This window comes from Maniola hyperantus, chromosome 12, assembly GCF_902806685.2.
Source record: "Maniola hyperantus chromosome 12, iAphHyp1.2, whole genome shotgun sequence".
Lineage (NCBI taxonomy): Eukaryota > Metazoa > Arthropoda > Insecta > Lepidoptera > Nymphalidae > Maniola > Maniola hyperantus.
This window is the reverse complement of record NC_048547.1, coordinates 12,667,903-12,812,081: the sequence shown is the minus strand read 5'-3', so window position 1 is coordinate 12,812,081 and position 144,179 is coordinate 12,667,903. Positions and strand designations below refer to the sequence as shown.

The 144,179-nt window shown below is 37.7% G+C and overlaps 1 protein-coding gene across 1 annotated transcript; it reads left to right on the top strand.

Annotated features, from left to right (window-relative positions):
* Positions 1-41,893: 41,893 nt before the first annotated feature.
* Positions 41,894-133,965, top strand: LOC117986940 (acid sphingomyelinase-like phosphodiesterase 3b). The gene is made up of 10 exons (XM_034973897.2): positions 41,894-42,024; positions 102,464-102,580; positions 106,015-106,080; positions 111,155-111,314; positions 115,945-116,150; positions 117,787-117,953; positions 119,633-119,831; positions 122,270-122,379; positions 126,173-126,345; positions 127,120-133,965. Exons 2-10 carry the CDS (start codon positions 102,496-102,498, stop codon positions 127,328-127,330), a joined length of 1,377 nt encoding a protein of 458 aa, XP_034829788.1. The 5' UTR covers positions 41,894-42,024; positions 102,464-102,495; the 3' UTR covers positions 127,331-133,965.
* The last annotated feature ends 10,214 nt before the right edge of the window (positions 133,966-144,179 follow it).

Below are 144,179 nucleotides of genomic sequence, written 5' to 3'. Positions count from 1 at the left end.
CAAAGCCAATTAGGAGCTGAAATTTATGACGCCTCCCTCCCATAAATTGTAACATTTTAATTTAATTCCGCGAAAGTCCAGCATTGAAAGCCTGTTACTTCAAACTTGTTCGTCTTGATTTTGTAAACGTTCGCTGGGACCCAGGTTGTTTGAAACAAAAGTTTTCGGGTTTTTGGGGAAAATTAACCCAGTAATGTTTTAATAGTCTATCTCCTATCTTGGAGGTTGGGGGTTTGATTCCGGGCAGCTCCAACTGTTCGGAGTGATGTATGTAATATCACTTGAGATAAAGGAAAACATCTTGAGGATACCTGTATGCCTGAGAGTTCTGCTTAAAGTTCTGAGTTCAGCACTGTGTGAAGTCTACCAATCCGTAGATACTTGGCCAGCGTGGTCCACTTATATAACCTAAACTCTTTTCATTCTGATATCTTTAGAATAACGCCTCAAAATTTTAATTTGATTCCATGAAAATCCAGCAATGGAAGCCTGATAATTCAAACTAAAGGTCACAGCTCATTAGAGCCACATAGACTTCTACATACGCTCACTACATCAACGTCATTGGATCGCCTCGCTCGGAGTTAATATATCTAACGAGCTTATGACTTTTATTAGTCTTGATTTTGAAAATGTTTGCTAGGGCCCTGAAACCAAAGTGTCCGGGTTTTTGGGTAAAATGAGTGCGGTGATAGCCTAGTGGTTAAGATATCGGCTTCCTCAGGAACTGGAAGCTCCAAAGTTCGATCTCGAGCACGCAATTTACTATTTAACAATTTACTTAGTAGTTTATTAAAGTTTAGGGGTGTCGAAACTTTTTGCGTTCATAAAATAACGAAGGGCTAGCTCTCACAGGCTCTTTCTCTATAAACCTCAGATAATAGTACTGACGTAGTTAAACGCAAACTTGGTAATTGGCAACAATTAAAAAAATAACTACTAGGGTAGTGAAGTCAAGCACACAATTTAATCTCATTGCGAATTGTCTTGGACGCAGTAACCATAGTATAAAACGACTAGATAAACCACAGAATAGACAGCTCTTGTAGTTAACAGCATTATTAACTATTTTTATACACCACAAACTACCCATTGTTATCTCTATCTCTTTGAGGGGAAAGCTCCTAAACCGGCGGGAAGAGATTTAATGACAAAAAGAAGTATTTTACTCACTGACCAAATCAAAAATTCAAATCAAATCATTTATTCACATTGGGTAAATGCAAAAAATCTCGTTGAACCGTTGCTTGCTCCGTAGTGACGTGGCTAAACTATATTTTCAATTGTAATGCCTAGAGTATGAGTTAAATAGTAATATAAGTACATAAAAAAACACACTATTATGGAAACTACTGTTTGAGTATTAAGTATTTGAATTTTAGCAATGAGCTAAAATAAATGAACCACTGAAGAGCATGGTTTCCATTTTTGATTTACTGTAGGGATAATTATTTAATCCATATTACTTTATTGTAAAATGAAATCAAACTAAAATATATTAACAAACCTAATTTGCTCTCTTAAATACTTATTTACGATTAACAATGCCTAGTAACATAATTAGCATTTTAAGAAAAGGAAAGAAAAGTCATTCAAATACAGAAGTTATAAAGAAATTTTACAATAACATCATAAATTGGGAATGTCAATAATTTTTTCTCCGAGTCTCGTCCACTGTCTCTCGATTGTGTATTTTATAATCACTCGTTTCATAGCCTGCATTACAAGGTGGCTGTAAACAGCCGTACCAATTAATAAAGTCAAAGCAAAACCTCGTGAAGTTTTTTACAATAATATCAGCAGTTGCGCAAGTCAGTAATTTCTGTCTCCGAATCTCGTCCGCTGTCTCTCGTATTTTATAATCGCCCGTTTCATGGCCTGCATTATAAGCTTGCCACTAACGGCCATACCAAGTAATAAAGTCAAAGCGAAACCTCGTGAAGTCATAAAATGCACGACTCTGACGTTTAAGCTATATAATGTTGCCGGCAACATTTCATTATATTATATTTACCGTCGCCGATATGTTTTAACTGTTTATTAAAGTTTATAAAACGGCGATAAAATTGTATGGTATTTTATAAAAGCATTTTTCTTGGATTTCTGTAAGATAGAAACCAACTAACGTCCTCGTCACAAAGACTTATTTTGCTGAACATAGATCCTTTAATTTCCGCAAACTACTATCTTGTATACGTCCCGCAAATTGCTAATACGCGTGGCGTGGTTAAAAAAGAGCGAAACTGTGAGCGGTCGCTAGTACATTTTATACTAAACGCTAAGTTTTAAGAAAGTCCACAAAGTAAAATCTAAAGCGCATAAACCATTCCTTTAGCTCCTCAGAGAGGTGATGTAAAAACGCGCAATTACTGAAACTCTTACAGAGCTAGTTCAGAAAGTGCTAACTAGAGTGAAGTTTGCACAATTTTAAATTAGCAACAACTTCTGAGCAAAGGGAAGGACCTCTATTAGCGTATATAAGCGCGGGGATTAATTAATGTTAGTCGGGAAAAGTTTTTCATTGGGAAAGTTAGAAAAATATTTTTTTTTATCTTAATTAAATTATTATCTACAATTCACATTATGTACGCTTGGAGGGATTTTTAACTTTACTTATACGCGTATTACAAATGCAAAACTTTCAATATTTTGTTCAGTGTACCTCTTGGACGATTTAACCTATGGACTTGTAACGCGCCTAATATTACGAATAAAAATTTCTGTCACTTTTGGTGCGGGACGAGGAAACACTACATAGACAACTTGACACACTCGCTCAACAAAGTTTTGTGTCATTATTAACACACACATATCTAAATCTTCAACACTACTACATTTTACGCACACTAATAAGTTATATACATCAACATACAAAGACATTACGAGTGTAAGACAGTCAAAGTGATTTCCGATGCTACCGTATCGATATTTTAAAATATATCGATAGTTTTTCAGAAACAAAAGTAGAAGTAAGAATTTATTACTCGTATTTAATTACTTAAAACCAGTGTTTGGTCAGCGTAGCGTATTCTTGCATACATTCACCTCACTTAATAGGTAATTATCCCAAAAACTAATAATGCAACGTAAAAATAAGAAAAATATTTATTTAAAAAATATGCACATACTTTTTTACTTATTTTATATCATTTTTAATCTTTTGTATTTTTTTATATAACGAAATTTTCATTTAAAATTTCGATAGTGAAAATGTGCTTATTAATGATTTATATTATTATATAATACAAAATAAACCTGACCGCGCAAAAGCCTACCAAACATAATTAGTAGGTATATCAATCAATAAAATGTTTTTTTCTTTCCAATCAATCATTTATTTATTGCACATTGGGTTTACATGGTAATTCCAATATGGTGTACTCTTTGTCCAAAAATATTAAATGTAAGTTATTAAATATAACACGTATTGCCCTTACAAATTAGCAATGCAAAAATTTTCTCAATACCTGCCGCTTTTACCCCACAGCAAAATTCCATAAGACAGATAATATGATACTTTGAAAATAAATTAGTAAACACACCCGGTGGCCTCTTCTATTTTTAACACGTCATTGGGGCCGATTCTCTTGTACACAATCTCTAAACTAAACTAAATTAACAGGTCTAAATCCATTGCTATCCTTTTCCGCAAGCATCATTATGAAAGGGATAGCAATAGATTTAGACGTGCCATTTTAGTTTAGTTTAGAGATTGTGTACAACGGAATTAGCCACATTATTTACCATTAGGTTAATGTTATGTATATTCTTGGCGATTTAATACATAAATTTTTATTGCAGCTAACCAACGACATATTATCTTTATTTTATTTATTGATTTTTAAAATGAATTAATTTTGTGTAAATATGCCTAATACATTTCTCAGAGTTAATTTTTCGGGCTAGGTATGAAATCCTTGTATCAGCATATTTATTCATCACGACTTTTGCCAGCTCAATTTTATGATTTACAGTATTATCTGTATCGTGAACATCAATATTTGGAAATAAATTTTTATCAAGCAAAGAATGAAGGCCTTTTCTTACTACGAATTCCGTGGTAAATTTGGGGTTCAACTTTTTGCCCACGTCAATGCCCTGTCTTATAATTTTCTCACACAGCCGGCATAACATTATTACACTTGGTGACGCATACTTTAAAAAACCTTTGGTTTTGTGATAAATCAGGCTTTTATCATCACATGGCCCAAATAGACCTTTGAGGCAATCGTCACATTTAATTTTTTTGGATAAAGAGTACACTACAAACCCAGAGATATACTCAACTACCTTTTCGCCAAATGGGGAGAGATACATTTGACATTCCAAATCCAAATCAGCAGCGTCTTCAGAATATTCTGCATTACATTCTATATCTGAATCATTTATATTCTTACGAGAAGCTGTAAAATTAATTTTGTCAGCTGGAGAACATGTTAAAATACTTATATCTTCTAATTGTATGCAATTGGTTCCCGTTCCAGTTACTGTTAATTCGTTGTGGATTAAAAGTTTTTTGTAAATCGACTCAAACTGCCGCGCTGTCGGATTGTCCGAAGAACCACCATGACTCCGAATTTTTGAAAAAAGAATTTCTATGTGGTCCTGGCAAATTTTGTGTAATGGTAAGTAACTCAGTCTACATCCAACTAGAGTCGGGCAAGGATTCAACACCAAGTCTTTGAATAGGGATTTAGCACTTTCGGCACATACACAAAAGCCTAAAAATCCTGTATAGCGTGGAGTTTTCAGTATGTTTGTCCTTTTAATAATTCCATTTTTATTTGAAATATCGGCATTAAGGTCAAAGATAAATTGTTTTGCTTCATCTAATTTTGCAAAACATTGTTGGTAATTATCTTCATTCATGGCTCTTTTGTAACCATACGGAGCATGGGTTTTTGAGTCCAAAATATCAAAAACATCATTGAACAATTTTAAAAATTTTGCCGTGGGGCTGATGTTGATGAAGCCGGGTAAATTAAGATTTTCACAAAAGGTTAAAGCGTCTGCCACACTATCGCTGAAGAGTTGAGTCGCTAGTCGGACATTCATTATTTTATGTTTAAAATAAACATGGTTTGATTTTAATTTATTTGCTACATAAAATAGTTCATTTTCCTGTAATTGATGTAATAGTAAAATATTATTCCATTCTATTTTATTCTCTAAGGCATCTGTAAAATATTTATAACATTCGAACGCGTTTCGTACCAACTTCAACATGTGGCAAGGATCTAAAAAAAAATGAACCTGTTGGCCGGATTTGGGATCTAATATTGTGGTTTTTAAATTTTGAGGGTCCATGCAACATCCCAACTCCTCAGCCATAGCAATATTAGATCTCGTTCCGTCACAGGTCAAAGCTTTTATTTCAACACCTGTATTACCAACTAGTTCAAGTGCTTTAGTAACTAAACGGGCCTTCAGTGCGGCAGATGTTCCCTTTACTAAAAAGTAACCTACTGGTAACTTCCACATGGTGTTTATGCCCACTAATAAAAATACTAAAGCATCTGTAGCCTCCTCAGAATTTTCAGATAGGTTATCAAAACCATAATTTACATAACCGTAATATCGCTGAGATTTAGGATGCCATTCAGGACTAAGTTTGATTTTCATTTCGTCAATTATAAGTGAACAATAAATTTTACCCTGGCTACCTTCTTGCACACGTTTTAAAGCATTAAGCGCTTCTTGGGTAAAACCAGGGCGACCATCGATAGTGGCATACCACTTTGTTAACGTCCGAGGATGCGGCAAGGCAGTCGAAAACACCTTGCGGACATATCTATATGCTTTTGGTGAGTAATAATTAAGCGTGAGTGCAAAGCATCTCAATTCCGGTGAGAATGGTTTGCGTGACGTCTTTCCTGTGATGTTATTAGCAAACTGCCTTTCAAGAAGTTCTTTATTGGAAACTCCAATATTTTCTAAAATTCGTTTTTGTTCCTTGTCAATTAATAAATTTTTATTTATGATTTTTAAAATGTCATGTAGAGAAGCTACTCTTTTTTTTAAATATCTGTTTTTGGACTGGAGCCTTTTAATTTTTTTAGTTTGGTTGTCAATTTTCATTTTCATTTTTTTTTTCCTTGGTGTTAGTTCGATGTTTGCTTGCTTGATTGATGGTGGAGTAGTACTAGAAGGACCTGGTTCCTGAGATTTATAATTCTCTACCGACTTGAACACCTGAAAAAAAATTGTCGAGCAAATTGATATCCAAAGTATAAAATGTTTATCACAAGATGTTGCCGACGGCCTAATTTCATCAAAATCTGTTAATTATTCATCATAGTAGGTTGTTAAAGCGTAACACAAAAAGACAGACAGTCAGACACCCTCAAAAATTGTTTCAAATTTTACATGTAAACACATAATATGGAAACACTTACGGTATCTGCTAAAAGCAATGTTGGTATGGCATGAGAGACTAATTTGCGACGTTTATTAGGCAAACATTCAAATTGGGACGAATCAAAGTGCGCCGAACAGATAGTACTTGTGCGGGTAGGTTCCCAACTACGTTTTCGATCGCACAATTGTGCCCACTTCATTTTAAAGTGGGCGTCTTTAGGAAATCTGTAAAAATAAAACGATTATGATAAATTATTACCTGATCCTCATCCTTGAGAAAGGTACACCTTTTAGCTACATATTACCCAGTTCAGAGACACCCTACCCCGTTTCGCGCCTATCACTAAAATTGCGTTGCTTTAATTTTTTTTTAAATGTATTAAGTACGTGAAATCACAGAAATCGACCAGTTTTATTACAAGTATAGGTAGCGAAAAAATTGTGGTAATTAATAATAACTATTCTTTACTTGACTTGAAGACGGTAATTTAGTCGTTAATAATAAAGAAAATGTTTTCATCGATATCGATAATCGAACCGCAATCACTATCACATGATTCTTAAAAATCGAACCTTATGTCCTATGCAATTGAATCTAATACTGAAAAATTTTGTAAAAATAACACTATAGTCTCGTGGGGAGTGCGGCATACTATAGACGGAGAGCCAGGGCCCAAAATACTGTTTGAATTTACTAAGGCTAATTTTTTTATAGTTCATTAGAATGGTTGCGTACACAAACATACTGCGGTCAGTCAAGTGAACCTGAGAACAGTGACTCAGGTGCGCTATCAAAGGTGTCGTACCTGCGAGGTAATAAAATGAATTTACTAAGGCTGAAAATTGTTATATAACTTGTATATTGCATATAAATAAAAGTTGTAATGGTTAGTCAGCAGAATATGGGGACAGAGCTGGTCAGTATGCGCAAAAAATTAGCCTTAGTAAATTCAAACAGTTTTTTGGGCGCTGGCTCTCCGTCTTTAGTATACCGCACTTCCCACGAGACTAGTGTTATTTTTACTACTACGTAATTTCATGCTGTTCACGCGTATTCAAATTTTAACCTAATTTGTATATATCGAGGGTTGCAATTGTTTAGAAAAAACAAAATATAGTCTCGTGAGAAGTGTGACTCGCTTCTACCGAATTATTACGTACTCAATTACTGAATCGGTAAAGTTCTCGATTGTTATTTTATTATAATAATTTATGTAATTTAATTTATAGAAAGCGTTTATTACACCAAAAATACTTACTTATGAAATGAAATTCCATCTTTTTGTAAATTTGATGTGTTTGATTTGTTCTTGCACTCACTAACGGCACAAACAGGCATTTTTCACCCAGCGTGTAAGACGTCGTCACACATCGAAAACGATTCTGACAATGACAAAATCGATTCCGCAAACAGTGTTTATAAACGCAGTGGATTAAAAATCCATTACTATTGACAGAGGGGAATAATCATGCGAGGCGCGTCCTTAGGTTAAATCGTCCAAGGTGTACCTACCCATATTCTATGCGAAAGAGTTTCTGTTATTTCTAGGTTTGTTTTTATCCTTCAATCACGTCGCAACAGAGCAGCGGATCGACGTGATTTTTTGCATTGATGGAGAGTGACATGGGCAACTTTTTGTCTCAGAAAAAATCCAGTCAAGTGCGAGTCGGACTCGGTTCCGTATCATCTTACAAAAATAACACTTATTTTGTGAATTATAAATACTATCTGTCCCGGCTTACTCACGTGTGTAGTCGACGTTAGCCCGACTAGTTTCGAACCCATCCGGGGTCCTTTTTCAAGGGAGTCCGTCCGCGCACGCGCCGCGGTTTTGACTGCGGGACGCACGTGCCGCTGCCCGTAGAGCCCGTTGTGAGGGTGGCTGGGGTGGGGTTTTGTGAATTTGTTCATAAATTCACGGTTTCCGAATGTTTTCCTTTACTTGTGTGATACCTGACAAATTTTATGATTCTAGATCAACGGGAAGTATCCTATAGGTAGCGATTCTTCTTCTGACGGGTCTTGACAGACACGACAGACAGACAGATAGACAACGAAGTGATCCTATAAGGTTCCTTTTTCTTTTTGAGGTACGGAACTCTAAAAAGACATATTTTAATGTAGATAACGGGTACATAGCACGATTAATTTGGCGTTTTGTTTGTCGATTATTTCAACCCAATTGCACGGGTCGTTGTCACGACGGGACTGCGGTGCTGCGAGAGATGAAGTTCGAGCTGTCAAGGGCAATAGCCCAAACGTCAACCACGAAAATAAGCTTAAAATCATTACTCTAAAAAGAGTTCGCACGAGGTTTTAAAAACCTAATTCCACGCGGATGAAGTAGCAGGCATCATCTAGCGTATAATAACTAACCATTAACTAACCTTACATCACCCGGTGATCCGAGCTATACAGGGTGTATCCAAAACGCTGGTAAAAACGAAAACAGGTGATAACGATGATTACTGATATGATATTACAAAAAAACGCAATAAAAACCTATAATTTTGTTAAAAATTATGATATATTGCAAAAATAAAACATCTGACCGACGCTAGAGGTCAACGAACGTTGCGTAAGTAGGCCACTCGTCAATGTCGCGTCGTAGTATAATAAATACTAAATAACTAAAAGTACAAAAAGAGGCAAGTGGTTATTGATATTGGATTGTGTTTAGGTAGTATAACAATAAAGCTAAGTTTTTGCTAGCGTTCTGGTTACACCCTGTATTATGGCCGACCCATTGCCACTTCAATTTTGCAACCCGTTGAGCTATGTCAGTTACGCAGGCTTATCTACGGATCTCCTCATTTATCACGTACATGTCCCCAATCTCCATCCCCCGCTGAGTGACACTGAGCTTACTTACCAGGTCCCATGGTTAGCGACCTAACCTCTTTATTCCATGACTGTGTCAGTCTTTAGGGTTCCGTACCCGAAGGGTGCCAGCGGGAACCCATTACTAAAGAATCGGTTGTCCGTATGTTCGTCCGTCTGCCTGTCAGTAAAATGCATCTCATGAATCGTAATAGGTAGAAAATTGAAATTATCACAGAACGTGTACTTCTATTGCCGCTATAACAACAAATATAAGAATTTCAAAATCACCGCCAAAAAAATTAAAAATGTTATTCTGTATACGATGCACTCGACCGATTTTTAGGGTTCCGTACCTCAAAAGGAAAAACGGAACCCCTAATAATAATTGTGGTCATGAACTAATAATTAGTATTTTCAACTTTCGAAGTGAGATAGCTATATCAAGCGGGGTATTATATGAAAGGTCTTCACCTATGCATTCTAAAACAGGTTTTTATTTATTTTTATGCATCATAGTTTTTGAATTATCGTGCAAAATGTCGAAAAACTACGACTGTAGTACGGAACCCTCATTGCGCGAGCCTGACTCGCACTTGGCCGGTTTTTTGTTAGGTAAGTAGTTTTATGTAGCTAGAACGGCAACCCCGCACCAGAAAGCACCCTCTACTGTGTGGACAGACGACATCAAACGAGTCGCAGGGAGCTGTGGCGTGTGGAAGTAACCTAACAAGATACCTATGTCCAGCAGTGGACATCTATCGGTTGATAATGATGATAATGAGAATTTTTATATCTACTCGTAGCCCGTCATACATAACCAAGCCAAAGTTAACATATCAGAATGATGATAAAATTTAAGTGCAAGTTACCAATACGAAAAATGGAAAACACATTATCGCGTGTGAAGGTGCCGTAACGGCCGGCGAAATGTAACAACACAGTGTAGCTAATATACAGACTGGAAACACCTTTACGTCAATTTCGAATGATTGCCTCTCAAGTTTGCCCTAAAATTGAGTATGTATTTGCCTGTGTCAAAAATAAATTATTTCTCAGTGATTATTAAATATAGCGTCTTCCAAAATATGTAAAATCCACGCCCTTTGCTAGTTTCAAGTGTAATAGCCATTTTAAATTATCGATTAAACTAAAAAAAGCACATCAAATGATTGTTACGTCACATTTCAGTATTTCATAGTAGCTCGCGTACTAAGCGCGCGTTTTGACGTTTGATAAAAAGTTACTGATTTGACTAGTTGTCAAATACCGAATTACAGGTAAGCAAAGTAAGTGGTAAAAAGCAACCATTTGTTGAAATTTGCCTCCATTAACGTCATTTAAAAATATTTACATCAATTTAGCATTCTGATCATAGGTGAATATCATATTATTATGAATACTTAAACATTTCAATGACACTCCAGTTTGTCCTGAATTAAAATTGACTGACTTGAATCATCTAAATATATAAAAGGAAAAGGTGACTGACTGACTGACTGGCTGACTGACTGATCTATCAACGCACAGCTCGAACTACTGAACGGATCGGGCTGAAATTTGGCATGCAGATAGCTATTATGACGTAGGCATCCGCTAAGAAAGAATTTTTGAAAATTCAATCCCTAAGGGGGTGAAATAGGGGTTTGAAACTTGTGTATTCCACGCGGACGAAGTCGCGAGCATAAGCTAGTCATTGATAATAATAATTTTTACTTCTTAGTGCATTCATATGACGCTCACTTCTGCAAACAGCGCAAAACGGCGAAACTCAAGTTGCTAATCGCAATTCCAGTAGAGAGTAGAGGTAGGATCAGACAGGATAAACAAAAATATTTTCCGCCCAACTCTATGATTACTAAACATTGTTTGACAGCGTACCCTTTTACAAAAAAAAACACCCATTTGCTCAAAACCTGCCTCCATTACTGTGATTTATTCAATTATTCAACACCAAAATTATGCTTTTTCGTAATGAAAGGTTTTGGTTCGTGCCGTGTCAGCGAAGGTTAATTTCAACAGAGCTGACGGAGTGAAGACATTATAATATTCTCTCCAAAATGAAATGAATGAATCCCGTATTATTGAGACATCTACTGGTACTGATTCTGTGCACAACTGAAATTTACAGCATTGGCATCCTCTTCTTACTAATATAATATGAAAAGGACAGACAGTTTGACAGTTTTAAGTTTAATCTGACCTCATGACTATAGCTGCCAGTCGCGAGCGTATCGTTTGAATTTGTAGCGTGCAATAAAATTTAGCGTCTTTTAATGTAAAATTCATGTTCATTCCTTTTTTAGCAATATTTAAAAGAAGAGGATGCATATACTCTAAATTTAGTTTAGCGAAAAACAACAGAATCAGCGTCACTGTTTCATTATAAATTAGATTTGTCGCTCCAGCAAGCTACTTTTCTAAAGAGATTTTTTTGTCAAGGTGATATTATTAGATATAAATTCAATCTATCTCGCAGATTTTAATATTGTCTTCTCATCTCATTCTTCAATATCTAGGTCTTATATAATTTTCTTTTTAAAAAGTCTGATCATGATTACGTCATTACACACGTACAAGAATATTTTTAACCGACTTCAAAAAAAGGAGGAGGTTCTCAATTCGTCGGAATCTTTTTTTTTATAATAAACCGCCCGCCACTTCACCTGCCGAAAATCAATAAATTCATACTAATATTATAAATTCGAAAGTGTGTCTGTCTGTCTGTTAGCTTTTCGCGGCCCAACAGTTTAACCGATTTTGATGAAATTTGGTACAGAGTAAGCTTACATCCCGGGGAAGGACATAAATGCTCCTTTTATCCCGGACTATTAAAGAGTTCTCACGGGATTCTCAAAGACCCATCTATCTATCTAGTTCACATAAAATTTGGTACAGAGTAGCTTGCGTCCTGGAAATTGACAAAGGCAACTTTTTATTCCGGAAATCACAGAGTTCCCACGGGATTTTTAAAAACCTAAATCCACGCGGGCATTCTCTAGCATAATATAAAGCGTTAACCATTTTGAGTCACTAACCAATCATAAACGAAACGTTTTTTTTAATAACATAGTAGGTTCTCTAATAGATTATTACAGAAAATATAGTTTCGTTTGTGATTGGTTGGTGACTCAAAATGGTTAACGCCCACTGAGTTTTTTGTATTCGTCATTTGTATGGGATAATGTGACAGAGAGATCCCTATACTAACTTCTTTCTGTGGATAGAGTATAGTATGAAGTTTGATAAGTTGTAAGCAAAACCGAGTTCGGAATGACCCGTCTAGTGCCTACATAGAGGTCGCTGCTGTAGAACTAATATTATTTGTTAGGATAGCTTACTACAATATATTGTTAAGCCTCTTATTGCCCATTATTTACCAACTAACACCGCAAGGATCTTAATTAAAGAAAACTTTAATATCAATTTGGTAAAGTCATCCATTACAGTTGCTCTTAATTAAACGAACAAGTTGCTTAGTTTTCACCTGTGTTAATTTAAACTTTGATTGAATTTCGTACCAAAACATCATGGCAACTAAGTTTTGTTATAATATTTTAAACAATATCTCAAACTCAATAATTTAGAAATTATTCGTATCTAAATTGCCTCAACCGGGAACCCGAGACCTCCCACTCATAAAACCATATTATCACCACTGCGCCAACGAGGTCATTTATATTTCTTTACTATTGGATGTATTGAAACTTTATAGTACGCGACAGGTTGAGATGGCAACCGGGGTATGAGGTGGGAGGACGCCCCGCACCGAGTCAGCGCGGGGGCTGTGCGGGGCGTCCCCATCCCGATTGCCATCTCGACCTGTCCCGGACTATACCTGTGCAAACTTTGTGCATGTTTTATTATCCGTATCCGCCCCCCAGCACAACTAAATTCTGTGAAACTTTTAATTGTCTCCCTCACGTTGGTTTCATTATAATTCGGAAGTACTAAACTTTAATACATGGTTATAAGTATTTACGATTGTTGAATTTAAACTTCAGTTCTAATAGTTCCTAAATAAAATAACAAACATTCAGACAAATATATTTAACACAAAGAATATAAGGACAACAAACAAACTGACAAACTCATATTTTAATGTATAAAACGGGTACATACCACGATTGTTTTTTGTTTTTATTTGTCTATATTTCAACCCAATTGCACAGGTCGTGGTCACAACGGGACTGCGGTGCTTGTACTTGCGGTACTTGACCACGACCCGTGCAATTGGGTTGAAATATTGACAAATAAAAACAAAAATTAATCGTGGTATGTACCCGTTTTATACATTAAAATATGTTGTTAAACTACGAAATAAGCTTAAAATCATTGACAAACTCATGTTGGTATAGCACGACGGCATACTCATCACTAATCATAATAATATTATCTGTACTACAAAATATTCTGAACGCACGAAACTGATGACGCCATGATGAATTCCGACTGTGAAGTCACATGGATTGAAGGTTGTTTTTTTTCAATATTAGCCATGTTAAATGACTAATATTCCCCTTTCCTCTCCAACTAAGCGTCAAGCTTGTGCTAGGAGTAGGTACGATAATAGTGCAACGGGCAGGGTTTGAACCTTTAACCTTTCGGTTTTCAGTCCACTCCTATACCCATTGAGCTATTGAGGCTCTCTTGTAATGTACTTCACTTAGAAACACCGCTGTTTACCAACCCGTGTGACGTCATGACAGCCCATGAACCTAAAAAGATGGCAAGTAGCATTTTCACCACGTAATTTGAAATGCAAATTTTAAATGCATTTTTATTGGACTTATCGATCAAATAAAAAGTTTTGTAACTCTTTTGGTAGTTTGTTATCACTTTAGGATCAAATTAAGACACTTTTCAAAAAGGGGTAAAATACCCTATCATTTAGAAGTTGTAGAAGTGTGTGGTACTTAAAAGTGAAGAACGCACTAACTCGCAACGGCAACCCCGCCAAATGCGTGTTCACGTCACCAACACATCCGGTATAATGAGTAGGTATACTGGCATAACCGTTAATGGGCACGGCCATAAATCACTTCGCTTCGTGATGCCACATAAATTATTATTATATTGCAGTGATTATAATTTATTATTTTATTGGTGGTTAGGTAAGCTCGCCATCGTCAACATCAACAGATTGACATTCACTGCTGGACATTGGTCCATCGGTTTTTTTACAACCTGGGTATCTTTAAAACAAGAGTGAATAGGTATTTTCTAGGCAAACGCTTCCCATCTTAGGCCACATCATCACTTTCCATCAGGTGTCATTGTGGTCAAGCGTTTGCCTTTATTGAATTTAAAAAAAGTTAGTTCGCTCTCTTGTAATGTTGATAATAATTTTGACTTAATGTGGTGTTATAGCTTACGATATTGTACGGCACACCTCTTCCAGTGTACTTGTATATGTCCAAATCAGTGCCGTATATACATAGGAATATATAAATCAAATCAACAGAAACAATAGCCTATAAAGCGAGTCAATCTATCGCCCAAGTCTGCCAACACGACACCTAAACGCTCTTAATAAACAATCAGCAAAACAATTCCCCAACGATTGCTATCTCTATTAGCTCTCGAGATATAAATAAAGGGTGGATAAAGACGTCACTAGTATTATCTTCCGGGTATCTGAGGAAATTTATCCTAAATGTTAGAGAACGGGGTATAATAGCAACAGCCCAAGCATAATCAGAGCGACAACGCTTTTTCGAGCTCTAGAAAACGAGGGTGCTCGAAAGTGATTCCGAAATTGTTGTATGGGCCATTATTGTAATTATTATTAAATTAGTTGTATAAATAAATTAGTTGTAAAAATAAAACGTTGGCGTGGAACTATGTTTTTAAAAATCCCGTGGGAACTCTTTGATTTTCCGGGATAAAAAGTAGGCTATGTAACTCTACAGGTCTTTAACTATCTATATATACCCATGTAAAAAATTACGTCAATCCGTTCCTCCATGTTGTAATAGATTATCCAACGTGATTGAAGGATAAACCAACAAACCAACAAACAATCACACTTTCGCATTTATAATATGGGTACTGATAAGCTACCAATAAGATACCAATGACTGACAATGTTATATATATACAAGACAACAGTCTTGTATATATATAACATTGTCAGTCATTGGTATATAAAATTTTGTTTAATGATATTTTCATATCTGTTATGCTAGCGTTGCTGTATTGTACCTATTAAATATGAGAATCAAGACGCTATGAATTTAGAGTTTATGTGGATGAGGGCTAACAGGATATTGTCAACAGAATATTGGATACCTTCAAAGCAAGAGTGGTTATTCTAGACAGTTTCAGAAGTATTAATACAAAACTGAGACGGGATGTGATATTATTTTGTCGTGCAGATCTTCTTACTCGTAAAATGTGAGATAATTGTAAATCTAGCATCTGTTTTTATAAAACTATACATTTCTTTATAGGATCACTTCGTTGTCTGTCTATCAGTCTGTCGTGTCTGTCAAGAAATCTACAGGGTACTTCCCGTTGGCCTAAAATCATGAAGGTAGGTAGGTAGGTCTTATAACAGACATGAGGGGGAAAATCTGGAAACCGTGAATTTGTGGTCACATCACAAGGATAAAATTAAAATGTGTTCATGAACAAATATTGCTATTTTCACCTTTCAAAGTAAGATTACTATATCAAGTGGGGTATCATATTATGAAAGGGCTTCACTTGTACATTTTAAAACAGATATTTATTTATTTTAGGCATAATAGTTTTTGATTTATCGTGCAAAATGTCGATAAAATATGATTATAGTACGAAACCCTCAGTGCGCGAGTCTGACTAGCACTTGGCCGGTTTTTTATAGACAATTATCTCTCTGACCTAAGCTATTTGTTCTGTTGTTCTACTGCAGTGTATTTATTGTTATGTAGACTTCATCTGTGACCCCAAATGTAGCCCATACCTAATTCCAATGTCAATATTATATTTTGTCTTACGTAGTGTCTGTGGTAAGTGCGTTCACGGCGATCGGTTCGCTAATTTATAATGTGTCACGGATTGGCTGAATCACACCACCGGGATGCCTAATGGACCCGCCTAATCTAATAATAATCATTTATAATTTTATCTAATGCTCTTGTATTGGCTTCGTGTTTCTGCATTTAATGTGTTTTCATTTACATGTGTAGTTTTCGGTGTTAATTAATTTTATCAATACCTATTATCTTCAGCTATGATAGCCTAGTGGTTAGGACGTCCGCCTTCTAATTGGAGGTCGGGGGTTCGATCCCGGGCACACACCTCTGACTATTCGGAGTTATGTTCGTTTTAATTAATTAAATATCACTTGCTTTAACGGTGAAGGAAAACATCGTGAGGAAACCTGCATGCCTGAGAGTTCTCCATAATGTTTTCAAAGGTGTGTGAAGTCTACCATTCCGCACATGGCCAGCGTGGTAGACAATGGCCAAAACCCTTCTCACTCTGAAAGGAGACCCGTGCTCTGTAGTGAGCCGGCGCGATGGGTTGATCATGATGATTATCTTCAGGAAGTAAGTAGATTATCATCATGAGTTTAATAAAAACTGCCATACACCTTTAGTAGTCCGCTTCCATCTTAGACTGCATCATCACTTACCACCAGGTGAAATTGCAAAAGTAAAAGTAAAATATTCTTTATTGTACACCAAAACCAAACCAAAAGAAATATAACAGAGATGTTTGCAAGTACAATAGGCGGCCCTATCGCTAAAATAGCGATCTCTTCCAAGCAACCTTAGTATCTGAATAAAATAAAAATCATCATCATTTTGATCAACCCTTTGTCGGCTCACTACAGAGAACGGAATGAGGAGTATTGTTATGCCGTAGACATCCGCTAAGAAATGATTTTTGAAAATTCGAACCCTAAGGGGCTAAAATAGGGTTTTATAATTGGTGTAGTCCACGCGGACGAAGTCGCGAGCATAAGCTAGTTGTAGAACAAAATGTTCGTTAACAGCTTGTTAATTGAATTATGACCGTACCTAACGTAGATGAGTTTACTTAATTAATGTTTCAGTTTTGTTATAGTTATTATGGCTTAAGAGCCAGCGCGTGCCAGACTTTTCTTATTTTATAAAAGCTGAAAGTTTCTCTACGTATTGTCCCCAACGATGGAAGCAACGTTTGTTTAGATTATGGTGACTTTGGGAGATAACACATAATAATGATGTAAAGAATCTTACGTGAAAGTATAAAGTAGGTATAATTTTTTTTTTAATTTCTTCAGAATAGTATTAGAAATCACGTCATGCATTGCCAGACACTTAGTATGGTGGCAACCCCCACCCAGACACCTTTAAAATTTAAGAAAATATTAATGTTTAAAGGGTGTCTGGAGGGGGTTCCCACGACACAGTGTGTGGAAATGCATGACGTGATTTCTAATACCACTCCAAATAAAAAAAATCAGACTATACTTTGACGTATTATACTTTGACATAGGATTTTTTACACCTAATATTATCTCCCAAAGCCACCATGATCCAAACCAACGTTTATTCCAGTGTTGGAGACAATACGCAGAGAAACTTTCAGCTTTTATAAAATAAGGAAGGTCTGGCATGCGCAAGCTCTCTCTCTATTAGTTATACTAAATAGTTTGCGGTTATATCGTATTCTGATGAAAATTGAGAGGCTTTGTATTATTTTAATATCGTACGGGTTTGGTTTCAAATTAATAGGGATTAATTAATTGATTTATTATCTAACCTAACGATGAGGGATTTTGTTATTCGCTTAATAATTCATATAAATTTTAGTTCGAACTACGTATTTACCGCGATTTCGTAGAGAGGACTTCGTTAGCGCGATTGAGGATGTAAGGCCAGAGATTGAAGTCATGCCATCGTGATGCCATCTAGTTTGTTCTTTGTAAGTTACTTCTCGCGGCGTGCGATGGCCATAGTGAAGCCACACGATGCGTCATGTGTTGCGTTGGCGGTGCAGGCGCCATTACGCAGCGTCATCTTACATATAAAAATTGCTGGACTATGCGACACGATGTTATCATCATCATGATCAACCCATCGCCGGCTCACTACAGAGCACGGGTCTCCTCGGGGTTTGGCCATACGTCTGCCTTCCAAACTGAGGTCGGGGGTTCGATCCCGGGCACGCACCTCTAACTTTGTGTGTGTTTCAAGTAATTAAATATCACTTGCTTTAACGGTGAAGGAAAACATCGTGAGGAAACCTGCATGCCTGAGAGTTCTCCATAATGTTTTCAAAGGTGTGTGAAGTCTACCATTCCGCACATGGCCAGCGTGGTAGACAATGGCCAAAACCCTTCTCACTCTGAAAGGAGACCCGTGCTCTGTAGTGAGCCGGCGCGATGGGTTGATCATGATGATTATCTTCAGGAAGTAAGTAGATTATCATCATGAGTTTAATAAAAACTGCCATACACCTTTAGTAGTCCGCTTCCATCTTAGACTGCATCATCACTTACCACCAGGTGAAATTGCAAAAGTAAAAGTAAAATATTCTTTATTGTACACCAAAACCAAACCAAAAGAAATATAACAGAGATGTTTGCAAGTACAATAGGCGGCCCTATCGCTAAAATAGCGATCTCTTCCAAGCAACCTTAGTATCTGAATAAAATAAAAATCATCATCATTTTGATCAACCCTTTGTCGGCTCACTACAGAGAACGGAATGAGGAGTATTGTTATGCCGTAGACATCCGCTAAGAAATGATTTTTGAAAATTCGAACCCTAAGGGGCTAAAATAGGGTTTTATAATTGGTGTAGTCCACGCGGACGAAGTCGCGAGCATAAGCTAGTTGTAGAACAAAATGTTCGTTAACAGCTTGTTAATTGAATTATGACCGTACCTAACGTAGATGAGTTTACTTAATTAATGTTTCAGTTTTGTTATAGTTATTATGGCTTAAGAGCCAGCGCGTGCCAGACTTTTCTTATTTTATAAAAGCTGAAAGTTTCTCTACGTATTGTCCCCAACGATGGAAGCAACGTTTGTTTAGATTATGGTGACTTTGGGAGATAACACATAATAATGATGTAAAGAATCTTACGTGAAAGTATAAAGTAGGTATAATTTTTTTTTTAATTTCTTCAGAATAGTATTAGAAATCACGTCATGCATTGCCAGACACTTAGTATGGTGGCAACCCCCACCCAGACACCTTTAAAATTTAAGAAAATATTAATGTTTAAAGGGTGTCTGGAGGGGGTTCCCACGACACAGTGTGTGGAAATGCATGACGTGATTTCTAATACCACTCCAAATAAAAAAAATCAGACTATACTTTGACGTATTATACTTTGACATAGGATTTTTTACACCTAATATTATCTCCCAAAGCCACCATGATCCAAACCAACGTTTATTCCAGTGTTGGAGACAATACGCAGAGAAACTTTCAGCTTTTATAAAATAAGGAAGGTCTGGCATGCGCAAGCTCTCTCTCTATTAGTTATACTAAATAGTTTGCGGTTATATCGTATTCTGATGAAAATTGAGAGGCTTTGTATTATTTTAATATCGTACGGGTTTGGTTTCAAATTAATAGGGATTAATTAATTGATTTATTATCTAACCTAACGATGAGGGATTTTGTTATTCGCTTAATAATTCATATAAATTTTAGTTCGAACTACGTATTTACCGCGATTTCGTAGAGAGGACTTCGTTAGCGCGATTGAGGATGTAAGGCCAGAGATTGAAGTCATGCCATCGTGATGCCATCTAGTTTGTTCTTTGTAAGTTACTTCTCGCGGCGTGCGATGGCCATAGTGAAGCCACACGATGCGTCATGTGTTGCGTTGGCGGTGCAGGCGCCATTACGCAGCGTCATCTTACATATAAAAATTGCTGGACTATGCGACACGATGTTATCATCATCATGATCAACCCATCGCCGGCTCACTACAGAGCACGGGTCTCCTCGGGGTTTGGCCATACGTCTGCCTTCCAAACTGAGGTCGGGGGTTCGATCCCGGGCACGCACCTCTAACTTTGTGTGTGTTTCAAGTAATTAAATATCACTTGCTTTAGCGGTGAAGAAAAACATCGTGAGATAACCTGCATACCTGAGAGTTCTTCATAATATTTTTTTTTGTTTGGTGTGTGGCTCAAAGGTGTGTAAAGTCTGCCAATCTGCACTTGGCCAGTGTGGTAGACTGTAAATAAATAATTAGACACTTATTTCAGGCAATTTGAACCCATTTAAATAAATCCAAATACAAATGTACAATTGTTTAAAAACAATAAAATAAAGATACTAGAATTACAAATTAAATTAGAAGAGCCTCAATAGCTCAACCGGTAAAGGGGTGGACTGAAAACCGAAAGGTCGACGGTTCAAACCCCGCCCGTTGCACTATTGTCGTACCTACTCCTAGCACAAGCCTGACGCTCAGTTGGAGAGGAAAGGGAAATATTAGTCATTTAACAATATGGCTTATATTCTTTAAAAAAAAAATTAAAATTATGGCTAAAACCCCTTCTCATTCTTAGAGGACACCTGTGCTCCGTAGTGAGCTGGCGATGGGTTGATCACGATGATGATAATGATGACTGTGAAGACCGGTACATATTAGCTACATGATAAAGCTATATTCTATTAATGTACATACGGATTAATATCAATTTGGAGGCATCTGTACCCGTAGTACAAGATTTTACGTCTCACCAAACGAAACCAAATTCGAGAGTCGAAATACTTCCGCGTTACAGTAAACTGGATCTTAAATGCCTTGTTATAAAGCTCAAGTTTGTCTACACTTCTACAGCCAGCGCTCCAAGCGGAAACATTGCGAAATTAAAATCAGTGGCATTGAATATTTGACTTCAATTCAAGGCTGTTTAGGTCCATTTTACTGTAACGCGGAAGTATTTCGACTCTCGAATTTGGTTTCGTTTGGTGAGACGTAAAATCTTGTACTACGGGTACCTAATGTATGCTTCAATCTAATTTAATTTAGTAATAACGTTCGATACATATTATTACGCATAGGAAACCAATTATGAGCTTGCGGATGCAATCCGTGCTTTGTTGTTACTAGGAATATTAATCAAGCCTACAAACTGATTCACTGCATTGTTAATGTGAATGCGTGATTGATGAATTTACTTTGTGCATTGACGGGCTGGCGCCTTGGGCGGTTTCTAGACGGGCTATAAAATTGCATCTTACTGTTTAACTATTTATAACTCGGTTAAGGGTCACTGAAATAGCCCAAACTATTAGCAAGCTGAAGTGACAGTGGGCAGGTTATGCCTGTCGTAGAGGCGATGGCCGTTGGAGCCAGAAAGTCCTTGAGTGGAGACCGCGTTTAAGCAAGCGTAGTGTAGGACGCCCTCCAGCACGATGGACCGACGATATAAAGAGGCTGGCGGGAAGTGGCTGGATGAGGAAGGCTGAGGACCGGATGTGGTGGCGCTCTTTAGGGAAGGCCTATGTCCACTGTGTGTCCACAAGCTGATTATGATGATGATGATAAGAAGAGCAGTTTTGTACTAGAAAAGGCAATATGGGAAAGAACAATCCGGGTATCTTTAAAACAAGAGTGACCAGGCATCTTCTAGGTAAACGCGTCTCATCTTAGACCACATCATCGCTTTTCATAAGGTGTGATTGGGGTCAAAAACTTGCCTATGTCTATATGTATATACATATATATATTATAAATGTGACGTGATTTTTTGCATGGGTATAGTTAAAGACCTGGATAGTGACATGGCTACTTTTTATCCCGGAAAATCAAAGACAATTGCTCCACATGTGGAGTAATTGAAGATATATACCATGTGTTGCTGGAGTGTGTTCGGAATGAATCATTCAGGTTAAGTTTGTGTAATATTTTGGATTCTAATTTAAATATTTTTAATTGTGTTACCTTTCTTTCTTTCCCTGCGAGTGATCAGGCCAAGTTATTATATAAGCTAGTTAAAATTTATTTTAAGATTGGAGGGTAAGATTTTGGTGATTTTGTGTTTATTATTTACCTTACGAAGCGACATAGTCACTAAGTGACTAAGCTTCAAAATGAAGAGAAAAAAAAATCAAAGAGTTCCCACGGGATTTTAAATATCTAAATCCAAGCGGACGAAGTCGCGGGCATCAGCTAGTAATGAATTAAATAAACACAATAGAGAGTGTTTTAGTGATATTCATGTTCCTGAAAAACATTTGAAGTAAAATCTTCACACAAACCCTCGCAATGAATTGTTGATCGATAAATCAAAATGGTGGTTGTTAACAGACTCCCTATTTTCCTGAACGCTTCGTCCGAGTACAATACCATTAATAATTAAACAATGGCCGCCAAAGAGATGCCATGAACTAGAGGCTGTGATATTTCCCAAAACGGCCTCAAACGATCGCGGCGAACAAAAAGACCAGTCGTGCTTTTTGATAAATAATAAATTGGGGCTTAATCTGCTTTTACTGTCATATTTTAATACAAATAGCGGCAAACTTGTACTATTTTTTTAATGAAATATTATAATAAAACTTAAAGCTAGCCTTATCTAATTACTAGAGAAATCACGCCCGCGTGGAATGGTTCCAAGAATACTGGCTGCATTTCCGCGCTGGAAGACTGAAAATTTGAGATTTCTTTGTTGTTCTACTTTTTTTGCATAATTCTTACACTCGTGGTGGTTTCCTTTAAAAATAAATTGAGTACAATTTTTATTAGGATAGATTTTTTGTTGCTGGCTTGTGAAGTTTGATAGTTATGGGAATCACAGTATCGCGCCAATGGTCTTTTTTAATTCAAATCCTATAAGGTTCATAGCGTGGGGAAGTCCCTACAAATCACCTATATTCAGCAGTGGACGTCTATCGGTTGATGATGATGATGAGATTTCATATCATGACTTTTGTAACTTTTTGTTTTCCAACCGATTTTGTTTAAACTTGCAGTTATTTTAGATGTTATCAAACGATTTTTAGAAAAAGTGAAAAAAATTGGAAAAACAAGATGGCGGCCGAGATTTTCAAAAAAATTCCTCCTGTAAAATTTTGTATGAAACTTTTTTTTTTCACTTATGGTTTCATATAGAAGACAAAGATTCCTTTAGGGCAAGATATGGAGGGAGCTGATGATTGAGGATTTCGGAGACGGATGAAGGGCACGCTCAAGGTATTGAAGATAGGTGGGAGGTGCTCGACCAAATGTCATTCGAAACCTCATCCAATTGCCAAAAATTTGAATTTTTTTTTAAAATTCCGAAAAAAAGATGGCCGCCATACAAATTTCATCGGCGTCCATCTCGGAGGGTATGACAGATGGAAGAGTGGTTTCTTGGCAAGAGATGATCATGGTCCGAAGGTCTACTCGATGGCTGGAAAAAAAATTCAAAATGGCGGAATTTCTTTTTATAATATTTTTGATGCCAGATGTATGAAGTCTGCATCTCTATGGTCTATAACTCAATGTCGGTAGTATACCGGCAGTGGATGCTTTACATCATCGTGGGACCGATACGAGCACTTTCATAAAAGCACAAAAATAGAAGAAAAATAACAAAGTAAGTATACACCTTTTAGAACAAATTGTGGCAAAAACGGCAGGCCCCATTGTTTTTTTGATGTACTATTTATTGGAATAAAATAATAACGTCACTTCTCTTCTCTCTTGTAGTTGATAGTATTTTAAAAACCGGACAAGTCAGGCTCACGCACCGAGGGTTCCGTACCACAGTCGTATTTTTTCGTCATTTTGCACGATAAATCAAAAACTATTGTGCATAAAAATAAATAAAAATCTATTTTAGAATGTACAGGTAAAGCCCTTTCACATGATGTACGCCACTTGGTATCTTACTTTAAAGTAAAATTTAAAAATTGAAAATACTAATTTTTTTTCCATAAACCACAAAATCACGGTTTTCAGATTTTCCCCTCATGTCTGCTAAGCCACCTACCTGCCAAATTCATGATTCTAGGTAAACGGGAAGTACCCTGTAGGTTTCTTGACAGACAGACAGACAGACAGACAGACGGATGGACGGAATTTGGGAACTAAATCTTAGTCATCATCATAGACGTCTCGTCTATAATCACTGGTGTGTTAATCTGTCAACACGAGGACCACAAATTATATTATTTAGATACAAAGTGTCAATTTTAATTCTCTTCAATTCGGCTCAAAAAAAGACTATAATTTTGTATGTCAGAGCATATATAGCGTACAATGTAAATATTATTCCTATCTATGATTCCAATTGCATGTCGTGTTACAATAGTCGTATCGTCGATAGAAAACGGTCGATCACGTCGTTCACGTTCGCGTTTAAACTTTTATGGACCTCACACGTCAATCACTGCCAGGTTTGAACAGAGGTCTTGCTCATTCTTTATTAACATGCAATCTATTCATTGCATTCCTGGCTGACCTTTGTGAAGCACATTTAAATGTTAAAGGTAAGTTTTTAGCTGGTACAGTTTGCTGTGCTTTGATTAGCAGTTGAAAGCACTATTACCATAGAATACTTAATAGTGCCGCGGTGATAGCCTAGTGGCTAAGACGTCGGCCTTCTATTCGGGAGGTCGGAGGTTCGATCCTGAACACGCTCATCTAACTTATCGGAGTTAGATGCATTTAACGTAGTTAAATATAATTAGTTTTAACGTTTAAGGAAAACATCGTGAAGAAACCTGTCATCATCATCATCATCAACCAATAGACGTCCACTGCTGGTCATAGGTCTCTTGTAGGGACTTCCACACGCCACGGTCTTGCCGCCTGGATCTAGCGGCTCCCTGCGACTCTTCTGATGTCGTCCGTCCACCTAGTGGGAGGTCTTCCAACGCTGCGTCTTCCGGTGCGAGGTCGCCATTCCAGCACCTTGGGACCCCAACGTCAATCGGTTGTACGAACTGTGTTTTTTTTTTTTTTTTTTTATAACAAGCGTAGGTACACCAGGTGTGCCCTGCCCATTGCCATTTCAGCTTCGCAACCCGTTGAGCTATGTCGGTTATTCTAGTTCTCCTACGGATCTCCTCATTTCTGATTTGATCTCGTAGAGAAACTCCAAGCATAGCTATCTCCATCGCCCGCTGAGTGACTCTGAGCTTTCTTATGAGGCCCATAGTTAGCGACCATGTCTCGGATCCATATGTCATCACTGGCAACACGCACTGTTCGAAGACTTTGGTCTTCAAGCACTGAGGAATTTTGGACAAGAAGACATCTCGAAGCTTCCTGAACGCTACCCAACCGAGTTGGATTCGGCGAAGAAACCTGTAGTGGCTTTAAAAAAATTAGGTTCTGTATCACCGCCATGACCTAAAATAAGGCAGTCTCTATTCTGTGGTTATCTAAGTATATAATAAAAAAGGAAAAGCTTACTGACTGATCTATCAACGCGAAGCTCAAACTACTGGACGGATCGGGTTGAAATTTGCTATTATGACCTAGACATCTGCTTAGAAAATTAATTTTTTTGAAAATTCACCTCCTAAGGGTGTAAAATAGGGGTTTGAAATATGTGTAGTCCACGCGGACGAAGTTGTGGGAATAAGCTAGTCACTGATAATTATTATATCTATTACCAACTGGTGGAGAAACAGCCTTAAGCTAGCTTTTATCCTCAAAATTGATAGTTCAATACCAACGTAGTATATTATTATGCATAGAAGTAATTTTTCAACAAACCTTTATTTTGGCAGAAGTTATTGTTAGAATAAAGCGGGGCGATCGCTCTTCAAATCAAAATCATATGGAAATCAGGATATATTATGTTCATAAGAAGATTTCATCTCAAATATTATGACTAGTCATTTTTTTGAAATACATCGCGTTATATGGTTGTTTTGAATTCAAACAGGACGCGGCAGAAAGTAATAGAGAGATAGCAGATTTGTAGAGCATTGTCTCTGTTGTTAAAACTGACAAAACGTCCTATAGGTATGAGTGACAGAGACAACACTCTACAAAGCCGAAATGTCATTCTAAAGGCTGATGTACCTACATTACTTTCTGCCAAGTCTGAGAGACTTGTGCACAGTAGTAGGCCGTTGATAATGGTGGCACCAAAATCTGTCCTGCCACACTCAAATCCATCAATCAGGTTCGCATTAGCATTGCATTGAATCAGTTTCGCCGACCAGATTTAATATTCGTGACTGTATCACCGTAACGTACACCTGATTGCATCTGCGAACGGGCGATAATGTTTCTATGCATGTGATATGAGCTAATCTCACTCCGATAACATTACTAATATATTATCTTGATGATGAAATGCAATGCTAAACTTAGACAAAGGTCCGGGGGGGGGGGGGGGGGGCACACCAGCACGTCCCCACGCTGCCCGCACCGGGTTAGCGCGGGGGCAGTGCTGGTGCCCGGGGTTTTCCCTCCCCGATTGCCATGTGCGGGATAACGCGGGTGTCTTGCGGGTGTGCGGTCGTCCTCCGCGCTTCATACCCCGTTTGCCATCTCGACCTGTCGCGTACCTACGCTATCCTTTGTGGATATAAACAATGAAAGTGAGGCATCCTCCAAGCCTTCCCACAAACTATATCCATTGAAACTACATCACAACTATCAGCGCCCCGCTATTTCAAGTTGGAACGAACTCTACCGCCAGCCATTACAGTTTTATCCCCCTCCCCTGGGTGGTGTTGGATTTCATAACTTTGATAACACTATCATAAGCTATTACAACTTGCGTTTTCATCAAAACGTGGGTATATTAAAAAGAGCAATTCGAAAAGGCATGAAATGCATCGTTTTTGCCCAAATTTGTTTAATGTTTAGTCCATGCCAGGTTATGGACTAAAAATCTAAATAAATAAAAGGAAAAGGTGACTGACTGACTGACTGATCTATCAACGCACAGCTCAAACTACTGGTCGGATCGGGCTGAAATTTGGCATGCAAAAAGCTATTATGACGTAGGCATCCGCTAATATAGGATTTTCTTAAACTCTACTTCTAAAGGGGTGAAATAGGGGTTTAAATCTGTGAATTCCACGCGGACGAAGTTGCGAAATAAGCTAGTCTTCCCATTATGTCGTTATATTTTTATATGCTGCGATGTCAAGAAATCTTCCCGTCCTGTCCGGCACGAGAAAAACGACGTTACCGTTACGTACGTCCGAAAGGAAGATGAACTTCACATTATACTTATTCATGAAAAAATCTCTCACAAAGAAAAACGTAACTTATTTTCTAAGAAATAGCAGTAAGGACATAATATCGTCATATCTTACATTTTCTTTTCCTCCATAAATTAAATTTCAGGTAAAACAAATAGCACGCGTCCTCAATAAATATGGGAATGTCTCCAGTGATACGAAGACCTGCCCGTCACACGCATATACCTGTGCTCCAGAGAAAATAGTTTTAGGGTTCCTCAAAACCCTCAAAAAATATATGGTCTGCAAAAAATGTGAAGAAAAGTGTGAAATTATAGTTTTTTCTCTTTCAAAACATGTTTTTATGAGTAGCGCACTAAAAATAATGAAAGAAAGAATATACATTTATTTGAAAGCAAGTTCTAGAAACTATTAGGTATCTATGTCTGTGGTTTGCCAGATTTCCAAAAAACTAACTAGTTTCAAAGTTATATGGAGAGTTTCTTCGTTTGAACTTTGAAACCGAATATTTTAACAGGAATTCGGAAAACCACAGGCAATCGACGTATGAAGCGAGTCGTGCAGGAGGGTGCAAAGAATTGCTACCTCCTTCACATCCTTTTTTCCACGCACATGCAAACTGTGGAATCAACTCGCTTAGGCGGTGTTCCAATTAGATTACAACATGGGGTTATTCAAGGGGCGGACCAACAAATTGCTGAAAGGCCAGCAATGCATAGGTGGTTCCTTTGGTACTGCAAATTTTCATGGGTAGCGGTAATCACTTAACATCAGGTGACCCACCTTCTCGCCATTTTTATAAAAAAAGATAGCTTCCAGGTAATAGACACGGGGAGTGTGTCCTCCGTAACGTCCGATAAAAAAGTCCTCGAGTCCAGAGGCGCACATTTGTGTTCCTGGTGAGCCTCAGATGGTGTGTAAGTAAAAAAGATTTTTATTTTATTTTATTCTAAAAAATCAAAGAGTTCCCACGGGATTTTTAAGACCTAAATCCACTCAGACGAAGTCGCCGGCATCAGTTAGTTCAAAATAATAAAAACTACGGAACCCGCAATGCAGCAAGCCGACTCTGTTTTATGTGGAACAATTATTACGCGCGTTATTCAGAAGAGTTTTCTATGAAACATGATATAAAATCAATGAACACTTGTTACATGATATACGGGTATTGTGACTATTAAACTGTCCTATTTATTTTGTACGGGAAAATAATAACCGGTTTCGTATTCGTAGTTTTGCTTGAACCATCGAATGCAGAATAGAAATAGAAGTGGCAACGGAATATGAGCTGGTCACCGCGTAGCTTAGATCTCTAGTAAAATATCAATGGAATGGAAACTTCCGTTATGTGTAGTTTGACTGTGGCGAGGAGTATTAACAGTAGAGTACCTACATAATCCAGCGCTGTTCCACTCACTCATACTTACTGGGAATTACTTTTAGACTGTTATATAATATCTCTATCAGTTTGTCGCTTGTTTGAGGAATTTGGACGTCGGCTTTTAATTTTTTCTGGGCTATTTTTTACTTATCGAAAATGTTACAATAATAACATAAAGCCAGCCTTATCTAATTATTGTCAAAATCTACTTGTAATAGAGAATCAAAATATATTATTTGTTTCTCTAATAAATGTATTCTATACTATTTCTATTACTTTTTAGAATTCTGTGGCTCAAACGACACGATGCTCACACACACATTGTACAAACTTCCTGAACAAAATGCTAAAATTAAATGTTTATGGTGACTTGTTGTTCTATTTCCATGTTATTTTATTTGCGTAGAGAAAATTGTTGGGAAAAAGTTCTGTGATTTCTGCATTTTAAGTCCCCACATATCACAATCATAGCTCAACGAGTTGCGAAGCTGAAGTGGCACATAGTTCGTAAAACCGATACACGTTGGGGTCCCAAGGTGCTGGAATGGTGACCTCCTCCGGAAGACACTTTGCGGCTTTCTGTAGCTATAAGCGTGCGTTCACACCTAACGTTTGTCAGCCGCTGACTGTGAGTGAGCGTTACGCAGATTTCCCTTACAAAATGTTAAATTTTTCGATTACACCAAATTTACAATAAATGCTAATACGCAAAACGTTATCGCTGAATATTGGCGACTGAATTTATTATTATACAAGCATATGCTCGCGACTTCGTCCGCGTGGACGACAAATTTCAAACCCCTATTTCATCCCCTTAGGGGTTGAATTTTCAAAAATCCTTTCTTAGCGGATGCCTACGTTATAATAGCTATCTACATGCCAAATTTCAGCCCGATCTATCCCGTAGTTTGAGCTGTGCGTTGATAGATCAGTCAGTCAATCAGTCAGTCAGTCAGTCAGTCAGTCACCATTTCCTTTTATACTCGTATATTTAGACTACGCTTTTATGTGTCAGGAATGCAGCATATGTAGCTACAGCATATTGTCAGAATAGTGTGTAGTTGTGTGAACCAAACACGCATCTGTCTTCACGTCTTCGCGTTCACACTGGTCACTGGGGCTCACAGTGAGCCCTACTCACAATCGGCGGTTTCATTAAATTTATAGACTAGCGCTTGGCTGCAATCAGACCTAGTGACAAGTGATGATTCAGCCTAAGATGGAGTGCGCTTGCCTAGCTGCCTAATCACTCTTGACATGAAGGTACCCATATTATAATTATTAGAGGGGAAAACTGATGCTGGAATGGTGTTTCAAATCGCTTCGAATAAGAAATGAGGAGGCAAATCACTTCGTACGTATCCGTGGAATTTTGACTATATACGGGTGCAGACCTTGGCGATGCCTTGTGATAGTAGAAAGGTGAAGGAGTAACCAGGACGAAAAGTTCTGTCCTTTAAAATTACCACTCTATAGTTAGTAAAACGTTAAAGTTTAGTAGTTCTGTACACTTTTCAAAAATGTTACGTGTCTAAAAATCTAACTAACGCATTTTCGTACGAGCGAAGTCGAAAGCTTTTCCTTAACGCATAAAATAAGTCGTACCGCTTAAAAACATCATTCATGTACGCGAGAATTTATCATAAAAATTCAAATATTTCCACATTTTCGCCATTTTCTTCGCAAGGATAAGAAAATCCTTTGCCTCGCAATGCATAATCCCCCGACTAACAGCAAATCTGGGGCAATGGCCTAGAAAATTCAATTACGGCGGTCGCGACTCACGCATTCTAATGTACGTTGCCGTCGCCTGTTACAAAATCTAATCAAAGTTTATGGTTAGCTTTGAGGTTTTTGCCGCTTTACCTTTGGTATACGGTCAGGTTTTGAACACAAGCGTAGCGGTTTGCTATCGCCAAGATACTGTGAAACCGTTCTATAGTGTAATAAACACCTAAATAAAACGCCCAAATAAATACGTAATATACTATATTAATTCAATATGACACTTATACTCTTTTTTCCATTCCTATAGTACAACTTTTACACTCAACCCTTTTTACGGTGTCTATCGTCGGACGCCATGTTTTTTTCCATCTCACATCTTTGGATTTTAACATTTTGATCTAATAGATTCTTTCTTTCTGCTTTTACTTCACATAATTTGACTATTCCAAAACAATCATCTTTTAAAAAAAATTAAATACTGAGCAAAGGCAATGTAGCTTACATTAGTAATGCATACTTAAAGTTTTCCTGTAATCGATCAATCTTTTCACAATCAATCATTATAAAATTTTAATTATTAAATATCTTTTCCTAGTTTTTTTAACGACTGCGAAGAAAGTTACTAAAACTTACTAAAGGGGTTCAAAAACTATGGGCATGGCATAAAATTGTAAATTGGATTATTGAAAAGAGCAACCTCCAATTTTCCTGCTGGTTCTTAGCGGTAGGAAAGGTATTCCGAGTGGTAGATGCATTTGGCGATCCAAAAGTAGGTACTTGTAAAAGTTTTTTTGAATAAAAAATATTTAAGCTGCGTAATAAGTCAAGTCAATAATTATTAGTCAAGTCAATAAAAAAAATTAAAAAAAATTAGGTAAATAAATTAATAATTGAGAAAGCATGAAATATTTTTAATCACTTTTCATTGTAAAGTTGTTTGCAAGCGTATTTTTATAGGCTTAAACTTCAGCATCACATTCCAAAAATTCAGATTAATATACACATGAAAACAAAAGTAGAATTTATCAGTATGTACGACTTTTTAGATTTGTAGCCTCAGATTTCTGATGAATGCTCTTCTCAATTTAAATCAGAATAAAATTGTGAAGTTCATTTCGACAAACACAAAATTACAAAATTGATTTAGCTTTGATTGAATTAAAGTCAGAATACTTTTAGGAACAACTAGAAAAAAAACACAAGTTCAAAAGTCAATCTGCTCGCTACTCTTATGCACTAAGGTCTAAATGTTAGACTTTATGCTAAATCACTGAGCCCAATATACCTTTGAATTACATTTATTGTCCAACTTAAAATATACAAGGTGTTCCGTTCCGACTCAATCCAGTTACGAGCACTCACGTGACGCGGCCAATTTGATTTTGTACGTTTTCGTAGTAAATTAAAATACTAAGGCTTCAAAATTAAATTTATATTGTAAAGGATTCAATCACGTTCTATACCCACTTGTCCTTGAATATTCTTGGTATTTATATTTACAGGGTTTCGGTTTAAAGAATTTATTCTCAAAAAGAACATACTGTTCACTTACATTAAGATTAATTATATTATATACATTTTAGTAATTACTAACACAGATGCATGCATTACAAATTCAATTTTAAATTTTACTAGTTTGATTTTATTGATCACTACATGATGCCCGCGACTTCAATTCGTTCTTTAAAAATCCCGAAGGTATTTTCTCTCATTTTCCGGAGTAAAACTTAATTCCATGCAGATTTAAGTTTATCAAAATCAACCGAAAAAATCACGGCAGTGCTGTTGACGCAATACGCTACATAATTTTATTAAATATATCATTCTATATATATGTGTACATAAATATGCTATATACGGCTGTTTTTATTTTAATTTCATTTTTTGATTAGGCTTATTTAGTTTTATCAAATAGTTTTGTAAGTTTCTAATAGATTAGTTGTATATTTAGATATAATATACTTAAATTTGTATAACGTGAACTCGCCATCCTTACATAAACTTCTACAGTTTCTAGAGGACGGCGATCTGTGTATTTTAAATGTACCTACGCAATTGAATGTTTTGTTTTTTGTTTCTACGCTAGGCAAATACGAATACCTACTTACGCATTTTTCTTTCCATACCTTATCTAATAAAGAAACACGCAGTTTATAATATAGGGCAAAAATATACCAGAGTATTCAAACTATGCGGACACGCATTCCCCAGAAAGAACTAACCGGATAAACCATGTGATGTTCTAGCGTATCTTTCATTCAAAAACATCTCTTATGTTTGAGATACAGAGTTTAAATTTATTTCTAAGCGGATATTTTTCACTGATCACTGTACACTGTAGTAATTTGCGTGAAAGCTTCAACCGATTGCAGGATGTAAGTTGAAAGGAATAAAGATTAATATCGCTTGGTTGAAAGAGTATTCTTGAAGGAATATCGCTGGGGGGACTGTATATATAAAACATAGTTAATAAAAGAAGGTTGGGATCCGGTCAGGTCCGTTTTGGCAGAGAAATTATGGAATAAAAGGCGGCGGCCTGGAACTAAGAGATGTTTTCTTTTGGCAACCTTTTGATGCTTCCTTATCGTTTGTTAGCACGTTTCTTACGAGGAGCTAGTCTTACAATATAGTTTTTCTACCAAATTTTTTACCTAATAATGTTGTCCTCACTTCACGGGATATATTAAAGTGTAGAAATGTTTTTTTTTTTTCAAATATAGAAGCACTCTCTATTCCCTCATTCACATGATCCGATGAGACGACAATCTGAAACTTTCATCTGGTAGAACGCTTCGGTCATCGCTAGTGACCATCCTACCCGCAAAAGTCGTGCCGCCAAGAGATTTAGCATTCCAGTACGATGCTGCGTAGAAATATGGGGTATGGACTATAAGGTTTTATAAAACTGCCATATCATTCCACCCGCATTCTTAGACTGCATCATCACTTACTACCAGGTGAGATCGCAGGATAACGTGTAATGGAATAATAAAAAGACGGTTTTACCTGTTCTTCGAGGGATAGGGTAACACGCTGTTGACTTCCTAACTCCGAGCAAGGACTAAGAATTTCTTGATAGAAAACTCCAATACCTAATTATATTTTTGGCCCGATCCGGACATCGAACTCAAAATCCGAAGTCAGAAATGCTAACCACTGGTGAGTAGACCAATGAGGCAGTTTTTAGGCATTTACCATTATGTAATTAGAACAGACATTCGCGTAGGTATCAAGTATTAAGTAGAGATAAGTACAGGGCTACGTTTACGAAAATAAATTCAAAGAAGGTCGACTTTCTTAGGGATCTATTTTTGAAACACTTTTATATAGCTCTTCTTCGCCTAACCTACAGCTCAATTATAGAGTAACTGTTGTACGCGACAGATCGAGATAACAATCGGGATCTGGAAGTCCCAATGCCCGCAGAGCCCCCGGACTAACCCAGTGTCAAATGGTGCGGGTGACGTGCGGGGCGTCCCTCCGCCTAATGCCCCGATTGCCATATCGACCTGTCACGTACAATAGCTGAATATGTCCGCGACTTTGTCCGCGTGGATTTAGGTTTTCAAAAATCCCGTGGAAACTCTTCAATTTTCTGGAATAAAAAGTAACCTACCTATGTCTTAATCCAGGGTATAATCTATCTCCATTCCAAATTTCAGTCAAAAATATAATAATAGTCAAAAAAAAGTAGTTTTTGCGTGAAAGAGGAATAAACATAGGTAGATATACACACAAAATTTCGCCGTTATAATATTAGGGTGATGAGAAGACATACAATAATGACCTGTACCCGTAGTACAAGATTTTACGTCTCACCAAACCAAACCAAATTCGAGAGTCGAAATACTTCCGCGTTTCAGCAAACTGGATCTTAAATGCCTGCTCTTAAATGGTACTGCTATTTAAAATGGTATGCTGTTAATTTTTTTAAAATAGAAAATATTATAATAAAACCTTAAACTAGCCTTATCTAATTACTATATTATGCCCAAATCATGCCCGCGTGGAATGGTGCCAAGAATACTGGCTGCATTTCCACGCTGGACAACCAGGCTGATGCGCAAAACATGATCCAGCATGACCGTAGAACTACGTAGACCCGTATGCTCTACGCCGTAGAGCAAAGGGCGTAACCACGGAAAACATCGACGTAGCAGTACTCTACGTTGTGCTACGCCAATGTTCTATGTGGACGTTAGTGAGTATGATTATTTATGTGAATCACGGATCGCTATATTAGGATCACTATTCCTGATCCGCATAAAATATGGACTAAAATGAATATCGTGATCCATCAACACTACACTAGCCACTCAATTAAGTACAATATCATGATCTGGAATTGCGATTAAAATATACTGTAAAATATGAGCGCAATACGGAGTTTTTTCGTAGCGCGCTCTGAACAACCGTAGTTCTAATTTGAATATTAACTAATCGAACACACAAAATTTTGGTACACACGTTCTTAAAAATTAATATCTGTGTTTATGTTTTTTCAGATTTTTGTAAAAATGTGTAGTTTTAAAGTTGCATATGTTTGAAGATTTGTTAACAAAACTTTGACAAATAAAAACATCAAATTAATCGAGGTATGTACCCGATATCTACATTAAAATATGTCGTTAATCCACGAAATAAGCTTAAAATTATTAGTTGATTGGTAAATATTCAAATGAGGAACAAATCACCATTGTATGGAATACGCTGAGGAGTGCGCTAGGAAAAATTCTCATAAAATATAATAAAAATGCGTTTAACTCCCTCCAAATCAATAACTTCCTCGCTTAGTGCAATAAATTTAAAAAGTCGTAAACCTCGTTTATTATAATAAATGTGAACAATTTATTCCACAAACCGTTGCCTCGGGGACAAGTTAGTTAAAAATAAATCATAGCGAGTTTAACAAGCACCCGGAAGAAATTAAAAATTATTATTTTGCTCAACCTTTATTAGTTGGCCAGTGTTTATAGTGTGATAATCAACTAAGTCACGCGATACGGTAAGCAGTTACTCTAAACTACCTACTAACTAATCGTAATTAACTATAGTTTTAGTGCCTCAATGGTAACATTTGAATACATAAGCAAACAAAACTCTCCTTGCATTATTTTGTTATTTGAAATTCAATAAGCTCGTCATCATACTCACAAGATCTTTGTAAAATTTATCTACACCAACAACTTCCATACAAATCTAAATATATAAGGACAAAACAAGGTGACTGACTGACTGACTGACTGAGTGATCTATAGACGCACAGCTCAAATTACAGGATGGATCGGGCTGAAATTTGGCATGCAGATAGCTATTATGACGTAGGTTTTTTAAAAATTGAACCCCTAAGGGAATGAAATAGGGGTTTGAAATTTGTGTAGTCCATGCGGACGAAGTCGCGAGTATAAGCTAGTATGACTAAAATATACAAATTTTCTGCAGTATGGTTGTCCATTACAGATGCACTTATAAGAGAAAATATCCTAATATGATCATGCTCAATACATCGCCGCCGGCTCACTACAGAGCACGGGTCTCCTCTCACAGTGGGAAGGGTTGTGGCTATAATCTACCTCGCTGGCCAAGTGCGGATTGGCAGACTTCACACACCTTTATGGAGAACTCTCAGGCATGCAGGTTTCTTCACGATGTGTTCCTTCACCGTTAAAACAAGTTATATTTTAATTACTTAAAAACGCACATAACTACGTGAAGTTAGAGGTGTCAGTATATTAAATACAGAAAATTGTCATTTTTATCCCACTTGTTACAACTAAAAATGTATATTACAGTTTAGTAAAACTTGAATTTCAGATACGATATTGCGAATTCAGGTTTATTTTATTACGAAAAGGCTTATCTCTAGACACGCGGCGAGTTCAAAGCAGCTAGACTGTGTTGCGAAAAGGCTTATCCAAGCTATTTGCATATAAGCCCAAATTACCTGCACTATTATGAGGCTGAACTCATTTTGAACTTGAGTTACGATAATCATATATTTCGAAGTGTTCTAATAATACTTAAACACACGATGTCTAAAAGTAATGCTATCCTACTCATAACATTCCCTGTGGAAAGCATTATTGTTTTTAGATCTGCCAATTTTTTACAACCGAACACTATAGGCACCACTTTTATACGAAAGGTAAGACTCTTGAATTTCTCTTTTTTTAACCATTCATTTATAGCACAGTTATTTTCTATATAAAAATTAATACTTGTCACTTTTTGTTAGCTTTGCGTTCTTACATCATTCATTTAATTCAATTGATGAACCTCTGCTACTATTTAAATAAATAGTGACTCTTCTAACTACGCAATAAAGTGTAATTCAGCTAGCACAGCACCGCGAGCTAATTTTTACGAACGTCCTTTTTTCTCTCGCGTAATCTCTTATCTCTCTATATTTAACCGACTTCCAAAAAGGAGGTGGTTCTCAATTCATTCAAAAACATTTTGGATCAACATTTTGACAATGTAGACAATAATGTAGAACATTTTGCAACTTGGTCCAGAAGGACCAAATTGCAAAATGTTCTACATTGCTGCTTCACATAGTGATATTAAAATATTTTTTTAAAGAAAACCTTCAATGGATTAAAAATTAATGTAAAATGAGCTCGGTGGCTATTATTCTGTGTTAATCTCTGCGAATCACCCCGCTGGAATTGAGTGTGTATCTATCTTAATGTAAACGCTGAATATTATGATTACGACAGGGATTTCAATTGTCAAGGTGACGTCACTGGAGAGACGTGCAATTTGACGTATTAAAGCTAAGATTATCTCCCTTATAATTAATTGCTGCTGGCATATGGCAAGGCTTTGGTATATCATGATACGATGGATGTCATACAATTCATACATATTGTATGAGAGATTCAATATTACAGTGATGTTTAAATTTTTAACAAGCTTTGATGGGGTTATTAGTCATGGATTAGTTAATTTATAATTAATTACAAACCTAGTACCTAGTTAATAGTACATGTTTATGTATCATCATCAACATAATTCAAAGTATTGGTATGTAAAAAGCTAGCAGACAGACAGACAAACACAATTTCACATTTATATTATATTAAGTAGTATGGATTTATAGATAACGCCCACATCAGAAACATACATTTGAGATTACAAAATTGAGTATACACGTCTTCATCATGATCAACCCATAACCGGCTCACTACAGAGAACGGGTCTCCTCTCAGAGGGAGCAGGGTTTGGCCATAGTCTACCACGCTGGCCATATGCGGATTGGTAGACTTCACACACCTTTAAGAACATTATGGAGAACTCTCAGGCATGCAGGTTTCCTCACGATGTTTCCCTTCACCGTTAAAGCAAGTGATATTTAATTAATTAAAACACACATAACTCTGAAAAGTTAGAGGTGCGTGCCCGGGATCGAACCCTCGACCTCCGATTAGAAGGCGGACGTCCTAACCACTAGGCTAGCACAGCTTTAAGAGTATACACTAATACCTTAAAAAATAAATTCTCTTAAAATATATAAGCGAAATATAAACTAGATGAAAGCGGCAAATGTTTTCTCTTTTGTAACAATGGATTTTTAATTCCCACATGTTACGCCGAGCACGTTGAAGGGATTACGGCGTCTGCGTGCTATCAATTACAAGGAAATTAATCTAAGCTTTAATATTATGTCAGCTGGCGCTGATCTACTGCGCTAATATAAGTCCAGCAAATTGATAAAATGAGCGTGGCCGCCGTGGTCTACAATTTCGTGTGCAGAGCTCTCAACGATTACTGGGTGGGGCCGGACATAAGCATTAGACATGATTTTCGTCTTACTCGTGTTCATTTTTAGGCCCACCTGCTGAGAAGCTCTGCTAAGGTTTTGTATTGAGCATTGTATTGAAGTCTTCCAGAGTCTCTGCAATAACGACTATGTCATCGGCAAATCGAAGGTGAGTGATGTAGGTACTCGCCGTTGATGTTAATGCCAAGTCCGTTCCAATCCAGAAGCTTAAAGATGTCCTCCAAAGCTGCGGTAAAGAGCTTCGGGGAGATTACGTCTCCCTGTCGAACTCCCCGGTGCAATTGGATTGGTCTCGTAGTCTGGTCCTGTATACGGTCTGACATGGTGGCGTTTTCATACAAGCACTTCAGCGCTACACCACTATTAGATAAGTAGAAATAGAAAGATTTTCAACTCACATTTTTACAACTGCTTCTGAAATAAATTACAAACATAAATTATTTACAACAAAATTTAGCTCTGCAATATATAAAAAAAATATTTCATAACTGCACTCGATAAACGTATAGAATAATTATATCTTACATGTTATATTTTTCAGCTTAATTACAAAAGTGCATCGATCACTCAATATTGTGGGAGTGCACTCGTGTAACTAGAAGTTGCAATACGCGCAATCCGATGGATTGAACTTTACAATTTGCAGTAATCAAGCCGACGTGCACTGCGTTTGTAAGAAGTTTATTTGTATGAAATCCTTTGTTGGCTTGAAGTATATCGTGTTTTTGAATTTGAACATTCGCATGGTTCACTGCGGAATAAGTCATTGAACTAAGGTTGTCACACTTTCTTCACTAAAATCGCGGGTATCAGTTAGTTATTTACTAAGACAAAGGGTTCGAATTTCTTGGGTCAAAATATCGACAAAAAACCATCAAATTAATCGTGGTATATGTACCCGTTATCTACATTTAAATACATCGTGTTTTTTTTTTAAAATTAAAGGTTTGCATGGTTGGTTCAATGCGGAAAAATCAATGAACTAGGGTCGTCATTATTATAAAATTTGTTCAAGAAGACTAATGGCTGGAAATCCTGGATTATAGATTTAACATGACTGCTCAAAAAATGGAGGGTAATGTTTTTAGGTTTGTGTATGTGAGTTTCTTTATTCCACCACAGGTAACTTCTTCGTAACTAGATGTTGCGATACGCGCAATCCAATGGATTGAACTTTACAATTTGCAGTAATCAAGTCGACGTGCACTGCGTTTGTAAGAAGTTTATTTGTATGAAATCCTTTGTTGGCTTGAAGTTATATCGTGTTTTTGAATTTGAACGTTCGCATGGTTCACTGCGGAATAAGTCATTGAACTAGGGTTATTATATTCTCTGAAACGGTTATAGTCTAGTAGTTAACAAGATTCGGTGGGGATCAGGGCTTCGATCCCAGGCACGCAACTCAAACTTTTCGGGGTCATGTGCGTTTTAAAGTAATTAAATATTCGTGAGGAAGCCAGCATGCCTGATAATTTTCAATAATGTTCTCAAAGGTGTGCGAAGTCTGCCAATCCGCACATGGTCAGCGTGGTAGACTATGGCCAAACCCTTCTCAATCTGAGAGGAGACCCGTGCTCTGTAGTGAGCCGGCGATGGGTTGATCATGATATTAAAACAGAAAGGATTCGCACTTTAACAAAGCGGACAAAACGTTCGAGCAATTAAGTACTTTACCTTAATTAAATAGAGTTATTAACGGCGACAATACTAGCTGTTTACATTACAAAGTCGTTAAAGGGAATACTTGTCAAAGGAGCTATTTTACTCCTTAGCTTCCCCTAAAGTACTACAGACAGCCACCAGATAATACGATTATATTGTTATTATATTCTCTGAAACGGTTATAGTCTAGTAGTTAACAAGATCTGGTGGGGATCAGGACTTCGATCCCAGGCATGCAACTCTAACTTTTCGGAGTCATTTGCGTGTGTAAATAATTAAATATTCGTGAGGAAGCCAGTATGGCTGAGCATTTTCAATAATGTTCTCAAAGGTATGCGATGTCTGGCAATCCGTACTAGGCTATCGTGGTTTTTTTTAAAATTCATCATAGGTTAACCGCGATCACACCTGATGAGAAGTGATGATGCGGCCTAGTATTACTTACTTTAGTACTACTTGCATTAAAAAAATAAAGGAATATTCTAGTTGAGATTCTAATTGTTAGTCTAGCTAGGCTTAATAAAGACGCAGACAAAGAATTTTAATAATTAAGATTTTTCTTGTTTTAGATTTTTCATACTGAAAACTTTTCTTTAATTAAACAATAAACATTTTGTTAGAAATACACTTTAATGAATTTCTTAATCACAGAGTTGCATAAAGGGAGTCTGCTGCGCCTTCGACTTCCAACAAGATTCTCTCAGCTCTTCTTTTCAATTTTTTTTTGTTCTTTAAAAAACAAAGTTAGACATGTTAAATGACTCATATTCCCCTTTACTCTCCAACTAAGCGTCAAGCTTGTGCTAGGAGTAGGTACGACAATAGTGCAACGGGCGGGGTTTGAACGGGGTTTCAGTCCACTTCTTTACCCGTTGAGCTATTGAGGCTCTAATAATTACCGTTTATTAAGAACTGTGCGAAAATCTAAATATATATATATATATATATATACAAGGAAAAGCTGACTGATTGACTGACTAAAATTTGGCATGCAGATAACTAATATGACGTAGGTACATCAGGTAAGAAAGGATTTTTAAAAATTCAATCCCTAAAGGGGTGATTCAATGATTTTAAATTTGTGGAAAGTTTTGATCAATATCTCAAGAAGTTTTCACTTAGCAGTTGTATTAAGGGCCAGTTACAGGGCTATACTTCAGACGGCACGCAATTGTGAGGAGGTTCCACACTCTTGACCTCTGCTAATTGCTTGGGCTCTCAGGTTATAGCAAGCCTGACTGACTGACTTCTTATTATATGGTTTAGTTTATTTAGCTATTGGTATTTAGGTTTATTTTACACCACCTCCCATTGTTCATTTGTTCGTTTTTTCCCTAGCGTTAAGGTTGTCTGGAAGAGATCGCTATTTAGCGATAAGACCGCCTTTTTGTACCTACTTATTAAGATTTCTTTTTGTAACCTGTCATTTGTGTTTCTGTGGTGCAATAAAGTATATACATACATACATACTGACGGGCTGACTGATCTATCAACGCACAGCTCAAACTACTGGACGGATCAAGCTGAAATTTGCCATGCAGATAGCTATTATAACGTAGGTATCCGCTAAGAAAGGATTTTAAAAATTCAACCCCTAAGAGGGTGAAATAGGGGTTTCAAATTTGTGTAGTCCACGCGTACGAAGTCGCGAGCATAAGCTAGTATTAGATAAAATTTGGTCATTTTTGAAGTGAATAAAATAAAATAGCATTTGATTTTTTGAGTAGCATTAGTACTATTATATTTTCTGTGGTAGAAAGGTTCTACACCGACGAAGTCACGCGCAAAAGCTGATCGATTAGAAATTTAATGAATGATGCTTCTAACTTTGCGTGATATCCGCTACGCTTAACCACAGAATATATAATAGTACTAACGGCTTAACCACTCAAGAAAGTATAATACGTAACATAAATAAATTCATCACAGGTTCCCCCAACAAATTACAAAGCCCATCAGCACAACGACAGTTGTCAAAAGTTGTACAAAAAAGTGATAACACAAGTGTTGCCATTTACTGATGTGGGGGGAACTTCCTTACCTGTCATTCGTCGCCCGACCGTCGTGGCGAGCGGTTGTGTCTCTCGTGCAGTCCTTCAGTGTGATCGGAAATCGCGAGTGAACGTGTCGTGAGAGAATCGTGATTTATGTACTGACTTGGTGAACTCTACACGGAATACAAAACGTGAGAATTCCATGCTAATATCTTTTTCTTTTGTTTTGTATTTCTTTTCCGATGATTTGTTGTTTTATTTGGTAGTTGGGATTTGGTAAATCTTTGTTTTATATAACGGCTTTCAAGGACTTTCTTATACAACGTAGGTTTATTAGAAATTGTTGTTGCGTCTTTTTAAAAAAATTAATATTTGCAATGGCATTTTGTACTATAATGACATATTTTGCGCCCTTTGTAAAATATATTCTAAATCTTGTATCCCTGTTCTCCTGCAATAAATATTTCCATGTAAATTATAATAAAAATACATTTTTACTATATAATATTTTTTTTTAGTAAAACGTTATATAAATATAGTTGTTAGTTGAGTTAGAGCTTAGAATAATAATTCTTTTTACTCCATAATATTATTTGTTTTCAATTAGTTGAAGATTTCCGTGAAATATTTTGAAGCGGTTTTCTTTAAAAACATAATTATTAAAAAATACATTTGTTGTTTTGTTAAAATTCACGGTTTGCTCTACACAACGGGTTTTCTTGCTACAACGAATAACGGTCTGTTTTAATATAGAATTATTTATGTTGAAACAAGCGCGAGGGTTTGCGAATTTAATCAAAAGGGTAGACATCAACAAATTAATGAATTCAACGAGATTATCTATATCCCGGAAACAGATATCATCTACTTTGATGAAATAAATTTAATCGTAGACATTTTCGTAGCAGCTAGGAAGTTGCTACGTTATTAGAATATTCATGTAATAATTATCTTTTATGTAGCTACACTGCTACATATTTACTTTTTATGTAAAAATATTCATTTATTATAAATATAGATGAGATGAGTTTTCCGTCAGTTACAATTACGTTGTGTGTGTAAGTCTATATCTATTAATTATCTTTTCATGGCTTAGCAATTAAATTGGTTTTGATGAAATTAGACCGAGATAGGGTGCCCAATGAAGACGAATATATACAAAGCTCTTACACTTGACTTAAGAAGTCAAAGTCAAAGTCAAAGTCAAATGATTTATTCAAAATTGGTAATAAATAACTCTTATTGATGGTCTGGTATGGTGTTAGATTTGTAAGATATAGTGGTGATAATTATTACGCAAACTTAAAACTAAAGCTACGAGGGTTCCAAACGCGCCCAGGTCTGAGAAGTAACATAATATACTAAAAAATTCAAAATATCTGCCATGAAAAGTTCTTTTTCATCTTCTTCTAGTGCCTCTCTATTACTGAAGGTCAGCAGTCAGTTGTTTAAACTACTTACTCCTTGTCCATGGCCAGGCGGAACAGTTCTCCAACTGTTATTATGCCAGTCCACTCCCTGATGTTACTTAGCCATGACTTCTTCCCATCCCTCTTTTTCCAGCTATGAAAAGTTGAAAAAATTCAAAAGTGTTACAGTAAGACGGTACGGAATCCTTCATGTGCGAGTACGACTTGCAATTTTTTTTTGGTTGGACTGGTTTTTTTCTTAAAAGAGCCACAATTACTGGCCTGCATGAAATTGGCAAATACTTGGCGTTATGCTGAAATTATTAAGGCCTTACCGCTTTGGACAGCTTACAGCGGTCATCTTGTTAGTAATTTTCCGCTTAGTCACCCACAAAGGAGTTACCAACCAAATTCTGAATTAACACATTAATTTGAATAGTACATAGTACGAAACTTAGTAATTAATATTCTAAAAGCCAGAACCAGACTACTCTTTATTTGAGTTCTAAAACCCAAATTTGTATAGAGTATAAAATGATTATTGTAATATAATATTATTTTCTTAATTAAAATAAACTAAAAAGACGTGATAGCCTAGTAGTTAAGACGTCGGCCCCCTATTTGGGAGGATGGAGGTTCGATTCTGGGCAAGCACTTCTAACCTTCGGAGTTGTGCGTTTTATGCTGTTAAATATCACTTGTTTTAACGGTAAAGGAAAACATCGTGAGGAAACCTGCATGCTTAAGAGTTCTCCATTATATTCTTAAAGATCTGTAAAGTCTACCAATCCAAACTTGGCCAGCGTGGCAGACTCTGGGCTTAGTCTGAGAGAATACCTGTGATCAGTAGTGGGCCAGCGATGGCTTGGTCACAATGGATTACAATAATACGCTGTAATAATTTGTTTTATTTACGTAGTAAATCTAAGCTGTGATAGCCTAGTGATTAGGACGTCCGCCTTCTAATCGGAGGTCGGGGGTTCGATCCCCTAACTTTTCGGAGTTATGTGCGTTTTAATTAATTAAATATCATTTGCTTTAACGGTGAAGGAAAACATCGTGAGGAAACCTGCATGCCTGAGAGTTCTCCATAATGTTCTCAAAGGTGTGTGAAGTCTACCAATCTGCACATGGCCAGCGTCGTAGACTATGGCCAAAACCCTTCTCACTCTGAGAGGAGACCCGCGCTCTGTAGTGAGCCGGTGATGGGTTGATCATGATGATGATGAAATCTACGGTAAGTAATTATTTTACCCTTTACTAAACTTAAGCTTTAAGTTACAACAATTAAAACTGAATTAATGTTTTACACTTTATGTGGTGTAGGTGCCTATTATGAATATTATGTTAGTTAGTAAGGTGAATTTCGGTCTCCTCTTAGGGGATTCTGGAGTTTGATCCCGGGCACAACTTGCAACTCTAACTTATCGGAGTTATGGGGTTTTAAACAATTAAACACTTGCTTGCTTCTCTGAATGAGAATAGCATAGGTTATAGTCCACCACACTGGCCCGGTGTTGAACGACAGACTTCATATTATACCTTTGAGAACTTTCAGGCATACAGGTTTGTTGGTTTTCCTTTGCGGTTAGAGCAAAAGATAATTAATTTCTTAAATATTTAATGTCCTATAGTCATGTGACATTATATTACTTATTTCTTTTTGCTTATTTAATTTATATGATTTTTTTTCAACACTATACTTAATGAACTTTCATGTCTTGGTAAACTATATTAATTGTAAAAATATTACTTTTAAAATGTTGCACGCTATTTTTAAAAATAATCATATTGTCCAATCATCGATTCTGTTAACTGTTTATGATTAGAAGAGCCGACACATTTATAAATTAACTAGCTTATGCCCGTGACTTCATCCACGTGGACTACTCAAATTTCAACCACCTAATTTACCACTTTAGGGGTTGAATTTTCAAAAATCCTTTCTTAACGGATGTCTACGTCATAATAGCTATCTGCATGCCTTTCAGCCCGATCCGTCCAGTAGTTTGAGCTGTGCATTGATAGATCAGTCAGTCAGTAAGTCACATTTTCCTTGGCTGGCTGAAAGGCACACGGCCAACAGGGAGACAGAAGAGGTTTTAGACGGTAAGATTCTGGCACTACCCTTTGGGTGTCCATGAAAATTTCCCCTTCTGTATAAATAAATTAAAAAGTCACCTTTTCTTTTCATATATTTAGAAGTACCTGTATTTAATCAAAATATCTTGAAATGTTTCTATAGAATTATTGAATACATTAAACAAGTGTTCCTAGGAGTTTCACTAAAAGACTTTAATCTGATCTCTTTGAAAAGCAAATTTGGCCATCTTGTTAGTCAGTTTGCGCCGCGTCCCGTCTTAAAGGATTTGTCGGTTCTCGCCTATTTCCAAGCCTGAATTAACATTTTAAATTGATAAAACCGATGTAGGATCTAAACTCGAGGAACTATTATTATAAAAAATTTCAGTTTGTCTTTGCGTTATCACAACGCAGAGGTCACTAATTTCATTACGGTATGCAGTTGCATTATGTGAGTTTCTAGAATAATGTTCTCAAAGGTGTGTGAAGTCTGCCAATCCGCACTTGGCCAGCGTGGTAGACTAATAGTTAAACAGCGAAGATAATGATGATGATACATAACAAACTTATTCGAATCTTACGTGGCCCCGGAGCAGTGGCGTGCAGGTCATAAAGGCATAAATGCAGTGCTTACCCCAGTTGTAATGGCTCAATGCATATTTTCATTATGACCAACCAGTAAAACAGGTTTTCACCTAACTAATGCCTACCCTGGCACCAAACTCTGTGCACGCCACTGCCCCGGAGCTAGTTACTCCAAATATTTGTCAATAATAAAAATATTACTACATAAATATAACGCATTACAAATATTCAGTATTGCCTCATAAAACAAATATAACTCGTAAACATGCCGCCAATAAATATTGTACAATACCTATCCGTATTTATGTGAACATGAGATATAGCTAAATGGAATTTTAATTTCGCTGTATTGCTGGATATTAGCGAGTCTCCAGGAATACGGCTAAAATCGGATGATATTTCTTACTGCAGTAAAGAAATAATATCCAGCGAAATGTACCTTAAACTTACAAAATCACTTCTTGTAAGTATTATATATGCGAAAGTGTGTTCGTTTGTTTTTAGGGTTCCGTACCTTAGGATTCCTTCGCCAACTGAATACAGTGAAGTTAATTTATAATAGGTAATCTCGCCAACAAACTGATGTACAGTTTGGCAAGATATAAATTGTTATCTTGCGTGTTAATGAATAAATTAAAAAAAAAAAGGAAAACGGAAACCTTATACGATCACTTTGTTGTCCGTCTGTCTGTCGGTCTGTCAAGAAACCTAAAGGGTACTTCCTGTTGACCTTCAATCATGAAATTTGGCAAGTAGGTAGGTCTTATAGCAGACATTAGGGGAAAAATCTGAAAACTGTATATTTGTGGGTACATCACACAAAAAAAAAATTGTGGTCATGAAATAATAATTAGGTGTTTTCAATTTTCGAAGTAAGATAGCTATATCAAGTGGGGTACCATAATTAAAAGGGCTTCACTTGTGCATTCTAAAAAAGATTTTTATTTATTTTTATGCATCACAGTTTTGAATTCTCGTGCAAAATGTCGTAAAAATACGACTGTAGTACGGATTCTTCAGTGCGCGAGTCTAACAAATAGATGGACAAACAGACGGCACAAAACTATAAGAGTTTCTTGTTTTATTACGGACCCCTGCAAAAGCTCTAGAAATAGGAGCTTTTTCCCGTTTATTCAACTTAACCTACATACGAATCAATTAATGGAAAACAATTTCACTGCTCTTACGTGTATACAACGACGCAAAAATATTTTGAATAGGAAAAAATGTTATTTTTATTTATTTAATTAGGAACACTAATATTCAATCGATAATACGTATATGTAGGTATTGTAGGTATTGTAGGTATTGTAGGTATTGTAGGTATTGTAGGTATTGTAGGTATTGTAGGTATACGCAACGTCTGCAATTATTGCGCGAAGTAAACTTAGTGGTGCCAGCTTTCAATTACGTCTTTAGCGTAGTGGTCTGAGAGATTATCTTCCAGTTAACCTTTGGTAATACTGCAGTGGCGTGCACAGGGTTCGAAGCCAGGGTAGGCATTAGTTAGGTAGGAACCTGTTTACTGGCAGGTCATAATGAAAAATATGCATTAAGCTATACAACTGGGGTAAGCAGTGCATTTATGCCTTTATGACCTGCACGCCACTGGGTAATAGGTTATTGGTATAGGCAAAACCTGGGCATTAAACATGGCCCATAGGGACAGTTTTGAAAGATGTCAGAGAGCAATGGAGCGCAGTATGTTGGGAGTGAAGAGAAAAGACAGAATCAGAAACGAGGACATTAGAGAAAGAACCATGGTCACAGATAATACTAACCAGGATTGACCAGCAGGTCATATGCTCCGAGACACCCATGTAAAGTGGAGTACCCTAGTGACCCAGTGGTACCCACGAGACGGGAAAAGAACCAAAGGTCGGCAGCAAAGACGTTGAGAGGATGAGCTGAAACTAACAGCTGGTCCATTCTGGAGAAGGGTGGTACAGGACCGGAAGCACTGGAGAAGGCTTTTGCCGCGAGGCACTCAGAGTTAAGAAACTTTTTGTGATGCAAACAACTGTAATATAACTAGTGTGCGAGTCTGACATGCACACGAAGAGTTCCGTACCTTCGTACAAGATATACCTAACACTTTTATTGTAGACCAGTGCAAGTTAGTGACCGACAGCGCCATTCATATGTAATTTAGTAAACTATGTTGTATTTTTTCGTTCATGAAAAAATAATTAAAATGTTGTACACTTTAATATTTTTTGTGATATAACCGCATAATTCACGGTTTTCGGATTTTTTCCTTGACTTGTGATATAAGACCTACCTATCAAATTCATGGATATGTCCATAATCTAGGTCAAAGGTTTTCTTAACAGACACGACAGACAGACAGACAGAAGGAAAAAAGAACGAAAGAAAAACGTTTATTTCTTAAATTGTGCCACACATTACATGTTATAACAGTAACAGTTCCTTCTGCAGTTTGTTCCAGCAACGCACAGGACTGCAAATACTTTTTTTTATACATGGCATAATATTGTATAATATCAAATATTTGAAAAGAGCAACCGCCGAGTTTCTTGCTGGTTCTTTTCGGTAGAAAAGGCATTCCGAACCAGTGGTACATGCATCCGTCGATTCAAAAGTACTTGTGAAAGTTTACTTAAGTAAAAAGTATTTTTATTTATTTGTTTATTTACTTCTTTCCTTTTGAGATACGGAACCCTAAAAATGTGGACGCCTGTCATTTAATTGATGTCATTGGATGTCGAGCAGTGTTACCCGTGCCCCTATATAAAGGTCGCGACCGCTTTTCTTCCACAGTATGCGTTACTCGGCATCGGTTGAATGGGAAAAATGGAGCCAAGGTAATCTCTTCATTATTCATCCTTTTGTTTACGTTGCCACTGTTCGGGGTGATGCTTGTTTGAATGTAGTCTCTTTATTTTTTGCTTTACGAAAACACTGTGTTGCTTCGCTGGATTTTAATTAAAAACTACAGTAGGTATTCGTTGGCAGGTATTGACTAATAAACTCTATCGAAACTGATTTGGCATGGTAATGAGGAAGAGACGCTAACTTTTTTAGGGTTCCGTACCTCAAAAGGAAAAACGGAACTCTTATAGGATCACTTTGTTGTCTGTCTGTCTGTCTGTCTGACAAGAAACATACAGGGTACTTCCCGTTGACCTAGAATTATGAAATTTGGCAGGTAGGTAGATCTTATAGCTGACATTTGGGGAAAAATCTGAAAACCGTGAATTTGTGGTTACATCACACAAAAAAATTAAATTGTGGTCATGAACTAATAATTAGTATTTTAAATTTTCTTAGTAAGATAACTATATCAAATGGGGTATCATATGAAAGGTCTTTACCTGTGCATTCTAAAACAGATTTTTATTTATTTTTATGTATCATAGTTTTTGAATTATCCTGCAAAACGTCGAACAAATACGACTGTAGTACGGAACCCTCATTGCGCGAGCCTGACTCGCACTTGGCCGGTTTTTTATTTATTTAATTATAGGCACACGCTTGACCACAATCACACCTGATGGAAAGTGATGATGTGACCTAAGATAGGACGCGTATACAACCAGTCTTTGATATTTATCATTAATTATTCATTATTAAGAAACTTTCACATCTAAGGCGAGCGATGAAAATTTTATATTTCACTTTAGCTAAGGCTTAGTGGCGGGGATTTACTTCACAGATACTTAAAAGTTTGTTCTTCTTTTCTTTTAGAACTTTTCCTAAATTTTCTTTTATATTCGACCTCATATGCAGCGGTGGAGGATTTGTTGGGATTTAAAATGTTCTTTTATCCGGGATAAAGATTTGCTTTAGCTCGGGTTTTCTTTTTCTATAACAGCCATGTTAAATGAGGTTCTTTGTATTATCTAATTCACGTCAAAAATCTTCTTAAATAAAATATGAGTAGTATAATATATAATCATTGATGTTGGAATCCCCCTTTATTATTCTAGGTATATAATATAGCGTGTGCATAGTATAGTGTACATCTGCTCTATATATAAAAATGAATCGCTGAATGTGTTGCTGATCGCAAATCTCGAGAACAGCTGAACCGATTTTGCTCATTCTTTTTTTATAATATTGCGTGAAGTACGAGGATTGTTGTTACGGAGAGAAAATTTAAAAAAATTGTAAGTATTAAAAAAAATAAAAAAATAAAGAATCGACTGTTAGGCGGTACGAAGTTCGCCGGGTCAGCTAGTAGGTATCTAATAAATTACAGTTTTTTGATAGTCGGTTGTTGCACTTGTAAGATGATGATATAGTGGTGATATTCTTTACGCTAACTTAAAACTATTGCTACGAGGATATATTGTAGGATAGGTATGTACATCTCCGCCGGTTCACTACAGAGCGCACGTCTCTTCTTAGAATGAGAAGGGTTTAAGTTATCGCCCCGCTAGCCAAGTGCAGATTGACAGACTTCACACACCTTTGAGAACATTATAGAGAATTATCAGGCGTGTAGATTTCCTTACTATAGGTAATTTCCATCACCGTTAAAGCAGCAAAATAAATCTGAAAAGTTAGAGATATGTTTTTGGATTAAACCCCTGAACCCCCAAATAAGAGGCCGAAATCTTAATCACTAGGCTTAATAGCCGACACCAAGGATGGTAAAAATACCTATGTATAAAATGTCATCTACAGTACGCGGCCGAAATAATTAATGTACATCGGCCTTTAGAATGACACTTCGGCTTTGTAGAGCATTGTCTCTGTCACTCATACTTATATGGCGTTTTGTCGGTCTCAACGACAGAGACAGCATTCTACGAATCTGCTATCTCTTTCTAAAAGTCGATGTACATTACCTTCGGCCGTGTACTGTACTCAGTTGTGTGTGTGTGTGTGTGTTTCAGTGGTTAAACTGTGCAAGAGTTTGGTAACAATACAAACACTTTGGGCTTTTAGTGAGCACGTAATTTCAAAAAGGACCCTTGTAACTTTTAATGGTTCAATTTAAAAATTATTATTCTTCTTTTACTTCAATAAAGACCAAGAAAAAGCCGGACAAAATAAACATTACGACAGAGAAACTTAGTCCCTTTGGCTGTATAATTTCGTTCCGAACAAACTTCCATATTGAATTTCCGAGGGCCGCGCCGCGTTGGCTTCTATTGTGTTGGCAACACTGATTTGTTGTCTTTAATCATTGAGTTGGATCGTGGAGAAGTAGACCTCATACATCAGGTTTCAAAGATAACCCACACTTTAAAAAAACTTTTTAAATTTATAGACTAGCGCTTGGCTGCTATCAGACCTGCTAGGTGATTCGCTAACTCAGTGTCTAACACAGAATGATAGCCTCCGAGGTTGGGTGGTTCTACATTGCTGCTTGACTGGGTGGTAGTAAAATATATTTTCGTAGAAAACCTTCAACGGATTAAAAAATGAGCTCTGTGGCTATCGTTCAGTGTTAGACACTGAGATAGAGAATCACCCTGCTGTTGACAAGTGATAGACACTGCAGATAGCTTTGCTGGCAGGCGTCAAATGTTAGTAGGTACATTTGATGCAGGCAGCCCTAAAGTAACCCTATTTATTTTTCATTTTACGTCACCATAGCAACCAAATATTAGTATTTGACATATCGTCGATTCAGGGTAAAACCGAGATTTTACTCACTCTAGTTTACTCTGCCACAGATATTATACGCTACTAGCTTATGCTCGCGACTTCGTCCGCGTGGACTACACAATTTCGAACCCCTTAGGAGTTGTATTTTCAAAAATTCTTTCTTAGCGGATGCCTACGTCATAATAGCTATCTGCATGCCAAATTTCACGCCGATCCGTCCAGTAGTTTGAGCTGGCGTTGATAGATCAGTCAGTCAGTAACCTTTTCCTTTTATATATAGATTTATGCCTGCAGGCTGCAAGTTGTTCTTATTTGTTAGAACATTGCTACTCTAGTAACTTGACAACTCTGTGTGTTAAATTTAATTATGATTTTAGGTTAATAAATCTGTAAAGTTCAAGTCGAAAATTGAAGCAGGGTTGTTCATTCAGTTTATAAATGAACTTCCGAAACTTTGTGGTTATCAAGTATCGAAAATCGAGACGGAATCAAAATATTGTTCAGACAACTTTACATTGAAAAGCATTATAATCATTTTGGCATCAATATTTAATCAAAAACTAGCTGCCCTCGCGAACTTCGTTCCGCCTAACAGTCGATTAAATTTTTTAAATTTTTCTCTCCGTAAGAACCATCCTCGTACTTCAAGGAATATTATAAAAAAAGAATTAGCGAAATCGGTTCAGCGATTCTCGAGATTTGCGATGACCAACATATTTGGTGATTCATTTTTATATTACATTTTATTCAATAATAGTTATCTATACTAACATTACAAAGAGGTAAATGTTGTAAGTTTATTTGTAGGGGATAATCTCTGGAACTACTGAACCGATTTCGAAAATTCTTATACCAGAAGAAAGCTCCTGATTCTTGAGTGAAATAGGTTATATTTTATTTCAAAAAAATTAGAGATCCCTACAAAAATTGTAATAACTACCAGTGCGAAGACGGAGCGGGCCGCTAGTTAATAATAATAATTTTTCGTGTTGCCAGTGATGACATGCATCCGAGACATGGTCGCTAGGCATCATAAGAAAGCTCATAGTCACTCAGTGGGCGATGGAGACTGCTATGTTTGCAATTACGTGATCAAATCATTAAGTTTGGAGTGCATACATTTTGATCTCACTCTTCATTTTAGCTCTATGTGTCAACTCTCAAGGACTAAAATCGTACTTTAGACATGACAATTGACACAAAAATGGCGAATGAGATCTCAAAATGTATGCATTATATTATAAACTTGTTATTTTGTCATCTTGTCCCTTAAGGTATGATTCCGAACCACGCTGCACGCAGCAGTGTTGCCGCAACAGTGCTGTCGCGGCACTACTGGTCCCCATACAATCTCTATAAACTTATATGAAATTACATTCCGAGCTAGGCAGCATGTCGCGGCTGCAATGTAGCGGAACATTGCTGCCTAGCTCGGAATGTAATCTCATATAAGCTTATAGAGATTGTATGGGGACCAGTAGTGCCGCGACAGCACTGTTGCGGCAGCACTGCTGTGTGCAGCGTGGTTCGGAGTCATACCTTTACTTACGTCTATTTTGATGTCTGACAGCTGTACGATAAGTAGAAAAAGCTATTAGTAGCTCTATAGGGCATTGACACGACAGACATAACGATATGTGAGTCGATATTTAGGTCGCATGTTCGATCCGCTTGCGATCGCATCCGGGTGGATGAAAAAAGGAACATGGCTTTTTGCGCTTCAAGCGATTCCCAAGTTACACGGTTTTTTTTCTAATCAGGATAGCTTTGACATTACCGCTGGAATCGAAAGTCAACAGCGCTTTTTTCGAGAGACGAATTCTTGTGAAATCACCTCGGGGTTAATCCATCAGAGATTCATCGTCAGAGTAAGTCGTAGATAAATAAAATTGTGCGAAATTCGAAGTTAATTTCGAAGAGAAACGAATATTATATATTATGGCAATCGGGGACGCACCGCACACCCGCACAGCCCCCGCGCTAATCCAGTGCGGGATAGGGCGAGTGACGTGCGGGGCGTTCCCCCACCTCATACCCCGATTTCCATTTCAACCTGTCGCATACATTTATATGTTAGGTTATATGGTTGTATCGAATTTGGTGGCTGGCGAGACTATCGCCGCGATTTATGAGTTATGAGGCATATTACGGGTTATGAGGCATAACCCGATTGCCATTTTGATCTGTCGCTTAAGTACTATACGTGTATTCGCTGTTACATCTATTTATTGACAACTAGCAGATGCCCGCAATTTCATTCCATGGATTTAGAATTTTTTAAATCCCTTGGGAACTCCTTGATTTTCCGGGATAAAAATTGGCTGTAGTCACTTTACATCTCTGTTACTATAGGTACATATGCAAAAAAATCACGGCAATCCGTTGCTCCGTTGTGTCGTGATTGAAAGACAAACCAACAAACAAACTTCCGCCTTTACAATATTAGTGGGATTGTGTGGGACCCAGTGAAGCAGCAATGTAGAACCAACCAACCTCGTTGGATATCATTTAGTGTTAGACACTGAGTTAGAGAATCACCTAGCTGGACAAAAACTGTTTTAAGGTTCGAACCGAAAGCAAAGAATGTCCGTTATGCGAAGAATATATTGACCATAAACTGTCATACCCACATTATAATAGGGGTGTTTAAATATATTCATTACAGCTGCGTTAATTACGTACCCCTATAAATAATCAACGTTTCTGCAATGTGCCTCCCAGGGAACCTCTTCAGGATAAGGCTCGGTTTTAGGTTATTACCTGTGAATATAAAGCGATATTCAACGGTTAGGTACAGTTGGCGCCAAATATGCAAAGGTAACTTTTTTTTTTATTTTATTTTTATTCAGATACAAGTTAGCCCTTGACTGCGATCTCATCTGATGGTAAGTGACGATGCAGTCTAAGGTGGGAGCGGGCTAACCTGGAAGGAGTATGGCAGTTGTTATTAAACCCATACATCTTTGGTTTCTACACGGCATCGTACCGGAACGCTAAATCGCTTGACGGCACGGCTTTGCCGGTAGGGTGGTAACTAGCCACGGCCGAGGCCTCCCACCAGACCAGACCAAAAATTTAGAAATTATAAAATTCCAAATCCCTGCCAGGAATCGAACCCGGGACCTCCCACTAATAAGACCACAGCGCTTACCACTGCGCCAGGGAAGTCGTCAAACTTACCCCTAACGAAGCCTAATAAACAGAAGAGATAATTATTATCCGTTATACATATTATAGAGATTATAGAGATTATAGAGATTTGAATGTATGTTTATTAGTATATTACACACCACCTGCAATCTAATTTTCCTTATACTTTCCAATCTTCAAGGTTGCCTGGTAGAGATCGCTAATTAGCGATAAGGCCGCCTTTTGTATCTTCCTTCTGTCTGTGTTTTTTATTCTTTAATGTAATCCTTCTTGTGGTTGTGCAAATAAAGTGTATTTATTATTATTATTATTATTATGTTTTGATTCAATTGTGCTGAGATGGAAATGGTACATTTGCATGTTTTTGTCTATGATGCCAACAACGAATAAATATACATACCTACTTTCTTTTTTTATTTCTTTCTATACTGGTAATATTCCATTGATTTTCAGTTCTCGCAGTTTGATAATAATATTTTCTAAAACTTCTCAAATTAGTTTGCTTAACGCTGATAACGCTAATGATAGTTTAAAGTACTGTACAATTTTAATATAAACCTGTAACAAGGTATTTACAGCACTTTAAACTATTATTACAGCATACTTACTTGAGATGATTTATAGCGCATCTCACAATTTTTGTCGCTGACTGTACATTAATATGAACCTGTAACAAGGTGGTTATAGTTGTTGCGTGACTTGCATATTTACAGCCCCCGAGCCACGGAGAGTGTTTTAAACTATTATTAGAGCATACTTACTTGAGATGATTTATAGCACATCTCACAATTTTTGTCGCTGACTGTACATTAATATGAACCTGTAACAAGGTGGTTATAGTTGTTGCGTGACTTGCATATTTACAGCACCGCAGCCACGGAGAGTGTTTTAAACTATTATTACAGCATACTTACTTGAGATGATTTATAGCGCATCTCACAATTTTTGTCGCTGACTGTACATTAATATGAACCTGTAACAAGGTGGTTATAGTTGTTGCGTGACTTGCATATTTACAGCCCCCGAGCCACGGAGAGTGTTTTAAACTATTATTAGAGCATACTTACTTGAGATGATTTATAGCACATCTCACAATTTTGTCGCTGACTGTACATTAATATGAACCTGTAACAAGGTGGTTATAGTTGTTGCGTGACTTGCATATTTACAGCACCGCAGCCACGGGGAGTGTTTTAAACTATTATTACAGCATACTTACTTGAGATGATTTATAGCGCATCTCACATTTTTTGTCGCTGACTGTACATTAATATGAACCTGTAACAAGGTGGTTATAGTTGTTGCGTGACTTGCATATTTACAGCCCCCGAGCCACGGAGAGTGTTTTAAACTATTATTAGAGCATACTTACTTGAGATGATTTATAGCACATCTCACAATTTTTGTCGCTGACTGTACATTAATATGAACCTGTAACAAGGTGGTTATAGTTGTTGCGTGACTTGCATATTTACAGCACCGCAGCCACGGAGAGTGTTTTAAACTATTATTACAGCATACTTACTTGATATGATTTATAGCGCATCTCACAATTTTTGTCGCTGACTGTACATTAATATGAACCTGTAACAAGGTGGTTATAGTTGTTGCGTGACTTGCATATTTACAGCCCCCGAGCCACGGAGAGTGTTTTAAACTATTATTAGAGCATACTTACTTGAGATGATTTATAGCACATCTCACAATTTTTGTCGCTGACTGTACATTAATATGAACCTGTAACAAGGTGGTTATAGTTGTTGCGTGACTTGCATATTTACAGCACCGCAGCCACGGGGAGTGTTTTAAACTATTATTACAGCATACTTACTTGAGATGATTTATAGCGCATCTCACAATTTTTGTCGCTGACTGTACATTAATATGAACCTGTAACAAGGTGGTTATAGTTCTGACGTGACTTGCATATTTACGGCTCCCAAACCACAGAGGGCTTTAGACATTGTTTTGGACTTGGTACTGTTATTTACCTTCTTGTTTTAAACTAAGTATATCGCTTGAGATATTTTCAGTAATGGCGATCGGTGTACTATCTTAGTAAAAAGCAAACTCTAATGTTGTCGCATTTGTAGTTGCCGCCTTTTTACCTTGAGTCGATTGTATAAATACGGGTAGTTGATGTTTTTAGGGTTCCGTACCTCAAAAGGAAAAACGGAACCCTTATAGGATCACTTTGTTGTCTGTCTGTCTGTCTGTCTGTCTGTCCGTCTGTATGTCAAGAAACCTACAGGGTACTTCCCGTTGACCTAGAATCATGAAATTTGGCAGGTAGGTAGATCTTATAGCTGACATTTGGGGGAAAATCTGAAAACCGTAAATTTAGGGTTAGATCACACAAAAAAAATTAAATTGTGGTCATGAACTAATAATTAGTATTTTCAATTTTCGAAGTGAGTGACTATATCAAGTGGGGTATCATATGAAAGGTCTTCACCTGTACATTCTTAAACAGATTTTTAATTATTTTTATGCATCATAGTTTTTGAATTATCGTGCAAAATGTCGAAAAAATACGACTGTAGTACGGAACCCTCATTGCGCGAGCCTGACTCGCACTTGGCCGGTTTTTTTAAGCTAGTCTCGTTCTGACTCGAAACTTAACGACGTAAATGCCTTTTGTGTTTAGGTCGCCATTTTGATTGAGTGGTTGCAATAGCAATTATTGTGCCCTAATCAAGTTAATATTGCAGTTAGGTTATTATAAAAGGTAAAACTCTCGATAAGCCACTGCTCGTTGTAATTAATATTTAATTTCACTTCTGATATGTTTATAGTAATCATGTAACATAACATAATATTTAACGCATACATTTATATTTCTTCCCTTTTAGATTTTTTTTTTTTTAAAAAAGAATATAGCCATATTAAATGACTAATATTCCCCTTTCCTCTCCAATTAAGCGTCAGGCTCGTGCTAGGAGTAGGTACGACAATAGTGCAACGGGCGAGATTTGAACCGTCGGCCTTTCGGTTTTCAGTCCACTCATATACCGGTTGAGCTATTGAGGCTCTTAATTAATTAATTTGAGATTTAATTTCGGAACAAAAAATAGTACTCAATCAACTCTGTAGGTTGGTAAGCTCTGTACCTAAAGTTCTCTTGTGAGTATCTATTCGCTCTACTACACACACTAGTTAACATACAAATTAGTAATAGGTCACTCCTAAGTAGTCCTTATCATCTAAGAGCGTATGAACGTAACCACCTTATTTACAAACTAACCTCACATAAAGACCATAACACAAATCATTTTTCTCTACGGAACCTGTACTTAACAGTTAACCTACTTCGAGTAACATGCACAATCACGTGTTTAATAACGTTGCTAGAATGCAATATGGCACGCTTTTCTACACGAGAACACGTGCAAACCAATTTCAACGCTAACATTAATTCGATAAAGTTCATTTCTGAATAGAAAGCTCACGCCAAAGAAGCCTCGTACAAGCCTTAGGAATATTTTAAAAGAAAAGCCGATTTTTTTAGTTAAACGTAGCGAAGGAAAGTTGAGTATTATTCTTAAACGTTGTATGGCTTGGGTGATTTTTACCCCTTTTATGCCGGAAGCATTGAAGGGTTGTTCAACCTTTCAACCCTGTTGATGTTTTCATAGATTTCTATAAGAACGCACTACGATTTACCACAGGTGGATATTTCCCGCAGTTTTTTGTCATACAAAGAAAACACTAATACAAAAGAGGGCACTGGCCATTATCCTGCTACTAACTTTAAAATTTTGCCTAGATTTCACAAGGTGAAATTTCTATTACCCGATTGAAATTTGATATGAATTTCTAAAAATCCTCTCTGTTAGATTGACTGTCATGTCATTTTAACTAGGAAAGGATTTTCAAAACTTCAGAAGAGGACTAATTTAGCCGGCTCGGCGGCTGCAGCCATTGGCTTACATGACGTCATATCCGTCACAATTACTTCCGTCACATAATTTTTTTTTCATAAAACCACTGTGGTAAATTCAAAGTCATTTATTCAAGGTCACCTTTGGGCCGTAGCACCCCAGTACCAACTTCCGTTTGATCTGTGGTCCAATGGTATTTGATGTCGTCCGTATACCTAGTGGGATGAATGACATCTGACACCACTCATTCCAACACTGCTTCTTCCGGTTAGACACTATGGGCCGGTTGTTTCAACAAACTTTGACGGACACGTAACCTTTAAATATGGCGCTAACGAACGTAAGTAAAGAAAAAGCGTTGATTCAGCATCTATTAGCGCTAACGTTCGATAAAAAGTTACGTTTACGTTAACCGGTGCTGGCGCCATTGGTGATCGTCAAATCAGTTCGTAACTTCATACTTCTTACAAACGGAATATTTTATTTACAAATTATAATGGAATCAATTTAATTCAAAGCTTTTAATGGTAGTTTTTTTGAAGATGAAAGAGAATTTGTAAGAAAGAAAAAGTGTTTAAAATGCGAAGTAGCAATATTAATAACTATGTATATTATTTAATATACTTAAAATGAAATAAAAAAAGGATACGGAGAAGTAAGTTAATTTTTAGGGTTAGTTTCGCAACCAAAATAACAATGACGAACAGTTTTTGTACAATGAAGCAACGCACTTAAATTAACAGATGTTAAAGTTCGTCTACGTCTGTTAAATTTTAACGAACGTATCTTACGAAGACCAATGGTTTGAAACAACCGGCCCTAAGTTACTTATTTTTAATTGAGGGTTTTCTACGAAAAAATATTTTAGCATCATTCAGTGAAACAGCAATGTGAAACCATCTAATGATCTAATGTCAAATGAGCTCAGTGGCTATCATTCATCGTTGAACATTGAGTTAGCGAATCACAGGTCATTATAGCACAAAGTTTGTGCTGACTACAGATCAATAAAGTCGGACATCTATGACAGTGACTTAACAAGCAATGTTTTTCATCAAAACGTGTTCCGGCCTAACGAAGCCAATCTTGCTAGACGCTAGCTGAAACACCTACCTACTATTATTTTAACAGTACATTCTGTTTTAACGGACTTTTATCGTAATTTTGACTTACACATTTTTAGCCATTACTGAAATAGTTTATGGGTTTGAAGTAAAAGGCAGATCACCTTTTTAGGGTCACATAATCCAAAAGTTAAAAAGGGGCCTTATTAATGTCACTCTGCTGTCTGTCTGCCTGTCTGAACGTGTGTCACATGTCTCTAGCTCATATAGACGTAATGAGTTGCAGATTGCAGACCTGAAATTTTGGTATTTGGTGTAGAACGTTGACCCAAAACCGAATATTTGATTAAAAATTCAATTAAATTATTTTTCAGTGGTCTCCCCCATACATGGAAAAGGAGCTGGTTTTTTTTCTAGTCTTCTTTAGAGCTCATTGAGTAGAGTACGAATATATTTTTATTTATTTTGTGACGGGGGCTATCTTAAAAACTAAACTACTTAGTAATATGAAATTTCGGTATATTATGAACCATATTATACTGTTTTTAAACAATAAATATTGAAAGCAATGATTTATAAAACAGTTTGTAAGCTGTGACTAAAACAAACGAACATTTTTTGGATTTTTCTTAAAGAAATATAATATAATACACCTAAAATATGATGAACCCTAAAAGAGCGAGGTTCGACTCGGACTAGACCGGTTTTTTTTCTCTACGGTACCTGTGGGTAGTTCTAGTCTTGTCGTAGGTCTGTGGCTCAAATGCGATTACAGAATCGCGCTGTTCTCTAACTTTTCAAAGCTGTTTAAAAAGTACGTCGGTTCAATCAATGCGCACTTTTGAGTTAGTAACAAAATCACCCCCCAGCGGTAAGCGGGACCGAATGCAATTTGAGATGCACAGAACGCTCGCACCAAACTTATAAATGACACAGTTTAACAATCATACAGTTGGGCTATGCGTAGTGATTGGTTAAAAATAGTGAGAGACTAGTGCCATGGCAACAGGGCGATAAAGCATAGCATAATACTTTCGATCTCAATTAGTTTTAGCTCCGCATTTCTAAAATCCTTTTGTCGCTCTTCACACTAATAATACTTTAATTATGCCACTTATGTTCTACATCTTCGCCTTCCTTGATATTTCCTTTGTGCATGGCTTGTTGTCACATTTTTGACTGTGTTGTACATATAATATAATAACAACGCAGATAATAGGAATTATCTGCGATCAATCAAAGTACTTTTGTTTGATTTAAACGTCTGTGAAATGAACTGAAAGAGTCTTCAAAATATAATGAAACGTAGCACTAGGTAACGTAAGTGTATAGGATATAATCTTCTGCACCTGCTTATATGTATGCTTTTACCGGTTCTCTGAGCTATAAGAGATGTTTCTATTGAAAATTACAATTCGTAAATATGTAAAAAAACAGAAGACTAAACAATCTACACCTTTTTACTTTTAGCGACCGGGTAGGTCGACTCCAGTTTTGCAAATTTTTAAATATTTGTTTCTATTTCCATTGCCGAACTGTTTGGTTATTAAACTGTGTAAAAGGACAACTTTTTATCCCTAAAAGTTGCATCCCGCGAGATAACTAAGTTCCTCGGCACGCTCATGTAGATTTTATAGCCATTCCAAGCTATTCGCTAAGTGTATTGAAGATGAAATTGGACTTTATAAGCGCTGCTCGCAAAATTGTTATTGGCATTATACTTGGCCGTAGTCATAAAACGGTAAACGTTGAACCGATTTAGGTCAATTTAAAATATTCTATACTAGATGATGCAAGCGACTTCATCGTGGATTTAGGTTTTTAAAAATCCCGTGGGAACTCTTTGATTTTCCGGGATAAAGAGCCTATGCCCTTCCCCGGGTTGCAAGCTATCTCGGTACCAGATTTGGTCAAAATCGGTTGAACGGATGGGCGGTAAAAGGCTAGCAGACAGACAGACTCTATTCAGTTTTCCTAAGGCATCGTACAGGAACAATGAATCGCTTGGTGGTACTACATTTTGGTTAGGGTGGCAACTAGTCACAGCCGAAGCCTCTCACCAGATAAAAAATAACATAATGTACTCACCTATCTACACATAAAAGTATAATGAGTTTTTCATCGCTTAAATAAGGTGAATATAATCCTATTCAAAATACAAAAAAATTTGATGTAAGTATCTATTTATATCTACAGGAAAATGCTTTTTAACAGCTAGCTGTCTTTGTAATAGGATACGAGACATTTTCTATTTCTCCAAGACTCCAATCTTGAAGTAATTGTTTGTAAGAAGCCCGTCTTAGCGTTCTTATTTAATCAAAATTATTTTAGTATTTCGAAAGCGATACAGGATGTAACCAGAACGCTAGCAAAAACTGAGCGTTATTTTTTTTTTAAATAAAATAAAATAAAAATCTTTTTTATTCGAATAAATATTTAAAAAAAAAATAACGCTCAGTTTTTGCTAGCGTTCTGGTTACATCCTGTATAATACTATCGCTTTCGAAATACTAAACAAATTATCTAAATAAAGGACGAAACGTCATACTATAAAGAGCTTCCTGTGACAAGCATTATAAACAAGAAATGGAATCGATAAGAACTGGAATGGAAATACAAGTTTATAGGTAAAAATATAAAACCGTAGTTCCATCGATATACCCAACAAGTGGACAAGATATGCCCAAGCGAACAAAATTTTTCACGATTTTGGAACCAAATAAATCAGCGCCACCTCTTAGATACCCGTTGAAATGACCCGTTTGAAATCCAAACGTCACTGAAATTGCATTGTTGCTAAAGCACCACTGAGTCGGTGCCATTTTGTTTGTTCAATAGCCCTGTCCATACGAAGTATTAAATAAGTCAACTAGCTGACCCGCCCCGGCTTCGCTCGGGTGGAATTAAGAAAATCGAGGTGGGGGTTGAATTTCCAAAAATCCTGAAACACGTATTTCTTCATTTGTGACCGAAAACCCAAATACCAATTTTTATGCAAATAACTTAAAAATGACGGACTTTCATACAAACTTCCATACCCCATTTAACACACTTAGGGGTGGAATTTAAAAAATCGTTTCTTAGTGGATACCTACTCTTTACAAAGAACACACCCTCAAAATTTCATGTCTCTAGAACCAGCGGTTTAGGCTGCGCGTTGATATATATCTCAATCAGTCAGTCACTCAGGACTTTGAATTTTATATATTAGTATGGATGTAAATAAATTATCTAAATAAAAAAAGACGAAACGTCATACTATAAAGAGCTTCCTATGACAAGCATTGTAAACAAGAAATCGATTCGATAAGAACTGGAATGGAAATACAAGTTTATAAGTAAAAATATAAAACCGTACCTCGCATCGCTGCACGACGCAGCTAGCTGCTAGCACAAAGAGTTCTTTGATTTTCAATCGGGAAAATGAAAAGCTATTTTGTTCATTGATTCAAGTTGCAGTTTGAACTAAAGGTATTTTTTAATGCACGTAGTTCTATAATGGTATAAAGATTCAGAATAGTATAAAATGGGATTTTTTCATTCGTGTACCTACAGTAGGTAATTTGAATTTTACAGAAGGAGCAAAAAACTGAAAGAAAAATGGCGTTTTGATCGCAATCACGAACTTTGAACTCAATTTTAGGCCGTCCTGTTTGGAAATGACTTCAAAATTGTATAAAAAAAAGTATTTTGATCAGAAGTGTAAAAAGAGAAATAACGTTTATTATACAAGTCGTACGTATTGTAAAATTCTTTGGCGTTGGAAATTAGATGGAACGTCAGCAAAATGGTTATTTCAAGAGCGACCGATGTGGACGGAACGCGAAGTTAATGGTTTGATCCAAGTTACAAATGTGAAGCCATATTTCCACGTAGCGGCACTACTTGGCAGACGAGAAATGCATTCGCATTTTTACATTTTCAGGGTTCTGTACCTCAAAAGGAAAAGAACTCGTTTTGGATTACTTCGTCTGTCTTTGAAGACCCGTCAAGGGAATCAAAACCTATAGGGTACTTCCCGTTGACCTATAATCATAAAAATTTGGCAGGTAGGTAGGTATTAGCAGACATTAGAGGAAAAATCTGAAAACCGTGAATTTGGCGTTACATCACACAAAAAAATTAAATTGTGGTCATGAACTAAAAATTAGTATTTTCAATTTTCGAAGTAAGATTCAGTGGATTCAGTTCAGATCAAGTGGGGTATCATATAAAAGGGCTTCACCTGTGCATTCTAAAACAGATTTTCATTTATTTTTACGCAGCATAGTTTTTGAATTATCGTGCAAAATGTCGAAAAAATACGAATGTGGTACGGAACCCTCATTGCGCGAGCCTGACTCGCACTTGGCCGGTTTTTTTAACTTTTGAAATGTTTAAATATTATTATGAACTCAATTGAGTAAAATATATATAATGTAGTGATACTATATAAGTGAATTTTAAAACATCTTTGTTAACCTAAATTTAAGCAAATAAAAGATTGATTTGATTTGATTACGCTAATCTGAAACTGCCCTTAGAATAAGTTACTCGAAACAAACATGTGTAGCAAATGTGTTACACTAGTTATTTAGAAATAGAGAAGAGATTAACCCCTTTATAATAAACTCCGTTAATGATCATTAAAATCCTAACTGCAAAACAATGTTGCTCTGGGTATAATATCCTGAGCCTAAAATAAACATACATTATTCACGGGAGCCATTATTAAGTTCCTTTATTAAAATATTCATGTTGAATTTCACGACATGGAATAATGATAAGGGACAAGAATTAATGATAGCGCAGTCTCGAAGTTACCTCTAATGGAGATCAAGCTACAAGGCTAGGAGAAGACATATCCATCTTGACGAATAATTAATCCATACTAATAGCCGTGAAAAGGAAAAGGTTATTGACTAACTTACTGACTGACTGATCTATCAACGCACAGTTCAAACTACTGGATGGATCGGGCTGAAATTTGGCATGCATGTAGCTATTATGACGTAGGCATCCGCTAAGAAAGGATTTTTGAAAATTCAACCCCTAAGGGGGTGAAATAGGGGTTTGAAATTTGTGTAGTCCACGCAGACGCAATCGCGAGCATAAGCTAGTTTTTATTTAATGTAAAACCTTGTAAATCAAAAAAAATCAGAGCATAGATATAATCAGTGCCCTTATTATTAATGCGAAAGTGTGTTTAATAATAATAATAATAATAAAAAATATATTTATTTAAGAAAACATATTTACAGGTTATAACAAATTCAGGTATAATCATAAACTCGAAGCTTCATTTTTTCCGTATACCAAAGCCGTCAATATTAGGTATCTACACACAGGTCTCATCTACAGGTTTGTTTGTTGGTTTGTTGTTTTGTCCTTCAATCACATCGCCACGGAGCAACGGATCGATGTGATTTTTGCATGTCATGATTTTCAAATAATAATTTATCGTTTGGGTCAAATCACATACTTTTTACAACTGCATTAAGATTTAGGAATAATCTCATTGGATGAAATTTCAAAGAGGCTGTCATTGGTGGGTTGTTTTCGATTCAGACCAATGGCATACACTTTGCATTTTTCTGTGTAATGAATGAAAAAAAGAAACGTGACGTTTGGTCGGCATAAATGGCGTTTTTCTAAGTTAGTTCGTTTGAAGCTTTAGCTGGGAGGTAATCTCAAAAAAGTGTGAAGTATTGTCGTAAGTGGTGATAAAGATGTAAAAGAAGTATTTCATGTGTTGCAATGAGCATAAATGTGTAAAAGAAGTATTACCTGGTGTTTCAATGAGTTATCTCATAAGTATTTACGAGTGTATTGAATTAAACATCTGATATCGACGTTGAAGAAGGCATATTCCTTATATCCATGGGTATAGTTAATGACCTGGAGAGTGACATAGGCTACTTTTAATCCCGGAAAATCAAAGAGTTCCCACGGGATTTTCTAAAAACCTAATTCCACGCAGACGAAGTCGCGGGCATCATCTTGTATTTAGATAAAACTCGATGACTTTCGTGTCGTGCGTGCGAGAGTGAAGCGTAACCTTCAATTATATTCCCTGTACCCGTAGTACAAGATTTTACGTCTCACCAAACCAAACCAAATTCGAGAGTCGAAATACTTCCGCGTTACAGTAAAATGGACCTAAACAGCCTTGAATTGAAGTCAAATATTCAGTGCCACTGATTTTAATTTCGCAATGTTTCCGCTTGGAGCGCTGGCTGTAGAAGTGTAGACAAACTTGAGCTTTAAAACAAGGCATTTAAGATCCAGTTTACTGTAACGCGGAAGTATTTCGACTCTCGAATTTGGTTTGGTTTGGTGAGACGTAAAATCTTGTACTACGGGTACTGTAGGGTCCTCAGGGAGAAGGAATGTTTACGAGGGCTTTCGCCGTTTTAACCCTTGCCTTGTTCGAGTGTAGTACTTATTTTTGTAAAAGCTTTACTTGTTTTTAGGCTAAATTGTTCCACTTACTGTATTTACTCGTAAATATCAGGTTTACGGTACCTTATTTGTATAAAAGTATAATCCAAATTCATTTTTTTATGTGAAAATCAGTACCTCAGTACCCTTACTATAAATGCGAAAGTGTGTTTGTTTGTTGGTTTGATGTTGGTTTGTACTTCAATCACATCGCAGCGGTGCAACGGATTGATGTGATTTTTTGCATGGGTATAGATAAAGACCTGGAGAGTGACATAGGCTACTTTTCATCCCGGAAAATCAAAGAGTTCCCACGGGATTTTTAAAAAACCTAATTCCACGCGGCGGAAGTCGCGGGCATCAGCTAGTTCACAATAAGGATAAAAAATACTTAGACTAAATACTAATATATACACAAGCCTCATTAAGGGAAACCTATAATCTAGCAACTAGACGAAACTCTCTTCATTATTATAGTAGTAGACCTAGAATAATGTAAGTATAATAAATAATAATATGCGACATATTTCAAGTTAGAATCAAATTATAAGCTACTAAATGATACGTGTGACACGCAAAGTCACTACGCTAAAGGTGACGGGGTCAGAAGCTATCGAACCCATGCCCTTCATTATCATCATCATCATGATCATCCCATCGCCGCGGGCTCACTACAGAGTACCGCGCCGGTCTCCTCTCACAGTGAGAAGGGAAGTTTTGGCCATAGTTTACCACGCTGGCCATATATCTCCAGGTCTTTATCTATACCCATGCAAAAAATCACGTCAATCTGTTGCACAGTTGTGACGTGATTGAAGGACAAACCAACAATCCAATAAACCAACAAACAAACACACTCACATTTATAATAATTGACGCGGATTGATATTTGAATTACATGAAATAGGATGAAAGTAAACCCAATAATTTTTTAATTAAATATATAGCCTCTATAGCTCTTCGGGTAAAGGAGTGGACTGAAAACCGAAAGGTGGACGGTTCAAACCCCGCCCGTTGCACTATATTGTCGTACCTACTCATAGGACAAGCCTGGCGCTTAGTAGTTATTTAACATGACTAATGTTCTAATAAAATAAAAAAAATTGACTGTATTTTCGCTTTTAAACTATCGTGGGTTTGTTTGAATGCAAATGTCTGCCGGTTGAACTCCGTGGGAGTCGGAGTATACATTTTTTTTGAGATAGAGATCTAGGTATTCTTATTATGCAGGAGTTCTATATAAAGCTTCCAATACTCCCCCCTATTCCAACAAATACATTGGAAATACAAAATGAACTCGAGAACAACGAAGTAGCAAAATGCATCGAAGTTACCGAGCGTAATCCGAACCGACCTATTTCTAGACTGAATCCTTTCTGAGAGCTAATTAAGTATTTTTCTCGTGTTCGCTAATTAATTCGCAAACAAGTATACTTACGGCTCGCGTAGAACTTGTTTACTCTGTTTTTTTCTTTTCTTGTTCAGGTCATACGGGTGGATGGTTATTTCCATAGATAACTGAAACAATACTCAGTGCACAGATATGCAACTAGCGTGGCCCCTTTAGTCCCTCTCGCTCAAGCGGAGGTACTTACTTGTGACATATTATTTCTTCTATTTTACGTTCGCTTCGGCTATTGTAGCTTAGTATACTGTAACCCACTATTGCACAATAACTTTCTAAAACAAAAAACAGCAACAAATCAATAATTTCTTTAAAATACTTGAGTCAACATTACCTCACTTCACGTTGTTTGTCAAGATCTCACGTACAAAATACATCTTGACAAACAAAAAATTTGCCACGTTGATAAGGACAAAAAATAATCATTTTAACGTTCTAATAACAGCTTAAATGCTTTAGCTATCTCGCTTTAACAGTAAGAGTCACAATAGGCCTACTTCTACAGGTATTATTCTGAGACTTAGTGGTTATTTTTTTTAACCAATGCCAATTTGATTGTTTTTTTTTAACTTAACATAAATTCAGACTCAAAATAAAACTTCGATTTATTGAAATCTGTTGATTTTTCAGTCTACAGACACTCTAAAAACGCTATTATAAATGCGAAAGTGCGTTTGTTTGTTGGTTTGTCCTTCAGTCACGCTGCAACGTAGCAATGGATTGACGTAATTTTTTGCATGGATAGACCTGAAGCTAGTTATGGAAAAGTTTATAGTTGTGTGCGAACACATATTTTATTCTAAGCCCGCACAGAACAAAAGCTTTCGCCAAATAAAATTTGCTACGATCCGACGAACGACAAAAGAGCTAAAGTCAACATGTAAGCCCACGAAAAATGGCTTCCTATAAATTGCTTTTTGCCAATCCCCATACGCATATTCCTGCGATATCCGCCTACATTCCGGTTATGTAAGGGCATAATTAAAGTATAAAACGTTCCAATTTAGGCTCGATGACATTCGGCAGGTATTAAAGGATTTGCTAACGTCGACAATTTTGTGTACCTACCAAATGATATAATATTTCAAAGTATCATCATCATGATCAACCCTTCACCGGGTCACTACAGAGAACAGTATATCAGTAAATATTAAGATTAATTCCAAAAAATGAAATAGCGAAACCATTTTAGTTAACAATTTGTTTATTTGTTGTACCTATAGAAGCACTGAACCAAAAGCTTAATTTGATGTAATCCGCTGAAACAGGTCGAATCTGTATGGTGCAACATGCGGCATGCGACATGCACCGCCCGCCCCCCCACTGCTAAACATGCAGGGAAAAGCACTTACCAGGCAAGCAATATACACCACCACCACGCATCACCATTCACCACACAAATCCCAAAACACACTCGATATGTTCGCACGTTTCGCCCCGACACCGGAGCTTCCTCAGGAGATGTAGACCTTCATCATCATCATCATCATCATCAACCAATAGACGTACACTGCTGGACATAGGTCTCTTGTAGGGACCTCTACACGCCACGGTCTTGCGCCGCCTGGATCCAGCGGCTCCCTGCGACTCGTCTGATGTCGTCCGTCCACCTAGTGGGGGGTCTTCCAACGCTGCGTCTTCTGTCTGCGATGTAGACCTTACAATCCACAATTGTGGATTGTAAGTCACTGAGATGGACATACGATATTCAAGTACGCTGGAACAGGTGTGCCATAGCACCGATTTGACACTTTGTGTCAATTATTAATAGTCTTCGTGTTGACACGCGGTTTATAGATGTCTCATTTAACATTTAAGTAGTTCTGAGTACGCTCACATGATGCTTAGGCGCCATCTCCACGGGCGAGGGAATCGCAACGAGACCAACCTACTATCGTTGGCGATAGTATCGCTTTCTAGAGATAGGTGTAAAGTACGTGACAGGTCCAACCCGCACAGCCTCCGTGCCAACCCGGTGCGGGATAGCGCGAGTGACATGTGGATGTGCGGGGCATCCCCCCGCCTCATACCCCAATTGCCATCTCGACCAGCCGCGTACTATAGATTGTACCTATATGGTTTGGTGGCTGGTATCGAGAGTACCTATCGCCGCGATTCTCTCGTCCATGGAGATGGCGTCACACGAGTAGATATTATAGACCAGAGGGGAAGCTTCACACTAGCTCACGCACACCACGACGTGCCACGGACGCTCCGTGCGCCCAGTTTGGCGGCAAACGGAGCGGCCGTGACACGTCGTGGTGTGCGTGAGCTGCGCTAGAGTGAGTGAACCTACAGCCAGCCGCTAGTATGAAGCTTCCCCTCCGTAGGGCAATTGTCTACAACCTGCATCAATCATTATTACAATCTCAATTGTTCTGATTGGCTGAATTTGTGCGATTCTTGTTGCAACAATGCATTGTAGCCAATAGTGAGCGAGCATTACCCAATCAGAGATGATTGCGATCGTGACATTGTAGCTGTCAAACAACCGCGGTAGAGCCACTGGTCTATATATCTACTCGTGTGATGGCGTCTCACTGCTGCTGCCAGCAAATGGCAAAAATCAATCTCTCAGGCCTGCTAAAGAATACATTACCAGTCCTGTGCATCGCTCAGTCGAATAAAAACATTTCCAGGCATCCCCGTTACAATACAATCTACGCATTTCTTTACACAGAATTTCGTGCCGTTTTGTTCACATAAAATCAGAATAAGGACATAAAAGGTTACATACGACTAGGCCAATTTGGCGTTTGAATACGTTTCGATGGAGGTTCTGTGGCATAAAACAATTTCGTATTTTACTCTTGTATAAGGGATTTTTCTAAGAGCTTATAAGTTATAAGCGATTTGTTTGAAGTGTTTTTATCGGTTCAAATTTTCTCAAAAAGAAGCTTGGTACAAAACAAAGTCACAATCTACGTTTTTTATTGTTCCGTACCTCAAAAGGAAAAACGGAACCCTTATAGGATCACTTTGTTGTCTGTCTGTCTACAAGAAACCTAAACATTGCTAAGTGGGATATCATAATATGAAAGGGCTTTACCTGTACATTCTAAAACAGATTTTTATTTTTTATATTTTATACATAATAGTTTTTGATTTATCGTATAAAATGTCGATAAAATACGATTGTAGTACGGAACCCTAAGTGGGCGAGTCTGACTCGCACTTGGCTGGTTTTTTTAAATGTAAACAACATGTATTTGGCATGTACCTATTCTAAGCTTTTAGCAACCTTTTTATTTGTGAGCTTTCTTTTGGGTTGATCGTGATGTATTTTAAGTTCACAACTACGTACTGTTAGGAGGTCCGCTTCGACAGTCTTTTGAAAAAAAAAAAACCACAAGAAATGTCCAACGAATTTAATTTGGAAATTCACACACACGGAACTTTTACTTCACGCGAATACAGTAGTTTCAGTGTTAACTGCTTAATGTGGAAATGTGGACTGCTTCGCCGCCTCGCTGGTTGTTTACTTTATATAAATTGAAATGCTGAAGCAGCGAATTAGCACATGTTAAAATTATTAATTTATAACAGTACGATTTTTGTATTTCAAAATTCTTTGAAAGTATTCGACCCCTTGCGAAACCGGGGACGCGACGACGGGTCGGTACTTAATTTATATTAGGCTATAGCTTCACACGTTACAGTCCTACGTTGGGAGCGCTCTAACTACCTAAAATTTGTGTAACAAAAGCTTCAAAGCATAATGGCAAAGTTCCCGGGCTTTATTTTTGCGCCGTAAAAAAAGGTTTATTGTCCTAGTTATTTTTATGAAGGGACCTAATGCTGAGGACGAGGACGGAGGGAAAGAGGCTCGGAGTAAGCTCGGAGTTGTCAGTTTTGAAATGTCGAGAAGAAATTATTGTGCGACGGACTACGTTGATTTATAAGCCAAAGATTGGACGTTATTTTGAAAAACATTTCAATTAATAATCTAAATATATAAAAGGAAAACGTGATGACTGACTGAATGATCTGTCAACGCACAGCTCAAACTACTGGGCGGATCGGGCTGAAATTAGACGTGCAGTTAGCTATTATGACGTAGGCATCCGCTAAGAAAGGATTTTTGTAAATTCAATCCCTAAGGGGGTGAAATAGTGGTTTGAAATTTGTGTAGTCCACGCGGACGAAGTCGCGAGCATGAAAAACCAGTATCTTGCAAATTATTTATCATGATTTATCTCAATCATAGTTATCTCAAACTTAGGAACTTCCCATTATGTTCGACCGCAATCAAGCACGGATCTAATATCGACCGATAAAAGAAAAACCTGCAAAAAAGTTATTAACTACATTTAAAAATGATATAACCTTATTTTTAAAATATAGCTTTTTTTATTTATCTTGGAAAATAATATTTTAGGAGTTGTTACCCGTGATAAATAATTTGCAGGATCCTACTGCTTTTTAGGGTTCCTTACCTCAAAAGGAAAAACGGAACCCTTATAGGATCACTTTGTTGTCTGTCTGTTTGTCTGTCTGTCTGTCAAGAAACCTACAGGGTACTTCCCGTTGACCTAGAGTCATGAAATTTGGCAGGTAGGTACATCTTATACCTGAAATTTGGGTAAAAATCTGAAAACCGCGAATTTAGGGTTGGATCACACAAAAAAAATTAAATTGTGGTCATGAACTAATAATTAGTATTTTCAACTTTCGAAGTGAGCGACTATATCAAGTGGGGTATCATATGAAAGGTCTTCACCTGTATTCTAAAACAGATTTTTATTTATTTTTATGCATCATAGTTTTTGAATTATCGTGCAAAATGTCGAAAAAATACGACTGTAGTACGGAACCCTCATTGCGCGAGCCTAACTCGCACTTGGCCGGTTTTTTATACTTCAATGTGACTTCAATTGTTTAACTGACCGCCTTCATTTAGATACAAACACGTCTCGTGCACCTTCTGTCATAAATTCACTCTAGCCCTACCCTATAATCAAGTTGAAATCTTGAGTTTTTTATATCAATGCTAAAGCAGTCAAGGTTTGAAATTTCAAGAAAAAAACCAACCAAGTGCGAGTCGTTCTCGCACACGAAGAGATCCGTAGCTACCACATGGATACAAGAAAAAACACTTAAATTTTTTTGTGACGTAACCACAAATTCACGGTTTTTGATTTTTTCCATTTAGGTACTTGCATAACGTGATACCTGCCAAACATGATTCTATAGGTCAACGGGAAGTACCCTATAGGTTATGTTTCCCTTGTAGGGTCTTGACAGACAGACCGACAACGAAGTGATCTTATACAGGTTCCTTTTATCTCTGGATACATCATGATCAACCCACCGCCGCGCCGGCTCACTACAGAGGACGGGTCTCCCCTCAGAGTGATAAGGGTTTGGCAATAGTCTACCACGCTGGCCATGTGCGGATTGGTAGACTTCACACACTTTTGAGAACATTATGGAGAACTCTCAGGCATGCAGGTTTCTTCACGATGTTTTCCTTCACCGTTAAAGCAAGTGATATTTATTATAGTGAATCACTTAAAACGCACATAGCTCCGAAAAGTTAGAGGTACGTGCCCGGGATTGAATCCCCGACCTCCGATTAGAAGGCGGACGTCCTAACCACTAGGCTATCACAGCTTTTTTAGAAGATACGGCTCTCTGGAGATACGGAACCCTGAAAATGATGGGATGTCCAAATAAAAATTTCATTAGGAGGCAAATGAGGGACGCGCCAGGTAAGTGCTCTCAGAGGGCACCCTCTATGTTTCTCCTTTTGCGGTGCAAAATGTTAGAGAAAGAGCTTGTGCGGGCTAGACCTTCGTTATTTTACAAAAGCTAAAAGTTTCTCGGTACATTCTTCCCAACACAGGGAGCTATGAAGTTTTGATCATGGTGGCTTTGGGAGATAACAGGTTACAAAGACGTACCCGTGCCGGTCCAACGTCAGGACGTCTCAGTCGCTTCCGATATCTGGGATCCCGAGACGCCTTATACTTGACGCGGACGGTACCGCTGGGTTTTTAGTGGGTATGCTGAAGGCGGTTAAAAAAATTGCCAGTGAGTCCCACTACCCGCCCTTGTGCGGTATGCCTAATAGCATTTTACCGGCGGAAAAAAAGGTAAAAAAGACGTATAAAATCTTTCGTTAAAGTCTAAGGAACTTTTTTCTCGTTCTCAAAAGTGTGTGAAGTCTACCTATCCGCACATAGCCAGCATGGTAGACTATGGCTCAAACCCTTTTCACTCTGAGAGAAGATCCGTTCTCTGTAGTGAGCCGTGTCGTTAGTGTCGTGTCTGTGGTCATGGCAACCCTGTTATCTTCCAAAGTCACCATGATCCAAACTTCATAGTCGCTGATCATCCCTGTGCTGGGGGCAATGCGCATAGAAACTCTCAGCTTTTATAAAATAACGAAGGTGTGACCCTCCTGGGCTCTTAGTCCATGTTGACTGTGTTGAACAGATAGGTTATACCTACCTACGATGTTTCCTGCTACGTAGGCGTGAATTAAAATTGAGTATCGATTCACTCCAGTATAAAATTTATAAGTTTGCTTTTCTCTTGAATGCTAGCTGATGCCCGCTTGCGAATTTGTCGGCGTGGAATTAGGTTTTTTTAAAATCCCGTCTCTCGGATGGAACTCATGGATTTTCCGGGATAAAAAATAGCCTATGTCACTCTCCAGGTCTTTATCTTTACCCGTCACTCCGTAATTCCGTCAAAATCACGTTATTCCGTTGCACTGTTGCGACGTGATTGAAGGACAAACCAACAAACAAACACACTTTCGCATTTATAATAAGGGTACCGATTCTACAAACAAGCTTTTCTGTTGAATTTATTAATGTATGGAAAAGGTATACACGGATACGGTATACGTAAAAACATGACTCCAAAAAAGCACTGGATAGGAGGATATTATAAGGAAGCAGGTGTACAACTCCTTTTTAGAGAGCCCGTCCAAATCGTGTGTTCGCTTAAAAGGATAATAAGTGTGGGTCATATTTAGCTGGACCCGGGTTAAAAGGGGACAAGGTCTAAGTACCCTGTACATACACCTGACACTGGATAAAGTAAAAAATATTAGTCTTATTTTGTAATTATAATAATTTACTACCTAAATTAGGTTCGCGACTTCGTCAGCGTCAGGGCTTTACCTGTAAATTCTAAAACCGTTTTTTGTCGTGCAAAATGTCGAAAAAATACGACTGGGTACCCTCGGTGCGCGAGTCTGATTTGCACTTGACTGGTTTTTGTTATAGCGCCCATTGAAATATACATACTGTGATATTTTCTTCTGTCTTACCTATTACGGTTCATGAGATGCAGCTCGCTGACGGACAGACGAACAACAGGGCTTAGTATTAGAGCCCTATTTGCACACTTCGGGTACGGAACCCTAATAACTAGAAATGTATTTAACTTTATCTATAAACTAGCTTATGCTTGCGACTTCTTCCGCGTGGACTACACAAATTTCAAACCCCTATTTCACCCCTTTACGGGTTGAATTTTCAAAAATTCTTTCTTAGCGGATGCCTACGTCATAATAGCTATCTGCATGCCAAATTTTAGCCCGATCCGTCCAGTACTTTAAGCTGTGCGTTGATAGATCAGTCAGTCAGTCGGTCACCTTTTCCTTTTATATATTTAGATATTTGCTCATCACTTTATATCGTGAAACGTTTATTTTTCATAATTTTTTAGTGTTTACCTACACTTCAAGGAAATTACTAAATAATTTTAAATACATATCAAAAACTGCCTAACCGGCAGGAATCGAACCTGCATCTTCTGGGTTCGCGCCCGATGCCTTGACCATTCGGCCACGCATTAAAATTATTTATGAAACATTTATATTATTAGTTATACGAAACTCACGTCTGATAAACAGAGTGAAGACAAACAAATGAATAAATTCAAACAAGTTAAAACTCTTGTTTAAATAAACAACTGTTCTGTATAATATTTGTTTAAATATTCCATATTCCACGAGTTTTGTTTTGTTAAGGCTGAAACAAAGAGAACGCGTGACGGCAACGAGTCTAATACTTGCTCCCCACGGTGCGTGACATTGCGGACGGACGCAGACCAGTCCGCACCGACCACAGAGAAGTGGTGATCTGTGGCACCGATGGACCATGGGAAGGGTTATAGCAGACAAGATGCTTTTAGCATCAGGGATCGACATTTTACGACTCGACTGCATTGATGCTGCATCACGTTTCGTCAACTTTCCGCGTTCAATCGCTGTTTTGAAATACACAATAAATAAAATCGACTAGATCGTTGCTAATGGAGATACTACTATGTGAGCCAAGTAGAGCGTTAACTAAACCACCGATCGCTGTTTTTTTTTTATTCAGTTACAAGTTAGCCCTTGACTGCATTCTCACCTGGTGGTAAGTGATGATGCAGTTTAAGATGATAGCGGGCTAACCTGGAAGGGGTATGGCAGTTTTTATTAAACCCATACCCCTTTGGTTTCTACACGGCATCGTACCGGAACGCTAAATCGCTTGGCGGCACGGCTTTGCCGGTAGGGTGGTAACTAGCCACGGTCGAAGCCTCCCACCAGACCAGACCAGAAATATAGAAATTATAAAATTCCAAACCCCTGCCAGGAATCGAACCCGGGACCTCCCACTATTAAGACCACAGCGCTCACCACTGCGCCAGGGAGGTCGTCAAAAAGGTCGTCGTTAGTTCTGATCGATCGCGATAGCTGATAAAAACATTATCACTGGAATTTATAGTCATAGTCAAACGACATATTGTGTCATACACAACCTTAATGCATTGCATAAAGGTTGAGTATGACACTTTCATATGTCGTTTGAATCGTCCTCTAAAGAAGCCCCTATTTTGATTATGAATTCCAGTGTAAGTCTGCTATGGCCCTAAAATTTCACTCCACACTCTACAGCTTCCGTCGCGTTTTGTGTGTTTCAAGCTTTAAAGCTTTTACTAAAAATATTAAACATACGGTACGGAACTGCGCTCATTATCATTTCAGACTCGACACATCATAAAGCTTCTTTAAAAAAGGCAGTCAAGGGCGACTAAGATTTGCAAGTAGGGTTCCGTACCATTATTTAAATGTAAATGCCTTTTTAATAGCCCTTGCGTAATAAACTGAACAAGAATAACGCTGAGCGCCTATTGTCTACTGTTCATCAAATTCCAAAAATCGGTCCACTACCGAGCATGGGTGTCCCCTAGAATTAGACGGGGTTTTACCATAGTTCGCTATGCTGGCAAAGTGCAGATTGGCAGACTTCAACCATCTTTGAGAACATTATGGAGAACTCTAAGGCATGCAGGTTTCTTCAAGATTAAAGCAAGTGATATTTAATTGCTTAAAATGCACATAGCTCCGAAAAGTTCGGGGCGAGTGCCCAGATGTCAAACTTCCGATCCACTGATTAGGAAGCCGACGTCTTAACCACTAGGCTATAGGTATCATTGCTTATAGAATTTCCAAATTTCTTCTGCTGGGAATTGAATCCAAAACACCACTCACCTCTCCACCAGGAGGGTTTCCAAAGTATTAGCCGCTGATTCCTAACTCTGTGGTATTAGATGTGGATTTGTTTCTGAACTTTGTCTTATCCATTATGTGGTGCGGAACCCTAAAAAGGCTAAGTCAAAAAGGTCGGGCCACTGTACCTATGCATATAATATGTAAAGGAGCTAAAAGTATTTACATAACGGCATAATGGGTTGAAGCTGCTAAATGTACGCTGGGCGTTGTCAACGATGACTTATGGGGACTCACGGGGTTGAATAACACACGGGCACGGAGTATTATAAGTAGATTTCTTTTGTTAAGTAAAAAAATCTTTTTTAAGTTCTGAAATTATTATTTGTTGGTTTTTGTAAGTTTATTTATTAAAAAAAATACCGAAACGAAAAGAAATAATAAACTATGGCAAAATTTCTCAGCTTGCACAGGCTATCGCTAGTGGCGATCTCCCTCAGTCAGTCTGTCATTTAATAAAATATAGATCTTTTTTTCTGTAAATACAAAAATGAGTGGTAGGGTGGCTGAAAAACCGCACTTGGCTGGCATGGTAGACTATGGCCTAAATCTTTCTTATTCTTTACCGTGCTCCGTAGTGGGCCGGTGACAAGTTCATGATGAAACCCCCCGTAGTTTGTAGACGCCGGTGAGAAAGGATTTGAAGAAAAGTAAAAGTGATCCTAAAAAATCAAATCTTGGTATGCGGACGAAGCGGCGAGAAATCCCTAGTAAGGACAGCAATTATATTTTATTTACAACTATGAATCATGGGCATATACAGCATTAGATAGGTCTCCGGTTCAAATTTTTTAACAACAATAATCGATGCAAATAGTGAAGACAATAGGTACATTACAAACTTTTAACATTATAAAATATTTAATTAATATAACTATTATCTAAAGCTAATTAATATTTCATCATCATCATCATGATCAACCCATCGCCGGCTCTCTACAGAGCACGGGTCTCCTCTCAGAGTAAGAAGGGTTTTGGCCACAGTCTACCACTCTGGCCAAGTGCGGATTGGCAGACTTCACATACTTTTAATATTTACAATGTATATTAATTAAAAAAATATTTATATGTTTTATTTCTTTTATTAGTAAAATGCACGGGCCGATAGCATTGGATTCATGTATACAAGGTTGTTAATCAAATAAATTATTATGAATACTGCAAAAAACATTATTGTAATAAAAACCAAACACGTAAAGTATGCGTCCACATTATTACCCTCTATGTTTTCATATCGCCACTCTCTAGTGAAGAAATATAGCCTTTTATAATATCGCAAGTGACAAAACCAGAGCGTGGAACAAACGCATTATAGGGGACTGGCAAGAGGGTGGACACGGTCCCGATTTAATATAATCAGTCACGAAGATAAGCCTAAGGGATTTGTGAAATCGCATTAGCAAATTTTTGGAGGGATTCAAAGCGCTGAGCAGACTTGTTATGTGAGGTTTCAATTTGTAGAGACAAAGCCAGTGATTGGAATAATTTACTTAAACTAATCTATCTTATAAGCAGTGATAGCCTAGTGGTTAGGACGTCCGCCTTCTAATCGGAGGTCGGAGGTTCGATCCCGGGCACGCACCTCTAACTTTTCGGAATTATGTGCGTTTTAATTAATTAAATATCACTTGCTTTAACGGTGAAGGAAAACATCGTGAGGAAATCAGCATGCCTGAGAGTTCTGCATAATGTACTCAAAGGTGTGTGAAGTCTACCAATCCGCACATGGCCAGCGTGGTAGACTATGGCCAAAACCCTTCTCACTCAGAGAGGAGACCCGCGCTGTGTAGTGAGCCGGTGATGGGTTCATCATGATGATGATGAATTTATCTTATTATATACATATAAAACGATAGAGTGACTGATTGATATATCAAATCGGCTTAAACCGCAAGACAGCTTAAGCGGAGCAGAGATGTGTTCAGGAAACCAATTAGATTTTTAAAGGTTGACGTGAAAGTTTTTCACGTCATCTTCCATAAAAATATAATCCGTGAAAACTGACTCCTCACGCGCCATTTTAACTTTTTTTCATATCAAAAGTACGATTTTGGACGTGAACCGTACTTTTGACAAGACAGTGTTGACCCATAGAGTTAAAATGGCACGTAAAAAGTCTAAGCAATTTTAAGGCAAGATTCGAACCCGCGTCTCCTGGGATCGCGCTCGACGCTCTAACAGCTAAGCTACGTTTCGCTTGCTACCAGTGACGAAATTTGTGATATGTAAGTTCACTCAGTACTGAAGCGACTGTTAATGCCATCTAGTAGCGAGAGTAGTAGTAGCCAGGAGACGCGGGTTAGAATTCTGCCGGTCCGCAAATTTTTTATATGTATTTAAAATTATTTAGAAATTTCCTTGAAGGGTAGAAAAATTATAAAATACGTGAAAAGTAATTTTTTATGCATTATAATCAGTAATATATAGTTTCAAAGTTACATAGGCTCCAATATTTGTATAAAAATTTTGCATCCCCTGAAAATCAAGGAAACCACAGACATATTCGTTCGTAGAAGATGTCTATAATACTCAATTGAATCTGATTGCTTGGTATTCAAAATGGAACCAAACTACGTATTCTTGGAGCGCGCTGTTACGTTTACAAGACGCTGTCACCAGAATCTACTCTAGGACTTTCCGTACCAACTATGCATCGATGGCTCCAACGGCCAAATAGTGTAAATCTTTTCCTAAAAGTAGTAATTAAAATCCAGCAGATGCGAGCTAGTATCGAGTTGCAATCTTGAACGAAATTAAAGAGAGGAGAATGTACAAATTAAAAAGGTTTCTGTCTTGCTCGCTGTAATCAGAGTTCCCCATTAATTGACCTCATCCTCCATCCTTGTGTTTCAACTATTTACGCAAAATTGAGCTTCCCAGGTCGGTAATTAAAGAGCCCAGTCTAATGGTCGGTAGTTACTTTGTTGGTCGGTTCGTCGTGTTTGTTATTATTGTATGCTTAGTATGAGATTTCACATCTCACTAACGTTGATAGTACGAAGTTGACGAACGTCGAAATACTTCACCGTTAAAGTTAGAGCCTCAATAGCTCAACCGGTAAAGGAGTGGACTGAAATCCGAAAGGTCGACGGTTCAAACCCCGCCCGTTGCACTATTGTCGTACCTACTCCTAGCACAAGCTTGACGCTTAGTTGGAGAGGTAAAGGGAATATTAGTCATTTAACATGGCTAATATTCTTTTTAAAAAAAAGTTAAAATATATCATTTCAGTTTAGTCAAATGGATGTTCTTCTTTTGTTGTTTGGTAACTTTTTGTAGAGTCAGGCCAGCATAATGCAATACGCCAGTGTCAAGTAGCTCTTAACATACTTGTTTTAAAGCTTACATTTGACTATACATGTACCAGCGCTCCACGCTTGTAGCGTTGGTAGATCAAGTGGTGGCTGGTAGCGCAAAGTTTCCGCTGAAACGCAAAATTAAAATCTGTGGTACTGAATTTTTTATTTTAAATCTAGGAAATTTAGGTCCATTTTACTTTGATGTTATTGTATTTCGACGCTCGAATTCTGTCAACGTTAGCGAAATTTAAAATCTCATACTAAGCATACATGAATGTGTTGCTGCCATGGCGACGGGTATAAACATAGCCTTATTGTGTCCGGGGGGTCTCAACTTGCGGATAACTACCGTGATAACTAAAGATAAAATAAATTCACTTGTTAGTCGCGTAGGTACGAATACGTACTAGCTTTTGCTTGCGACTTTGGTATTGCGGATCAAGATTTTTAATAGATGCCGATTAGATGCCGTTGGCATTTTTAAAAAATAAATAGGCTTTGGACTAAGAGCCAGAGCGTGCCAGACCTTCGTTATTTTATAAAAGTTGAAAGTTTCCCCTTGTTAGACACCTTTAAATTTTTAAACTTTAAGGGCCGGTTGTTTCAAACCATTGGTCTTCGTAAGATACGTTCGTTAAAATTTAACAGACGTAGACGAACTTTAACATCTGTTAATTTCAGTGCGTTGCTTCATTGTACAAGAAACTGTTCGTCATTGTTATTTTGGTTGCGAAACTAACCCTAAAAATTAACTTACTTCTCCGTATCCTTTTTTTATTTCATTTTCAGTATATTAAATTATATACATAGTTATTAATATTGCTACTTCGCATTTTAAACACTTTTTCTTTCTTACAAATTCTCTTTCATCTTCAAAAAAACTACCATTAAAAGCTTTGAATTAAATTGATTCCATTATAATTTGTAAATAAAATATTCCGTTTGTAAGAAGTATGAAGTTACGAACTGATTTGACGATCAGCACTGGTTAACGTAAACGTAACTTTTTAACGAACGTTAGCGCTAATAGATGCTGAACAACGCTTTTTCTTTACTTACGTTCGTTAGCGCCATATTTAAAGGTTACGTATCCGTCAAAGTTTGTTGAAACAACCGGCCCTAAGAGCGTCTGGCAGGGGGTTTCCACGACATCTTACAAATAAAAATTTATGACAATCAGGATGCGTAAAATTTTACCAATTCTGAACAAATATCTAATTTGAGTTGAGTTTGACTTTGAGAAACTTTCAGCTTTAAGCTTTAATAATCCGAAACACTACATTGCTGGGCGGTATGGCTTTGTCAGTAGGGTAGTAACATAGCCACGCCCAAAGCCTCCTACCAGATCAGACTAGAGGCAATTTAGAAATTAAAAATATCCAAATTGCCCCCGCCGGGAATCGAACCCCGGAATTCCCACTTACATATAGTACCACAGCGCTCACCACTGCGCCTGGGAGGTCGTCGAATTAATACCATCATACCATATTTTTATTTTATTATTTCATTCCATTTCTTTATTCATTTGGAGTTCCATGATTTTAATGTCTGAGAAAAACTGCGTGTATCCAGCAGAAAATAATAATATGTCTTCCATTATAAACATCTCAAATAAATAAACTCTTTCACGTAAAAGGCAAGGCATTGGGTGCGGCCTTTGTACAATACAAGCATCGTTATCATATTACCCCTACCCTCCTCTCCCCCCCTCCCCCTGGTGATCTATCCATTATTCACCCAAACGTATGAAAAATTGTATTATCGGCTGTTTACGTTAACGAATATTGATATGAAAGGGTGAAAGTAATACCTCATATTATTAGGTACATAAATTCGTCAAACATTGAAGAAAATTGGTAGAGATCGTTTGATATGAGATAGGTATACTTAAAGATAATCTTTTCTTACTCGACTACGTTGTGATAGCCTAGTGGTTAGGACGTCCGCCTTCTAATCGAAGGTCGGGGGTTTGATCCCGGGCACGTATCTCTAACTTTTCGGAGCTGTGTGCGTTTTATTTAAGTAATAAAATATCACTTGCTTTATCTAATGGGAAGGAAAACATCTATAGGAAACCTGCATGTCTGCATACAGGGTTCCTTTTTTTCCTTTAGAGGTACGGAATCATAAAAAACCGGCCAAGTGCAAGTCAGGCTCGCGCAACGGGGGTTCCTTACTACAGTCGTATTTTTTCGACATTTTGCACGATAATTCAAAAACTATGATGCATAAAAATAAATAAATATCTGTTTTAGAATGCACAGATTTTTCCCCTAATGTCTGCTATAAAACCTACCTACCTGCCAAATTTCATGATTCTATACGTCAACGGGAAGTACCCTGTAGGTTTCTTGACAGACAGACGGACAGACAGACAGACAGACAGACCAACAGACTGACAGACAGACAGACGACAAAGTGATCCTAAAAGGGTTCCGATTTTCCTTTTGAGGTACGGAACCATAAAAATAGTCAATTTAGGAACGCCTCGCCCGAAAGTGGAACGTTATATAACGAAAACATTCACCCAATTAGACTCCACCATTCTTATTACGAACATTCCTTCTAATTAAAAGAGACACCTCTTACTAATTGCGATAGTAATGGCGCGCTCGTTAGTTTGATTAAAAATATTTGAAAGGCAAAAAGGAAATATATGTTGCAATGTCGCTTAAGATGAATTATTTTATTTAAGTGCGCGCAAATAACATTTCTATTCATTACCCATACAATGTGAAATTTTTGCGGGTATCAAATCATAATTCGAATATTCATAATTAAATATTTGAGAAGACCAACCGACGAGTTTCTTGCTGGTTCTTCTCGATAGCAAAGGTATTCCAAATCAGTGGTAGATTCACTCGACGATTTAAAAGCACTTATAAAAGTTCATTTGAATAAAACTCTTTCTGTATTTTTTTGCGGGTGGGGGGAGGGGGATCTTAGAAAAATACCAGCCCCATCGTTCTCTAAACTAACCGTACACACGCAACACAATGAAATATTCCTGTATGATTCCTATATACTTATTTATTATTTACATGACATATTTCGCATTTGTTGCAACAGTTCGACGTGATTTTTGCTTGAAAACTACGCCACCAGTTAAACACTTGGAGAGGTAAATTAACTAGTTCCCACAATATGAATTATTGAATTATTTAACCTAAACCCACGCGGACAAAGTCGCGGGCATCAGATATCTTAAATTACTTAGTATGATTTTTCAAAAAAAAATCCTAAAATCTCCGAACTACTTATAGTTTCTCTGTACCATTTGACCCACGGAATGTCTTATCGTTCGGCATCGTAAAAGTACCCCTAAACCCCTACAATAGTCGATAACCCACAGACACGTACGAAGCGATTCGCTTCCTGGTTTCTGTTAGAATATAGAATACCCTTCCTGCTTCCGTTTTCCCCGCCGCTTATGTTGGTATGGTACCATCAAAGTACGAGAATGGCATCTTCTAGACCATTACCCAACCATTTTAATATCGCGATCCACAAAAAAGCCAAAAAGTTAACTTAAAACCTCACGACCCCTTCGCTATAAAATTTACTAAAACAATATATGGTAGCTTTGAAAAATGAATATAGAAATCGTCTGTTATTATTCGAAAATAATTTATCTGTTTGCAAAGATGATCTTAGTAATTCTGTTCTACATAATCTCTAAACTGAAGTAAAATTAATTTTAGTTTAGTTCAGTTTAGAGATTCAGCACTACAGAGTTAGCCACAGTGGTACTAATTCTGATTACAGCTAAATTTTAGAGTATTTGCATCTTTTTCTTACAAATGTATTAAGAAAAGACTGGCAAACTAAATTCAATTTAAAGCTGTGAAACTTCGTGACTTTAGTTGCCAGTCTTGAGCATAGTGTTTAAATAAAAATTTACCCTCTAACAAATAAACCTGGAATAGCGGTGGAATAGTTATACTCTGTTTTGTCTTTCTCTGTCATCAGTAATTTGACATTTGAAGGAAAAAGACAAAACAGAGTATAACTATTCCACCGCTATTCCAGATTTATTTGTTAGAGGGTTAGAGTCTTTAATTTAAAATTCATTTTCGGTCCTTTTTAGCAATATTAAAAAGAAAAAGATGCAGTACTCTAAGTTTAGTTTAGACAAAAACATCAGAACCTACGCTATTGTATTCATATTTCTGTATTTTTATTCAAAACTGACTTGGTAATGTTATAGTTCCTTCGAAGATACTGAGTTGAACTGCCCCGGAGCAATTCTTACGAAAATATTTGCTATTATTCTCTACAGCAGTTTGCAGTGAGCTTGCTATTACTTGAAATTACTTGGCTGGTTCAGTTCTTGGATAGATGTTATGTTTTACTGTCTTACTGCTTGCATTTATATTTAACCTTCGACGTAAAAAGAAAGGTGTTATTATATTATAAGTCTTATGTTTCAAGTCTTGATATTGATTGTGATCGCAACTAAATTCTAGAGTTTTCGCATTTTTCTCTTGCCAGTGTAATAAGAAGGGGAAGCTTTTCTTAAGTAATTTAAAATTGACAACCATCGTGACTTTCGTCATCGTGTCGTGTCGTCGAGTCGTGTTTAAGTGGAGTAGTACTATTTAGTCTTTTATTAATTTAAAATTTATTTTCTGTCTTTTTTTAGTAATATTAATAAGAAAAAGATGCAGATTCCTACTCTAAATTTAGTTTAGAGAAAAACATCAGAATCAACGCCAAAATAAATGTCTTTCTATCTTGGATGGTAAAAACTTAATTTTTTAATTTAACTTTTTTTCTTACTTTCATAGGGCCCTAAAAGCAGATAACATTGGTTTCAATTATGACATTTGCGAGGTAGAATTAGTTCGATTTTTTTTTGTTCAAATATACTTTTAAAAAGTAAGTACGTCAATCGAAAGAAATAAAAGTAAAAAGAAAGAGTGAAATAGAAATATTTTACTATGTAGATCTCAAAATAATGATTGTCAAGAAAAAATGAGCCATTATTTTAGTGTAGTATTTTTAAAGAATAGCATTGAGCTTAGTTTTTCGACTATTTTTCAATCTCTTTGTTGCCAAAAATATAGACGTTGAATTTTGAAGAGGCAGTTGTCATATTCGTTTGGAACAATACAAAAAATATCCCCTTTTGTATCAAAAGCACATTGTTTAAGCGTACCTACTCATAACATATGCAAAGCAGAGCTGAGTTCCAAGCGCTATAAGCACACAGGCGACTTTTGGTTGCACAACTTTTTATTCTGTCACTATCTTGTTTTATACTTAATGCGATAGTCATAATACTTACTACTTCCAATTGACTTTTTGACTATTAGCAAAAATACACATTTTAATAAAGTGCTGAAAGTTTAGCCAAATAAAACTACAATAATAATTTCATAACCAAACATGCTCTCAACATAATATAAGCCGTAACGAGTCAACGTCGTCGACTGCCAGTGACTTCGTTTGCGTAGAATAAGGTTTTGAAAACTGTGGGAACTATTTTTGGAGGATAAAAAGTAGCATATATCACAATCCAAGTTTTTAATTATAACGAAGCAAAAAAATCACGAGTATCTGTTACTCTGATGCGACGTGATTAAACAACAAACCAACAAATAAACACATTTTCGCATTTATGATATGGGTCCTGATTTATACGTGATATTTTTGGCAAAGAAAAATGTAGATGCCTGTTATTGATAATTATTATTTTATAATCATTTCTCGTTCGTCACGACGACTTTTTCTTCTTACTATTAATCTAACAAAATAATGGTAGGTGTATCGACTATTTTGTCTAGCAATGTGTCTTTAGTGTGATCGTACCTTAATTTTCTTGTCATTCCAAGTTACGTAATACCACGGACACAGACTAAATTCAATAGAGCCTATTTTTTGTATTATTTATCGGAATTTTCACGAATGCGCTGAATTTTAAAATGCTTTATATTTTTCCATTGGGGACGATAGATTTTGTTTGTTGATAACACACAGAGATATTTTTTGTTTGATAAAAATTAAAACGTGTTTTGTACGTAGCCTGGACTCATCGGTCTTTTTAAAATTGAAATGTTTGTTCTTTTATTTCTTGATAATTAGTTTTAATTGGTGAGCGCTGTGGTCTTATTAGTGGGAGGTCCCGGGTTCGATTCCTGGCAGGGGTTTGGAATTTTATAATTTCTAAATTTCTGGTCTGGTCTGGTGGGGGGCTTCGGCCGTGGCTAGTTACCACCCTACCGGCAAAGCCGTGCCGCCAAGCGATTAAGCGTTCCGGTACGGTACCAAAGGGGTATGGGTTTACTAAAAACTGCCATACCCCTTCCAGGTTAGCCCGCTATCATCTTAGACTGCCTCATCACTTACCACCAGGTGAGATTGCAGTCAAGGGCTAACTTGTATGTGAATTAAAAAAAATATTAAAATAATCATCATCATTACCAACCCATCGCCGGCTAACTACATGGCATCTTGTATCAGAATTTGGCCTATAGTTTATCAAGTGCGGATATGCAGACTTTACACCTTTGCGAGATAGGTTAGTACTTGACAACAATCAAGCTTAATAAAAAGCAATGGTGAGGTCTAGGTTACCTAGATCAGATCCTACTCACTCTTGCCTTGAATCTATTTAGGTTTTCACTACCATATCAAAATTGCGAAAGTGTGTTTGTTTGTTGGTTTGTTGGCTTGCCCTTCAATCTCGTCGCAAAGGAGCAACAGATCGACGTGATTATTTGCATGGGTATAGCTAAATATCTGGAGAGTGACATAGACTACTTTCAAACCCGGGAAATTAAAAAGTTCCCACGAGATTTTAAAAACCTAAATCCACACGGGCGAAGTTGCGGGCATCAGCTTGTACCTTATAATTTTACTACTCAAAAACAACGCTTCTATATTTTGTACTAGCGGATACCCGGCGTGTACGGTGGCGGCTATGGTAAAAAAAAAAAAACATTCTAGAACCATCTTCTCATTATTGCATTTCTAATGTAACCGATTTGGGGCACCTCGATTGGATGGTTCGGAAGTCTATAACGGACGTGTAGGTAAATCATTTTTTGTGTTTTATATATTACTAGCTTATTTCCACGACTTCGTCCGCGTGGACTACACCAATTTCATAACCCAATTAGGTTGGTAGGTATCCAATAGGGTAATATAACAATAATAATACCCTTAGAGGTTGAATATTCAAAAATCCTTTCTTAGCGGATACCTACGTCATCGTAGCTATCTGCATGCTCAGTCCGATCCGTCCAATAGTTTGAGCTGTGCGTTGATAGATAAGTCAGTCAGTCAGTCACTTTTATCTTTTTTATATTTAGACTAGCTTATGCCCGCGACTTCGTCCGCGTGGACTACACAAATTTCAAACCCCTATTATACTCCTTTAGGGGTTGAATTTTGCAAAATTCTTTCTTAGCGGATGCCTACGGCATAATAGTTATCAGCATGCCAAATTTCAGCCCGATCCGTCTAGTAGTTTCAGCTGTGCGTTGATAGATCAGCCAGTCAGTCAGTCAGTCACCTTTTCCTTTTTTATATTTAGATTAAGATTAGGTTATACCTACTTACACCTTTTTAGTTAGTTTATAAGAAAGCAGAAGCAGTCTTGAAAAACTATATTATAAAAGCCGCCATCTGCAAAGTGCGGAAAAAGTCCTGTTTTTGCGCCGCGCTGCAAAGTTTCCCGAAGTCAGGACTGGAAGTTAACCGCCGGCAGATGTGCCCAGCTGAATAATAAATTACAGGGAGCACCTGCATCCCAAGTCGGACAGGTTTTTAAGATAATTGTATATAATATAATAATATAAGGTAGAATAATAAGGCAAAACTTCGAGAGAGCGAGAATAAAGAGTCTCTACGGGATTTTTGAAAACCTAAATCCACGCGGTTGAAATAAGTAGATTCATGATGATCATCGTCAACCTATGGATGTCCACTGCTGGACATAGGTCTCATGTAGGGAATCCTACACGCCACGGTCTTGTACCACCTGAATCCAGCAGTTCCTTGTGCTTAATTAGTCGATTGCGATCTTTTTATTACTTGTAAATATATAAAAGGAAAATCTGACAGATTGACTGATCTATTAACGCACAGCTCAAACTAATGGACAGATCAGGCTGAAATTTGGCGTGCAGATAGGTATTATGACGTATACATCCGCTATAAAAGGATTTTTGAAAATTCAATCCCTAAAGGGGTAAAATAGGGGTTCGAAATTTGTGTAGTCCACGCGGACGAAGTTGCGGGAATAAGTTTTTTTTATTTTTTTTTTGAATTTTTTGGGATTTTTTAATCACTATGTGAATATATCAGATCCATAATAACCTTATTAAATTTCTATCTATCTTAATTTAATACATTAGGTTTATTCTTACATTTCGGTTATTCTTAAAATAAATTCAAAAAGAGTTCTCGTGGCTGAAGAAAAAGGCACTGCGCACTTTATACCCACATCTGATAAATTTAGGCAAAAAGTATTCAATAGATAATAATAAGTAGGTATTCAATAATTGGAGGTCGGGGGTTCGATTCCGGGCACGCACCTCTAACTTTTCGGAGTTATGTGCCTTTTAAAGTAATTAACATATCACTTGCTTTAACGGTCAAGGAAAACATCGTGAGGAAACCTGCATGCCTGAGAGTTCTCCATAATGTTCTCAAAGGTGTGTGAAGTCTGCCAATCCGCACTTGGCCAGCAGTGGCGTGCACAGGGTTTCAACCTAGGGTAAGCATTAGTTAGCTAACTACCTATTTAATGACAGGTCACATGAAAAATGAGCACCTAGGCATTTCAACTAGGCAAGCAGTGATTTTATGCCTCGATGACCTGCACGCCACTGTTGGCCAGCGTGGTGGACTATGGCGAAAACCTTTCTCACTCTGAGAGGAGACCTGTGCTCTATAGTGAGCCGGTGATGGGTTGATCATGATGATTCAATAAAATCATCGAACTATGTTTAATAGTTCAAAGTGTTATCGTTTAAAGAAATTGACGCTAACAATGACTAAAAATAATAAGTAAAATGATCGACGATTATAATAAAATTAGATCGATGGTGCAAAAACTGAGTCAGGGCGTCGCAAGTGCTTCCTTGATTAATAATTATGGTGCCATCTGCACGAGTAGTTAACGCTTTACTCGACTTTGTAGAAATTATGATTTCGTAGACGAAAGGCACTTTAAGTGCTTAGTGGGGAAAATTAATTCGATACGCTTTGTCATGGAAATGTATAGGTCGGTTACACAGGGCTGCCACTGTTCACAGTTGTCACACAAACGCAATCTAAATATATAAAAGGAAAGGTGACTGACTGACTGACTGATCTATCAACGCACAGCTCAAACTACTGGACCGATCGGGCTGAAATTTGGCATGCAGATAGCTGTTATGACGTAGGCATCCGCTAAGAAAGGATTTTTGAAAATTCAACCCCTAAGAGGGTGAGATAGGGGTTTGAAATTTGTGTAGTCCACGCGGACGAAGTCGCAGAGCATAAGCTACTTTTACTATAAATCATGTTCTAAAATAACAATTTAAGTATAATAAATGGCCTCTTGTAAGGACTTCCACACTCGACGGTTTTGTGCCGCCTGAATCCAGCGGCTCCCTGCAACTCGTTTAATGTCGTCTGTCCACCTAGTGGGGAGTCTTCCAACGATACACTTTTCGGTGCGAGCGACGTCGCCATTCTTGCACCTCGGGACCTTAGTTCGAAACAATAGATGTTGGGGTACCAAGGTTCTGATAATATGTATTTGAGTGTAATTAGAGTATGAAAAAAACACTATTATACAAGATTATCAAGAACACTAGTGCAACATAAACTGTGAGACATTTAACAGAAATGGGCTCAAAAAGCTTATAGAGATAAACTGTGTAGTTAAACAACCAAACGTAATTCTTTGGCAGACAACTATCTTACTACTTAGCAAAATGGTGGACATTAAAATGCAAAATACTTGAATCTATGCAAAATTACAGCTTTCCAGGTCAAATGGATTCTCTTGTGGATTTAGTGTCACGATGAAAATAGAGTGCGCCAACTTTGAATAAGAAATTCAGTAAGCTGTCTGGAAATACGACTGTTTTTTGTAAATTTGTCCGTTTGGCACAATTATTGTCTCATAAATATATTTATGAGTCGGTCCAAACTCACTTTGTTGTCTGTCTGTCGGTCTGTCAAGAAAAATCTGAAAACCGTGAATATGTGGTTACATTACAAAAAAAAATATTGTGGTCATGAACTAATAATTAGTATTTTCAATTTTCAAAGTACCTAAGATAACTATATCAAATGGGGTATCATACAAAAGTCTTCACCTGTGCATTCTAAAACAGATTTTTATTTATTTTTATGCATCATAGTGCAAAATGTCGAAAAAGTACGACTGTAGTACGGAACTCTCGTTGCGCGAGCCTGACTCGCACTTGGCCGGTTTTTGATAACTGAATAAGCTTCCATCATTTAATAGGTAAATAATTAAAAATCGCGCATACAGAAACACGCGCAGCTTGTGTCATCTGAACAGCATCCAAGGTACCGGAGCTCTCAGATGAATTACGTAAAGACGCCTTATCTCCATTGAAATGGAGATCAAAGGAAGGCGCTTTCAAAAACTTCTCAAAAGCCGTCGATAGCGAATAACTTGAGTATGGAGTTTACACTAGCACATTGTTAACGAAGCTTTTGTCTTCATTCAACATTTTCTTGATATTTTAATGAGATGAATGGCTCGTTTCAGTTTCATCCGTCCATCTCTTTATATCTAAGGTTTAAAGATGTTTGTTTCATCTTGTTAAACTATACAGGAGGAGGATCCGTAGGAGAACTAGAGTAACCGACATAGCTCAACGGGTTGCGAAGCTGAAGTGGCAATGGGCAGGGCACATAGTTCGTACAACCGATAGACGTTGGGGTCCCAAAGTGCTGGAATGGCGACCTCGCACCGGAAGACGCAGCGTTGGAAGACCCCCACTGGGTAGACGGACGACATCAGACGAGTCGCAGGGAGCCGCTCGATCCAGGCGCAAGACCGTGGCGTGTGGAAGTCCCTACAAGAGACCTATGTCCAGCAGTGGACGTCTATTGGTTGATGATGACGATGATGATGGTGAAACTATACAGAACTAGCTTATGCTTGCGATTTTGTCCGCGTGGACTACGAAAATTTCAAACCCCTGTTTTGCCCTAGATGATGATTTAAAATATTTTCTTAATTTTAAATCATCATCATCGTCATCCACCTTTGAGATCATGGAGAACTCTCAGGCATGCAGGTTTCCTCGATTTTTTTCAGCACCGTTAAAGCAAGTGATATTTTAATCCTTTTAAAAATGCACACAACTCCGTAAAGTTAGTGGTGCGTGCCCGGGATCGAACCCCCGACCCTCGATAAGAAGGCGGACGTCTTAACCACTAGGCTATCACCGCTTATGTAAAATAGGATAGTAAAACAAATTAAAAGTCATCTTAAATAAGAGATATTTTAATTAACACGGCTAGTTCCCAACAAACTTAGATTAAGGTTTGACGTCGCACTGAGTTTATGAAACTACGACAAAAAATAAATATATGCAAGCACTTCTTTCGAAATATGCAGATCCCCTTAAGTGCAGTTGAGAACTAACGTTATAAATGCGAAAAAAAATAACTAAGAGCTCGACTTTGAAGCCCTTTAAACTTCAGACTCAGTATGAAAACATTTTATGAACAACTGCAACTACGTTATGCGTATTAACTTTTACACATGTTGTATTGAACAAAAGAAAAAGGAAAATGTTTTCGTACAATTTGAAATTCTAAAAGCTGTACCTACTACGCAAGAGTTTTATATTATTTTTGCAGAATTTACAATATTGAAAACTAGCTGATGCTCGCGACTTTGTCCGCTATGTCACAAACACACTTTCACATTTTATAATAAGGGTACTTACTGATTTAAATTTAAAAATCTTGGATAGTTTAAAAACCTGCATGAGAAATCGCAAGTGGCAGCAGCTGCATTAATTCAGGGCTAATTTTAAAAATTAAAATTTAAATAATTCATAATACGTCTGAGTGATTCCGTTCTAAATTAAATTTACGATCCTTGGAGCTTGCTTAATTGACTTTAAAATAGTTACGAGTATATCAAAAGCATTTAAATTTCACTTTTAAAATTATAATTTTATCTATGTATGGCATGAAAATATGGAATAAAATTGGTAAACTAAAACTTGTGAATATAAAATAAGAACAAATAGAACAAGAATAAAATTTTTAGATTAATTCCCGTGTAACTTGCAATATAATAATAACCTAATACATTTATTCTTCATCTATTCTGTTAAAATAGTTTTAATTATAATTTTAAGTAATCTCTTTTGGCCTTCTGTTATACCTAGATTTAAATTTAAATAATAATTATGTATTTACGCTGTTGATTACTTTCAAATAAATAAAATAAAATAAAATTATATACCTACTTACATGCATTACGAAGAACTGAATTTCAATTTCAATCTTGCGAAGCCGGATCACCTAATTCTTAGTCTAAATATATAAAAGAAAAAGGTGACTGACTGACTGACTGATCTAATAACGCACAGCTCAAACTACTAGAAAGATCAGGCTGAAATTTGGCACGCAGCTAGCTATTATGACGTAGACATTCGCTAAGAAAGGATTTTTTAAAATTCAACCCCTGAAAGGGTGAAATAGGGGTTTGAAAATTGTGTAGACGAAGTCGCGAGCATAAGTTAGTAGATATATAAAACTTGTGATTTATGACATACAGTCTTTTGATCAATAAGTGCACGAAACATTCAGGCACTTATGCCTTCAACACGACCTCTACTAACCCTATTACACGATAATTCACATCGTTACATCACTTACAAATTGCTTGCGTGATAGGGTAAACTCACATACGTCTAACTATATATATCAACATGGAAAATGTATTAACGAGGATATTTTTAACACCAGTGAACCCGACTTACCCAACTACAGCAAAACCAAAAGGAAGGGCTATGACTTAAGCAGTCTATTATGTACTATGTATGTATGTACCTATGTGTGTAACAGGAGGCACGATAGTGCCCCGCCAAGACGAGCCAAACTAAAGAACCCGTTCTTTAGTTTGGCTCGTCTTGGCGGACTACGTACCCTTTCTCGAAGCGTTTTGTCGTATTTTCGAGCAGTCATAGCTTCGGTCTGGATGACGCTAGAAAGTTGAAATTTTCAGGATTTTCTTTCTTAGCATTTAAACTAGGTATCGTAGGTAATATAGATGCTCCCGGCTGTACTCACTTGGTGAGTCGACGTAAACCCGACTAGTAGAGTTAGTTGGTGTGTGAATCTGCCAATCCGCACTTGGCCAGCGTGGTGGACACTGACCTAAACTCTTCTTATTCCGAGAGGAGACCTGTACTCCGTTAGAGGCTGGAGATGGGTTGAAATGATGATTATTTTTGAATTTTTATTCCAATCAAAGTAAAGTCCATAAAATCTGTAGAATGATGGAGGAAATCTGGTAATTATGAGTTATGACTTGTGGGTACTATCCAGGGTAAAAATAAAACCTAAGTTTTGAGTGTGTTACTTGATTAACAAACAACACATCTTACAATTGTAAACATAGAGTTGGGATGGTCATGGTATAAGTTCTTACTAAAGCTCTAAAAGTCCATCCCACAGAAAACAAAAGACACAGAGAAAGAGAAAAAACCGCAAGAGTACGCATTAACAAAGTTTTGAATGAAAACAAAATCGCAAAATGCTGGCAAGGGATAGGGGATAATGCTTTGTTGTGATTGGTGCACTCAAAAGTCACGTAATCAAGACAACGTGCAGAATGAGGGTACTGAACGGGTCTGGACCGACTTTTATGCTAAGCAACTAAACTGCCTAAGCTTGGCGATCGAGGGTGTCCGGCTATTAGGCGTCTGTAGGTCTGTGGTCCATCCTAAACTTTACCCTCAATACTGCCTTTATATTCAAGAACGCGAATATTAGATATTTTATATATTTTTTTATATTTGTAACTAAAACATTCACAGTAAAGAGAAAAACAGAGCAAAAGTGGACAGGGAAGCACTTATCTCTATGAGAGATCTCTACCAGTGACCCTTGGCAGTGCGAGAGGTTGTAAAGGGGTAGAGTAGGTACAAGGTATTATCTTTATTTCACCTGATTATCCTTTTAGACATTAAGCCAACCTTATTACAACTTTTTGTTGATGGTTCAAACTTTGATGTAAGAAATACTATATCGATATGCCTTAGGCCATTTGCACATGGGGAGACCAACAAAAATTGTGTTCATCTTCGACGCAACTCATCATGTTTGGAGTTGAAGCCACATCTTAGTGCCATAGCAGAATGAATGAATTAATGAATGATTGATTTATTTATTCAACAAAATGCTAATACAGTAGGTAGAAATCATGTCTGATGATGAGCATATATTTTACCATTGTAACTGGTGTTTGAATATTATCTTAAGTTAAATTCAGAACTGATTCTTTTAGTATAAACGGCTAGATTTTGTGCATCGCGTTTGGTGACTATCTGCGGTCGATTGCTGTATCAAAAACCTTTTAATTTTAGACACTGTTTTGATACTAAATTGTGATTTGGCACAGTTGTGGCATAGAATATCAAAAAGACAAAATGCCAAAGTCTCACTACATCACTGAGACTGACGTTAAAAAAGGGCACTGAGTAAGACGTGCAATTTTGCTCATGACTTCCAAATGTGTGGAATCCAAATTTGAATCGCAGCTTACAGCTTCCAAAAATTCATCAAATTGTCGATTTCCCACGCTACGTAAGTATTGTGTATGTTTTGACCTTTACTAGTGGCACAATTTGCTCAAACGCCTTCACTTGTAAATTAGAGTTTAACAGCGTTTTAGTTTTTAGTTAGTCTTTTTTTAAATAGAGATAGTGAGCAAACGAGCAGGCGGGTCACCTGATGTTAAGTGATTAGAAAGAAAGAAAACTTTTATTTGATCACAATACTACAATAAACCTTAAAAGCCAATTAAGTCAATCTACATAATTAAACTGATAAGTAAAAAATAATAATAATAAAAAATACTATATATACGAATACGTGTGACCAAATATAGATTACCGCCGCCCACGAACATTTGCAGCACCAGAGGAGGATGCGTTGCCGGCCTTTCAGGAATTTGTCTTTCTAAACTCGCAATCATACGTGTATTCATGTGTCTGAACTTTATACTTCAAGGGCCTTGGTTGGTTGCATTATTGTCACCCAGAGTATAGAGAGCCTTATTATTCCGTAGTATATAAAACGTCACAAAGAAAACTAAACTTTGTACCGTGGACCGGAAAGTTTTAATTGGATTGTCGTAGATCCCGCATTATATGGAAATACTTCGCCTTGTGTTCGGGTATATTTCTCTTATAATATTACAGATTTTTAGGGTTCCGTACCTCAAAAGGAAAAACGGAACCCTTATAGGATCACTTTGTTGTCTGTCTGTCAGTCTGTCAAGAAACCTACAGGGTACTTTCCGTTCACCTGGAATCATGAAATTTGGCAGGTAGGTAGGTCTTAGTCTTAGATGGAACGTCAGCAAAATGGTTATTTCAAGAGCGACCGATGTGGACGGAACGCGAAGTTAATGGTTTGATCCAAGTTACAAATGTGAAGCCATATTTCCACGTAGCGGCACTACTTGGCAGACGAGAAATGCATTCGCATTTTTACATTTTCAGGGTTCTGTACCTCAAAAGGAAAAGAACTCGTGTTGGATTACTTCGTCTGTCTTTGAAGACCCGTCAAGGGAATCAAAACCTATAGGGTACTTCCCGTTGACCTATAATCATAAAAATTTGGCAGGTAGGTAGGTATTAGCAGACATTAGGAGAAAAATCTGAAAACCGTGCATTTGTGGTTACATCACAAAAAAATTAAATTGTGGTCGTGAACTACAAATTTGTGTTTTCAATTGTTGAAGTAAGATAACTATAATATCAAGTGGGATATCATAAGAAAGGTCTTCGCCTGTGCATTCTAAAACAGATTTTTATTTATTTTTATGCATCACAGTTTGTGAATTATCGTGCAAAATGTCGAAACAATACGACTGTGTTACGGAACCCTCATTGCGCCAGCCTGACTCGCACTTGGCCGGTTTTTCAAACATTATCTAGGTAGGAGTGCTTCTGTTTTATGAGACGCAGATGCCAACAGGTCTTAAGTTAATCAATTTTATTGTGAAGCAGAAAATTATACAGACGTGTCGTGTTTAATTTTTAATGAGGAATATCCTAACAGACGGGCCGACAAATATATAATCCTCATTTCTACTCCAAACGCAATCATGCGATTCTAATGAAATAAATTAGGTCATATAAATGTATCCCACAAAATTGAAAATTATTAATTAAAAACTAGCATGTTACTAGTAGACATACAATTTCTCTATTTCAATAATTAAACCTTCAAGAAACCGATATTAATCCCTCAATCAGCAGTAGTTCAGTTTTCAACGGTTAAATGGGTTAAGCCTCGCAATTCAGCGAGGTAATAGGGTACAATGCCCATAAATGACGATTTGACGGCGTATATTTTTTATAAATGTTAGTTTTTGCTGAGAAATTTTTTCGACATGTAGTTAAATGTACCTATATATTTTTCTTTCGGAATAGTTCTCCAAAATTTCATATCTCACATTGACTTATTATATATACCTCCATTATATATCCCAGAAGGGTCGTCAAGGGTTAAGAAATTAATTGATGTTATAAGCTCAATTTGCTGATAAATTGAATACCAAGCGTACTTGACATAATATGGGTTATACGAATTACAGGAAAGAGAATAATTAGACAAATCTCTGTACATAAGTTTCCACTTGACAAGTGGAAGGGTTAATAGGGCGGGTCGTATTATGGATTTGTGGAAATAGGTAAAAATAAATCCGCTAAAAATTAATATTCAGATTTTATGAATATTTATTTGGTGTAATCATCGATATAAATGACAAGATAATGCCCAAGCGAACAAAATTTTTCACGATTTTGGAACCAAATAAATCAGCGCCACTTCCTAGTTACTAATGAACGACCCAATTGAAATCCAGACATCACTGAGGTTGCATTAGTGCTAAATAAACATTTTAGGACCAATGAGTCGGTGCCATTTTGATTGTTCAATGGCCCTGTTCTTATGAAGTAATATATAAGTCTATGGGTGTAAAGTAGTACAATAATAGAGTGAAAATTCATGCATGTGCATTGTATGAAAAATAACAGATCAAAAGCAATCTAGGTATATAAGATGGTACCCAATTTGAATGAAAAATGATTCGACTTTGAATCAAAATCGGTGATACTGAATAGTTGACTTTAAATTTAGGGGACTTAAGATCCATGTTACTCTGACTTTATTGTGTTTTGATAGTCAAATTCCATCGTTGGCGAGAGTTATAATCTCATACTAAACACACTGTAAGCTTTTGGTTAGGTCCCGCAAATTGCTAATGTGCGTGGCCGCCATTTTAGTGACGTCAGCACTAGACTGAATATTCGAGCTGATGGCAGGTATATTTTTATTTAAATATACGTCAAATGACGTCATTTGGATGTTCATGAGACATGGTTCCAGCGCAATAGCAATTTGCGGGACTTGTATGGAGCATTTTATTTCTACGCCTCCATTTAGTTAAAACTTAGCATAAATACTCTTCAAAACAAATAACAATCCCTAACATGAGTACGGAATGTTGAAGTTACTCGTTACCACAGAATTCTGAACAAGGAATAGAAACAGTATCCGCTCAACGCTGCCTTGACGGGCGGTTTCTCCGTCACTCTCTCCATACAAACGTAGTCCTCATCTGAATATAATTATAAAAGGAAAAGGTAACTGACTGACTGACTGATCTATGCACAGCTTAAACTACTGGACGGATCGGGCTTAAATTTGGCATACGGATAGCTATTATGACGTACACATCCGCTAAGAAAGAATTTTTGAAAATTAAACCTCTAAGGGGGTGAAATAGGGGTTTGAAATTTATGTAGTCCACGCGGACGAAGTCGCGAGCATAAGCTAGTTTGAATATTATATACCAATTAAAGTCGATGAAATTTTTAGACAAGTTCTATAAGCTAATAGGTGTTTATGTCTGTAGTTTGTCAGATTTTTTAAAAATAACTAGTTTTATAGGGTTTCATAATTTGTATGTAAATTTTTGAGACTGTGTAACTTGGAAACTGAATATTTTAACGAAAGTCTGGAAAACCACAGATATAGATATTAGTTCTTAGAACATTATCTACAGAATTTTATTGATTTTGATTTGTTACTGTTCAAATGTGAGCCAAACTACGTTTGTCTCTAGCGCATTACAATATTTTAGCAACTTCCTAATACGCAGGGAAACTTTCAGCTTTTATAAAATAACGAAGGTCTGGCTGGCTCTTAGTCCATTCTACGATTTGAAAGGATCTCTATGATATATTTTTATAGTTCTGGACTCGTAGCTGCTCTACGCAGTTGGAGTCACGAGTAAAATAAAGTTCATAAAGTTCAATACACCCAAAGCTCTCAAATGAGTTATACTCAAACAAAGGATGGTACAGTTAACAAAAAAGCTCATTTCCACTCAATCGTTGCCAGCAACCAATGTACGCCAATCCGCTCTGTCTGGAAATTCGCACTGAGCCATCATAGTGGACTATGATCCAAATCCTTCTCATTATGAAAGGAGACCCGTGCTCAGTAATGTGCCGGTGAAGGGTTGATCATGATGAGGAACTCTACGCAGTCGGAGTCACGAGTAAAATAAAGTTCAATACACCCAAAGCTCTCGAATGAGTTATACTCAAACAAAGGTTGGTACAGTCAACAAAAAAGCTCATTTGCACTCAACCGTTGCCAGCAGCCGTTGTACGCCGATCCGACGGAACAGCGATCGCTATTTGAGTGGAGCCATTTATGTGTGGTGCTATTTATAAGTTGAAGCGATTTTCATCGATCTGTTTATTTATTTTATTTTTATTTATTTGGGACAGTAAATCTACCAAACTAAATTGGCAAATGTAATATAACCAACTACGCTATCCACAGCTTATCAATAAAACCAGGGCGACACAATATGAATTAGTGAAATATTATCATGACTTTCTCAACCTACATGATTAAAAAAGTATGTTTTAAGCAATTAAATATCAGTTGCTTTAACGGTGAAGAAAAACATAGTGAGGAAACCTGCAGTCTACATAGAAGAGCATATTACACCTACGCGTTTACCGAGAAACTACTTGTTTACTTTTTGAGTAAGTTAAGGAAAAATAAAATAGGAAATAGCTGATGCCCGTGACATGATCCACGTGGATTTAGGTTTTTCAAAATCGAATCGGAACGGTAAGGGAACTCTTAAATTTTCCGAGATAAAAAGTAGTCTATGTGATAATCCGGTGTATAATCAATCTCCATTCCAAATTTCAGCCAAATCTGTCTATTAGTTTTGACATGAAATTGTATTGAACATACACACATAGAAACATACAACCTTTCGCCTTTAAAATATTAGCACAGTTCGGGACAGTTAGGGAACTTATAACAAAACGTCGAGGCTTTGACGTCGCTAGCATGCGTCAAATATTAGTACATATTATGAGGCAGGTAGCCCTAATATAGCCTCATTTTTCTATGATTTTATGTCAGCATAACATTTGACATATCTTCGATTCAGGATCAAACCGAGATTTCAATCACTCTCGTTCACTCTGATATTAGTGTGACAGTGTGATATGTGATAAGTAGTAAGTAATACCTATTTAAAGGACATTCTCTTCTAGCTCGGGCCACTCACGATATAGAGTGGTTCCAGTGACTCGTGTCAAGCACCCATTTGTCCGTCACACTGACCATTCCGAGAGTCTCGAGCGTGACTGCTGTTTATATTTATGTTCAACTCACTTAATAGAGATGTTTGTTGGCTATCCCGTCCAATCTAGTCCCTAAACGTCAATGTTTGAAAGCTTTCATGTATAAATATCATGACGGTACCAATGTCATAAGGGCTGCGTATCGTCCGCCTCTTATACATTTCAGTGAGTGGCTATTTGTTTACCGTTTAAATCAGTTAAGGAAAAATCACTACCCCTATTATAAATGCGAAAGTGTGTTTGTTTGTTGGTTTGTTGGTCTGTCCTTCAATCACTTCGCAACGAAGCAACGGATAGACGTGATTTAGTGCATGGGTATAGTTTAAGATCTAGAAAATGACAGGCTACTTTTTATCTCGGAAAATCAAAGAGTTACCAAGGGATTTTTAAAAACCTAAATTCACGCGTACAAAGTCGCGGGCATCCGCTAGTAAAATAATAATATAGTAAGTAATACCTACTTAAGGGGCATTTCTCTTATCACTCGGGCCACACACGATATGGAGTGGTTCCAGTGACTCGTGTCAAGCACCCATTTGTCCGTCACACTGACCGTTCCGAGAGTCTCGAGCGTGACTGCTGTTTATATTTATGTTCAACTCACTTAATAGAGATGTTTGCTGGCTGTCCCGTCCAATCTAGTCCCTAAACATCAATGTTTGAAAGCTCTCATGTATAAATATCATATTCGCTTTTGTTGTACGCAAAAATCTTATAACGCGTAAAACTTAACTCCTCACGTGCCATTTTAATTTTTTATGCCAAATTTCATGTCAAAAGTACGGTTTTAAACCCTATCAGGCAACACCCATGGATTGAGCAAAATCGCATTATAAAATATAACTATAGGTATAGCTTAAAATATACCATTTCAATTAGTGTTTGCGTCAGCTTAGCTGTCATTCTGTCATGTTTTATTCGAGGGAAATTATATTTTATGAATATTGAAATAATTTCATACAAAATTTGATTCGTATTAGCTTTTAATAGGTAGGAATTTTAACTAAAATGCGTATTAAACTAATAATACTAGTATTATTAATTTAAAATTGCGGTCTCTGTTACAAAACTATAAATTTCGTGCAAATTGATTTGCATTAAGCGTGTGGTGGTCTATGAAAATAATTTTAACGATAATAATTTTATATGTAATGACTGTGGTTTGAAATATCAGCCTCATGAAAGGGTTTACAATTAAATGTTGTATAATAAAATTATGTAAATTAAATAAATAGGTAGTGAATTTAAGCTTTGTGGAATTTATAATATCTACCTGACATGTTTATTTATAATAATAAAAACAAACGGAATGCATTGTTCGAACGGGACTGCCGCCAAGGTCATCAGTACCCGTAGTATAAGATTTTACGTCTCACCAAACGTTGCTAGAATTCGAGAGTCGAAACACAATAACATCAACGTAAAATGGACCTAAAGAGCCTTGAATTGAAGTCAAATATTCAATGCCACTGATTTTAATTTCGCAATGTTTCCGCTTGGAGCGCTGGCTGTAGAAGTGTAGACAAACTTGAGCTTTAAAACAAGGCATTTAAGATCCAGTTTACTGTAACGCGGAAGTATTTCGACTCTCGAATTTGGTTTGGTTTGGTGAGACGTAAAGTCTTATACTACGGGTACTGGCCATAGAAAAATGGTGTCAAATTTAAACAAAAACTCAATATTCGCACTCGCATTAGCATTCGCGAATGTTGGCAGCAGATATTCGCATTCGCATCCACGAATGTTCAAAATATGTTCGTTACATCACTAGTACATAACTAAAGTATCGATATATTTATTGTTTTTAATATTCTAGTCTGTGAATGGAGAACACTGATGCCTATAACACGGGTGTACGATTTATTTTAGGCATCAGTCATTATCATCATCATGATCAACCCATCTTCGGCTCACTACAAAGCACGGGTCTCCTCTCAAAGTGAGAAGGGTTTTGGCCATAGTCTACCACGCTGGCCATGTGCGGATTGGTAGACTTCACACACCTTTGAGAACATTATGGAGAACTCTCAGGCATGCAGGTTTCCTCACGATGTTTTCCTTCACGGTTAAAGCAAATGATATTTAATTACTTAAAACGCACATAACTCTGAAAAGTTAGAGGTGCGTGCCCGGGATCGAACCCCCGACCTCCGATTAGAAGGCGGACGTCCTAACTACTGGGCTATTGCCCGGGATCGAACCCCCGACCTCCGATTAGAAGGCGGACGTCCTAACCACTAGGCTATCACAGCTGATCGACATCAGTGGCTTTACCTAATTTTGGCTGTAAATTTGGTGAAACAATGAATGATTTATTGTCCACAGGCGATGTGAAGGATGCAGGCAGCTCAAGAACGATGTTATCTCGTACCATGACTCCCAACAGCCTCGCTCTTTACATCACCAGCCTGCTGTGGCTTGACCTCACGCACGCTAAAATTTGTAAGTTCATATATTTTTTTACTAGCCACTCTTTTTCTTTTATTCAGATACAAGTTAACCCTTGACCCATTAAAAAGATATAAATTAGCTAGAAAATGACCACAGATTCATACGCGTGCATTTCAATTTGAAAATTCTATGGGAACTCTTTGATTTTCCGGGATGAAAAGTAAAAATAAAAATAAAATAAAAAATAAAATGTTTTTATTTCGACCAACAAGGATCATATTGGTGTTAGTAATTACACGAAACTTAAACCTAATTGTTAGTAATTATTAATATTAGTGTTAGTAATTACACGAAACTTAAACCTATTTGTTAGTAAAAAATCTATAACTATTTAAATTAGGATAGGATCGATTTGCCAGCACGTGAATCATACAACAGTGATTCAAGTACTGGCAGTCGATCCTGTCAGAAAATACCTTCAGGAGGCCATTGGGGCTGGACCGGACTCTACGCAACAGGGATGTGCACCGCTTTCGCATAGTAGTATAAAAACAGTCTACATGCGCCTCGGCGAACATCCCTGACGCGCTGCAGAATCTGGGCAGCCCCATCAGCATCCTGAATGCATTATTATATTGTACACGCAGGGCATTGTACTGCTTTTGCGTGTAATCGATCCACAGGCTGCTCGTGTAGAAGGAGGTACAATATGCTCTGAAAAGAGTGATTTTGACGGCTACAGAACAACGAGCAAACCTGCGGACGATCATGTTCGCCCTAACAGACAACGCCCTGCGTTCTCTCTCTATATCTGCATCGTCTTTCAGGTCAGAGGATATAACATGCCCCAGGTATTTAAACTGCTCCACTCTCTTTAGTGGAGTCTCATACAGCTTTATAGGTGGTACAGTGGGAGGAAGTGTTTTTCCCCTGGCCTGAAAGACCATGCATTCACTCTTCTTGACATTGTAGGTCAAGCCGTGACTGTGGGCATAGGTCTCACAAATGCCCAACAGTTTCGTGATACCACAGACAGACGCACTCAGCAACACCATGTCGTCTGCATAACTAATGTTATTGAGACACGCTCCATCAATATGACATCCGACACGCGTACTGCTAAGTGCCTCTATCAGCGCATTGACGTAGAGGTTGAAAAGCTTAGGCGAGGTTAAGCCCCCCTGCCTCACGCCACACTCCAACCTATAAGGCCTAGAAAAGCTTTCCGACCATCGCACGACATTGACCTGGTTTTCATACCAAAATTTGAAGATCCTGTTAATTTCATCGGGCATTCCAGTATCTAAAGTAAAGTAAAAAGTAAAGTAAAATGTCCACGCAAAAAAATCACGTCAATCCATTGCTCCGTTGCGAAGTGATTGATGGACAAACCAACGAACCAAAAACCAACAAAAATACACGCTTTCGCATACGTATTACTTACTAGCATATATAGTCCCCGCGACTTCGTTCGCGTGGACTACACAAATTTAAAACCCCTATTCCACCCCTCTAGGGGTTGAATTTTCAAAAATCCTTTCTTAACGGATGCCTGCGTCATAATAGCTATCTACATGCCAAATTTCAGCCCGATCCGTCCAGTAGTTTGAGCTGTGCGTTGATAGATCAGTCAGTCACCTTTTCCTTTTATATATTATTAAGATATAGGTATGGATAGAAACGGGTTGTTATTCCATACGATTCACACAAGAAACACCTAACAAAATCTCAGCTTTTAGCTCCCACCTCTTCAAAATTACTTAAGAATTCTTGGGCCACAAGATAAATAATATGATATGGCATGTTATACGAAACAACATTTCATGCTATTTTATATTCATGTCCGGACTTTTGTTTTTGTTTTGTTTCAGTACGCTTAGTATAAGATTTTACGGCTCACCAAACATTGCTAGAATTCGAGAGTCGAAACACAGTAACGTCAAAGTAAAATGGGCCTAAAATGCCTTGAATTGAAGTCAAAAATTCAATGCCACTGATTTTAATTTCGCAACGTTTCCGGTTGGAGCGCGCTGGCTGTAGATGTGTAGACAAACTTGAGCTTTAAAACAAGGCAGTTGAGATCCAGTTTACTATAACGTGGAAGAGTTTCGACACTCGAATACTATCAACGTTGGTGAGACATAAATTCTCGTACTAAGCGTACTGATTACCAAACAAGACCCACAGTTATTGTTTAGGCCTTATAAAAATACTGCCTCAAGTTTCGAAAGTTTGTTTTAGTATAACTTTGATGCCGTATAAAAACATTTTTATGGAAATTTTATTAATAAGTATTAAAAATATACATTACGCTTTGCTTGGCTTTAATATTAATACGAGTAGGTAATAATTTGAAATTGTTTTATGTTGAGCTTGAGTTGGATTTTATTCGTAGTGCGCTCCAAATATATAGTACGCGACAGGTCGAGATGGCAATCGGCAAATGAGGCGAGGGACGTCCCGCACACCCGCACGTCACCCGCGCTATCCTGCACCGGGTTAGCGCGGGGGCTGTACGGGTGTGCGGGGTGTCCCCACCCTGATTGCCATCTTGACCTGTTGCGTACTATTTCATCTCATTTGTTAACCAATAATATTAACCAATCAAAGTCAATGACATTTTGTAAACACATTCAAGAAACTAATATTTGTATCTATGGTTTGCCACATTATCGTTAAAATGTGTGGCTTCAAAGTAACATGGGCTCATAACATATTTACATACCTACAAATCTTTTAACTCACGTAACTTACAAATTGCAGGTATGCAGATATTTGTTGCTATATCAAATGCGCCTACAAAATTTGACTGAGTTTCATTGGTAAATACTCAAATGAGAACCCTACGATTGTATGAAAAACGCTAGAGAGAAGATAGACTTTCAACGCGAGTCGACTGTAAGATCAGTTTTCTGAATGAATGAATGAATGAATGAATGAATGATTTATTTATTAGATAAAATGCAGGTACAATAGGTTGAAACAATGTCTGATGAGCCTTATACATTTTACCGTAACTGGTGTTTGAATATTATTACCTTAAATTAAAAACATAAAAATAAGCAGGAATTAAAATACAAGTTATACATAGACTTCATAGGTACAATCAAAACAAAATATTTGTAATGAATAAAATGTCAACATAATAGAAGTCCAAATTAATTATTGTTAATAGTAGTAGTTCGAAGTCCTAACTTACTTTCGACTTTTGTCGAAGATAGGAAGGACTTTCATAATACTTGCGGTGCAACGTCGCATCGTAATATTTTACGACAACGCTCAACGCAAACTTGGGAATTCTTTTGGAAATCGCTTGAGGTACCTACCTACGACGTCGTTCTTACGATGCGATGTCGCACCGTTAGTATTGTGGAAGGGCCCTAAGCAAAAAAGTCGTCTAATATGGAAATGCTTTCAGAAATATCATTGCGAAAAGTCTCATATCAAAACAGGGCGAATGTTCTAAATTCAAATTTTCTTCCCAGGTTACTTTTGGCACATCACCGATCTTCATTATGACCCGTTCCACAACTCCCCGGAGCTCCATAGAGGTGAGTTGGAAACCGAAAATTTGCTTTTAATTTTTAAAGTTGGAATGTATTTTGTATTTCGCCGCACTTTAATGTCTGTTTGTGCGGACTTTTTGAAATTATATAATAAACATTTATGTTTAATGCTTCCATTGTGGTTATGTAAATCAAAGCTCAAGGTTTCTGAATAATTAATTTTTTTAAACATTTTTATTGATGACAAGTTAGCTTATTTATTTTATTTATTCAGATACAAGTTAGCCCTTGACTGCAATCTCACCTGGTGGTAAGTGATGATGCAGCCTAAGATGATAGCGGGCTAACCTGGAAGGGGTATGGCAGTTGTTTATTAAACCCATACCCCTTTGGTTTCTACACGGCATCGTACCGGAACGCTAAATCGCTTGGCGGCACGGCTTTGCCGGTAGCTCTTGACTGCCATCTCACCTGGTGATAATCATTAGTACCCAATGATGTAGTCTAAATCAGAAATGAGAACATCCGTAGGAGAACCAGAGAACGGTATGGCAGAAGTGGCAATTGGACCCTTTTTTCGGGTTGTGCCACACAATATGACAGTTTGTTCCGGCGCTTCTTTTGCTTGTTCTCAGGTGGAAGAAGCGCCGGAATAACCAGCTCTTAGCTTTAAGTTGTAATGTGTGGCACAATTGCATAAATAAACGTCTTTTCTTTCTTTTCTTTCTTTCTTTCTTTCTTTCAATTGGTATGGCAGATAGATCGAAAAACTGGCAGAAATCGGGGTCCTAAGATGCTAGAATGGACATCCGCCAAGAAAATACTTTTGAAAATGCATCCCCTAATAGTGCGAAATAGGGGTTTGACTTTTGTACGAACTACAATCTAGTATCACATACGACATCAAACGAATCGCAGGAAGCCACTGGATGCAGGCGGCGCTAGACCGTGACTGGTGGAAGTACTTATAAGAAGACTTTATGTCCATGTGTGAACTTCTATAGGTTGATGATGATGATAATGATGGGCAGACACGGCAATGTGCAAGTGCAATGCACCCAAGGCTCTGATTTAATTACAGTATGGTAGGTATATGATGCAAATGGAAGGCGCTGACCTGGCTAAGTAAACAGACGGTAGTTGTGCAAACCCATATCCTTAATTGGCTTCTACGATCTACGTGCAACTCGATAAGGCAAACGGTATGCATATATCGATCCATCAGCAAAATATGCTGACTATTTCTTACGTATAGTGCCGAAATATTTACAGATCAGACAGTTATTTTTACAAAAATAAGTATGAACAACTATTTTTTAATTTTACGATAAGGGAAAATATGGAAAAAGTTTAATATGCAACCCTAGTCCATGTTATAAATGTGCAATCCTTGGATCGTACATTCGGTTTTATCGGATTTTTAACTTTAAAATAAATAAAATAATTAAATTTTATTATGTTTTGTTTTGAAAATATAATAAATAAATTAATGAGTGTCCCACACTATACTTACGATATTATTACGGAAAAAATAAGTAATATTATTCAGAATAAAAAATAAGGTACGAAATACTGAATGTATTTCAAAAAAATAATGCTCAAAATGAAATAAGTAAAGAGTATTCCCCGTGTCAGGGTTTGACGTTAAAAAGACACTAAGCAACTCGCCTAGGAGTAGACAACAATATACTCTCGTCCAATCCAAAATATCATGTTGAAAATTGCACCACAGCAGCAGGCAGCATAATATTTTAACGTAGAAGACGTAATGGCAGTTTATTCAATACAATGTACGCCTTGTACGCGGTGTTATCAAACTCCTGATAGGCAAAGCCCAGTTATTGTATAAATTTTAAAAAGTGAAGAGAAATTCGTACGCTTGTGTGCATGATAAATATGCGTAGCGATGCAAATTACGCACATTTTGAAGCCTGCAAGCGTGTTTCAAAAAATGGCGCCCCGTTTCCAGGGTTGGTGCCATCGAACTGAAATCTAAATTACTTGGTGGTAGGTATAGTTTTTGGCAAATAAGAACAAACAACAAATTCCTGAAAGGCTGGTAACGCATTGGTGATTCCTCTGGTGCTGTAAATGTTCACGGATGGTTCAATCACTTAATATCAGGTGACTGGCCTGCTCGCAAACGAGTTATTTTTATTAAAAAAATTATTCACTCGGGATTTGGAAACCAGAACGTACTACATAGTGGTTCGTAGCCGAAGCGATTGATGCATTAGTCGTCTACAATCGATGTCGACGTTTCTCTCGTGCGACAATCTAGTTTTTTTCCTTTTTTATTTAAATTTATATTTGTCACATACTTTTTGACCCAGTGGTCCAATACTATGTCAGAGTGAAACGATTATCATAAAGCTTCTTTCTAATGAGGCTACATTGCTTGTCGTTAAAAAGATAATTTCCTACACTTCACAGCGCTGAGTATATCGATTCCTCTCGCCCGAACGGCTACGTATGGGGCTACGATAAATTGTAGAGCATCTACGTGATTTGCTACGATGCCTATGTATGCCGTTATAAGCGTACTTTTTGATGACATAATATATACAATATAATATAATACAAGATCAAAGTATTTCTTCATCCAGTTTTGAATGGAAGAATTTTAGATAAATGATTGGTCGTTCGCTGCGGTAGCGAAGACCAATTATATATTAACTAGATTTTTTACGAATGATAAATAAAAAGTATCAGAAGTTTGTTGAACGTAATTATATATTAACGTCCGATACAGCATAGCACCTACCTACTCTAAACTGAATATTTCAAAATAATTTTAAATACACATCAAAAATTGCGAACCGGCAGGAATCGAACCCGCGTCTCCTGGGATCGCGCCCGACGCTCTAACCACTAAGCTGCAGCTTGAATATTTCAGTTTTAGATTCTACTTAGTAGGAGGGCATTCCTAACTAACCAACCAACAAAAAACAATGGCAGATTCAGTGACGATTCAAAAGCACTTTAAAAGTTTATTTGGCATAAAACTTTCCATTTCTATTTCTGATAATATTATGCTTTCAAATTGCCAATTTCTGATGCTAAAAATATCATGCGTGGATAAGCCCTAAATTATTTTATTAATTTATTTTAAAACAGCTTAATTGTTAACAAAATTACAAAGAGTAACAATACAGGATACACTAAAAAAAAAAGGGTGACCTTATGACTAAAGTGATCTCTTCCAGGAAACCCATACCTAAGAACTTAATCATGTTAAAGAAGTTTTAGTTTTGTGCTAAACATCTGTTTGTTTCACATAGGAAATTAGAAAAATGTTTAGAAATGACAAATGTAGCTCAAATCGCTCAGTATGTGGGTGAGCTCATACATAATATTTCCAAGTTATCATGTTGCAGGAGTCAAATCGATATCTATACGAGTAAGTTTGGTATAGAGACATGTGTCATGAAAAGAGTTTATCATAAGGGCTTTTGCATACGTAGCGTACTGTACCCTCTTTTAACTTTTTTATTCAGTAACATCATATTATTTTAATAGTACCTACTTAAATTGATCATGGATGCAATTACCAAGGTGATAGAAAAGCGACTTTGCACCGAAAAGCAGTGTTGGACGATCTCTTATTGGGTTGACAAACACCATTCAGGCTTTGGCCGTGGCTAGTTACCACCCTACCGGCAAAGCCGTGCCGCCAAGCGATTTAGTATACCGGTACGATGCCGCGTAGAAACCAAAGGGGTATAGGTTACTGCCCTACTCCTTCCTAGAGTGAGATCTATAGAGCGCACTCTGACTTTCCTTATTCCTAAGACAGAGTTAAAACGAGGCAGAGCTAATCTTTCACATAAATCTGTCTAGTTTTAACTCAATCTTAAGTCAAAGTGCGCTCTATAGATCTCAGCCTGAGATTGCATTATCACTTATGACCAGATGGGATTGCAGTCAAGGGCTAGCTTGTATCTGAATAAAATAAAAACATCAAACGAATCGCAAGAAGCCGCTGGCTCCAAGCGGCAGCCACATACCTACGTCCAGCTGTGGTGGTCTATACGATGAAATAATGTTATCAGACGTCAGAAAGGCTCCCTTCCTCCCTTTTGTCCTCACTCCTGTCCTCCCCTTTGTTCTCACTGGATTTCAATCAGATACAGCCGGACTACTACAGACGGACGGACGTACAGCGAAGACCTACCGCCTAGTAATAGGGTCCGTTGCCACCCTTCTGGTAGTGGAACCTTAAAAGGCCCAGTGTGTTAGAAGCCTTAGCGGAGTGCCACTTACCATTCATTACACGTATCCGTCGTGGAGCAACTTGAATCGTAACACCGAGATTTGCTCTAACTCAAGCCGAAGCGATGTTCTAATATGCATTTTGATAGCGACATGTGATAGGAATGACAACATTGGCTTAGTACAGACGGATTTTACCTGTCAAATCGTGGTCCTGGATGAATACTGATTGTTTATTATATCTACAGCTATGTAATATAATTTATATCCCTTTGCAGTGGTGGAGTCTGATGAGAATCGTGTCGTAAATAAATATAATACTAGCTTATAGCTCCCATCTCTATAATATATAATACTAGCTTATGCTCGCGACTTTATCCGCGTGGACTACACAATTTTCAAACCCCTACTTCACCCCCTTAGGGGTTGAATTTTCAAAAATTCTTTCTTAGCCTACGCCATAATAGCTACTTGCATGCCAAATTTTAGCCCGATCCGTCCTGTAGTTTGAGCTGTACATTGATAGATCAGTTAGTTAGTCAGTCAGTTAGTCACCTTTTCCTTTTATATTTTTAGATATAGTATATCTTCTCTATATAAAACACAAAAAATGTTTCTGCCTGTTTCCGTTATTATTTATTTTATTTATTTATTTATTTTATATCTAATTAGAACGGCAGTGCCACTTACACTAACTAGATGATTAATAATAAATTTAAATACAAATAAAGGTACAAGAAAAAAGACATAAAATACAGTTTAAACGTTACTTCTAATATAGATAGAGCACTTTATTGCACACAATACAAGAAAAATAAACAAAAAAACTATAAAATAACTACAAAGTATACCTAACTATACAAAGTATGCAAAGGCGGCCTTATTACTAACATAGTATTATTTCCAGGCTGTAAACACAACCGCGGGAATAACGAGTCGCCACACAGCCACCGCAATGGCCGCCATCGCGACCACACCTGCGACAGCTCGTGGCCACTCATCCAGAGCGCCGCCGCATTCATGGCCGAGCGGCATCCCGACACACTAGAATTCGTACTGTGGACTGGGTAAATTATATCTTATACTAATGTAACCGCAACAATAATAAGTAACTATAGCTATCGCAACCACATCTACGACAACTTGTGGCTATTCATCCAGAGCGCCGCCGCATTCATGGCCGAGCGGCATCCCGACACTCTAGAATTCGTACTGTGGACTGGGTAAATTATATCTTATACTAATGTAACCGCAACAATAATAAGTAACTATAGCTATCGCAACCACATCTACGACAACTTGTGGCTATTCATCCAGAGCGCCGCCGCATTCATGGCCGAGCGGCATCCCGACACTCTAGAATTCGTACTGTGGACTGGGTAAATTATATCTTATACTAATGTAACCGCAACAATAATAAGTAACTATAGCTATCGCAACCACATCTACGACAACTTGTGGCTATTCATCCAGAGCGCCGCCGCATTCATGGCCGAGCGGCATCCCGACACACTAGAATTCGTACTGTGGACTGGGTAAATTATATCTTATACTAATGTAACCGCAACAATAATAAGTAACTATAGCTATCGCAACCACATCTACGACAACTTGTGGCTATTCATCCAGAGCGCCGCCGCATTCATGGCCGAGCGGCATCCCGACACACTAGAATTCGTACTGTGGACTGGGTAAATTATATCTTATACTAATGTAACCGCAACAATAATAAGTAACTATAGCTATCGCAACCACATCTACGACAACTTGTGGCTATTCATCCAGAGCGCCGCCACATTCATGGCCGAGCGGCATCCCGACACTCTAGAATTCGTACTGTGGACTGGGTAAATTATATCTTATACTAATGTAACCGCAACAATAATAAGTAACTATAGCTATCGCAACCACATCTACGACAACTTGTGGCTATTCATCCAGAGCGCCGCCGCATTCATGGCCGAGCGGCATCCCGACACTCTAGAATTCGTACTGTGGACTGGGTAAATTATATCTTATACTAATGTAACCGCAACAATAATAAGTAACTATAGCTATCGCAACCACATCTACGACAACTTGTGGCTATTCATCCAGAGCGCCGCCGCATTCATGGCCGAGCGGCATCCCGACACACTAGAATTCGTACTGTGGACTGGGTAAATTATATCTTATACTAATGTAACCGCAACAATAATAAGTAACTATAGCTATCGCAACCACATCTACGACAACTTGTGGCTATTCATCCAGAGCGCCGCCGCATTCATGGCCGAGCGGCATCCCGACACTCTAGAATTCGTACTGTGGACTGGGTAAATTATATCTTATACTAATGTAACCGCAACAATAATAAGTCACTATAGCTATCGCAACCACATCTACGACAACTTGTGGCTATTCATCCAGAGCGCCGCCGCATTCATGGCCGAGCGGCATCCCGACACTCTAGAATTCGTACTGTGGACTGGGTAAATTATATCTTATACTAATGTAACCGCAACAATAATAAGTCACTATAGCTATCGCAACCACATCTACGACAACTTGTGGCTATTCATCCAGAGCGCCGCCGCATTCATGGCCGAGCGGCATCCCGACACTCTAGAATTCGTACTGTGGACTGGGTAAATTATATCTTATACTAATGTAACCGCAACAATAATAAGTAACTATAGCTATCGCAACCACATCTACGACAACTTGTGGCTATTCATCCAGAGCGCCGCCGCATTCATGGCCGAGCGGCATCCCGACACTCTAGAATTCGTACTGTGGACTGGGTAAATTATATCTTATACTAATGTAACCGCAACAATAATAAGTAACTATAGCTATCGCAACCACATCTACGACAACTTGTGGCTATTCATCCAGAGCGCCGCCGCATTCATGGCCGAGCGGCATCCCGACACACTAGAATTCGTACTGTGGACTGGGTAAATTATATCTTATACTAATGTAACCGCAACAATAATAAGTAACTATAGCTATCGCAACCACATCTACGACAACTTGTGGCTATTCATCCAGAGCGCCGCCGCATTCATGGCCGAGCGGCATCCCGACACTCTAGAATTCGTACTGTGGACTGGGTAAATTATATCTTATACTAATGTAACCGCAACAATAATAAGTAACTATAGCTATCGCAACCACATCTACGACAACTTGTGGCTATTCATCCAGAGCGCCGCCGCATTCATGGCCGAGCGGCATCCCGACACACTAGAATTCGTACTGTGGACTGGGTAAATTATATCTTATACTAATGTAACCGCAACAATAATAAGTAACTATAGCTTTCGCAACCACATCTACGACAACTTGTGGCTATTCATCCAGAGCGCCGCCACATTCATGGCCGAGCGGCATCCCGACACTCTAGAATTCGTACTGTGGACTGGGTAAATTATATCTTATACTAATGTAACCGCAACAATAATAAGTAACTATAGCTATCGCAACCACATCTACGACAACTTGTGGCTATTCATCCAGAGCGCCGCCACATTCATGGCCGAGCGGCATCCCGACACTCTAGAATTCGTACTGTGGACTGGGTAAATTATATCTTATACTAATGTAACCGCAACAATAATAAGTAACTATAGCTATCGCAACCACATCTACGACAACTTGTGGCTATTCATCCAGAGCGCCGCCGCATTCATGGCCGAGCGGCATCCCGACACTCTAGAATTCGTACTGTGGACTGGGTAAATTATATCTTATACTAATGTAACCGCAACAATAATAAGTAACTATAGCTATCGCAACCACATCTACGACAACTTGTGGCTATTCATCCAGAGCGCCGCCGCATTCATGGCCGAGCGGCATCCCGACACACTAGAATTCGTACTGTGGACTGGGTAAATTATATCTTATACTAATGTAACCGCAACAATAATAAGTAACTATAGCTATCGCAACCACATCTACGACAACTTGTGGCTATTCATCCAGAGCGCCGCCGCATTCATGGCCGAGCGGCATCCCGACACTCTAGAATTCGTACTGTGGACTGGGTAAATTATATCTTATACTAATGTAACCGCAACAATAATAAGTCACTATAGCTATCGCAACCACATCTACGACAACTTGTGGCTATTCATCCAGAGCGCCGCCGCATTCATGGCCGAGCGGCATCCCGACACTCTAGAATTCGTACTGTGGACTGGGTAAATTATATCTTATACTAATGTAACCGCAACAATAATAAGTCACTATAGCTATCGCAACCACATCTACGACAACTTGTGGCTATTCATCCAGAGCGCCGCCGCATTCATGGCCGAGCGGCATCCTGACACTCTAGAATTCGTACTGTGGACTGGGTAAATTATATCTTATACTAATGTAACCGCAACAATAATAAGTAACTATAGCTATCGCAACCACATCTACGACAACTTGTGGCTATTCATCCAGAGCGCCGCCGCATTCATGGCCGAGCGGCATCCCGACACTCTAGAATTCGTACTGTGGACTGGGTAAATTATATCTTATACTAATACTAGCTTATGCCCGCGACTTCGTCCGCGTGGACTACACAAATTTCAAACCCCTTTTTCACCCCCTTAGGGGTTGAATTTTCAAAAATCCTTTCTTAGCGGATGCCTACGTCATAATAGCTATCTGCATGCCAAATTTCAGCCCGATCCGTCCAGTGGTTTGAGCTGTGCGTTGATAGATCAGTCAGTCAGTCAGTCAGTCAGTCACCTTTTCCTTTTATATATTTAGATAACCGCAACAATTTGTTTTTTTAACTAATAACTTTATAAGTATACAGATTCCAGGTAAAATGGACATGTGGATCCCTCATTCCGTATTTTTAGACCTTCTGACTATCGTTCGCGCGGTAACCAAAATCAATTGCCATATTTTGCTACAGCTATCCTCGTGTTTAGCCATACCATTCCCCGATATATGGCCAAATTTTGACCCATAATGTCTAAACACAATTACGAACATTATTCTGAATAATAGTCCGTAACATCTGGCATCGTGACCACTCATGCCATAGATTAGAGAGGGCAATACATTGTATTCATGGCACGCGTGAGGTTGCTTTCTAATCGGGATTCCGGTCGAATTATGGGCAGACCTAACGGTTTTCCATGCCTATTGTTTACGGAAATACGTTTGGGGGGAAAATAAATGTTGTCAAGAAAACAACTGTTCCATTCCCATCTTTTAGATCTATTATTTCTTTTAGTTTTAGTGTTTAGTCCGTCCGTCCGTCAGTTCGTTTGTCTGTCAGCGGGCTTATATCTCGTGAACCGTAATAGGCAGAGAGTTGACATTTTCACAGGATATGTAATTCTATTGTAGCTATAACAACAAATAATAAGCATTTCAAAATGGTCGCCATGAAAATTAAAAATAAACAAAAAGCGTTATTTCTTGTACGATGGTACGGAACCCTTCGTGTGTAAGTCCGGCACGCACTTGACTGATTTTTTATAGTTACGACTTTTTACAGTAGCCGCCAAGAAATATTGTATATCGGCATCGATTAGAATTAGATTTCCGCTTTGTAGAGCGTTGTCTCTGTCATTCATGTACCTATGTGACATTTCGTCGGTCTCAACGACAGAGACAATGCTCTACGAAACCGCTATCTCTTTCTAAAGGTCGATGTACAATATTTTCTGCCGGATATAGTATATCTTATTTTTTCTCAAACAGGGATATCCTCTCGTCATCAATGGAGCATTTAAACGAGGAGATAAAGCTGGAGGCAGTACGGAATGTCACGGACATCCTCAGCAGGACGTTCAGTAGCCAGTTCGTGTTCCCAGCGCTGGGACACAACGACCCACCGCCTTCTAAGAGACTTGTGGAAATGTGGATGCAGTGGCTACCTACAGAGGCACTACAGTCATTTGAGACTGGTTAGTAACTACCAAATTATTATCAGCCGTGATGGCCTAGTGGTTAAGACGTGCGCCTCCTATTCGGGAGGTCGAGGTTCGAGGCACGCACCTCTAACTTTTCGAAGTTATGTGTGTTTTAAGAAATTAAATATAACTCGCTTTAACGGTGAAGGAAAACATAGTGAGAATAGTGAGAATACCTACATGCCTGAGAGTTCTCCATAATATTCTCAAAGGTCTGTGAAGTTTGCCGATCCGCACTTGGCCAGTGTGATAGACTATGGCCAACCATTCTCATACTGAGACCCGTGCTCTGCAGTACTGAGCCGGCTATGGGTTGATGTTAAGGTCTCGAAGTTTTTCTTTAGAAATATTATTTCAATCTATCGATGTGAATTTATACAAACGACTATCATATTAAATTGTTCATAATGGCAATATACATGTATATTTTTTTTTAATTTATAGACTAGCGCTTGGCTGCAATCAGACCTGGTGGCAAGTGATGATGCAGCCTAAGATGGAGCGCGCTTGCCTAGAAGAAGCCTATTCACTTTCGACTTGAAGATACCCATAATTTATAATTGTTAGGAAAAACTGATGCTGGAAAGGTGTTCCTAATCTTAGCAGTTCGGATTAGAAACTAGGAGGCAAATCGCTTCATACGTATCCGTGGAATTTCGACTACCTAAAGGTGTTTAGACCTTGGCGATCCCTTGCGGTACGATAGTAAAAGGGTGAAGGAGGATTATCAGGTATCATATCATAGAAATTTTAGATCAATTTTGTGTGAAACAACTTTAGCCAAACATTATAAAAAATATTTTATTCATGGCTTTCGATATTTATTCAATCAATGCGAAGGGCTTTTTGCAATGTTAGCAATTCAAATAAGGATTTAAATAACTTTGGAAGCATAAAACTAAATCTAATTTTCGAGTATCAAAAAAATTATCATCTGAATAAAATAAAAATTTGTTTTTTTGTTTGTTTGGTTATTTTTACCTGACTACGGCAAAGCCAAAGTTTATGATTTTAGCAGTAAATGTAGGTTTGTATTTATGTGTGTTCCACCGTAGCGCCTAAACTACCAATTTTGATTAATGAGGTGTCAATCGATTTGTTATTTAGTCCCGGTGACATAAGCTACATTAAAAATGAACAAAATTAATATGGCGGAAATGTGGGGGTCTCAAAAAATTCGCACCGGACGTTAACTCAGCACCCCAGGTTGGCGTAGAGCCAAAAGGGTGGTTCAACGAGTACAAGAGACTTTTGGTGTCATCATCATCATGATCTACCCATTAGCGAGTACAGGTATCCTCTTAGAATGAGAAGGGCTTAGGGCACAGTCTGCTACGCTGGCCTAGTGCGGTTCATACAGCTTTGAGAACATATGAAGAACTCTCAGACATGCAGGTTTCTTCACGATGTTTTCTTTCACCGTTAAAACTACTGATATGTGCGTACCGATGTCGAATCCCCAACCTCCTAAATAGGATGCGGATGTCTTAAACCCTAGGTTATCACTTTAGATGTAACGATTGATATCTATGTGGTAAATTAAACTATCTGAGGATTCAAAAGCACTTGTAAAAGTTTACTTAAATAAAAATATACTCTATTCTATTCTATTCTATGGCAATCTTTATAGGTGGTTACTACACAATCGAGCAGTCTCACAGCAAGTTACGTTTAGTGGTGCTGAACAGTGTCCTGTGGGCGGGCGGTGCTGCTAAGATTGACGGCCCGCACAGAGGACGTGAGCAGTGGGAGTGGCTAGAGAAAATACTCGGCACGGCTAGGAGGAAAAACGAGATGGTACGTACTTATTGTTAATGAGTATGGTAGTGCTGAACAGTGTGCTGTGGGCAGGCGGTGCTGCTAAGATTGACGGCCCGCACAGAGGACGTGAGCAGTGGGAGTGGCTAGAGAGAATACTGGGCACGGCTAGGAGGAAAAACGAGATGGTACGTACTTATTGTTAATGAGTATGGTAGTGCTGAACAGTGTCCTGTGGGCGGGCGGTGCTGCTAAGATTGACGGCCCGCACAGAGGACGTGAGCAGTGGGAGTGGCTAGAGAGAATACTGGGCACGGCTAGGAGGAAAAACGAGATGGTACGTACTTATTGTTAATGAGTATGGTAGTGCTGAACAGTGTCCTGTGGGCGGGCGGTGCTGCTAAGATTGACGGCCCGCACAGAGGACGTGAGCAGTGGGAGTGGCTAGAGAAAATACTCGGCACGGCTAGGAGGAAAAACGAGATGGTACGTACTTATTGTTAATGAGTATGGTAGTGCTGAACAGTGTGCTGTGGGCAGGCGGTGCTGCTAAGATTGACGGCCCGCACAGAGGACGTGAGCAGTGGGAGTGGCTAGAGAGAATACTGGGCACGGCTAGGAGGAAAAACGAGATGGTACGTATTTATTGTTAATGAGTATGGTAGTGCTGAACAGTGTCCTGTGGGCGGGCGGTGCTGCTAAGATTGACGGCCCGCACAGAGGACGTGAGCAGTGGGAGTGGCTAGAGAGAATACTGGGCACGGCTAGGAGGAAAAACGAGATGGTACGTACTTATTGTTAATGAGTATGGTAGTGCTGAACAGTGTCCTGTGGGCGGGCGGTGCTGCTAAGATTGACGGCCCGCACAGAGGACGTGAGCAGTGGGAGTGGCTAGAGAAAATACTCGGCACGGCTAGGAGGAAAAACGAGATGGTACGTACTTATTGTTAATGAGTATGGTAGTGCTGAACAGTGTGCTGTGGGCAGGCGGTGCTGCTAAGATTGACGGCCCGCACAGAGGACGTGAGCAGTGGGAGTGGCTAGAGAGAATACTGGGCACGGCTAGGAGGAAAAACGAGATGGTGCGTACTTATTGTTAATGAGTATGGTAGTGCTGAACAGTGTGCTGTGGGCAGGCGGTGCTGCTAAGATTGACGGCCCGCACAGAGGACGTGAGCAGTGGGAGTGGCTAGAGAGAATACTGGGCACGGCTAGGAGGAAAAACGAGATGGTACGTACTTATTGTTAATGAGTATGGTAGTGCTGAACAGTGTGCTGTGGGCAGGCGGTGCTGCTAAGATTGACGGCCCGCACAGAGGACGTGAGCAGTGGGAGTGGCTAGAGAGAATACTGGGCACGGCTAGGAGGAAAAACGAGATGGTACGTACTTATTGTTAATGAGTATGGTAGTGCTGAACAGTGTGCTGTGGGCAGGCGGTGCTGCTAAGATTGACGGCCCGCACAGAGGACGTGAGCAGTGGGAGTGGCTAGAGAGAATACTGGGCACGGCTAGGAGGAAAAACGAGATGGTACGTACTTATTGTTAATGAGTATGGTAGTGCTGAACAGTGTGCTGTGGGCAGGCGGTGCTGCTAAGATTGACGGCCCGCACAGAGGACGTGAGCAGTGGGAGTGGCTAGAACATTTCCTAAAATCTTTAAAAACCTGATTAGATTTTTGGCAAAAGCTCAGATATTAACCTCTAATATTTGCTTCAGGTCTACTTAGTAGCCCATGCTGGCCCAGGAGTAGAAGAGAGACATAATGCTGGAAGCTCTTCAGCATCAGGAGGCGGTGAGCTGACTCCGACAGCAAACGCTAGGCTGCTACACGTCATACGAGCCTTCAGCGATGTGATCGCGGGGCAGTTCTATGGACACAGACATGCAGACACCTTTAGACTTATTTATAGTGAAGGTATGATGTACTTCTTTAAAATAACCTTATTTAGGTAGGCGTGCATTGCACTTACAAGTACTTACTACATTCCCCAATAGGAATCCCTCACGCAGTATCTACAAATATTCCAAAGTAAATACAATTAACAAAACTAGATGTCGCTATGCAATCCTCAATCACGCCGCCAGATATTTCTCTACGAAGTATCATATACTCATAATTTAAGTTTCTAGATACAATTTCGGACCAGTTAAGTCTCTGGCTATAATACCAGACAGAGGAAGATTTCCTATTATTACGATTGAGCTTAATATATCAATTGTTCGCCGTACATTACAAATATTTTTAGTACGGGGTGATTCGCTAACTCAGTGTCTAACACTGAATGATAGCCACCGAGCTCATTTGACATTGTTTGGTTCTACATTGCTGCGTAATTGAGTGATACTAAAATGTTTTTTCGTAGAAAACCTTCAATCAATTAAAATAAATGTCAAATGAACTCGGGAACTATTATTCAGTGTTATACACTGGGCTAGCGAATTAGTAGGTTGGTCACACCTACGGACCACCACACTATTTCTATACAAAGATAGGTAAAATTAGTCTTTACACAACATAAGTAAGCTGACAAACACACTTGCAGCGGACACCAGTCTCGAGAATTTTTTTAACCGAACTCTAAAGAAAAACATCCATTGTAAGAGTAGACTCAATTCAGAGAGTAGAGAGTGAGTAATTATGAATTTCAACTTTAACTATTTACTCGCATTACTAAAATAAATACAGAGTACAAAACTGTCAATTTCTCTCCTGTCCGCTCAATAATGAGCTCGATATTTTTTCGTAGCACATAATTAATTAAACAAATTACTTTAAAAGCCATCATTTTGTACAGCTCAAAGGGTTTAAGCAAGCGTGTCTATTAATAATAATAATTTAGTCAATTTGTTACACAAAGAAAATACCCCCGTTAAATGCTTTTACATCATGACACTCTGACAAGTTAAGCCCCGAAGTGTTTACATGTATAGCGGGTACGAACATTAATTAATTTTCATACACGTTTAAATTATTACTAATTGCTTGTCATTCGAGGTATAACATGTGTCATATTATTAATAAGTAATCGGATTATTTTGAAATGTGCACTTCAAAAATGGTACTACCTGCCGATAAAATTATTATTTATCTACTAGCTTATGCTCGCGACTTTGTCCGCGTGGACTACACAAACTTCAAACCCCTATTTCACCCCCTTAGGGGTTGAGTTTTCAAAAATTCTTCCTTAGCGGATGCCTACGTCATAATAGCAATCTGCAGACCAAATTTCAGCCCGATCCGTCCAGTAGTTTGAGCTGTGCGTTGATGGATCAGTCAGTCAGTCAGTCAGTCAGTCAGTCACCTTTTCTTTTTATATATTTAGATTAATTATTTGGTGGACGTGTAATGACTTTTGTGTTTTCATTTCGGTTCAGTTACCAAAATAAATTCCTTTATTGTTAGTATTTTAACTGAAACAACTAATAGCTAAACATGCTTTCGATTCAGCAACTATTAAATGTAATACATACAATTTCAATTATTAATTTCGTATTGTGGATACTAAAATCATGTGTGGGCGTAATTATTGAAGAGGAAACTTCTTTGGGCGTGTCGGTAGAGATGGGTAAAAACATCAAGTCGCGTCAGTGACATGCTTATTTTTACAAAATGCTAATGCGCGTGGCCGCCATTTTAGTGACGTCAGCACTAGACTGAAGTTTCGAGCTGATGGTATATTTGTACTTAAATAAACGTCTAATGACGTCATTTAGATGTTAATGAGACATGGTTCCAGCGCAATAGCAATTTGCGGGACTTACACTGTAAGACAATCGCGATTAAATTAAAATTTCACTGTCTATTATGTGCTAGTTTATTGTCTATATAGCTATGGAAAATAATCTTAACTACTGAGAAAATATAATGTTTGAATTTCATTGCAGCAAAATCGAAAGAGTATAAGTTTCATAAGACATTGTAATCAATTCCATAATTAAATAACTTGCCAATAAAAATTAAACTTTATCATTGCCTATATTAATGGGCCATCACACTACCTCACTACCCATTTATAAATGCGAAAGTGTGTTTATTGTTGTTTTGTTGGTTTATTGGTTTGTCTTTCAATCACGTCGCAACACAGTGTGATTTTTGGCATGGTTATAGTGAAAGACTTGGAGAGTGACATAGGCTAATTTTAATCCCGGAAAATCAAAGAGTTCCCTCGGCATTTAAAAAAACTAAATCCACGCGAATGAAGTCACGGCTTTCAGCTAGATTCCAATAAAAAAATATACTAACTTTTGTTATTTTAGCGTTTAAACTACCGTGAGTGAACTACCTTTAACTAACTAACTTTTGTTGTTGTGTATGCAATGTTGATTTCAGCTGAACAAATTTTTTTTTCGCAGGTCGGCCAGTATCATGGGCCTTTTTAGCGCCTTCGTTGACACCGAGGGGCGCGGGCAGCATATCGAATCCAGGACTCAGGCTTTATAAATTTGAGTCTAATAGTGGAAAGGTTAGCTTATTTGCTAATAATTAATTATTTTTTCACTATAAATACAAAATTCAGAGCCTCGATAGCTCAACGGTTAAAGGAGCGGACTGAAAACTGAATTGTCGTACCTACTCCTAGCACAAGCTTTACGCTTAGTTGGAGGGTAAAGGCGAATATTAGTCAGCAATTAACTTGCAATTAAAACTCTTTTTTTTTAATGTGTGGCAGCTAAACTAACGTATTTTTCGGAATATACCAGACTAGTTTCGAACCCGTCTGCAGTCCTTTTTCAAGTAGACTGCAAACAGTGGCGTGCAGGTCATAGAGGCATAAAAGCACTGCTTACCCAAGTTGAAATGGCTCAATGGTCATTTTTCATCATGACAGCCTCTAAATAGGTAACCTAACTGACTAATGCCTACCCTAGCTTGGAACCCTATGCACGCCACTGACTGCAAGGTGCGCGGGCTATGACATGGAAGTCAGGTTATATATAAGTACATACAGACAGACGATGAAGACATCCTATAAGGGTTTTTTTACTCTGGAGATACTAAAAAACCGGCCAAGTGCGAGTCAGGCTCGCGCAATGAGGGTCCCGTACTACAGCCGTATTTTTTCGACATTTTGCAGGATAATTCAAAAACTATGATACATAAAAATAAATAAAAATCTGTTTTAGAATGTTCAAGTGAAGACCTTTCATATGATACCCCACTTGATATAGTTATCTTACTTAGAAAATTGAAAATACTAATTATTAGTTCATGGCCACAATTTAATTTTTTTTGTGTGATGTAATCACAAATTCACGGTTTTCAGATTTTTTCCGAAGTGTCAGCTATAAAATCTACCTACCTGCCAAATTTCATGATTCTAGGTCAACGGGAAGTACCCTGTAGGTTTCTTGACATACCGACAGACAGACAGACAACAAAGTGATCCTATAAGGGTACCGTTTTTCCTTTTGAGGTACGGAACCCTAAAAACTACAAAAAGATTTAAGAAACTACCCTCTCGTTTACCCACCGCGCCAGTATGAAGAGGGCTATGTTAGGAAGTTGAAAATGTAAAGGAATAAATTTATTTCGCCTTATTAATTCTAAGGCGGATCTGATAAAGTAAAGAACATGACGTTGCTTAATTCAAACGCGCCCCGTTGTCGCAACCGTGTTATAATTTATTTTAGTTCAGCTTTTGAATATGGTTTTGCCTGTTTCTTTTATTTATTACTAGCTGATGCCCGCGACTTCGTCCGCGTGGAATTAGGTTTTAAAAATCCCGTGGGAACACTTTGATTTTCCGTTCCGATTCGTTTTTCAAAGTAAAAGCTACCCCTAAAAAGCGTATTAATTTTGAATAAATCATTTGACAGACGGACAGACTCACTTTCGCATTCAAAAGATGGAGAATTATGTAAACCTCCTAAAATTTATGACGACCGCCCTGGCGCAGTGGTATGCGCTGTGGTCTTCTTAGTGGGAGGTCCCGGGTTCGATTCCCGGCGGGGATTTGAAATTTTATAATTTCTAAATTTCTGGTCTGGTCTGGTGGGAGGCTTCGGCCGCGGCTAGTTACCACCCTACCGGCAAAGCCGTGCCGCCAAGCGATTTTGCGTTCCGGTACGATGCCGTGTAGAAACCAAAGGGGTATGGGTTTAATAAAAACTGCCATACCCCTTCCAGGTTAGCCCGCTACCATCTTAGACTGCATCATCACTTACCACCAGGTGAGATTGCAGTCAAGGGCTAACTTGTATCTGAATAATAAAAAAACCAACGTGAACTCTTTGATACACGAAAGTAAATTATATTTTTAGATGGGTATTTAAGAAACACGTTCGGTATATAATACATTGATTGAGCGGTTTCCTTGTGTTCTGCATAAACACCTAGACAGACAGAAGGCGCGGCTGTAGCGGCGCAGGAAATATAACACTGAACGCTTGTATCAATTTGTTATACAAGGTCATTCGAAAAGTCCTACTCCTAATACAAAATAGAATCAAATATCGTTATAAACAACATTTACTATGGGATCCGTGCTATTGCGAAAAAATAAAATCAAATGTAGGATTAATATGATATTTTACAATTCGATAGAACTTGAGCATAGAAACACAATAACATCAGAGTAAAATAAACTTAACGGCGGTGACTCCGTCAGTCGCTCCATACAAATGTAGTTTGGTTCTCATTTTAATATTAGCTTATAAAATTCGGTGTAGTTTGTATAGTACATGTCCATCTATATCTGTGGTTTGCCAGATTTCCGTAAACATGACTAGTTTTAAAATTACACGGGTTTAAAAATTTGTATATAAATCCTTGAGACCGTGTAACTTTGAAACTTAATATTTTAATGAAATCTAGATAACCACAAACATAGATATTTGTTACTCGAACATGTCTGCAAAATTTCATTAGGTTTGATTGGTTGGTAATCAAATGAGAGCACAACTACGTTTGGTTATACACTACGAATAATCCCTCCAAAAAATCCTTGGAGCTACGTTGGAATGTTTCCGTCCCGCTTTACATTTGTCCAAGCCCTTATTAAGAACACGAGGCTGTTTATTTGAGCTGGAGCCTACACGTGGTCTTAATCGTGTTGAAGTTTTATTGATTGAAGCCTTATTTTAAATGCTTTGTAATTACGCAATACAATGAATAGGGGAAATTCGTTAGTTTCGAAATAGAGTATCTAGTCTTAGATGTTAATTATTATTATTATTATTTATAATATAATCTTTATATGTAAAAGGAAAAGCTGACTGACTGACTGACTGATCTATCAACGCACAGCTCAAACTACTAGACGGATCGGACCATGACAAATCAGAAAATTGGCATGCAGGCAGCTATTATGATGTAGACATCCGCAACGAAAGGATTTTTGAAAATTCGACTCCTAAGGGGGTAAAGTAGGGGTTTGAATAGGCGTACAAAGTCGCGGGATTAAGCTAGTAATAATTATTGTATCTAAATAATTGTAACGTACTGCTATAACATGTTGTGGAATTGTTTTGGAGGGTGCGTACAAAAATAGCACGGTAAAATTTCGTAGTACATACGGATTTCATAAATTATTATCATTAGCCCAGTGCCGGTCCACTACTGATTACGGCTCTCCTGTCAGAATGGGGATTTTGGCGATAATCTACCACGCTGGCCAAGTGCGGACCAACAGATTCGTACACCTTTTGAGATCATTTTGGGAAATTTTCAGGCATGCAGATTGCAGGTTTCCTCAAGGTGTTTATGATATTTAGTTGTTTAACACCCGACTAAGAGCTCAGAATACATAAAACAGGTTCGATGTCCTAACTACTAGTCTATCTTGTAGCTTATCCATTAAAAAAACCGGCCAAGCGCGAGTCAGACTCGCGCAACGAGGGTTCCGTACTACAGTCCTACTTTTATTGACATTTTGCACGATAATTCAAAAACTAAACGCATCAAAATAAATAAAAATCTGTTGTAGAATGTACAAGCAAAGACCTTTTATATGATACCCCACTTGACAAAGTTATCTTACTTCGAAAATTGAAAATACTAATTATTAGTTCATGACCACAATAATTTTTTTTCGTGTGATGTGACCACAAATTCACGGTTTTCAAATTTTTCCCCGAATTTCTGCTATAAGACCTACCTACCTGCATTTCATGATTCTAGGTCAACGGGAAGTAACCTGTAGGTTTCTTGACAGGCAGACAACAAAGTGATCCTATAAGGGTTCCGTTTTTCATTTTGAGGTACGGAACCCTATAAATAAAGTAAATTCTAAATTAATACTTTTTCCCTTGTTCCAGGTATTAGACTACACACAGTATTATTTAGATTTAACGAACACTAGGGGCGAACCACATTGGGCGGTCGAGTACAACCTCACCCAGTACTACGGCTTGCGGGAAGTTAGCGCTAACGCCTTGGACACCCTGGCTGAGAAGATAAGGAACTACCCTGATAGAGGATTACTTAATAAGTAAGTTCTTAAGTACCTATGTTTAGTATGGCAGTGGTACTGATTCTGAGCACAACCTAATTTTAGAGTATTCGCATCCTCTTCTTACTAATGCAATATGAAAAGGACAGACGCAGTTTGACAGTTTCAAATTTAATTTTAAGATGGTAAAACCCGTGATTTTAGCGCACAGTCGCGAGCCTACTGTTTCAATTTGTAGCGTGCACTAAAATTTAGAGTCTTTAAATGTAAAGTTCATGTTCTGTCCCTTTTTAGTATTGTTAAAATGAAAAGGATGCAGATACTCTAAATTTAGTTTAGAGAAAGACAACGGAATCGGTGCCATTGCTTGTATAGTATGGCAATAATGGCGATGGCGACTTCGTACGCTGAGATTCAGATTTTTAAAAATCCCGTTAAACTCTTTGATTTTCCGGGAAAACAGTAGCCCATGCCACTCTCCAGGTCTTAAACTATATACCCGTGCAAAAAATCACGTCGATCCGTTGCTCCATTGCGACGTGATTGAAGGACAAACCAACAAACCAATAAACCAACAAACAAACACACTTTCGCATTTATTACATGGATAGTTCTTTTCAAATGTTCAATTTTGAATAATTTTCTTTACCGCCGTGGTTCTTGCTAGTTCTTCTCCGTAAAAACGGCATTTCAAACCAGTGCTACATTATTTTACCAATTTAAAAGCCCCTGTCGCAAATCATCCCTAATGCAAAGTCAGCTTCGCTATCATTAAATGTCGCACGTTACTCACGAATTTTTTGTTGTTCACAGATACCTAACAGCGCTGAGCGTGCGCCACGTGACAGACGTGTCAGATTGCGACGCGAGCTGCGTGCACGTCCATTTCTGTGCGATCACCCGCGCGGATTTCCACGAGTTTCGCACCTGCGTCCGCAGCCCTGCGTCGGCGCTGGCGTCGCGCGCGCCTCACATGTCCGCCGCCATCTTGCTTTACGCCATTTTGATTTTGATTTCCTCATAATAAATGTAACAGGTAAAATTTTATGTTAATGTTTAATGTTAAATTTTAATCAAGCTCATGTTCTATTTTTAGAATTTAAACTATTTTGAATGGTAAGTATATTATAATTGAAAAATCAAATCGGCTGCAATTTACTTTTTTAACTGGTATAAGCTCTACTAGTTTTAAAACCGTTGGGGTCTGTTGCAACCGATTTCTTATTGCAGTTCGATGTTAGTTGAATAAATATTTAAAACACCCTATATTATCAAACCATTATGATAACATATTCTAGGTAATAAATCACTGTGAATTAATTATTGATGTAAAATACGATTCAGCGAGGGTTTTTAAAAATATACCTATTAGGTAGGTATCTTTCTGTAAATAATGGGTTAGAAACTTGTCATACGGCTCAAACATAATTTAAGACCCCGTTTTAAAAATTGGCCTATAAAACATAACGACTCTTTTTTAACACGCGTTGTAGCAAAGTTACCATATTAATAAATCGACGTTAAAACAGTGCGTGAAAAAGTGGTTGTATGAAACGGCTCTTAGATATAAACAATAAAGGCCTATAATACGACGGTAATGGCCTATAAAAAGGTGATTACAGGTGATCTCATAAAGATCATGTTCTGCTGATGTAGTCACCTTTTTTATTTACGAAAAAAGTCAGGCCGGCAAAAGTGGAAGCCCTTGAATGTATTAAAAACTAAAAGCCGCAAAAATATATAACAGGCCATTTACTGCTTCAACGCAGAACCAAGTTGCGATCCCGAAAAAATCGACACCGAATCAGATTGGATCGGGTTCGTATAATAATAAGGTCTTGGACCAAAGAGGATGATTGCGGTAGCTCTTAAACTATGCAAGGTCTAAGTCTGTGACCCAGGTGGGAGCGGGTGCGTCCTGCGAGGCGGACAGTGTGTAGAACTAATAATTACAAGAAATTGTAAGGAAGACGAGCGGACGTGTCTGAATCGAGGGCGAGTGCCGTGTGGCATGGATTGTCCCGCTGCCCGCCCCGCAAGACTCACCCGTTCCCACTTGGGCCACAGGCTGACGGCGGTTACACACTCATCCGATCCGAGTCCATGAAAATACGGTCCTTTTTGTTTTGTATGGGAGCTTATGACATATTATGTCACAGATAATCGGTGGTATTCTCACGGATAACGGATATAAATCGGATGACAGAAGGGCAGTGCGTAATCGCTATGAATGTCTAATATATACCTAAGTTAGCAAATAGTTCTCAAATCATAACATAATACAATAAGTACATTTTATTAATCTAAATATTAAGTTAATAGGATAAATGAGTGTACAGTTTATTATTTCAAGCAAAACATTAACATTATTATAGCCATAGGTCTAGTGGAATTAAAAAATTGTAAAATAAACATATTACATACAATACATAGAAGAATTTGAGGTGATTGTTTAGAACGGTTAGAGGAATGCTAAACACTCAATGGGGCCTGTTACACTTTCAATATTATCACGCCATACGCGATATCGCCCTTCTGAATCAAGGAAATACTATAGGTAGCTATAGTCGACGCATTTAAAACTGAGTCGTCAAGTTATCTGTCGAGATAACTCGACGACTCAGTTTAAAATGCGTCGACTATAGTATAACGTATCATGAGGAAGTTTGATAGTATCGCAATGTATGTATCAATAAATTAATAGTGTAGTGAAGGAGATAGCAGATTTGAAGAGCATAATCTCTGTCGCTGAGACCGACAAAACGTCATATAGCTGTATGAGTGACAGAGACAGCGCTCTACAAAGCCGAAATGTCATTCTAAAGGCCGTACTGTACTATATCGACGGGAGGTTTTGATTGTTATTCCAAGGTTATGCCTGTTAAGTTAATAATTACAGGTGAAGCCCCGGACAGACACTTGTTAATAAAGTTTATTATTACTAATTTTCGTAAAATTTAATACCCTCTTTAAGGCTTCGTAGTCCAGTAATAACGGTTCAGTGACGCTACTTAAAAGAAAAATAAATATGAATAAATTACTAAGAAGGACAGCACCGTAAACGGAATCCTAAAAGCGGGCCTTTGATCGTTAATGGCTTGAGAGCTGGTGGGAAAAATTGTACTTAAAAAGCTGAAAGTTTATTTTGCTGTACCTTTATTGAGTATTATTATTTTTTTATTTATTTTACATCTAATTGGAACGGCAGTGCCACTTACACTAACAAGATGATAAATTTAAATACAAACACAAAAGGACACAAAATACAAAACGATAAAACATTCAAGGATTTTGAATGTACGCTGAGAACATTCAATGGATCTACTAGCTACTCTTACAAGTTAATAACCACCATACATTTATACGACAACTAGCTTATGCTCGCGACTTCGTCCACGTGGACTACACAAATTTTAAACCCTTATTTTACCCCCTTATGGCTTAAATTTCCAAAAATCCTTTCTTAGCGGATCTATATCTGTAGCTATCTGCATGCCAAATTTCAGCCCGAACCGACCAGTAGTTTAAGCTGTGCGTTGATAGATCAGTCAGTCAGTCAGTTAGTCAGCTTTTCTTTTTTTATATATAGAGACAAGGTTAGGCTATTAAAAACCAGACAAACTTTGCGAGCAAAATATGACGCTACAATTATTACAATATTTCACATGGAGATGTTCCGTTCCTAAATTTCTGTGCACAGAATTATCTTACATTTGTCGTTAGCTTTAGGCAATCAGAATTTCTCGTACTTGCACACCGTAAATAAGTCAAATAATACATGTTCACAAATTTTCTCGAAAGTAGATAGAGTAAGCAAACTAAAAAGTCAAATATCCTTCTCAAATATTCCCATAAGCTCTCAGACTATAAACGTGGGCCTTTGATCGCTAAAATTTGTACACCCCCCCTCGTTACGATGAAGGTTAATCTCATTACGTGCCACCCCTAAAAAGGCCATCGTTTTTCCCCGAACATAAAATGGATAGACGAAGTCATAAAAACCGAAATTCGGAAATAGTATCAAAACAGATGGCGACCCTGAATGATGGCGCATATTGTATCGGGTGTACATTTTCATCCGACTACAAAAAATTATTCACGTCTAATGCCTAACGTCCACTAGGTGATTGAGTGAAGACATTATTATGTTTGCCAGATCAGTTAGACTATGGATCGATGAAATAAAAAAAGAAATGGTCACATCATCTATCTATAATGATACTAAACACGTCTCCGTTCTGCTTCAGTGGACTGCCACTTTAAGGATACATATCGTAAAATTTACTATACCATATATATAGTGCTTTCTTTGTTTAGCTCTGTGTTTTGTATGGGTACGTAGCAGAGAGAGCACTAATACTAACTTATCCGCGGGATGAAAATAGAGCTCTCTCTGTTTTTGTATGGGATTAGGTAGAAAGAGCGACATTCCGCGGATACGGTATAGTTACCGGGGTAATTTTACGGCTGTCTTTTACGGACGTCTGCCTTTATAAAACCTACAGGCAAAATCTCAGGTTGTCAGACCCAGTGGTATAAGCATGGTATAAGTTGTAAATTTGACATGTCAGTCTGTCACTTACTCCTTTTATGGATCTAAAGAAGTGCCTATCTTTCTTAACTTTAAAAACGCTTTAACACGATTGAATAAGACATAATATCTTGTTAAAACTCACTGATGTGTTACATTACTTTTTGATATGAAAAAGCAATATCCCATAAACCTTTTCATAGAAAGTGAAATGATAAGAAGGTGTAATATGGCTCTATCACGTTAGAACCTAATAAATTTTACGTGGGGAAGCCTTCTAGTTATGCCCTACAATATTCTTGACACATGTGACGTCCCTCCTGCCTCCTTTATTATTGCTTTACCTTATACAGGCTGTATGATAAATGATATTTTTTTAACATATTTACTTTACTAACTTGGTCTTACTCATGCTCTTAATATTAATTTAGTTTATAAGTAAATGTACTTTTACTAGATGATGCTCAGGTTTTCAGTTTTCAGGTTAGAAATCTCATTCAAATTTTTGTTTGTCGAGCCCAAAAATGTTTACATGCTAAACATTAATCCTTCTTTGTAGAGTGTTGCAAATGGCATACCTTATATTAATTGCTTACTTAATGCTGGGGTAGTCTCTGCAATAACGACTATATTGTTACCGTAGGAGAACTAGAGTAACCAACACAGCTCAACGGGTTGCGAAGCTGAAGTGGCAATGGGCAGGGAAAAAATCCGGAAAACCGATATAAGTTGGGGTCTCAAGGTGCTGGAATGGCGACCTTGCACCGGAAGGCGCAGCGTTGGAAGACCCTCCACTAGGTGGACGGACGACATCAGACGAGTAGCAGGGAGCCGCTGGATTAAGGCGAGGCAAGACCATAGCGTGTGGAAGTCCCTGCGAGAGACCTATGTCCAGCAGTGGACGTCTATCGGTTACGGGGGTAGTTACCTTAAGTAAGTGTAAAAAACGTGTCGCAAAGATATTAAATAAACGTATTTCTTCTTTTTCCTGTCTGACTGTGATTTTAAAACAGTAAGGGCTATAAAAATAGGAGTAAAAAAAATACACTCTGTATACACATAACATCGCACGATAAAAAGGACATTTATTACTTTTCGCACTGCGCACAACGCCATGCTGGTATGCCAACTTTGTCAAGTATTTGACGAAAATATTACAGTCAAGTATAGTCCGTACAAAATGACTCCACCCGCGCCATTATAACTCTATGGGTCAATAGAGTCTTAGACTAGTAATAAAATAAATTGATGATTTTTGTATAACGGTAGTTTATGGGGCTAAAATTGTTTATTAAAAAGAATAATTAAAAAAATCATGATATTTATTTATTTTTAACATGAACGTCACGCCGTACAGAAGGTGAATAATGACGTCACAATCCGTAAACGACACTTTTTTTTTCAATTAAAAAAAATGTCGTTAAATGCCATGTGACATCATTTTAGTACAGCGTGACGTTAATAATTAATTATTTTAAAAATGAATTAAACCATTATTTTTGATGACCAATGAATTCTAGCTCCATAAAATACCGCTATACAAAAAATCACGTCATTTCATGTCAAAAGTATAGTTCCCTTTAAGGACTAAAATCGTATTTTTGACATGAAATTTGAAACATAAAGTTAAAATGGCGCGTGAGGAGTTAAATTTTACGCGTTATAGTAAAGTTTTACTGGTTACCTGAATACTACACAGCACAAGGAGGGATATTATTTTGACTGTGTATGTTTGTTGTAAGTTCATTGGTCCAATAAAACCTCCCGAAACTCATTCTTATATAGAACAATGAATTTAACTACGTAGGTATTTATCACGTGACTATATTGTGTAAAATTCATGGACGTACTATGGTAAAATTCAACAAACAATAATAAGCACGCGAAGAAAATATTAGAAATGAAAATATTATGTTTGTATTGAATTTCGTATTGAGTAAAATGTTTCATTGTAATTCCAAAAAAATAAAATTTCATGATTAATTTGTATAATAACGACGACAACGACTTTGTCCGCGTGAATTTAGGTTTTTAAAAATACCGAGGGAACTTTTTTCTGGGATAAAAAGTAACGTATGTCATTGTCCAGGTCTTCTTCTCTACATAGTATAAAATAAAGTCTGTCTGTATGTATGAACGCGTAGATCTTTTAAACTACGCAACGGATTTTAATGCGGTTTTCACCAATAGATGGAGTAATTCAAGAGGAAGGTTTATAGCTATAGTTTAATTCTCAAAAAATTAGAGATCCCTAGAGAAATTGAAATAATGTGAGTTAGGTCGGAAAAAAATCCTCTCATTTGAGAGTTTCGGAGGCAATGACACCTCAATGACACCACATTAGTATCTACATTGCACCCATGCAAAGCCGGGGCGGGTCGCTAGTTAATAATATACCCATGCAAACATTACATCGACCCGTTGCTCTGTTGCGACGTTATTGAAGGACAAACCAATAAAGAAATCAACGAACAACCAACTAACCATTCCAGTTCTTCTCTGTAAAGTCTGACACCCACTAGACAGACTTATCGAATCGAAGTATTTCGCCTTCCTGTTAGTTAGGCATGGACCTATTAATATTTTTTGTGTGAGCGAATCGGTGCGGTACAGTACCTACCACACGAGTAGATATGTAAAGTACGCAGCAGAAAGTAATGTACATCGGCCTTTAGAATGACATTTCGGCTTTGTAGAGTTGTCTCTGTCACGCATACCTATATGACGTTTTGTCGGTCTCAACGACAGAGACAACGCTCTACAAATCTGCTATCTTCTTCTAAATTATTTTCTTTCGCGTAATGTACCTACACCACTTTTCTTTGCTAATGGATGCAATGGAAGACAAATCATTTGCGATGTTATTTGGCAACCTAATGGACGTTAGGCTTAATTGAAAATAATCGGGTCATAGATTTTAGGTTTTATAGGTTTTAATTTTCATATCCAAACAATCTCCTCAAATCAAATAATATGATAATGAAAACATAATAATAATATTATTCGTAATGTTAGACTATGTTACGTATCTATAATTGCTGAATTAATTGTGATATTTGGGATTTTGTATATACTTACTGTAAGTAAACTGAAAATCAGTGTAACTAAATAAAATAAATATGAATATTTCAAAAGTATTGACTTTCATTAATTTACCCTTATTTATAGGGTTCCCTCTAGGGAAAAAAAGAACCCTTAAGATCACTTCGTTGTCTGTCTTTTGTGTCTGTTTGTCGTATCTCTCAAGACCCGTCATGGCCATCAAAACCTATATAAAAACTGATGTTTCTGAAAAGTTTGCCATGCAGGACCAAACTTAAAACTAATTTAAAACCTTGATTCTTCGTAGCATTTTTTTTTAGAAACATTAGTTTTTGGGGATTCCGTCGTTTTTTGGTGATGACCGGTGACCCAAAAACTACACTTTGAAGTTAGTAGCCATTTTTTTTAAAAAGAATGGCAGTAGATAGTGGTTTGTATCTGTAACTTGTATTGTATCTGGATTTAAAAAAAAAACTTCTCTTAATTTGTTTCTGATAATTATCTTACATAATTATTTTCAAAATTGACGCAGATAATTTGATACCCTGTGGAATAACTTGTCTTTTCATTAAGTGGGCTTATTAGAAACAAAACTTTATGATGATAATGATATTTCTTTTGAAAGTTCTCTAAAATCTTTATTACTTGTGTAATACTTAATTACACTAATTGGGTATTTTCCTACTTTTGAATTTGATAAATATTATTACTTACGCTGAAAAAAATATAAAAATCCAACAAAGATTTACAAAGTTACAGGCATTTTAATTTTGGAGTGGGAGGGTCTTCTATCCCTTTCTCACAAAACGAAAATTTGTTTGAAACCGCACGAAGCTACTATGGCATTAGTAGGTTTGACGTCAAACTGCAGTATCGCTATCTCTGTCTAATCAGAAATATTTAAATTAACTTTTTTGTTATTTGATCGATTTAAGTAGTTTTTTTCAGTTTACGTCATTATTTTTATTCTAGTTTATAATAAATTAGTAAAAAAATTGGAGTCAAATACCCAATTGTGGCCGAGACTAGTAACTTTACTTCTGTACCTATAGTTACTAGTCTCAACTACAATCTTATTAAAACAGTTTGTTTGTTTGTTTTTTTTTTGTTTTTTTTTTTGTTTTTTTTTGTTTTTTCACTTCATTTCAGTCATTTGAAATTATACAGCATTTACTATTTAGCTAATGATTTTAGGCTTATTTCATGGTTTAACGACGTATCTATACTATTATATAAAGAGGTAATGTCGTTAAGTTTGTTTGTAGGGGGTAATCTTTGGAATTACTGAACCGATTTTAAAAATTCTTTCACCAGTAGAAAGCTACATTATTCCTGAGTGACATAGGCTATGCGGGATCTTTAAAAACCTAAATCTACGCGGGTGAAGCCGCGGGGATCAGCTAGTTAGGTATAATCATGTAACAAAAAGCACTGTTGTATACCGCTGCCAGTGGACACCGATATGAGAGGCCTCGTTAACAACAGTCTGACTGGGGTTTAATGTTTTGTCGTCATCATCATCAACCCATCGCCGGCCTACTACTGAACACGAAACTTCTTTCAGAATGAGAATGGCCATAGTCTGCCATGCTGGCCCAATTTGGATTGGTAGCTAGTAAACATAAAATGAATTTTCTTTCAGCTCTCGTTATATGTTGTTGAATTTCCAAAATGTACCCGAGAGTTACGCCACTATTAATAATCTTTTGGGCGCACTAAAACGCCTCCAGGAAGAAGGGTCATACCGACCTTTTTCCCGCTGGTTGAAAATGTTGCACCAGTTCAAAAAGAACTCGGTGAATCATATTTATAGAATAACAATCCAACAGATCCAGTATCCTAACAGAGTTCTAGCAAGACTGGCCGGAACGCAGGTACGTTATGCCATATGAATACGCCCCAATATAGAGCGAAAGGGTAAGAAAATCGGTAAAAAGCTAGTAAGCATTTATGAGTTGAAAAAGGTAGAAAATGGGACCGAACCGCCTTTTGTCGCTTTGTTAGTTCAAATAGGGATAAAACGGGTCTCGTCATAACTTCAATTGTCTGCCGTACGACTCTCGAAATCTGTTTTTAGGGTTCCGTAGTAAAGAAGGAACCCTTACAGTTCCACCATGTCCGTTGGTCTGTCCATCCGTTCGCGGTTTACCTCAGACTATTATTGCATTATGGGATTTTTTTGTGATTTGGCGTAAGGTATACATATCTTATTACCTAATCAAATGGACAAAGAGTTTTTTTTTTCGGCAAACCCCCTTATATTTATATTTCAGGGCCCTTCAGTGAGGACAAAGAGGTAATGTAAAAAATGGTTTTTTTTTTGGGTAGCTAGGTACTTCCTCTAGACGCAAAGTGGGGCTGAATTTTTATATAGTTTTTTGATGTAGTACCTACTTAATATATATGTACCAATACTCAATAATATAATATTATCACGAAGTTAAAATAAAACTTCACTATAACATCTGAGGTTTTAAGAAGGTACAAGTTACAATAGTCGACCAACTTATAAAATGTACTTACTTGAAGCATCGATATAAAATGACAAGATATTATGGTCAAGCGAACAAAATTTTTCACGGTTTAGAAACCAAATAAATCAGCGCCACCTCTTAGATACCCGACCCGTTTGAAATCCAGACGTCACTGAGGTAGCATCGGTGCATAAGAACCAATGAGGCGGTGCCATTTGGTTTGTTCAATAACCTTCTTCAAGCTAACTTCAAGTCATTGACTTATATTATATTACTTCGTATGGACAGGCCATACGAAGTAATGTATAAGTCAATGACTTGGAAGTCGTATCAATTTCATTGAAAATTACTTAGATAAAGTTGTTAGTTTTGTAAAACAGCTAGTATATTGAGCAACTACGGAACCTTACACTGCGTGTGGCCCGACGCGCACTTCATTGGTTTTCTGTTTCTATATCCGTTCGTTCTCGTATGGAATTTTATTTTCAAAAATCTGGACGCAATCTAATTTTTTGGCTTGTGTACAGACCTATTTGAAACCGTTGTGTAGTTACGTTTATATTATTTATTAAATGTGTAGGTACGGGGTCACTTTGGCGGTTTTTCTGCTGCTAGCACTATTTTGCAAATCGTTCCGGAAACCTCGAAAAAATCTATGTACATACATTAAAAAAGCGCCGAATTCGGAACCACCTCCTTTTTGGAAGTCGGCTAAAATAGCTTTTAATCATAAATTTAACGAGTTTTGACCTTTGACTATTTAACAATCATAAACCTACCTTCCCACAGGTTCATATTAATTATTCTTTTACAAAACATATTCTCAACAATACATCCTACCCTTCACCCAAATCATTCGTCCACGCTGGAAGCTGTACGTAGCTAATTAGCGTTTACAAGAGAGTACAATATATTACTGTGACCCGGAGAGGTTACATATGATATAATAGAGGAGGCATTACCACTTCCGACTAAAGAAAGAAGAAAGAAAGAAAAATGCTTATTTCTTAAATTGTGCCTCACATCACTTGTTATATACCCTATTATATATTATTATGGCTTCAACTTGAATGGTGACCTGCTTTTACTCTGACTGTCAATAAATAATCGCCATTTTATGGCTCACTTGTGGATTTAGATTTTTTTTCCTTAATTCACATCGCAACGGAGCAATCGCTGTGGTTTTTGCATAGATATACTTAGTTAAAGACCTGAAGAGTGACATGGGCTACTTTTTATCCCGGAAAATTAAAGAGTTCCCACGGGATTTTTATAATCTAAATCCACGTGGATGAAGTCGCGGGCTGAAGCTAGTAAAACTAGTATAATCACAAATATATAGACCGTACCTAATAAACTTTAGCTAGAGAAAATTTGCAGCTCAACGTGTAGCATCAAGACATTGCTGCTAATGAAGTATGCAGCTGCGCGATGGCGGTAGAATGACAGCTATAATGTCACGATCGCAATCACCTCTTGACTCACCTTGGTTGACGCTCAATGCATGTTGCATTGTTGCACAAAGAGTCGCACAAATTCGGCAAGTTTTACGAAATCGACCTGCTGATAATAATGGGTAGTGATGTGGAGCAATTTTTTATGGCGCTTGTTGTGTGAGATTTGCATCTCTATGGTCTACAACTCATCGCCGGGGCCCATGTTTATTATATTACCCACGTTTAGCCACTGACCCTCGCTGCTAATTAAATTCGCTGCGAAATTAATGAGATTTGACCCCTGACGCATCCCCGCGATTAAATTACACGGCTAATACCGTAAGAAAAGCGAGGATTGTTTCATTTTGTAAATGATAAAATATTACCACAAAGAGTACCTTCCCTCGTTCATAAAGTCACTCTAATATGGAGCTCATTATGAAGAGTTGTTGCTGCAGCCCGAGCCCAAGCCTAATGTACCTATAGTCCGCGACATTTCGAGATAGCAATCGGGGAGGAAACGCCTCGCACACCCGCACAGCCTTCGCGCCAACCCTGTGCGGGCGAGCGCGGGTAACGTGTGGGTGTGTGGTGCTTCCCACCACCTCATACCCCGATTGCCATCTTGACCTGTTGCGTACTATACTATACTTAAAATAAGACCGCGATGAATAAAAGAGATTTGACCCCTGATGCATCCCCGCGATTAAATTACACGACTAATACCTACCGTAAGAAAAGCGAGGATTGTTTCATTTTGTAAATGATAAAATACGACCACAAAGAGTACCTTCCCTCGTTCATAAAGTCACTCTAATATGGGGCTCATAAGCAAAATGTGCCTACAGTATGCGGCAGAAAATAATGTACATCGACCTTCAGAATGAGACTTCGGCTTTGTAGTTTGGCAGTTGCCACAATTGCAACTAGATGGCGTTATTCAATCGAAAACGTTTCATGACGTAGTCCCGAACAAATGTATCGCCGACAGTACTCGCACTAACGGAGTTTTCTGCAATCTGGACTATATTAAGAAGTTTCAAGATACGACCGTCGGCCCAGCGTGCGCTACTTAGCAAACAAACGTTCGATGGGAGATCTCTCTTTGGTACCATCGAGCCTACACACCGCTCCCGTTCCGTGGAGCGTTGTTTCTGTCACTCATACACATGTGACGTTTTGTCACTCTCGACGACAGAGACAATGCTTCACAAAGTCGCTATCTCTTTCTAAAGGTCGATGTACATTATTTGTGCCGCGTACTGTACTTGAAGTAAGACCGCGATAATTAGAAGAGATTTGACCCCTGAGTCCCCTGACATGGGCTAATACCGTAAGAAAAACAAGAATTGTTTCATTTTGTAAATGATAAATTATTACCAAAGAGTACCTTCCCTCGTTCATAAAGTCACATTAATATAGGACCGCGGTTAATAGCCTCATCTGGTGACAGAAGGGCTGACTCAATTTCCACGCAAAGGATCAGCCTGGCTGTCCAACGTGGAAATGCAACCAGTATTCTTGACATCATTTCACGTAGACATGATTTGTACAGTAATTAGATAAGGCTAGCTTTAAGTTTCATTGAACCATTTTCAATTAAAAATGGGAATCATCATAAAAGCTAATAACTTATAGCATAGCGTTTGGCTACAATCAAACCTCTTGCCAAGTGATGATGCAGCAGCACAAGTCACACACACACACAGTGCACAGTGGTACAACGTTGTCTCGTGGGAATTATCTCTTATGAGACAGAGAGATAAGAGGTGAGAATTTGGCATTTGTAAAGAGATAAGAGAAAGAGAGAGACATTTATCAATATTTAGGCTGCAATGCTGTGCGAGCTGAATTGCACCTTACTGAGTCGTAGTAAGAGACGGCATTTATCTAAACTATTTTGCGGAGTGAGCCTCCAACTTTAGCAATTGTCAAAACAAGTTAAATACTTTTATTCAGGTTTTCACATATAGATAGAGTGCCTATCTGAAAAGGTTAGACGTGCTTGGCTAGTCAGCCATGCTCAGGTATAATAATAATAATAGCTTTAATTATACTGTCATCATCATCAACAACCGATAGACGTCCACTGCTGGATATAGGTCTCTTGTAGGGACTTCCACACGCCACGGTCTTGCGCCGCCTGAATCCAGCGGCTCCCTGCGATTCGTCTGATGTCGTCCGTCCATTTAGTGGGGGGCGTCTTCCAACGCTGCGCTTTCCGGTCCGCCGAGGTCACCATTCCAGCACTAATACAGGATTATTACTGTAATTAAAGTTAATTAGAAATATTTAATTAGGAGTAGGTTCTAATAGCCGTTAAGGTAACCGAATGGTTGAAGCAAAAAGAGTTCAAGAGGTCAAGTATCGTTAACTTTGTAAAGAATAAATTAACAATTAGGGTCCGTGGTTAAAAGTAATTTAATAAGCGGGGAAAATATACCTTACTCTAATAAATGCTAATAAGATTCAAGCGGCTAGTGTAACCGAATCCTTAAGATGAAGGGCGCTTTCCTAATTTAAACTTTTTAACAAATAAAGGAGTTGTTTAAATAACTTTGAAACATTTTACCTTTTGAAAAATACACAATTTCAGCCCGATCCGTCTAAGTAGTTTGAGCTGTGCGTTGATAGATCAGTCGGTCATTTTTTTTATATTACTATAAGGTGTATTATGAACTCATAGAATATCACGAGACTCCATAAATAGATCTAATGTATCAACGACTGGTAGAACTATTAATATAATCAAAAGTAACTAGGTCAGGTTAACCTAACCTAACCTACCTAGATCGGCTCCTCCATCCACATACCGATCCCAGACCAACCAATATCTAACTATTACAACCTTCCAATCAACATTCCTAACCAACAGTTTCCACAGACAGGTCAAAATCACAATATTTATTTATACAAATTGGAACGATACAAGAAGACTCACCGATAATAATAGCCACACAAAATAACTTTCACAGTAACTGAGTCAAAGCGTCCTTTCACAACTTGACTCTTTCAGAGCACGATGCGATGAATCTCTGATCTCTCATTTCAATGTAATCTCGATTTCCCCCCTTTCGTCGCCATATTTCTTTTTTAAAAACACGACATTTATCAGACAGTAATTTAATCACAACATTTGCGAAAGTGTGTTTGTTTATTGGTCGCACTGGCATTCAAAAGCTGGACGACTAAAGGTGTTCTTATGACGCTCGTCGCTCATGCCTCTGTTTGTATATCTCACTTTTTCCTCCTTTACCGTGGGGATTTGTGTATATTGATCCACTTCGGAATTTTGAAACATTGCAAAAGACCTTCAAAACATTTTTCTGGAAGCGCTAAAGTATCTCAGTGTTTGACTGGCTTGCTGAACCCCAGAGCTGTATGCCGTTGTCAACAAAATTCCGAGTGAAATTGAAAAAAAGGGTTTAGTATTTTCATCAAAGAGAGCAGCCGCGGTCGCCGGTAAATCAAATTAGCCGCTAATAAAGCAAAAGCAAATTGCGACCATTTTGCCGACGCGCCGATGTTATTGCATTGCACAAATAATAATATATTATACGGAGCAACAGAGATTTTTCTCCTTTCTCATTGTTATTTATGTACATTAGAATATCTTATTACTCATTTTATTTATTCTTCACTCTCATGCCCGACTACAAAATAATAGAAAAGCCAAAACGAAATATAATACACTTATACTCGTACATCCATAAAAGTACCTTACATACACATTATATAAATACATATTATTAGAACCGGGCGGAGGATTACACCCCGGCAGGGGAGACCAAACGGCCAGGGGTCAGGGCGACAGGTTAAAAAATCGGCTGACTTCTAGCAACACTGATTTCTGCATCCTGGCTGCGAGCGAACTGCCACGGAACCCCAGCAGCCTCGGATGGTGAGTAAGACTGAATGCGATTAACCCATTTGCAAATATGATGGTTCGGATGATTTTAGATCATAATCAAAATCATTTATTCAAAGTAATTACACTTTTTGATGGTCATTTGATATTTAATTACGTATACTTAAAACTTAAGCTATGAGGGTTCCAAACGCACCCAGGTCTGAGAAGAGCCTACAACAAACAGCAGCATTCAGTGGACCCCATAATCAAGATAACTATAGTAGGTACGCGACAGGTCGAAATGGCAATCGGGAGGAAACGCCCCGCACACCCGCACAGCCCCGGCGCTGACCCGGAGCGGACGAGCGCGGGTGACGTGCGGGTGTGCGGGGCGTCGCCCGCCTCTTACCCCGATTGCTATCTCGACTTGTCGCAGACTATACTTGCGTTCATTCTCCTTTTTATTTAATTTCGGCCGTTACCAATCTTCGAATCTCTTCCCATTTGTACTTATCAAAGCCTCAGTCCAGCCACAGAAAAAGTGCTAAGTAACTGTTAAAAGAATAGGAGTAAAATAGAAAACTTTACTTTTTCATTAAAGCGAGCGACCGCATCGGTCGGCGGGAATCGAATTAGCCGCAAGTAAACCTCGGCCGATTCGTTCTAGCGCCGTCAAATTATACCGAGTATATTGTATTGTATTGCCTTGAGAATGTACAATTACGTTTCATTTATTTTTAAGTTTAGCTAACATAAATTATTTTAAATTACACATTAACGGCCGATCCTATCAGTAATTCCTCGAATCTCTTCCCATTTGTACTTATAAAAGCCTCAGTCTAGCCACAGAAAAAGTGCTAACTGTTAATAGAATAGGAGTAAAATAGAAAAGTTTACTTTTTCATTAAAGCGAGCGACCGCAGCGGTCGGCGGAAATCGAATTAGCCGCAAGTAAACCTCGGCCGATTCGTTCTAGCGCCGTCAATTATACTGAGTATATTGTATTGCCTTGAGAATATACAATTACGTTTCATTTATTTTTAAGTTTAGACAACACTCATTATTGTAAACTACACTTTAACGGTCGATCCTATCAGTAATTCCTCAAATCTCTTCCCATTTGTACTTATAAAAGCCTCAGTCTAGCCACAGAAAAAGTGCTAACTGTTAATAGAATAGGAGTAAAATAGAAAAGTTTACTTTTTCATTAAAGCGAGCGACCGCATCGGTCGGCGGGAATCGAATTAGCCGCAAGTAAACCTCGGCCGATTCGTTCTAGCGCCGTCAAATTATACTGAGTATATTGTATTGCCTTGAGAATGTACAATTACGTTTCATTTATTTTTAAGTTTAGCCAACATAAATTATTTTAAATTACACATTAACGGCCGATCCTATCAGTAATTCCTCGAATCTCTTCCCATTTGTACTTATCAAAGCCTCAGTCCAGCCACAGAAAAAGTGCTAACTGTTAATAGAATAGGAGTAAAATAGAAAAGTTTACTTTTTCATTAAAGCGAGCGACCGCAACGGTCGATGGAAATCGAATTAGCTGCAAATAAACCTCAGCCGATTTTTTCTAGCGCCGTCAATTATACTGAGTTTATTGCGTTGAGAATATACAATTACGTTTCAGTTATTTTTAACTTTAACCAATACTCAATCTTCATATCTATATTAACGGCTGAAATTATTATTGATCAATCATAGAAATCTGTTGATAAGTTACTTAGCAACTTTGTTTTGCAAAAAAAGATAGTACAATTTTTGTCAAATGGCTCCGTTTCTAAGTATACCTAACTTATCGACAGATTAAAAAGGCAAAATTGATTATTATTAACTATATGATGCCCACGACTTCGTCCGCGTGGATTTAGGTTTTAAAAATCCCGTGGGAACTCTTTGATTTTTCGTGATAAATAGTAGCTTATGTCCTTTCCCGGGACGCAAGCTATCTCGGTACCAAATTTCGTCAAAATCGGTTGAATGGATGGGCCGTGAAAGACAGACAGACAGGCAGACACACTTTCGCATTTATAATATTAGTATGGAATATGGATGGATTCTACTCGTATTTAGTTCATCTCAAGAGTCTGTATCACAGAATTCAACAGCGTTTAAGCGTCTTGACCTGACCCACATTCACCTATTTACTCTCACTATACACGAGGTCATGCTACGAGTCATAATCATAATATCTTGATAATATGGTATTATGAATAGAGGATTTGATCCAATTATAATATTTCACTAAAAAAATATTTGTACAAAAAGTAGGTCGGCAGTCGCTCGGCACAATTGCTTCGGGCTTATAATATGGAGTTGTTATTATAATCATAGTTAGTGATAACATAGACAGAATATTTTAGGCTAGCTTTAAGTTTTATTGTAATATTTTCAATATTATACAGAGTAGGGATGTTCCGGATATCCGTATCCGTATCCGCGGATATCCGCGGGAGTAAAAAGATCCGTATCCGTTTCTTTTTTGGCGGATCTTTTACGGAGCTTTTACCCTATTAATGTTTAATAGGTACATA

What these genes read in the sequence shown, in the direction of transcription:
- LOC117986940 (XM_034973897.2), top strand. Translation starts at nt 102,496, where the DNA reads ATGTTATCTCGTACCATGACTCCCAACAGCCTCGCTCTTTACATCACC. An exon ending in CCTCACGCACGCTAAAATTT is followed by an intron (nt 102,581 to 106,014) that starts GTAAGTTCATAT and finishes TTTTCTTCCCAG; the next exon opens with GTTACTTTTGGCACATCACC. An exon ending in CTCCCCGGAGCTCCATAGAG is followed by an intron (nt 106,081 to 111,154) that starts GTGAGTTGGAAA and finishes TATTATTTCCAG; the next exon opens with GCTGTAAACACAACCGCGGG.